At 43.6% G+C, this 144,179-nt stretch overlaps 2 protein-coding genes, 1 long non-coding RNA gene and 1 pseudogene across 14 annotated transcripts in view; all 4 read right to left on the reverse strand.

The window, feature by feature from the left end:
- Positions 1 to 12,606: 12,606 nt before the first annotated feature.
- LOC148899680 (uncharacterized) lies at positions 12,607 to 16,249 on the reverse strand. The gene is made up of 3 exons (XR_016114877.1): positions 15,599 to 16,249; positions 13,692 to 15,429; positions 12,607 to 13,614 (listed from the first exon to the last, which is right to left on the reverse strand). It is a non-coding gene; the product is annotated as an uncharacterized LOC148899680 (long non-coding RNA).
- Positions 16,250 to 26,298: 10,049 nt separating this feature from the next.
- LOC148899681 (U2 spliceosomal RNA) lies at positions 26,299 to 26,472 on the reverse strand (annotated as a pseudogene).
- Positions 26,473 to 39,766: 13,294 nt separating this feature from the next.
- LOC148899682 (syntaxin-binding protein 1-like) lies at positions 39,767 to 106,709 on the reverse strand. Of its 10 annotated transcripts, none has more exons than XR_016114775.1 (20): positions 106,572 to 106,709; positions 104,229 to 104,278; positions 104,061 to 104,142; positions 98,824 to 98,900; positions 90,377 to 90,455; positions 89,653 to 89,756; positions 82,322 to 82,470; positions 78,730 to 78,814; positions 74,692 to 74,822; positions 73,663 to 73,770; positions 73,418 to 73,478; positions 72,456 to 72,521; positions 71,424 to 71,504; positions 64,255 to 64,393; positions 63,665 to 63,774; positions 62,729 to 62,830; positions 59,244 to 59,329; positions 56,874 to 57,031; positions 53,751 to 53,900; positions 42,060 to 42,189 (listed from the first exon to the last, which is right to left on the reverse strand). XR_016114775.1 is itself a non-coding variant. In XM_088995100.1 (19 exons), the coding sequence occupies exons 1-19, from the start codon at positions 106,606 to 106,608 to the stop codon at positions 42,080 to 42,082; spliced, it is 1,812 nt and encodes a 603-aa protein (XP_088851226.1). In that variant the 5' UTR covers positions 106,609 to 106,709; the 3' UTR covers positions 39,767 to 42,079. The 10 variants fall into 10 exon arrangements, 8 of the variants coding, with proteins under 8 accessions (XP_088851226.1, XP_088851225.1, XP_088851227.1 ...); XR_016114776.1 differs by lacking the exon at positions 42,060 to 42,189 and adding an exon at positions 47,955 to 48,306; XM_088995100.1 differs by lacking the exon at positions 53,751 to 53,900 and having other exon boundaries at positions 39,767 to 42,189; positions 56,874 to 57,028.
- Positions 106,710 to 127,176: 20,467 nt separating this feature from the next.
- Positions 127,177 to 144,179, reverse strand: part of top3b (DNA topoisomerase III beta) — a 71,908-nt gene continuing 54,905 nt past the window's right edge. For 2 of the 3 annotated variants that reach the window (XM_088995108.1, XM_088995109.1), the window contains exons 15-18: positions 138,325 to 138,425; positions 132,077 to 132,278; positions 130,874 to 131,061; positions 127,177 to 127,647 (exon numbers count right to left, since the gene is read on the reverse strand). In XM_088995108.1, coding sequence (XP_088851234.1) covers positions 127,375 to 127,647; positions 130,874 to 131,061; positions 132,077 to 132,278; positions 138,325 to 138,425 — 764 coding nt within the window. In that variant the 3' untranslated portion in view covers positions 127,177 to 127,374. The remainder of the gene's footprint in view (positions 127,648 to 130,873; positions 131,062 to 132,076; positions 132,279 to 138,324; positions 138,426 to 144,179) is intronic. The other variant, XM_088995110.1, reaches the window with a different exon arrangement.

Here is a 144,179-nt window from a genome sequence, read left to right on the forward strand (position 1 = left end):
GGTCCCCCATAGCGTCAACTACGAAGGACTCCAGAAAGTTCACTTTTTTGGGTTTGTACCCTTCTTCTGTCGGTATTAAAGCTAGTTGTAGTTGTTGTAACAGGTCTCTCCCCAACAAATTTATAGGACAATCTCCACTCAAGACCATAGTGACCTTGTATGGAGTTAGTCCCTCATCTAAAATTTTTATTGGTTTGGAAATCGGTAACAATGTCACTTTCCCATCTGCAGATACCACAGAAATTTGTTGTCGACTCGGAGTGACACCTGGAATGGTGTCTCTTAACACTGATCTGCATGCACCACTATCGCAAAGAAATTTGACATCCTTTTTCCCAATTTTTAGCCAATAATAAGGTTTTTCGTTTTCCGGTAAGGTCAAGGCAAATACATTAGTCAAATCCAAGATTTCAACTGGTTTTATTGATTCCCATTTCCCACTGTTGTGCTTGTTGTCATCAGTGTTGAAATGGGGTTCCTCGCGTCAATCTGAATCTTTTGTTTTTTGTCCTTCACCATATCGCGTATTATATGGTGGAGGTCTGTAAGATTTCCCATGTTTCCTTTTCGGTATAGGTTTCTTTTTGCAGTGGCGAGCAATATGCCCTACATTGCCACAACTGTAGCATCGATCATTGTGCGGCATCCGTCTCTTCACCCGATCCTGGTATAACACGTTCTCCATTATGTTACCCATGGTAGATGCCATCACATGTTCCATCAGCGAATTTGCACCATTTCCCCACTTTTTTCTCACCACTTCTTGGGCGTGTATTGCCCACTTCATGAGATCAACCAACCTTCCAGTCCGGTGTTGGACATAATGTTTGCGAATGAAATCTCCAATTTCCGGCGTCAAATTCTGCAGAAATGTTTGCTTGAATTGGTTGACATATATGGAATTCTCATCAGCAGATTCAGGTATACAGCAGTGGTTTCGAAAAACATTTTCCAAGCGTCCTCGAAAAATGTTAATATCTTCCCCACGTAACTGTCTACAATTCTGAATCATGCCAAAGTTTGGTGTTTTTTTCCATAATGTTCGGATGTTTTCACAAATCAATCTCCGTTGGGCTGTCACTTCCTCATACGTCATGTTTGTTCCCATCGATGTTTTCCCAGTAAAGTCACTTTCACCCGGTTCCAATGGTGTCCCAAACATCTCCTGAGAACCTTAAGTGTTTCTTGTCCATTCAACTGGTAAGAAGCACACAATTCCTCAAAATTCTCAGTCCAACTTTCCGCATTTTCAACAACATTACCTAATCCTCTGCATGCCTCTGCGACATCACTGTCGCCCCATGGCCGATAAACCAAGATAGTTTGATCATGTATGTTTGAAGAATTAGGGTTTGCTACCTGAATAAGTGGTAAAGCTCCACAGTCGCTTTCATTATTCATTTTAATTCCATTCAACTCTTCAACCGGATACAATTGTCCAGAACAATTTGCTTTGCTCCTTGTACGCGAAGAGACACAATCAGCAGCGATCTGATTTGCCATATCAGGTTGTAATCCTCGTATTCCTCCAGTAGAGGTCATAAGCGCTCCATTCTGCTGGTCTGCCCAACAGACATCTGGAGTCATCACAGGGGTTGAACAGATGGCGTCCCCCCTTTCCTCAGCTCGGCAGAGGAAGGGTAGAAGGAGGAGGAGGAGGGGTTGGAGGGGGAGGAGGAGGGCTGAGGCGCCTGCCCGGGGCAGCCCCCCGCCTCTCCCCCTCGCCTCCCGTGGGGGAGCTCTGGGGATTGAAACAATGGCTGCTTTTTATTTTCCACGAACTTTTCATTAGGACGTGCAACAGATGAAGCCACAGTCTCATCGTCAGAGCTCACTTTGGAAGACATCGCGACCATCGCTTTCTCCTCTTTTTTCATTCGTTTGGCTTCAATTTCCCGTTCCCTGATTTTTGCTTGCGCAATCCAAGTTTCACAGGCAATTATCTCGGCATGTATCTTTCCAGAGATTTTTTCATCGCGGATGCTTCCTGAAGTTTTAACCGAAACATGATCTCTCTCAAAGGTTGTACTTGCAACGCACCAGAGAATCCACTACATTTCATCCACTTCTTGCAATAAAGTTCACTTCCTGGAAACTTTTTGGACATAAACTCAACGTCCCTATGAATTGGGGTCTTTTTAGAAAAAATAGCACCCATTTTCACTATTGCAACAACAAATTCCTTCTTTAACTATCACCAGAAAAGAAGCACACCTCGCGATGTTGATTCAAACCCAAGAATAAAGGGCGTGATTCGCGCCAATCCTCAGTCACGATGCGCGTTCACGCACACACACAATGAATGCACTTACGCACGCACACACACACACACATACTCTGGCACGCACTAACGGCTCAAATGACTTCGCCCCCACCCTTTTTTTCTCTCCGAGACAAAGAACCTTCTCTGTGTCACTATTCTAGCATAGAACAAAACATTTTAAGAATGTATTTTGTATTTTTTTTTCTTTCCTTTAGACTCTGTACTGTAGCAGCTGCCCTTTATAACGTCCGCTTTTCAGAATTAAAGCGACCCTCACACAAACTGAATTCCAGCTTACCACCACCTTGTGATCAATATTTTTTTTCGCTGGAAAACTTCCGAATCACAAATCGGCGTGTGGAACCCAAACCGGACACATTTAGTTTATAAAAACAACCAAATATGCCGCGTGCACATTAATATGCACTATCTCCGCCGGTATACGGATTCTCATTTGGCCACCTCACCTAACGAAAATCGCTTTACACCGGTTCGTACGTGAGTCAAGTGGAAAAGACTGCCTCTGGCCAGGAGAAGTCTCACAATACATTCAAATAATGGCTGCTAGCTAGCGCGGTACTTACTTAGTGAACTTCTGAAAAAACAGCTGTGTTGTCCTCCAGCCAGAACGTTAGGAGCCCCACCGCCACCGAAAAGGAGTGATATTCTTTCCGTCTCTCGTGCGGACTGCACAAGCAGGCTTCAGCGAAGGGGGAAAAAGTCTTCGTTTCTTCCGTAGGTTGGCGCCAGCCAAGGAGCAGATTCGCCGCACGTCCCTACGCGTCGTCTCCCGTTAAAATTTAAAACGGGCTAAACCACCGGGAGCTTTTTGAGCTTGTTTCCCGTCTCTCGTTACTGGGCCGCCCAGGTGGTAGTCCTCACGCCCAGGCTGGCAGACTGGCATCGGGTTTTGGCATCAATTAATGTTCGAATTAAATTCTTGTTCGTCTTTCCTGGTTCGGTTTTGTCAGAAGTTCAGTGATAAAAATATCAGTAACGACGATAGATGGTGAACAAAAAACTACTTTATTCTAGTGAGACAGAAAAAACACTTCTCGTCTAGGTAAGGGCGAAGACATGAGCACACGGACAAAGATAGGAAAACAAAGAGAGTGAGCTCCCGCTCTGACAAGTTTTTGAATGTCCACAGCAGCAATCTGTTGTCCAATCAGTTGCGGACAAGTCGATCTTCCCGTCCAATCGGTTACGAACAACTCTGTGTTGGGAGGGTCTTAGACTGTATTTGCTGTTGCGACAACTATTGAACTAATAAACTTGATAATTTTATTTAACTAAATTAGACGTGCAATAATCATAATGTGTACTAAGATAAACATGAAATAACATATGTTTACTAATCTAAACATGAAATAATCTAATATGTTTACTAATGTGCATAAACACTCTATCACTATCAATCATAGCTTTTAGTTTAGCGAGCGTCCGTCTGTTGCCCACCTCCTCCAGAGAGTCCAACGAGCAGCCCAGGACAGAACTGGCCCTCTTGACAAGGAGGTCCAGTCTTTTCCTGTCCCGGGTGGTGATGCTGCCTAACCAGCAGACCATTTCATAGTGAATGACTGAAGCCACCACAGAGGCAGAACTGGCCCTCTTGACATGGAGGTCCAGTCTTTTCCTGTCCCGGGTGGTGATGCTGCCTGACCAGCAGACCATTTCATAGTGAATGACCGAAGCCACCACAGAGGCATTGAAAGTCTTTCGGAGTGACCCCTGAACCCCAAAAGACCTCAGTTTCCTGAGTAAGAAGAGGCAACGCTGTCCCTTTTTGATTAGGGCATCGCTATAGTCGGAGTTCAATTGTGTTGTGGGTTGTGTCAGCATTGATTTGTTGAACCATGTATGCATATGCTGGCGCTCAAGCTGATTGGTGTAACCTCGTGTGTATGTGCTTTTGCGCATGCTTATGCTCATGCTAACACTTGCATAGAGGAGAGCAGCGGACTATTAACTGCTGAGGTGCACTTCACTCGAGTGGCGGCACTACAAAATAACATGACGCCGTAGGTTAAAGGTGACCTACTTTGTTTTATTATTTTATTTTTTTTGTGGACTAACACAAAAATATAGAATAGTAATAACACACAATGAGACACACATCAGTATTTACCAATATCAATGGAAGAAGGATGAAGTGAAAAGACAACCATACTGCTCCTTAAACTTGATGAAGTTCCGTTTTTTTTTTTTCCACGCTATTTTGACCAAAATAAATCACAAACATTTTGTATGATATGTGTCGGAAGGTTACTACTGGGCTTTTGAATGAAAGCAAAATATTTTCCAATCAGCTCGGTGTTGGTTGGTGGCACATAGACCCCGTTTACTTGAGCTTATTTTCAAGCCAGGACCCGACAGCGCCGATCGTTGGTTTGTAAGTCGTACATGATGACCTATTGATGCATGTCCACATCGAAAAATGATTCTATAAACCAAATCAAAAATGGGCTTCTTGTTGAATAGATCTATTGCTCTGTTGCTCCAGTCAGGGATCAGAGTAACATGTCCACATAAAAGGCTGAGCGCATCAGAGCAAGGCTATTTTTTGTATGGAAAAATGTTCCACACCTTGATGGTTGAAGAGTGAGCCTTCCCAAAGAGAACATACATCCAGGATAACATTCCCAGCATAGTCGTTGACAAGGTTTCTGGCCCAAAAAGAGTGACTTTTGACCGATGACAACTCTTCCAAAAGATCAATATACTGTAATTCAAAATCTGTAAGGCTTTTTCAATGCCTCATTGTAGTTAAGCCCCAAAGAAGCACACCCTAAGCTTCTTTGAAGGGAACATTTTTTTATTTTTATTTTAAATATTGCATTTGCCTGTGAAAAAAAAAGTTAAACGATAGTGTCAATGTAATGGCAATAGTAAAATATATTACAGAATTTGTAGTGCGACCTTCCATTTACATAGGTAACCTGGCTTTCAAAGCTGGTATCTTTCCATCAAAAATGAAAACCGATAGTCATTCCAAGTGGAGAAAGACATTTACAGTGAGACCTCAACTTACAAACACCTTAGCTTACAAACTTTTCGTCTTAAGAGCCTCTAATTTATGAAAATTAAACCTTATAATAAGCACTATTTTCATAATACACACCCACCACGGCAGGCGGAGTGATCTTCGGCGGAAGCACACGACCGAACAGCGCTCCAGCCGGCGCTACTTTGCACACGCCCTCTCATTGAATGCACATGTCGATCGCCTACTTGGAGCTTTTTGCTGATAATTTTACTATGATGGGACCGAAAAAAAAAAACCACCACAGGCTCGTGTTCAGCCCAGGAAGACACAAAATAAAATCACTGTCGCTGAGAAGAAGGAGATAATTGAAAAACACGAACGAGGTGTGCGTTTGTGTGATTTAGTGGCAGAGCACGGCTATGCTAAGTCAACCATTGCTCCCATTCTCCGGAACACAGAAGGCATTAAAGGTGCGTCTGTTGCAAAAGGTGTTTCCGTGCTCTCAAAGCGACGGTCTCGGGCAATCGAAGAAGTTGAAAAAAAAACTTCATTTTACAGCACAGTTTATTTCTTTAATTACAGGCCTCATGTAATGTGCCTCTCTTTGTGACTTTATGATACAATGCAGTGTATTTCTTTCATTACAATACAATAGCACATTTATTATACAAAGAATAAGGTATGTTGTGTGTAGTTTTAAGGCTTATTTAGTTAAAAACTATATTTTATGGAAAACCGGGAACGGATTATTCCTTTTTTAATGCTTTCCTATGGGAATGTCTTTTTTGAGATACACACTTTTCGCCTTACACACACTGTCTGGGAACCAATTAATTTCGTAAATTGAGGTCTCACTGTATTTACAAATTATAGTCCACAAAAAAAATATTTAAAATATTATAGAAAATATTTCTGTACAAACGTCATAACTTCAAATATAAACGTGCTGTTAAGTGAAAATCAATATGGCTTCAGAAAAAAAATCGTCTTCCTCAGGGGTCGGGAACCTTTTTGTCTAAGGCAGAGGTCACCAAACTACGCCCCGCGGGCCGTATCCGGCCCATCAGCACATTTGGCCCTAGCCCCCTGGACAATACCAGAGATGCTACCAGATTTTTTTTCGTAGTTGGCCTCCAGAAAAATAAAAAAATCCTTTTACAAGTCAAAGGTCGGTTTTCGATCATTATCTCTTCCTATTTTAATCAATGTAATCAATGTATGTTTTTTATAATCGTGATTTAACAATACAAACACGCCTGCTCACAATAGAACGCTAAAGGAGTCGGTCACAATGCGACGCGACACAAGAAAGTGACGTATGAGGAAGTGGAGGGGAGTCGGTCGGTACATTCAGGTGCGCTCTATTTGGTCCCAGACCCGTTTTCTCTTGTAAACCTTTCTGTCAAAGAGAGAACGGAATAATGGTAAAAAGGTTAAGCAAGAGAAAAATTTATTCAGAATGCAGGTAATTAACCTGCAGTGGACAAACGATTATTTTTATCTTCAATGCAAAGCAAAGGCTGTTTGTGTCATCTGTCACGAGGCGGTGGCGGTATTCAAAGAATACAGTCTTTGCCGACACTATGAATCCCGTCACAAAGACAAGTACGATAGCTTGCAAGGCCAAATACGGGCAGACAAACCCTCAAAGCTAAAAGTGGACTACTATCTCAGCAGAATACATTTGTACGGCAAGCTCAGCTGAAGAAGGCATCCGCTGATAGCAAGCAGCGCTAAGCATTTCACGGACGGAGAGTTTGTTAAGAGAGATTCTCAGATGAGATGTCTCAGAGAGATTCTGCTCTGACAACTGAGCTGAACTTTTATCTGTTAAGATTGTGCATAGCACAACATAAAGTTAATGTTCCATGGCTTTTTTTTATAAGAAATCAGAGTTATTTATTTCATAAATAGTGTTATTTATTTCCTGTTTTTTCGATAAAGAACCGAAAGACAGTTATTTAGTTATTATTTATTTCATAAATAGTGTTATTTATTTCCTGCTTTTTTTCTGTGAAGAACCTGGAAAGGGTTATTTGGTTATATGTGTGGCTTTCTGGAAACCATTTTTTTAAGCTCCCCTACGATCGTCACACTTTTTCTGTTAGAAAGTGACACCGCCCCCCCCATCACAGAAGGGAAAAGTTATGTGGCCCTCAGAGGAAAAGCTTTGGTAACCCCTGGTCTAAGGGAACCATAAAACTAAAATATTAAGAAATGTTTTTCAGTGAGAGCCAGCCACACATACACACAGGCAAACACACAGACATACACACATGCACGCAAACAGTCAGGCACGTGCGGCCACTTTTCAACAAAATGTCAGAATGTATTATTTAAAATAACTGTGTTGGTACTCACCATTAACATGCATGGTTTTACGTTCCTTATGACTGGTAAAAAAAAACAGCCAAACAATCGGAATGAAAGTCAACTGGCCGGATCCATACGCAAAATTACTGCTAGCTAGCCTGCAGACGGCTCATTAGCTTCCACACTTGCTTTCTTTCGCATAAATACAGTGGAACCTCGGTTGTCAACCATAATCCATTCCAGAACCCTGTTCGAAAAGCTATTTGTTCGAACGCCAAAATCATTTTTCCCATTACAAATAATGTAAATCGTTTTAATTCGTTCCAACACCCTGAACTTTTACCTTTTTAGTGTTGTATACATTATTTTATGCATGAAATTTCACATTAAAATGCTGACCAACACATAAAAAGCAATGTATACCTCAGAAAATGTTAAGCAAAATGGCAAAGACACAAATAACATAAATATAAATGTAACCAAGGCTAATCGTGCGTTCGCGTTATCGTAATCTTCGGTACGAAAGCTCTTTTTTCAGTATTGTATACATTATTTTATGCATGAAATTGCACATTAAAATGCTGACCAACACATAAAAAGCATTGTATATCTCAGAAAATGTTAAGCAAAAAGGCAGACACAAATAACATAAATATAAATGTAACCCAGGCTAATCGTACGTTCGCGTTATCGTAATCTTCTGTACGAAAGCTTACGCTAACATGAACGTGTAAAAATAAAAAAAATGATAAAGAAAAGAATCATTAATAGGATTTTTTTAGCTTTGTGGTGGTCAGCAGAAGGCGCAGGTGGATTGTGGATCGTAGATTTCACCATGCTGGATTCCCTAGCCAGATCAGACACTCGCACAGCTCCTTCATATTTTGCTATTATTTCTTTCTTCAATGCAATAGTTGTACGCACTATTTTTTTTCTTTTTTCACTTGTAGCGCTGACCGTCGCCGATGACCGGCCTGTCCGTGCCCGGCAGCATGGCCAACCCCACGCACCTTCGTCCTCACAATGCCTCATCGATTCTCCGACTTGCCCGATCCCAGCCGAACAACTCACGGTGAGAAGACCTTCCGGCATCGACTCGACGGCCGCGAGGAAAGTTTCCATCGATCGACTCAAACTGGCAGTCGGAGAGCACTCTTTGCCGTGCTCCCGTACAACGACTTCAGGCACCACGAAACCTCCTCTGCAACCTCCCCACCGACGCCTGCCATGCCCGGTGACCGTCATCTTGCCTGGCCTCACCATGTCGCAGAATGACTTTTGTTTTTATTTCTTTTTCCTTCATCGCTTTCACCGACTTCGGATCCAGGAGGGGAGCCCTGTTGCGTCACACGCGTGTATGATTTTGAAGTGCGCCTTTCAACCATTTCATGTCTTTCAATTCCTTGATCTCGTTGATGTGCGTCTCACCGTGACGCATAGCACACGCTTGAAAATGGTATAAAGCAGCTGTCGCAGGACAGAGAGATTGGGCGAACCACGGGGCAGAATCATCTCGGACTCACAGACCCAAAGAGACTTGCACAGACCCGCTCAGGCGCCCGGCTAACGCCGGGCGTCGGACGGACATCACGGCTCGACTTGCTCGACGCACAACACGATCAAGCTCTGCATAAAGAGTTTGATGTTTCTCTTTATTTGTAAGCAGGTTCGTTGTCAGATCTCCCAGGCAGGTGACGCGCAGAGCTTGATCGTGGCGTGGAGTTGAGCAAGTCGTGCCGTGATGTCCGTCCGACGCCCGGCGTCAGCCGGGCGTTAGTCTGAGATGATTCTGCCCCGTGGTTCGCCCCAATCTCTCTGTCCCGCGACAGCTCCTTTTATACAATTTGCAAGTGTGTGCTATGCGTCAGGGTGATACGCACATCAAGGAGATCAAGGAATTGAAAGACATGAAAGTGTTGAAAGGCGCACTTCAAAATCATACACGCGTGTGACGCAACAGGGCTCCCCTCCTGGATCCGAAGTCGGTGAAAGCAATGAAGGAAAAAGAAATAAAAACAAAAGTCATTCTGCGACATGGTGAGGCCAGGCAAGATGACGGTCACCGGGCGCGGCAGGCGTCGGTTGGGAGGTTGCCGAGGAGGTTTCGTGGTGCCTGAAGTCGTTGTACGGGAGCACGGCAAAGAGTGCTCTACGACTGCCAGTTTGAGCCGATCGATGGAAACTTTCCTCGCGGCCGTCGAGTCGATGCCGGAAGGTCTTCTCACCGTGAGTTGTAGGACAATCGATGAGGGATTGTGAGGACGAAGGTGCATGGGATTGGCCATGCTGCCGGGCCCGGACAGGCCGGTCATCGGCGACGGTGGCGATGATCGAGCTGCCATGGTGGCGCTCTGCAGGACGCTGAGGAAGCACGCTGACGTCGGCGGCCGTGTCGGCCATGAAGCGTCTTCCCGAAGTCCGATCGTGGACATAAGCGATGTCCGACAATGTCCGATCGTGGACATATACGATGTCAGATCATGGACATAAGCGATGTCCGACGATGTGCGATCGTGGACATATACGATGCAGCTAGTTGCAGAGTCGCCAGGCGAATTGGACAATGTTGGCCATCAGGGTGCGGCAGGTTTCACGGTGGGGTCGGGGCGCCCACGGGTGGTGGCGGCCCATCGAGAGCTCGGCTCGAGGGGTCTTGCTGTGAAGATGCCGGGTTCACGGGCGGCTGGGAAATCTGGGTGTTTCCATTTGGAGAGTTGATTGGGCTGAGGAGGAGGGAAAAAATGCTCCTGGCTAGCTCGCCAATAAAGAGTTTGATGTTTCTCTTTATTTGTAAGTAGGTTCGTTGTCAGATCTCCCAGGCAGGTGACGCGCAGAGCTTGATCGTGGCGTGGAGTTGAGCAAGTCGTGCCGTGATGTCCGTCCGACGCCCGGCGTGGGCCGGGCGTGAGTCTGAGATGATTCTGCCCCGCTTTGCTGCTTGCACTGACTTTCTTTGGTGGCATGATTATGGGCAAAAACACTTCGTACACCTATATTAAACGCGAGAGCAAAACGCAGCACATACGCATGCGACAACAGTTGGTCACGAAGAGAGCGATTTACACCCGTACGCCGCTCACCATCCCACCCTCGCATATGCACTCATGCGTCGTACTGGCGTTCAAACTCCGTTTTTTGTTCGAACTACAAAGCAAGAATTTCTCGAATTTTTTGTTCAGACTCCGATTTGTTCGAACTCTGAGTCGTTCGAAAACCGAGGTTCCACTGTATATTGATGCTAAAGTTAGCATGGGGCTTGTCAATTGCCACTGGAATTTGACTGTTTCATCGAATTGTCACATCCTGATTGGCGTCAGGTGCGCATCCCTCCCCTCCCTGCTCTCCGGGCTCGCTCACCTGATTCCAATCCCACTGATTGAGCCTTCTGGCTATAAAAGCCACCCGGTTTCGCTCGGCTTTCGCCGGTGTATTCCTTCATTTCTTGACCCTGTCGCCTCACAATACGCAGGTTGGTCCCGCTCGGAAGTTGTGCCTCACTGTTCTGTTGTGTTATCTTTTTGTTTTTCCATGCGTGTCTCAGTAAAAACCCTTTTTGAACTATACTGTCTCCATCGAGTATTTTGGATCCCGCTCCCCTTTTTTTCATCCTACGAGATCTGTTGCCACTCCTGGTGCGGACGTAACACGATTATATTGTTTCATTGCAAATTAAAATCAAAACGTTTTCTCTCCACAAAAGCAAAGCCTTCGATCCATGTTTTTTTTACTCGTCTGGCTTATTTAGAAGGGGCATTTACCTGTTTCAACATGAACGGGCGTACAATCCAATCAAAATCGCGCTTTCCGCCAACCTAGATCAGTATCAATCAAATTTGCGCTTTCCGACAACTGCAGCCCAAACAGGAAATGAACAGCAAAAACGTGAAAATATGTACAGGTAACATCCGATTTACGACCGGCGCAAGTTATGACCACCCGTACTTATGACCACAACCGCCATACCTTTTTTTTCTACGGCTTTCAGAGACAGACAGACAGAGGTCCGTTCAGGATGATTTATTTAGCTACAACACAAAGTGCTGATCCCAACAAGAGGACCAGGGGAATAATAAAAAAAGTAAATAATACCAATAACGACGAGTGGGGAGGAGCAATGGGAAACCCGACAATGGCGACAAGCAACTCGCACACGGTGGTGCAGAAACGGAACAATCCCGAAAGGATTTCGGGATGTGGGGGGGGGACAGGCTCGGACGAAGATATAGAAAGTCCAGGGTAATACAAACTACAAATACAAGTTGACAGTGTCCCATTTTTGTACCCGCTGTCCTGAAGAAGGAAGTGGTGGAAGCGGGGAGGTGTGGCCCAGCCCCCAGGTGTCAATCTGAACGTGACAATATCGAACAAGTAGGATGTTTATTTGCCGGAGCAGCATTGCACAAAATGACGATACAAAGTAGCTGTTTCTGACCAAATGCGTACGACAATTTTCTACAGGATGACAGCATCTCTCTCGCACAACAATCGGGGGGAGGGAGAGGTGTCCAACGACACCGAGGCTGAGCAGGTGGGATCGCCGCGACGTAAACGCCGCGTCGGGTTCACGGCCGGCGCCGCTGCCACTTTGAGAGAGGTGACCTCTTCTTGCTTCTCCATTAGCAGGGAGAGCGATTTTTGGACAGCTCGCATGCGTGGGAAGCCGTGCGTATTTGGGTCAGCAGAAAGCGTGTGCGCCGACACAGTATTAAAGATCGATAATACAAAATATACAATGGTTAAAATTACACTAAAAGTTATAAGATTTGTAAATGAACTGTCAAAATGTTGGTATATAATAGACTCTAGATAACCGCCCGAGCCGATCGCCCGCCCCCCGCGGCGGCGACGGTTCATTCGAATGTCTGCCCTATCAACTTTCGATGGTACTCTCTGCGCCTAATAGTATTCATTAGAAAACATTGCTTAAAAACAACAGATCAGAATCAGAATCAGAATCAGAATCATCTTTATTGCCAAGTATGTAGAACACACAAGGAATTTGTTTCCGGTAGAACACGCTGAACTAGTATTGTCGTAAAAAAAAACCTGCTAAGTGGCACTATACAGTTCCATTTTGGCTACTGTTGAAAGAGTTCAAAGAGTTAATGGCTTGGGGGAAGAAGCTGTTTAAATGTCTGCTGGATTTGGTGCGCATGGATCGGTAGCGCCTGCCTGAGGGGAGTAGCTGGAAAAGGTGGTGGGCAGGGTGCGGAGGGTCCAGTAGGATTTTCCGCGCCCTAGTTTGTATTCTTGCAGTGTGCAAGTCCTCGAGAGTGGGTAGGGCGGTGCCAATGATTTTTTCCGCCGTCCTAACTGTCCGTTGAAGTTGGACTTTGTCCATTTTTGTGGCGGCCCTGAACCAAACGGTGATGGAAGAACACAGGATGGATTCGATGACAGCCGTGTAGAAATGTTGCAGCACCTCCTGTGGTAGGCCATGCTTCTTTAGCAGCCTCAGGAAGTACATTCTCTGTTGGGCCTTTTTCAGGATAGAGTTGGTGTTGACCTCCCACTTCATGTCCAGGGATTTTCCAGAGATGGAAAATGATCACCACCTGGTGGTGAGTAGGCTACAAACTACTTCGAAGACCTCCTCAACTCCACCAACAGGCCTTCTTTGGAGGAATCAGAGTCTGGGGCTCTCCGTTCTCTGTGGTTGAAATCACTGATGTAGTTCAAAAGCGCCTCATTGGCAGGGCCCCAGGGGTGGATGAGATCTGTTCTGAGTTCCTCAAGGCTCTGGATGTTGTGCGGCGGTCTTGGTTGACACATCAGTATAACATTGTGTGGTCATCAGGGAGAGTGCATCTTAATTGGAAGACCGGGGTGGTGGTCCTCCTTTTTAAAAGTTGGGACCGGATGGTGTGTTCCAACTACAGAAGGCTAAAACTCCTCAGCCTCCCTGGTAAGGTCTATTCAGGGGTTCTAGAGGGGAGGATCCGTCAGCAAGTCGAGCCTCAGATTGAGGAGGAGCAGTGTATCTACCGGTCAAGGATGACGCTTCGTACTGATGTCACAACGTTTATTGTGAAACACTTGAACACCGTGACAACTATAAAGAACATTGAAACAACAACATTACATTAAGTTCGACAAAACATTCAGTCAATAAGGAAATTAATAACGTACCGTGTGCACCTTATTAACCGAAAGTAGATAAACGTTGACATAGACTTGAGACTTTCGTTGCTCTGCTTGTCTCTCTCTCGAGACTTTCGTTACTCTGCTTGTGTCTCTCTCTCGAGACTTTTGTTCTCTATCTAGCGGTCGCTCTCCTTGTGTCTCTCTCTCGAGACTTTCGTTCCGTCTGTCTCGCCGTACTTGCTTTTATCTAAAACACCAGACATGGAAGCGGAAGTGACAATGACAAACATTATAAATAAAGTATCAAAGACGATTTTTAGAAAAACACACACATAAAGTTTCGCATTGAAACATTAAACACTTTTACAGAACAACAAGTCTAAATAAATTATATTTTTGTTGTCGTGGCAACCAAGGACAAGATACCCGCCAGTTACACTCCCACAAAATTACTGTTGAAATAACATTCCTAAACAAAATGACTTGTGCATTTCAAATAATCAACAGTAATTTCACCATAGTGATGTATGGATCTTTAAACGATGGAAGGCTTGAGGTGCCATCCCTTTCTTCCTAACTTTGATTTTCTTATCTAAACGGTTAGCAAGAAAACCGTGGAATCGTTTTGCTTCATTGTTAATGTTTCCTAGAACCACTCGAGAGTCAGGCCAGAAGTATTCGTCATCTATTTTGACTCCTAACTCCTCCCTTAACATTTTGCTCACGGTTGCTGGGGACACTGCGGAACTTAACTCTAGTCTTGGTATGGTGAGTATATTCGTTGGAGCTACTCTCACTTTGCCAATGACAAAGGAGCAGTTCACCTTATCTTTACTCAATAACCTGATGTAACTACACTGAACATACCCTTGGCTACAAGCGTCAGAAAAGTGGTGAAGCTCAACTCTCTGTAGCTTGCCAAACCCGTTTGGTATAAAACGTGTTGCAATCTCAATTTGATCAAGGTTCTCTAAATCCTCTCTGCACAACTCCCACCTTGACTTCAAGTCCAAAGGTAGTGGATCATCTCATCTTGTACCTCTCTGACACATTTCTTGTTGTTTCTTATTTCCTTCAAGGATGAATGGGGCTAGGAATCCGAGAGGATCGTATAAAGAGGTTACAATGGAGAAACTCCATCTTCGTGTTGTGGGTCTTTTATCTAGTGACACCTTGAAGGGGAAACTGTCACTTTCAACCTTCCATCTAATCCCAAGCGCTCTTGGCACTGGTAAATCGTCAGGCCCAAAATCGCCATTCTTCACGTTCACAGCACATTCTGCTACCTTGATTGAATCTAGCACTTCTCTGTTATGGGAAAGGAATTTGTGGAGGTGCAGGTTTCCTCTTCCACTGTTCAGGTCAGGTCCTGTCACTAGATGGTCCTTTCTGTCCTTGTGATCTCTGTCCAACTTCCTTCTAAGTTGGTTTGGTCTTGCTGAAGCAAGCACCTTATTAACCGGGAGGTGAGGTCGCGCTTTGGAAGGCAGTGGCATTTCAAGGTGGCCGTACTCGTTTCTTTGGAGGCCTCCTTTTAATATTTGCAGTTCCTTCAATTCTCCTTCCTCAAACTCACCTAACTTTGCCTTCACTACTTTCTCAAACTTGCGTAACTTTGGTCTCATTACTTCTTCCTCATAAACACGGAACTTTGCCTTCATCACTTTGATGTCTCTTAGATTTTCAAGTTCTTTCAACTGCTGACGTTGAGCTTCAACAGCCTCTTCCATATCAATCTCAGCTTCCTTTGCAGCCAGTAGAGCCGCCATTTCTGCCCTCTTAACTGAAATGAGAGTTTGAGACATTTTAATATTTCAGAATCCCAAGTTACTTTTATGGATTTATATAAATAAATAATTTCAGTTGCAGCCTATTCAAATCAATACCGTTCAATTGCAATTGTGATGCTAATCAAATATTCAAGAGATACTTTCACACATTCAAAAACCCACATTCACTATTTTCTCTGTTGTTGTGGTGAATTTGTATGTTCTATCCATCCACTTTGTGAGCTACTGGAAACGTCCATCAAACCTCGAGCTGCTGCAGGATGACAAGCAACGTCGCGCGTTGCAACCTTTCTCTTTCTTATGAAGGCTGATCGCAACGATGCACGCTGAGGCCTGTAGCTTGAAGCAACGTCGCGTGTTGCAACCTTTCTCTCTCTTATGAAGGCTGATAGCGATGATGCACGCTGAGGCCTGCAACTTGAAACAACGTCGCACGTTGCAACCTTTCTCTCTCTTATGAAGGCTGACTGCGACGATGCACGCTGAGGCCTGTAGCTTGCTGCGGTTTGAGTGTGACGATGTTCCAAGTAGCTTGTGGCTAGCTCCGATACACGTGGTTGAGTGCGACGACGCTCGATGTAGCTCGTACCTTGCTACGCGATTGCGCCGAAGCCGATAGATTGCCTTTGGGGAGGGAAGCACCTGCGCGCCGGAGGCTCCAGGATGGATGAGGACGTTTCACTTGTGTGAGCGCGTTTTCACTGTTGTGAACACGTTTTCACTGTGTGAGCACGTTTTCACTGTATCTACTCCGGTCAAGGATGACGCTTCGTACTGATGTCACAACGTTTATTATGAAGCACTTGAACACCGTGAAAACTATAAAGAACATTGAAACAACAACATTACAATAAGTTCGACCAAACATTCAGTCAATAAGGAAATTAATAACGTACCATGTGCACCTTATTAACCAAAAGTAGATAAACGTTGACGTAGACTTGAGACTTTCGTTGCTCTGCTTGTCTCTCTCTCTCGAGACTTTCGTTCTCTATCTAGCGGTCACTCTCCTTGTGTCTCTCTCTCGAGACTTTCGTTCCGTCTGTCTTGCCGTACTTGCTTTTATCTAAAACACCAGACACGGAAGCGGAAGTGACCATGACAAACATTATAAATAAAGTATCGAAGACGATTTTTAGAAAAACACACACATAAAGTTTCGCATTGAAACATTAAACACTTTTACAGAACAACAAGTCTAAATAAATTATATTTTTGTTTTCGTGGCAACCAATGACAAGATACCCGCCAGTTACAAGCAGTGTGGTTTTCGTCAAGGCAGTGGAAAAGTGGACCAGCTCTACACCCTTTGCAGGGTCATTGAGGGTGCATGGGAATTCGCCCAACCAGTCTACATGTGGTTTGTGGACTTGGAGAAGGCGTTTGACCGTGTCCCTCGGGGAGTTCTGCGGAGGGTGCTTTAGGAGTATGGTGTACACTACAGGAACCCCTGATACGGACCGTTTGATGAATATATGACCGATGTCAGAATTTGGTTCGCATTGCCGGCAGTAGGTTGGAATCATTTCCAGTGAAGGTTGGGCTCCGCCAAGGCTGCCCTTTGTCACCGATTTTGTTCATAACCTTTATAAACAGATTTTTTAGGCACAACCGAAGCACCAAAGGGTTCCGTTTTGGTGGCCCCATTTTAGCATTGCTGCTTTTTGCAGATGATTTGGTACTGTTGGAGCCTTTAATCAGGACTCAACTTTTACTGGAGCGTTTTGCAGCCGAATGTGAAGCAGTTGGGATGAGAATCAGCACCCACAAAACTGAGACAATGGTTCACAGTCGGAAAAGAGTGGAGTGCCCTCTCCGGTTGGGGGAGATCTTGCCTCAAGTGGAGGAGTTTAAGAAACTGGGAGTCTTAATAATAATAATACATTTTAATAATACATTTTATTTCAAGCGCCTTTCAAAGCTCTCAAGGACACTTTACAGTCACAGACAAGGGCATTGAAAGCTCTGTCCCCCATCGTGTTCTCAGCTGCCCTTGTCTGTGACTGTAAAGTGTCCTTGAGAGCTATGAAAAGCACTTAGGGGCAGGGGGGGACACAGAGGTGGAGGGAGGAAGAGGATCTGAGGGAACGAGAAGGAATAGACATTTGAAGAAGGTCAGATAGGTATGGGGGGCAAGGTTATGTATTGCTTTAAATGTATAAAGAAGAATTTTAAAGTTGATTCTATATTTGACCGGGAGCCAGTGGAGCTCTTGGAGGACGGTTGTGATGTGGTGAAAGGATCAGGTTCTAGTGATGATCCGAGCTGAAGAATTCTGGACTACTTGAAGTTTGTGAAGATGTTTCTGAGGGACATCAAGGAGAAGTGAATGACAATAGTCAATCCGGGTGGTTATAAGACTATGAACAAGGATAGCTGTGGTGTGAGGGGTGAGAGACGGGCGAAGACAAGTGATATTGCGTAGGTGGAAGTATGCAGATCGGTTTAAGTTATTTATATGGGACCGGAAAGATAATAGCTGTCAAGGATGACACCTAGGCTTTTGACCTGATGGGAGGGAGAGACAGTCGAATTGTTAATAGTGAATTGTCAAATTGTGACTTGTGAATTGTGAAGAGTCTTATTCAACAAATATATTTTTCATTCAAATGTATTTAGGTAATCTCGATCCAGGAAAAACAAATTAGTCATTGACAAAATAATTGGAATTCAAATAACAATTTAGCTCAGTTATCTCTTTTCAAAGACATGACATATTCCAAGGGTGTCCAATCATCGATCGCGATCGACCACAAGTTTGCGGACTGGTCTCAAGTTGATTCTGGTTATGGCAAGGGGAGGGAAAAAATTGTGCATGCTATTAATGATATATTTTTGCATTTGTGCACATTCTACATTTAGCATCCTGAGTTTCACTTTCCAAAAAAGTATGAAAGAAATAAAATAAAAACACAGGTCACCTGCATCACTGGACGTTGTCGGCGATCAGTCTGGAATTGAAACTTGCGATCAGAGCACTTACGGTGTATCTGTCATTGTTATGACTATTCTCATTCAGTTTGTTTCATGTGCAATTCACCAAGAAAGAATAGGAAAACCAAAACAAGTTACCATCTTCGAGGATAGCGAATGATAAACTTATCACATGCCGGTATTCTGCTGTTAGGAGGTGTGGCATCAATTTTTTTATGTAAATATTCTCAAAACAGTGGTTTTTCCCTTTGAGCTGAGCAGAGGAATTACAATTAGACAAATTGACAATGGACCACTGCTATCAAGTTTTATTTGTTCAGGGCTCCTGAGTCCAAACTGAAGAATTTGACAGGTGTGATGAAAACAGTTGGAATGTTGTGCCGCATTTGAGACCTTCTTCAGGTTCTTCACTGAATGGTGACTCACTTTGTCATCCCTGGAATCACGAAACACTCTCTGTGTACAAAACATCAAATGCTGCCTGAAAAGTTACTTTTTTCTCACACCACCATACATTTTCAAATCTTTGAGAGCAGAAATGCGCAGTTCACAAATAACACAGACTGCAACCTTGCTGCAATTTTAATGGGTTTAATTTATTGCTGTCAGCATAGTAACTCCAAACGTCCATCATGGCACCCCTACGGCCTTCTAGGCCACGGGATGAGATGAGATGAGATGAGATGATAGTAACTGGGTTGCCAGTCTTTGCAAAAGTAGACGCCCCACAGAGATCTCTGAGTTTCTTTAAAAAATAGTTACATTATTGTATGCAGACTGGTTGTCGAAACATATACTCCACAGATTGTCATCTTTTACAGCTTTGCTTTGAGTGAAAGTCTTGTTTTTTTTTTACTTTCAGTGGTATCTGTAATTACTCTTGAAATCACTTCCTCCCAACATTCGTAACATCGATTCTCTTCCAACCTTCAAATCCCATCTCAAAACCATCCTATTTAAAATTTTATGTGTATCTCTTTCTCTTGTTTCTATTTATAATTGTATTTTATTCATTGTATTCTGTTTTGTGATTTTATTCTATTTATTATAGTAACTGTGCTTGTCTGTGACTGTAAAGTGTCCTTGAGAGCTTTGAAAGGCGCTTAAAATAAAATGTATTATTATTATTATTATTATTACTACAATTTGTTGTAAGTAGAGCTGCGTTTTTCCTGTAAACGCATTCATTTGTTAGTCCCCCCTCGAACGTAAATGTTTCGTAAAGCATAAACCTGCTTCAAATTGTGTAGCAAATACATGTTACAATTAGACTATTGCACAAAATAAATAACAGATGGGGAAATGCGGGTAAACAAAAACAAAGAATGAATAAAGAATTAAAATGATGGTTATTTAACTTTTGGCTGCGTTCTCGTCTGTTTTTTTTTTCCTTCCTTAGTTCATGTTCTGTATCGAGTGAAAGAAAGGTAGATAAGGAGACTTGGTGGTGGAATGGGGAGGTGCAGGAGTGTAAACAGAGAAAGAGGTTAGCAAAGAAGAAGTGGGACACTGAGAGGACAGACGAGAGTAGACAGCAGTACAAGGAGATGCAGCGCACAGTTCAAGTAAAGGTGGCAAAGGCCAAACAAGAGGCCTATGATGACTTGTATGCAAGGAAGGTGAGACTGATCTTCACAGGCTAGCGAGACAGAGAGACAAAGATGAGACCTGCAGCAGGTTCGGGTGACTAAGGATGGAGATGGCAATGTATTAACAGGTGCCAGGAGTGTGATGGCAAGATGGAAAGAGTACTTTGAAGAATTGATGAATGAGGAAAATGAGAAGGAAGAAAGAGTAGAAGACGTGACTGTTGTGCACCAAGACGTAGCAAGCATTAGCAAGGATGAAGTGAGGAAGGCGCTGAAGAGGATGAAGGTGGGAAAGGCACTTGGGCCTGATGATTTACCAATCGAGGTATGGAAGTGTCTTGGAGAGGTGGCGGTGGTGTTCCTGACTGGGTTATTCAACAAGATCTTAGATGGTGAACAGATGCCTGAAGAATGGAGACGAAGTGTACTCGTGCCCATTTTTAAGAAAAAGGAGATATGCAGAGTTGTACTAATTACAGAGGAATAAAGTTGATGAGCCATACAATGAAACTCTGGGAAAGAGTAGTTGAAGCTAGACTAAGAGCAGAAGTGAACATTTGTGAGCAGCAGTATGGCTTCATGCCAAAAAAAGAGTACGACAGATGCAGTGTATGCTTTAAGAATGCTGATGGAGAAGTACAGAGAAGGTCAGAAGGAATTGCATTGTGTCTTTGTAGATCTGGAGAAAGCATATGACAGGGTGCCCAGAGAAGAGCTGTGGCATTGCATGAGGAAGTCTGGAGTGACGGAAAAGTATGTCAGAGCGGTGCAAGACATGTATCATGACTGTAAGACAGTTGTGAGGTGTGCTGTCGGTATGACTGAGGAATTCAAGGTGGAGGTGGGACTCCACCAGGGGTCAGCTCTGAGCCCCTTCTTGTTTGCTATGGTGATGGACAGGCTGACAGACGATGTTACACAAGAATCTCCTTGGACCATGATGTTTGCAGATGACATTGTGATCTGTAGCGAGAACAGGGAACAGTTGGCGGAGAAATTTGAGATGTGGAAATATGCCCTGGAAAGGAGAGGAATGAAGAACAGTCGCAGCAAGACGGAATATATGTGTGTGAATGAGAGGGATCCAAGTGCAAGAGTGATGCTACAGGGGGAAGAGATAAAGAAGGTGGAGGATTTTAAGTACTTGGGGTCAACTGTCCAGAGCAATGGAGAGTGTGGAGAAGAGGTGAAGAAGCGTGTCCAGGCAGGCTGGAGCGGCTGGAGAAAAATGTCAGGTGTGATGTGTGATAGAAGGGTTTCAGCTAGGATGAAAGGAAAATTGTATAAAACAGTGGTCAGACCAGACATGATGTTTGGACTGGAGACAGTGCCACTGAAGAAAAGACAGGAAACAGAGTTGGAGGTAGCAGAGCTGAAGATGTTGAGGTTTTCTTGGGGAGTGACCAGGTTAGATAGGATCAGGAATGAGTACATTAGAGGGACAACTCATATTAGAGGCTTTGGAGAGAAAGTCAGAGAGGACAGACTGAGATGGTTTGGACATGTCCAGAGGAGAGAGAGTGACTATATCGGAAGAAGGATGCTGACTCTTGAACTGCTAGGCAGGAGACCGAAAGGAAGACCGAAGAGGAGGTTTATGGATGTGGTCAAAGAGGACATGAAGGTAGCTGGTGTGCGAGACGAGGATGCACAAAACCGGGATAGATGGAGGACATTGATTCGTTGTGGCGACCCCTGGGGGGAAAAGCCGAAAGGAAAAGAAGAAGAAGTTCATGTTCTCTCTCAGACGTGGTTTTTATCTGCGGGTTTGTAAAGAATTAATCCAGGTACATTTGCTTTTTACAGCTTTTAACAATCCTTCAAAAATGTGCAAGGCAAACATCAGTATAGTGACCAACCGTCTGACTGGTGAAAACTTTTTCTGGGTGATTCACATTTAGGTAAAATTATCGGAATGCTGAATAACAAAGATGTTTCCTATACACCTATAAATCAGAATCAGAATCATCATTATTGCCAAGTATGTACCGAATTTGTCTCCGGTAGAACACGCTGCACTCGTAAAATCAAAAAATGGAGAAACATGGAGGCACTATACCAGGGGTCCCCATACCCCTGGTATAGTGCCACACATAACCAAATAATCCTTTCCGGGTTCTTTACAGAAAAAAAATCAGGAAACAAATATTAACACTATTAATGAAATAAATAATAACTAAATAACCCTCTCTGAGTTCTTCACAGAAAAAAAAATCAGAAAGTAAATAACACTATTTCTGAAATAATAACTAAATAACTCTCTGGGTTATTCATAGAAAAACAAGAAATAAATAACACTATTTATGACAAAAATAATAACTAAATAACTCTCTCCTTTGGTTAGTACCACCTTTTCTGTCTCTGAGAGACAAATTTATGATCCAATTCTCTCTTGAAATCTGCTCATACCTATTTTTTTCCCGTGTTTACAAGTAGCTGTGATTGTTTCTGTAAAAGTATTTTTTCAATTCAAAACTACAAAGAGTCCTTTGGCAACACAAACTTCCTACTTATTTCAAAACGATAAACACTTTAAGGCAAAAATTAGTGCATCCAAAAGATAGGCTGCCAAATGAAAAACAAATTAATGTGTTTTTTCAATACATTGTAAGAATGAAAATTGTAAAGAGCAATACATTGGGGAGACTAAACAAATTCTCAAAAAAAGACTATCAAAATCGCAGGTGTAGGGGGTTAGAAAATACCTCAGTTACTGTAGGTTATTCGATTAGCCTACCAAGTCAGGAGAGGGCGCTACACGCCTATGAATGGAAAAGAGGAAGACAATGTAGGCTCAGCTCACGCATGCGCAGTCAGTCATAAATGCCGCTGTGTGAAGCTGATTAACACGTTTGTCTCGTGTCGTCTTTTCCTCGTCGTTCACAGGTACTCAAAATAATAATGTCTAGACATCCTCAAGATGTTAAAGTAATCTGGGACTTGTTGGGCGATGCTACATATGAAACCGTAGTTTTGTGGCTTTGATGAATGTTTTGTGGCTTTGATGAATTTGGATTTTGGGATGTCAATTGGTAGTTCCCAGCACAACACACACGAGCGTGCAGACGTGCATACGCATGTGCGAATGTGGAGGATATATACAATGTATAGATGTTGAATGTATAGACCTACACATTGATGTATATTGATATCAGGAGCCGGTATTATTGGAACTTGAACCGAATTGATGTTTTGATGAGTAAATAAGTCAGTCATAAATGCTGCTGTGTGAAGCTGATAAACACGTTTGTCTCGTGTCGTCTTTTCCCTGTCACTCACAGTGCTACCTGCCTGTGACTCCTTTGAACCGACCCAGGTATCCCCGAGGCCTAAGGCCGGTTACACAGGGATAATACTTGTGGGACTCAATCGGCAGTACATATGCACCTAAAAGCTAGCAACCACTCATTTGACGACAATGAGGTTAAAATCTTAGCGAAAGAAAATAGATGGTTTGAAAGGGGAGTAAAAGAAGCGATTTTCATAAAACAGCTAAATCCTTCTTTAAACCGATATGGTGGGGTGAGGTTCAATTTGGATCGTTCGTACAACAGCCTGCTTAGGCAAAATAGGTGGTGGAGGTGATACCGGTGGAAGTGGGGCAATCAGGCCAGTCGTTAGTCAGAACTATAGGAACAGTCAGTGGAGCTGCAGGGAGTAGTGCTCTGCTCCCCAAACCTGAGAGCAGGGACCTATAGCAGAGTCCAGCACCGCCATGTTTGGAGCGTAGGGAGATATATAAAGGGCCTAAACTACCAGTAAGACTTTAGTTTGCTGACGAAGTTTCTTGGATAAGAAGCGAAACCTCTGACACCTTCAAAGAAGTACAGATGATGGCTGAAGAAACATTTTCGTTGATTAAGCAAAGGAGAATTTGTGGTAGGTACTTCCTTAATAAAAAAAAAACATTTTTACTTTGCGACAATGTTTTATTTTTTTAAACTCATGAAACTCGTTTCAATGTGAAATGACAGCCACATCAGGCAACTCAGTGATTTGCCGCAATTCAACACCTGTACATGTTTTTATTGGAAGACAGCTGTTTTGGAAAGTCAAAGAGGCCATACCGAGATGGTTTGGACATGTCCAGGGGCGAGAGTGAATATTGGATTGGATTGGATTTGCCTTTATTAGTCTCGCAGTGGAGAAATTTACATTTCACAGCGGTAAAGTGATGAAAGGAATGAAAGTAGAAAAAAAATACATGAGCTGCTGGAAAGGCAGCCACTCTTGCGGCGCCGTCTTGAAGTCAAAAGAACCAAAAAAAAACTACAAAACAAATAATATGACACCACAAAGACGCCATGACAAAACAAAGACACAGTCATTCATTCTTCAGGACTTGCTGTACCCTCTTTGTGATGACATGAAGCAGTTCTAGATGAAAGAGGAGAGGATATATATATATATATATATATAGTAAAGTCTCGTGTTACTATTAAATTATGATGGAAGTGACGCAACGGTGCTCAGTGTGGCACCAAGTCCCGCCCATAGTTTCCAGAACAATCTGGACGAGATTCATGGTGAGTCGCAATTCTCTGATGGTCTGTATTAACGCGCATTTTCATGACAATATCTTATTTTGTTTCCCCTTTTGTACTGTCTAGTGTTATCTAATTAGTTCCCTCATTCATTTCGAGTCCAAATTACTTTTTGTGTCATTATTTAATTCACGTTTTGTCGAGTGGAACTTTGAAGCACATTGGCTTCATAATGCTTTTGTGTTGCGCAGTTAATCACAAGACGAAACCCATGCGACTTCACCCATCCCTTCTGTCATACTGTGTTGCAGGTAATAATTGCTTCATTTCGTTTTTATTGTACAATACTTAGTTTCTTGTGTCGTGTTTCATTTGCCCATGAATGTTTGTGGCGGGTTGAACTGTGCGCCCTTGCAAGCGCACCGGAGTCCAAGGGGTCGTGTATTGTCATGATCTGGTTGGCGACCAACGGGTGGCGCTGTCGGCCCCGCCTGCACCTGCACAGGTGGTGGTCGTCCGGATCAGTGGCGGACTGCCACGTTTGGATTGGCGACCAACGGGTAGCGACGTAGCCCTGCCTGCAGCCTCGCAGGTGCTGGTTGTTTTAATCAGTGACACTTAAAAGGACTCTCGGCACGACCATCCGGTGTCGGTTCATTGTTTGTTTGTTGCATGTTTTGTCTGCAATTGCATCTATTGTATGCTGTGCATGTGTTTGTTTAACCTTGGCGGACTTTTACACTGGGTTTTCTTTTGATACTTTTTTCCGTTCAGATCATTTTGATGTTTTACATTTTGTTCCTGCTGACCTTTATTTTAATAGAATTTGTCAAACAACCGCCTGCTCCCTCCTCCCTGCTTTTTGGGATCCGCACCCGCCATCACCACCTTGCAAACCGTGACAGAATGAACCGACCAACCATCGGATCCCGCAAGTACATCGGACCCGTCTCATTTCCACCCTGTGCCTGGCAATGCCACGTCCACGTTAGCCCACGCCTCGTCGAGTTTGAATTGCGTCACTCGACGAGCCGTAACATCCACGTCAACGTCCGGCCGAGACCTCCTTCCAGGTGGCCGTCAAGGGTGACACTGGGTGTCTGGCAGTGCACGCCCATGTCAAGCCATGGTGTCGTCGTGCATGACGAATTGAGTCGCATCCACGACGAGCCGTGCAACGTCCGCGTCAACGTCAGTCTGAGACCCCACTCACCGCTGGATCCCGGAGCGGCTCAGGACTGGTCTCGTTTCCCCGGTGCCGGGCAGTTCACGCCCACGTCGGCGCCCGGCTGAGACCTGGTCCCATACGGCCGTCTGGGGTGCCACTCTACACCTGGCAGTTCGACGTGCGCATTGAGCCATGCATCGTCGCATGAAAGTGCGAGAGGGATCGCACTCACGCCCACGACGATCCGTGCTGCGTCTTCGTCCACCCCAGGCCGAGTCCCGTTCCCATCAGGCCACCGCCCGTCGTTTGCTGGAGAGGCAGCGGTTGCCGTCTCCACCATTGTTCCCTGGCGAGTAGACCTTTTGGGAGAGTGTTGGGACTTCTGGAAGCAGCCCCTTGAAGGGGGGGTACTGTCATGATCTGGTTGGCGACCAACGGGTGGCACTGTCGGCCCCATCTGGACCTGCACAGGTGCTGGTCGTCCCGATCAGTGGCGGACTGCCACGTTCGGATTGGCGACCAACGGGTAGCGACGTCAGCCCTGCCTGCAGCCTCGCAGGTGCTGGACAAATTTTCAGTGGTGGGCCGTCAGGGCCTACTCGGCTTTCTTTACTTCCTACAGATTGCAGGGAGCACGGATATGCCGTCTTTGTCAGATGTGTGATAACTTTTAACTTTACCTCACAAGATAAATGCACCATTCCTGGATGTACTGCAATACCAGGTCATTGCGTGGAGCGGAAGGAGCAAGCCCCTGTTTCATCTCCAGATTCCGAAAATCAAAATAATATTTGGTCCCCATATAGGGAACATATCAGATATTAAACTGATAAGTATGAAAATGAGCAGAACTGTAGATCTCATGTGACCGATCCTCTCTCGGGAGACGGCCCTGGTGGTGTCGGGCTCACAAAGCAAACCTGTAGGAAGTCGAGCATCCGAGTGAATTTTTCAGCCAGGCATAAGTCCGCATTTGAGTTGTTTTGGTAAAAGGACAACAATTTCAGTCAGCCTCGATAGGCTTGACACAAGGGGTCTGTAGCCTTTCCAAAAGGCCGAGAAGCGATAAATCCAAAGGGCCAGGGGTGGAAAACTTCATGGTTTACCGTGCGGGTGTAACCGGCCTCAGGCCTAGGGGGTACCTGAGGCGGTTCAAACGCGTCACAGGCAGGTAGCACTGTGAACGACGAGGAAAGACGACACGAGACAACCGTGTTAATCAGCTTCACACAACGGCATTTATGACAACTCATCAAAACATCAATTCAGCAATTTCAATATCAGAATACATTCATGTGTAGATCTATACATTCAACATCTATACATTGTATATATCCTCCACATTCGCACATGCTTATGCACGTCTGCCCGCTCGTGTGTGTTGTACTGGGAACTACAATTGACATCCAAAATCCAAATTCATCAAAGCCACAAAATATTCATCAAAGCCACAAACAAGGTTTCATATCTAGCATCGCCCAATAAGTCCCCAATTACTTTAACATCTTGAGAATGTCTAACACTTATTATTTTGAATACCTGTGAACGACGAGGAAAGACGACACGAGACAACCGTGTTAATCAGCTTCACACAACGGCATTTATGACAACTGCGCATGCGTGAGCTGAGCCTACATCGCCTTCCTCTGTTCCATTCACAGGCGCGTAGCGCCCTCTCCTGACTTGGTAGTCTAATCGACTAACATACAATAACAGAGGTCGTTTCTAACCCCCTACACTCTCCCCTGTTTTAAAAGATGTCCCCCGACATCTTGACTATACCAACAAGTAGTCAAGTACCAGTAGAAGCACAGTCATCTGTCTGGTCTCCGTAGGGTGGTGTCAATCACCTTCTACTGCAACTACATTCAAGTCCATACCGTCGGGGTAGAGTAGCAATAGTGTTCAGGTCGCACTAGATAATGAGTCGTGGGGTAAGGCATGCAAGTATACAACACATTTACCCCAGGTCTCCAAGCCTAGTATGATGGATGACCCAAGTGTTCATATGTAAATATCTCTCTGGGTCTTAGAGTACGAGTAGACCTTCGTGGCAGCGATTCCATTCCACTTTGTGACGCGGTGTCCGATTCCACCAACTCCGCCGGCGCTCCTGCATCACCCTCATTATCATCCATTACAAGTTGTTCCGGGCTTCCCTCAGCAGGCAGGCTGTCAGCTGGTGTTGGTTTTGGTAATGATGCTGGTACGACCAATGGAAACGCTTTCTCTAGCTGCTGCCCATCCTCTGGTTCCGTAGTTTGTGCCTGGGGGTGGAATTCTGATGCCACAGCTCTTAAATTTTGCGGTTCAGGTTGAGACACCTGATGACTGCCTGTCCTCCTTGTATACACAGGTAACCGTCGGAGATTGTATGAACATCCCTCCTCTTCATCTGAATATCCAGACTCCTGCCCAACTGCTTCCCTGCTATAAGCCTGTCTGTCTAGCTGTTTTTTCTGCTTCTTTGCCTGTCTGTCTAGCTGTTTTTCCTGTTTATTTGGCTGTTCAACTGGCAAATCATTGACAGACATTAGGAGATTACGGTGCAACACACGGGTAGTTTTGTCTCCGTTTTCTGCCTGAACCTTGTACCCTGGTCCATCTCCCACTCTTTCAGTGACCCGGTGGACTTTTTCCTCCCAGTAAGCCCGGAGCTTGCCAGGTCCACCCCTCTCAGATAGGTTCCTGACAAGTACACGATCCCCTGGCTGGAGTGCAATGCCTTTAACACCACGGTCATAGTATTTCTTCCTTTTTTCAGCGCTCTTTTGACTGTTCTCGGAGGCAATTCTGTAAGCATCTTGCATTCGACAGGCCCACTTACGTGCATATTCCTGTCGGCTTTTTACTTCTTCGTCCGCTGTCAGACCAAAAACTAAGTCAATGGGCAACCGGGGAGACCTTCCATAGAGGAGGAAGAACGGTGAATAGCCAGTGGACTCATGTCTTGTACAGTTGTACGCATGAACTACATGAGGCAAATAGTCTTTCCACTCAGCTTTCCTTTCTTCTTGGAGAGTGCGTAGCATCTGTAACAATGTTCTATTCAGACGTCCTACAGGGTTGCTCTGCGGATGGTATGGGGTGGTTCGGGAATGCGCAATGCCAGACAACTGTTGAAGCCGCTGGAATAGACTGTTTTCAAACTCCCGACCTTGATCATGATGTAGTCTCTCTGGATAAGCGAACCGTGGAATAAAATCACTAAAGATTTTCTCAGCAGCAACCTTGCCTGACTTACTCTTAGTCGGGTAGGCTTGTGCAAAACGAGTAAAGTGGTCTACCAGGACTAGAATATACTCATAGCCCCCTTTACTTGGCTCCAGATGGAGATAATCAATCGAAATGAGCTCAAATGGAGCACTAGTAGTGATTTTTCCGGAATGGTGGGGCGTTTCTGTTTAATGCAGGAACACTGGCGAATGACGTAGTTTTCTATTTCGTGCTGCATGAATGGCCAATAGAACCTCTGCCTTGCAAGGTTGATCACCTTGTCAGCTCCAACATGACCCATGTCATCATGCAGGTGTTTAAGCACCGTCGACTTCAGCTTACTAGGGAGAACGAGCTGTTTCCATTTCCCCGCCTGTCTGTATAAAATCCCCTTGTCCAGTTTCAGTCTATTCCATTCGTGTACTAGTCTCCTTGCCTCTGGTCCCATTTGTCTTTTATCTTTGTCATTGGGGTTCCATCCCCTCCTCTTCAGTGTCATTACCTCAGAGATTGACGCACCCTCTTCCTGAGCAGCTCTGATATCATCTGGAGTGATAACGGGGACCGTCACCGGAAGAAAATCCTCACCATCAGAGATGAGTTGCAACGCCGCCATCCATGGCACATCCTCCTCAGCCACAGCCTTGTTCCCCTGCCATATGGTGGAAACCACGTCTGGGGGCAAAGTTTCAGTGTGCTCCTCTGTGTGTCCTTCCAGCTTAACTGGATAACGCGACAGTGTGTCGGCATCAGCATTCGCCTTGCCTGGCCTGTACTTTATTGTGAAGTGGAAATCCGCCAATTCACCCACCCAGCGGTGTCCGGCAGCATTGAGTTTGGCCGTGCTTAGAACGTACGCGAGAGGGTTATTGTCCGTGTACACAGTGAATGTGGGTGCATAGTAGAGATAATCTCGAAATTTGTCGCAGATTGCCCACTTCAACGCCAGAAACTCAAGCTTTCCAGAATAGAGATTATAATTTTTCTCCGAAGGTGAGAGTGTTCTGGATCCATAAGCAACAACGCGAAGTTTATCTGATAAAGCACAGCCCCCAGACCTTCATTGGATGTGTCAGTATTTAACACAAAGGGCAGATTAAAGTCTGGGTAGGCTAAAATAGATGGACCGGTCAATATAACTACCAGGCAGGAGACCATAGCACTGTGTTGGGGCCCCCACTGGACAGGGGTACCAGAGGGAAGCTGGCCTAACTTGGTGACTTTCCTTTGGCATGCAGCAGTGTTGTTAACTGGCCTCTGGTCAGGCTGAGTTTGGCGTGCAACAGTGTTGTTAACTGGCCTCTGGTCAGGCTGAGTGGACCCCTCTCCCAGTTTAAACAGCGGCCGTGCAATCCTGGCAAAGTCCTGTACGAAGGATCTATAGTATCCCAAGAACCCCAATAGAGCTCTGACCTCCCCCACATTGCGTGGTTCTCTCTCTTTTAACTGCAAAACGGCTTCCAGGTCTTTAGGGTATGCGGACACCATCACTTGACACGAGACGACCTAAGTACCTCACTTGTCGTCTGAACAGTTCACATTTATTCGGACGTAGCTTTATGCCATGCTCCCTCAAGCGGTGAAACACTTTCATCAGGTCCTCTACGTGTTCATGAAATGATTTTGAAAAGCAGAGAACGTCATCCAGATAAGGAGAGCAGCATTCGTCCCTCAGGCCATCAAGAACGCCCTCCATACATCTTTGAAAGGCTGCTGGGGCATTAGTTAGGCCAAATGGGAGGCGGAGCCACTCGTACAGCCCCCAAAGGGTGCTGAAAGCCGTTAGATGCCTGGAACTGTCATCAACAAAGCCCTGGTGGTAAGCACTGGCTTGGTCGATTGAGAACCAAGCGTAGCCCCCCAGGTTATCTAGCAGGTCCTGAATGCGTGGGAGTGGGTGACGATCGGGGACCGTTTTGCGATTTAGCTCCCTAAAGTCAGCGCACAGGCGCAAGCTTTTATCTTTTTTCCTAACACAGACGACAGGGGATGAGTATGCGGAAGTGGATTTTCTTATCCAACCATGGTGAAGTAGGTTTTGCACATAGTCTTTGACCTCTTGGTAAAGGGGTTTTGGAATGGCATTGTAACGCTTTTGCGTGTTGTCAGTGAGTTGGATCTTGAGTTGCAGGTTTGGAATGCAACCTATATCAGCATCACCTCTTGCAAAGACATCTGACTCTTCATACAACATGTCTCTGGCAATCCCCTGTTCTTCCTCTTTGAGATGTGACAGGTCAACCGGAGGATGCCATTTGTCTGTGGTCAGATCCGAGCAGATTTGAACGGTGGGACTGTTTAGCGGCTTTGGATGGTCGGAGCACTCCTTAAAGGGCATGACCCCAGTAACTTCCTCAATTGAGCCCAGATTAGTTCTCTGTGAAAGATGAATGTCATGTTTACTAACATTCTGAATGGGAATTTTTACAATTTTTGTAGGCCCACTGGGTACATGTACTAGTGCAGAGAACGGCTCTAGCCCCTCAGGGCAGTTGTTCCCTATACTGGGCTTAAATAGCATTGTTCCACCCTTGGGCCATGCTTTGACTCTGCACTTCACCTCCCATATCTTACCCGCAGGAATAATGAGTCCCAGCCTGCACCAGTGAGTGCAGGCCAGTTCTATTATGTGCCGTGCCAAAGATTTAAGAATCTTTTGTGATTGTCTCCTTTTTCTTCTTTTTATTAACCGATACGATGTTAAATATGTTCATCAAGGGGGATATGTTAGGGCAATTCGCTATACGAACACATTTTAAACATCTTTTCCCTTTCCTTACACATCGTTTTATTTTCTAGGAATTCCTTTCATGACGTCACACCCTGTCCGACTTTACAAAAGCTCTCCCAAACAGCCTATCTTGCTCTCTCTCTTCGCTCTTCTCCCTTCTCCTCTCAGGCTGCCTTCCCCTCGGGGTAGGCAGTTACATTTTGCGCTGTCCCAAAGATGAAAGAATGTTTTTGTTTTTACTTTTGATTCCGGCTTCATTAAATATGACCCTAACAGTCCCCAAACACTGTAATGATGAGGTTATCATCCCAAATAACAGTGATGATTTTTTTCCTGTCTTTGTAGACTCTTGATGTGATGTAAGTGGAAATATATGTAACATAAACCCGCCCCCTCCCTGCACCTGCTGGGTGAGATGCGCTTCTTTTGCGATTAGTCGTCTTATTGTGTTTCAAGTTGTGAAAAATGGGGCAGGCAACTTTATGGCCAACTTTTCAGAGTTGTCTGCCCCGGTGTCCGTTAACTTTTTGTCATGAGTTTCAGACACTGGTATTATCGATCTTTATTACTGTGTCTGCGCACACACTTTCTGCTGACCCAAATATGCACGGCTTCCCAGGCATACGGGCTGTCCAAAAATCGCTCTCCCTGCTAACGGAGAAGCCACCCAACACACACGCTCGGACTGAGGCGGACGTCGAAGCAAAAAAGTTTTACCGGTTGCCCTCGCCCCGGCCGTACCCCGCGCCGACGAGCGGCCCGACCCAGGGGCCGTCTGCAACGCCGACTCGTCCAACCCGCCCAACCCACCATCTCGCCGCGCTGCAGAATGAACTCTCTCAAAGAGGCAGCGGCGCCGACCGTGAGCCCGACGCGGCGTTTGCGTCGGGCTCACCCGATTGAGCGCTGGCACCCACTGACCCCCTTGCTGTGCAAGTGAGATGCTGTCATGCTGGAGAAAATTGTCTGAAATTGTTAAGAAACAGTAATTTTGTATCCTATTTTGTACAATGCTCCGGCAAATAACTATCCTACTTGTTCGATATTGTCACGTTTGGATTGACAGCTGGGGGCGGAACCGCGCCTCCCCGCTTCCCCCACCTCCTTCATCAGGACAGAAAACGGGACGCTGTCAAATGGTATTTATACTTTGTATTACCCTGGGCTTTCTATATCTTCGGTGCTCGGTCCGAGGCCCCCCGCCACATTCGGTAATTATTTCGGCATTCATAATCCAATGTGTTGAGAAGCACTGTGCATCTGCCCTTGTCTGCTGGTAAAATAGTAATATTTATGTCTTTTTGTAGAGTAGTTAAGGCCTTTCTCTCTTCTAATGTTATGTTGGACGGAGGAAGTTTGGCATTACTGAGAAGGGCTGATATTTTGATGGGCAGATCATCTGCCTCCGCATATGAAAGTTTGTTATTTTTAATAGCCGATTCAGTAGCTGTGATATAATCTATTGTAGGTATAGTTTTAGGAGTCACTGAGAAATTTAAACCTTTGGTTAGTACCGCCTTTTCTGTCTCTGAGAGATCTCTGTCTGACAAATTTTTGATCCAATTCTCCCTTGAAATCTGTTCATTCCTAATTTTTCGCGTGTTTACCAGTAGTTGAGATTGTTTCAGTAAAAGTAATTTTTGAAATTTACCCTTTTGTCTTTCTTTGGTTTTGCTGTGGTGCCTCATATAACCGGATTTAGTAAATTCACACACTTCCTGATAGATTTTGTGGGTGAGTTTAGTTTGTAATCGCTGATAATAAGTTTCTATATCTGACTGTTTGTTTTTTATCTCTATGTTAAGTCTCCTAATTCGCAAATTTTCTCTAAACTATACGTTTAAGATTAACTGGCTGCGTAATTATCTGTGTAGCCCTGATGCAATCTGGAATTTCATTCCAAAATCCATATTTTCCCGACTTGGTGGTCTCTCTTTCTTGCTGAAATGTAATTGTATAACCATTCTTTTTCTCCGCATTCATGTATGATCTGGAATAACTGTCATATTTTGTACAAAAACAAATCACTGTTTTTGTCGAGATGGATTGACTGGGGTATCATTTATGTAAAGCAACTTTTTAACACAAACAATTTTTTAATCAATACGCATCAAATCCCTGTGACCCTTAAGGACTTTGCCATCGTTATGGATGCCATCCCAAGTGGTATCATAAGCCTGTTCAAGGGTCACTCCGCTACTCCCGACAGACCAGCGCCAACTCCAGTGACAGAAACTGCCCTGGGGAAACTCTGTTTCTCATCAATTGCTCGAAATCGGAACCGTGCAATTCGACATTTGTTTCAAAAATCTTTTGTCACGGTTCCCTACGTTGTTCATCACTGGAGAACGTATGTCCCAAATATCCCATGGGAAAAGGTTTGGACCCTTCCATATACATTTTTCATCTCAAACAAACAAAGAGAAATAACCTACAAACTTTTGCACCGTTGCTATCCTGTTAAACATAAAATACGGTCCTTACAGGATATATCTTGTACATTTTGTGAAGCTGAGCCTGAAACTGCAACTCACCTCTTCTGGGCTTGTCCCGAAACTACTCGCTTCTGGAATCACTTTGTCAAATACGTTCAATGTAAAATCACTTCTCCGTTCATATTTCATTACAAAGACATGCTGTTTGGATCGATGGGAAGGTTTCTTCAGCCGTCATCTGTACAAAAGTGAAGGTTTCGGACGTCCGAAACCTTCACTTTTGTACAGATGACGGCTGAAGAAACCTTCTCATCAATGGACCACTCCTGTACGACTGAGAGCTTACACAGACGTAATGCTGTTTGGATATTACAACAAGACCAACGATAAATATTTTATTATTAATTTATTAGTTTTTCTTGCCAAACATCATATTCATAAATCTAAATTTTGTGGGAAGAAATATTTGTAATATTTCAAAATGAAATGAAACTATATCAGAAAACAATTCAACCATCTGCCGACCCAAACGCTATCAAAACACATGATTTGTTGATGAAATATGGCATAGGATGATGTGCTTGCAGAATTCATCTGGTGCCCCCCCCCCTCTTTTTTTGTCAATTTCACTATCTTGTGCAGACTCGATGAAATGTTAAAATCCCTGGCACCCCCTCCCCCCGCTCTCTCTCTCTTCTATTTTTTTCTTCTCTCCTCTTTTTTCTTCTTGTATAATGATTATCTGTCAGGAACTCCTATTTCCTGTGCGATCAGGTACTGTCTCGTACGCGATTATGTCACCTGATGTATGTTACTGTCTCTTACGCAATTATGCGATTATGTCACCTAATGTATGTTGCCAACTATTTGGAAAATATCAAGTATGCAGAAAGATTTGCTGAGACACACCTCAGATTTACTTCTAAAAGCTCCACGAGCTATTCAAAACCAATGGTTTTGTGTACTTTTGTTGTCTTTTGTTTGCAGTGTTGTTTATTTGTTTCTGTTGCTTTGTATGTTTGCATGCCATTTGAATAAAAAAAAAAAAGGCGAGTTTTACAGCAGCTTGATATCAGTTGACCAACACAAAAGTAAGCTCGGACAAATGTCTGGTTCAGCTGAGCTTGGCGTACAAATGTATTCTGCTGAGCCAACATTGTACTTTTTATTTTTGAGAGTTTGCTCGCATTTGTCCGAGCAAGCTCTCGTATTTGTTGTCGTCACTGGATTTATAATGTCTCCACAGATTTTATTCTTTGAATACCGCCACCACCCTTGAACGATGAGACAGCCTTTTTTTTGTGTTGAACAAAAAGTAATTGTCTACTGTTGGTCCCTGCATTCTTCATCTATTTTTCTCTTAGCTCATATTTTCGCAATGATCCCGTTCTCTTCGAGAAGGGCGGGTTGAGGATTTTTTTTTCTCTGGGGTTTCTAGATAATGGCACACACTGCAGAAAGATGTAACAAACATAATTGTATACTATAAAATAGTGAATGTGTTTGCGAAATAGTTAATAATTAACAGTTAACAATGAAAATAGTTGACGACTAAGGAACATTATTGAACAGGCTCAATTTTATTATTAAATACAAATCAATACACAGTGATACCTTGGCTTACGAACTTAATTGGTTCGCAGATAGTGTGTAAGGCGAAAAGTGTGTATCCCAAACATTAATTTCCCAGAGGCAACCATTAAAATGAGGATAATCTGTTCCCAGGTCCCCATAAAACATAATTTTCTACTTTCTAATTTTCTAAGCCTTAAAAGTACACAAAATATAACTTATATTATGTATAATAAATGTGCTATGGTATTGTAATTAAAGAAATAAACTGTACAGTATAATAAAGTCATTTTATTTACCTTTGTGATGGTCGGTGATGGCTATGGAATGGAGTGGCCGGTTTCTTCAGCATTAAACACTTGATGAGGAACGTACACTTCTTCTTCCACCATCTTGAGGAAGGATTCCTTGTAAGCTATGGTAGCTTTATCGTCAGAACTGGCTGCCTCACCATGACGAATGACACCATGAATCCCTGTACGATGCTTAAAGTTCTCGAACCATCCGTGGCTAGCCTTGAAATCATCAATGGATGACGAACTTCCAGGTTGCCTCTTGACGATATCCGAGTGAAGTTCATGTGCTTTCTCTGCAATAATTTTACGTAATTCTTCATCAATTGTGTTCTGTTTAGCTGGGTTGAAAGCTTTTTGCATCAAGTTTACAGACGGCTTGTGCGGGTTATTTGTGGAGCCTGATTGATGGGATGTTTTAACCTTGCAGTCTACACTTTGTCTATCTAACTATCAATAAAGTTGAAACAAGTCCGAATTTCACTGTTTTCTATCCATTTTCTTCCTCTCTCTCTGTCGTCTGTCTATTTTTATTTGCATTTCTGTGTTTCTGTAACCCCCCCCCCCCTCACTGCTGTGTTCTTGATCAATCACGTGTGGGTTTAACCGAAGACTGGAGGCAGGGAACAGAGGACAAAAAAAGTCCGCTGCCATTTCCTTGTTAGAAGGGGCTCGTTCGCGAACGTCACACCACTCATTGTGGCGCTCCGTGTGTATCCGAAAAATAGTTTGTATGCCAAGATTAAATCCTCATGAATTTAACCTTCATAAGCCGAAAAGTTTGTTAGCCAAGGCGTTCGTAAGCCGGGGTATCACTGTACATGTCGGGGGGGTGGACGGATATTGATGCCTTAACATCCTTTAGTGTCCCAAACTCATCTTTGAAAACATCATCATGTTTTGTGAGTATTTCTGGAATTGACTGAGGCCTTGGACATGACAGCATTTTGTTTTTGATCACTGTTTTGATCGTTTCCCAGTTTAATTTAATTTTAGCTAGACACTCTTGTCCACAGATTGACGGTCCATTAACTCGCACAACTATTAGTGGTAAGTCGGCAGTTTGATTTTCATATTTCACTTTTACAATAAAGTGACATTTTACAGGAATTGTGTTCGCCTAAATAGCCCTTTAATGCTATATGACTGCCCTCTACTGGTATACTTGAGAAGGACCGCTCATACATATTTTCAGAGATAATGCTGACTCCAGCCCCTGTGTCAATTTTCATTGGAACCTTTCTTCCATTTATGTCAAAAACGGCCCTGTCTGGTCTCTGACTGCCATTAGCACTATACACGTCGACTTGTAACATAGGAACATCGTCATCTTGTTCATCAGTTTGCACATAGCCAGTCATTTTACTATAATTTCTTTCTTTGCTGATCTTCCCCATTTCTTGTTGTTATCATTAGATGCCAGTGCCCGAGCCCAACATGCCTTTTGAATATGACCAACTTTACTACACTGATGACATTTTGAACCCTTCTAGTAACAGTCATTCGAACTATGGTTCGTGCCTTTGCATCGGTAGCATCTTCGTTGCTGTGTTGGTGAGTCTCCTCCCCTTCGGTTTTCTTGTGTACTGGCGTTATAACATCTTCACTTTTCCGCAACTGCTGTGTATCCCGGTGGGCAGTCTCCATGTTGACTGCTTGCTCCACGGCTCTTGTAAACGACATGCCATCCTCCGAGAGGATTCATCAGTGACTCACTGATGAATCCATCACGCAGAGCCTTGTCTAGTATGTCCCCGAAATCACACTTTATAGCAAGTTGGCGTAGCTCAGCGGCAAATTCCGTTACCCGCTGGCTGCTCTTCTGTACACATTGCAGTACCTGAATCGCTCCGAAATCACCAACGGCTTGGGCTCATAGTAGTTCTTCAATGTGGATCAAATTCCCGCAAAAGTCTAGTCTCTGGGTTTGGCAGGTTGCACTAATTTACAGATGAGTCCATATGTCCATGGAGCTCAATAAAATGACAACTTTCTTTGCTGTCGCTGAAATTTTGTGCCTCGAACAACAGTTTCATGCACTCCACATAGGCAGACCAGGATTCATTCTCGGGTTTAAACTCGTCCGGTCTTTGAGAAAAGTAAGCCACCTCACGTCACTATGCTTTTGAGGACAGGTGTCCGGCCCGCCACATCATTTTATTCGGCCCGCAAAAGCAAATAAAACTTGTGAAATTACATGATGTCCGAACCAAAATTTAAAATTGTTGTATGTAAATTGATGAGAAGGTTTCTTCAGCCGTCATCTGTACTTTTTTGAAGGTGTCGGACGTTTCGCTTCTTATCCAAGATGCTTCTCCAGCAAACTAAAGTCTTACTGGTAGTATCGGCCCTATATATATATCCCTAATGTTCAGACATGGCGGCGCCGGACACAGCTATGATAGGTCCCTACTCTCAGGTTGGGGGAGCAGAGGACCACTCCCTGCGGCCCCACCGATTGTTCCTACATTCCTGACTAACGACTGGCCTGTTTGCCCCACTCCCTCCGGTATCACCCCATCAGCATTACTAATGTTGCCTAACCTGTGTTGCCTAAGCAGGCTATTGTATGAACGATCCAAATTGAACCTCACCCCACCATATCGGTTTAAAGAAGGATTTAGCTGTTTTATGAAAATCGCTTCTTTTACTCCCCTTTCAAACCATCTATGTTTAACACTTATGAGCAACTAAAAAGGGACCCTTCCAATAGATACAAGAAAGAAATGATAGACTGTCTCCAAAAGTTAGAGAAATGAAAAGTTTAGTTTATCTAATTTCCAACAGATTCTTTTCTTACAGACAGCGGTGTTTTAGGTGTTCAATTGCCTGAATTGTTTCGCCGTGTAAATTAGTCATTGTTCTTGACTTCAGATTTGAAAACTAGTTATTCATTAATTTGTTGTGCATTCTGTATGTAATATGTGGAAGGGATGAAACATTCTAATGGTTTCCAAAAATTCATAATGGCCCTCGAGAGGAAACTGTAACTACAATGTGGCAAAAAAAAATGACTTTGACACCCTTGCTTTTGAGTATTTCCGACTCCCCTAAAATTTACTTTTACTAGTCGCCAGATGTGGTGTCTTGTATGATGAAGTAGACACACACATTTTGGATTGGATTGGATTTGCCTTTATTGGTCTCGCGGTGGAGCAATTTACATTTCACAGCAGCAAAGTGATGAAAGGAATGAATGATTTTGCTCATTATATTTCTATTGACCGTGACTCTCTTGTATCAGCAAACATGGGAACAGAAGAACATTTTCACTCATGCTGCAGTCGATAGCAAATGCAAGGTACGCAACTCCAAATGTCCAAACAACCCACAACCAAGTAACGTTTGTGGTTAATACACCACATTTCACATTGCAGTAGAACATCACTTGGGTTTTTTTGATGATAAAAAAAGAATGAAAAAAATACATATGCACAAAAACTATGCCTATATTTTCCAGTTTTTAATTCTAACACAGCAGGTCACATTTACTCTGCATATCAAACGGAAGGATGTTACAGTAATGTAATATTTATTTAATGACACCAGTTTTTGTCAACTCAATTATTCATCAAGTACGTTTGTATCTAGATCAAGAACAAAGTGACACTATTGACAATTCAATCCGAAGCACTACATAAAGCAGGAAAACATATTCCAGAAACAGCCAAACACAAAGAAAATCAAGGGAGACACCACATCAGTGGACAAAAACGAAGCCCTACACAAACTTTCCCAAAAATAATCAAATAGATATCAGAGGATGGTTAGTATATGTGGGAAAATACACACTAATAATGCCAAACGTTTTTTCAAACAAAATACATTCCTGAAAGGTTTTTAGTGTTTGTGTTCAAACTACAGTATCTAATATTCTTGTTCTTCTCAATGTGGTTGTGTAATGTTGACTAGAGCATTTACTTCGAATAATTGATCACCTGTATTTTTTTTTCTCTCCTAACAAAGTATGTGATTGCATAAATCGTCAGATGACAAGATGGAGGAAATTTTGATCAATTGAACTTCATTCTTTCATCCAAATGATTTAACATGAGAAATAAACACTGCGCGATACAAAAATAAACAGTCTTGTTCATAACATTGACAAAACACAATTTACAATATTTATTGAGACAGTAAAAATGACAGTAAAAATTTGAAGCGCCTTACATGATATTGTAGAATCATCCTGTGAATGAAGGTTTTTTTTTTTTTTTTTTTGGGGGGGGGGCACTAGATGAAATTCTCTTTAGTGTTTTCTTTGTTCCTGAGGTCTTTTGGAAGTTTTTTTAAATTGAGCAAAGGGTCATCTTTTCCGTTGATCCTGAACATCAAACATGATGATGGATCACAGATGTTGATATTGATTTGAACAGTAAATGCAAGTAACAAAAAGCAGCATAGTAATGTGTTGGTATTGAGCTGCAGGCAAGGAATTTGTCACATATCCCAGTTAAAGCATGCAACAGTGCATTTCTACTTTGCTCTCCGAGACCAGACAGCAATAATTCAGCTGGTGTTAGCCGCTCAGCGCTCCGAAGCAGGTGTGAAGGAAGAGGTCGATCAAACTATTCTTTTAAAGCAAAAGGGAGAATTCTAATTTTCTCAAAACATTTTCCACCTGAATCTTCAAGCTTGTTTCAAAAATAGCAAGGTGTATCTATAAATTTATGGGAGTGCTTTTATTATTATTTTTCATGGCTGCTTTAAGTACGAAGTGGAAAATACTCCTCAAGTTTCGTGCGGTTTTAGAACCACCATAGTTTCAATACGAACCAAGTGCTCATTGTTTGCAGGTGTTTGCTTTTGTACGGCTATCTTTGTGGTGTGAAACAACATTTCCGGCAGATTGAAATGTGTGGAACAGTATTGCCGCACTGATGATTGTACATTCAGTTCTCTACATATTTCTACAATTGTCATTGATCAATATTCCACAGCACCAGACTCTTTAAAGAGTGGATGGACTTTCTGTGTATTATAATTGGAAATCTAAAGTGGTCCTACAATTATCGCTGCTGGTCACTTAAAACAATTCACAACTGTCAGAATATGATAATGCTCCACTAATAATTTTATCTCTGCCTGATGACTATGCACATTGTCGCATAGCTAGTAAAGTGACACACATTTTCAAAGAAACCTCCATGTGCGAAAATACCCATGAGTGTGAAACAATCTTCATGCATTAAAACCATTCCCTCTCTTCTGCTTCATCTTACAATGAAAATTCCCCCTTCTACTGCAGACCGAGACTCTTCACAAGAAGTTAACCAAAGAAAAGCTTTCCCACTTGAAGACAGGATGAACGTATTACATGTTGTTCCTTTCTGTGTTGGCTATATGAAGTGTCAAACGAGTGCATGCTCAAAGTTATGCACTATTGGAATAAAAATAACGAACACATGTATACCTTTTTTGTGTGTTTAAGTCTCAGATCAAATTTGTTATTGTGAAAAGTCCCATTCATCAAATTTCCAGACCGCTTTATACTTTTTAGGGCCGCAGGGGGTGCCGGAGCCTATCCCAGCCGTCTTCGGGCACTTGGCGGGGGACAACCTGAATTGGTTTCCAGCCATTTGCACGGCACACAGAGACAAACAACCATCTGCACTCACACTTACACCTTGAGACAATTTGGAGTGTTCAATCAGGTTTCTATGCATGTTTTTTTGGAATGTGGGAGGAAACCAGAGTACCCGGAGAAAACCCACACGGGCCCGGGGAGAACATGCAAACTCCACACAGCAATTTCGGTCCGGGTCTTGAACACACAATCTCTGCACTGTGAAGTGCTATCCACTCGACTACAGGGCCGCCGTAAAAAGTCCCATTGTGAAAAAATTGTATGTGCAAACACCATCTCGTGGTAGAGGAGTTCTACTGTACTGCATGCACAACATTACTCTTACATCACGGAAAGTCTTTTTATACTTATATGTCATGTCCTTGTTTATCAGAGTTTTTGCAATACCAGTGCTGCAGCCTATATTACCAGCGACAAATTCCTTGTGAGTTCTACATATTCGTCCAATACAGATGATGATGATCATCCCTGTTGGAAAGATGATCTCACATTTGAATGTACAGTACCAGACTATTGTAGGCCCAGAGAAGAACAAGAATTATCATTATTGAGTTTCTGTAATTACTATATGTGTGCCTCATTTAGAAATGTCAGTAAATCAATTCACCAACAAGAGGTCTTTGACATCCGTATATCACTGTGCTGACTCCTCCTCAGTGGCCTCAGATGGAGCATTGGGGTCCAGGAAATCTGGGTGCTGGAGTTCTTTCAGGTATTTGGGAGGTGTAAGGATGTGGGTGGAACCTGCAGGTGAAAAAAAACATAAGCTCAAAATCAATGCTGATTGTCAACTGCAAAACTGTAAGGAAAGTGAACAATGTACACTAGAAAATGCATGCCTGGTCTTCTGCCCCCAGTAATTGCGTTACAATGCAGTACAGTGTCCCCTAGTGGTGGAAATAGTTTAAAACCACTCAAAAACGTTGTGGAGTAACCATTTTGAATAGTGTGATTACATCACAGGTGTCAAAGTCAAGGCCAAATCCGGCCCGCCACATCTTTTTTTTTTTTTTGGCCCGCGAAAGCAAATCAAACTTGTTAAATTCCATGATGATTGCTAAAATCTGAGCCAAAATTTCATATTTTTGGATGTCAACCACAATAAAAGTCATTATTCTTGACTTCAGATTTGAAAACGAGTTATTCATTAATTTGCTGTGTGCTCTATATGTAATATTTGAAGGGATTTAAACATTCTAATGAGCTCCCCAAATTCATAACGGCCCTCGAGAGGAAACCATAACTACAATGTGGCCCGCGGCAAAAAATGACTTTGACACCCCTGGATTACATCCATGTCCATCCTCTTTCTTTTGACTTGTTCAGGCACAATCTCTACAAGTACATTTACACTATTATACATTTTATTGTTTGTTGTGCAAGTTATTGATAAGCCTACATCAATGTTTCGTCAGTTAAGCATTTCACATGCTTTCCATAAAATCGTTGAATGAGCTAGAGCCTGGCCTGTTTCATTAATGTAATTATATATGTACAATTGGATGCTTTACAACATTCATATTGTTTTTTTCTGTTTGTATGCAGTTTTACAAGAAAGACTTCCATAAAAATACTAAACGGCGGATTCTCATCTTTGTGTTTTTATTGGAAGATTGTTAAGCTCGCTGTCTACACACCAACCATTTGATCAGGGCAGAAGAGTAAAAAGATTACCTATATGTCGAACGCATCACTGTGAATCGTATACACATTACATCTCCTTCAAAATCACAATGTCAGAGCCCAAGGAAATGTCTAACCTGGAAGTCAGGTCAGTGTGTAAATCATTAAGTGCTAGCCAGTCATCTTCCAAGAACTCTTCCAAGTCAAATTCAAGCCAGGTGGCTACAGCAGTACGGGCAAAGGCGGAGGCCGCTCGCAAAACAGCTGAATATGCTAAACTTAAAATTGACATGGAAGTTGAACGAGCCCGCATTGATGCAACGTTGAATGCTCTTAAAGAAGAGAGTGAAGCTGAAGCTACACTGGCTGCAGCCAAGGTTCTTGAAGCAGCAGCAGAAAGTGAGAGTAGTAAAGCTGACTTGGCTATTGGACCTCCTCTATCGCCGGCTGTATCAAAACAACAAGTTGATGACTACATTGACGCACACTTCAGCCCCCAAAATGACGACAAAGGGAAATCATTATACCCTCCACAGCGCCATTATAAGAACATTTCTCATATTAGCCCCAGCGTGTTGAGCCTATAGCATCTCGTACAACCCAGCGTTGCCAATGCCAATGCTGATGCCTTAAGATCCCATTCACCACAGGGCAACAATGCAGCAAGCTCTCCACGTAAAGTCAATTGCAGGCTTACACCGAGGTCTACAGATGTTTCTGACCTTGCTGCTTTTGACAATCGGCCTGACAACTATATATCATGGCAGTCTGCCTTTTGCAATGCCATAGACGGCTTGAATCTCAAACCTAGTGAGGAACTAGACTTACTTACCAGGTGGCTTGATGGGGAGTCACTTCACCATGCCCAGCGGATCAGGGCAGTGCATGTCAACGATCCAGCGCTGGACTCGACAGGCTATGGCAACGATTGGACAAGGCTAATGGTTCTCCTGAAGTTATTGAAGCTTCACTATTCAAACGTCTTGACAATGTGTCTAAAATCTCTCCCAAAGATAGCCAACACCTTCAAGAGCTTGCAGACCTTCTTTTGGAGGTGGAAGCTGCAAATAATGAAGTTAACCTACCTGGCCTCAGTTTCCTCTACTCATTTAGGGGCATAAATTCAATTGTTGAGAAGCTTCCATACACCCTCCAGGACACATGGGTTACTCAGGGGACCCAATACAAGAGAGAGAACTTTGTCCATTATCCACCATTCTCTTTTTTTCGTTAACTTTGTGAACATTTACACAGAAATGAAGACAGATCCCAGTTTTACCCTCCAAAGCTCCAGCACAGGTCCCTACAAAAATGAGAAACCTCCCACCAGCCAGTGGAAGGTCAGGACTCCCATCTCTGCAAATAAAACTGAGGTTGAAGCCTCCAACCTTTCAGGTGGTGACAAGCCTCTCATACACCCGGAAAGACTTTGTCCCATTCACAACAAGCCACACTCTCTCAGGAAGTGTGGGGGTTTCAGAATGAAGACCCTAGAAGAGAGGAAGAACTTCCTTAAAAGCATTTCATTTGTGTCAAATGCTGTATGCCAAAGACTGTAAGACTGCAGTTCGCTGTTCAGAGTGTGACAGTGATCGTCACATCTCAGCTCTCCATGATGGTCCAGCTCCCTGGATGGTAAAGGAGGCAGTGACTACCGTGGGTGATGGCGGGGAGCAGGCTGAGAACTCCACTGTAAGTACATCCAGCTGCACTGGAGTTTGTGGAGAGGGCTTGCATGGAAAGTCATGTTCCAAAATATGCCTGGTATGACCAGTATATCCCAAAGGATACCCTGAACAGAAGAAGAAAATGTATATTATGCTGGATGACTAGAGTAATTTATCACTCGCCAAGTACGCCTTCTTCGACATGTTTAACTTTCAGGGAATGGTCTTTCCTTATACATTGAAGACAAGTTCTGGCATAACAGAAACCAGTGTAAGAAGAGCCACAAACTTCGTCATAGAGGCTATTGATGGTGGAGTATCCATGGTACTGCCAACACTCATTGAGTGCAATCTGATACCTAATAATAGAGAGGAGATACCAACTCCAGAGCCTGCTACACATCATCGCCATCTCAAAACCATTGATAACAGGATACCACCGCTTTATGCCTCAGCTGAAATCCTTCTGTTACTTGGAAGAGATATCATCCAAGTTCATAAGGTTCGCAGTCAGTGTAATGGGCCACCCAGTGTGCCATGTGCCCAACACCTTCATTTGGGATGGGTAATTATAGGAGACAACTGCCCCAGGGGAACCCACAAACCCACTGTGAACACTTTCAGGACGAGTATCCTTGAGAATGGTCGAGTTAGCTTCTTCTGACACTGTGAGAGCAGCATCTACATTAAGGAGAGGTTCACAGAAGAGCACCCCAAACAACCCCCCCAAAAGCCAGTTCAAGATGGTCTTGGCAAGCAGATCTTCATTCACACCACACCATTGAGGCTGGTCCTCGCTGTCGAAGATGATATCTCCATCATTAAAAAGGAGTTCCCAAAGGATGACTCCAACTGTTGGGTGGCTCCCCTCCCGTTACGCTTTCCAAGGCAGTGGTTGCCAAACAACAGGGAGCACACCCTCAACCGTCTTCTGTCGCTTCGGCGTACTTTGAAAAAGAAGCCGGAGATGAAAGATCATTATGTAAAATTTAGACGAAAAGCAGAGAGCAAGCCTTCCAACCTCTACTCGTCTGAGTCTTCATCAAAGTCCAGCTGACATGAAATCGGGAAGCTCCGCTTTAGAGTATCCACATTAAAAAGGAAGAGGAGGAGGCCGATATCAGCAGTTTGCCGCAAGATGGCAGCCCGCATTCCCCCCCGGAAAAGAGACCCCTCTCATGGCCCAACATCCGCACCCCTAACCTAGCAGCAAACGATGGTGTGATGAAGACCACACAGCAGACAACGTGGCCGTTCAACACGTATCCCACGGCGGAAAGCGACAGGGGGCACAGCACCATCGGGCCGCCAGGGTGTCCCCACGAGTCATCCTCTCAAAACAACCCCACCGTGCCCCTCCGAGGATCTTCCAGCCACAAACCCCCGTCGCGAAGCCGCACCCTCACCACATCTGCCCCCAGTAATTGCGTTACAATGCAGTACAGTGCCCCCTAGTGGTGGAAATAGTTAAAACCACTCAAAAACGTGGAGTAACCATTTTGAAATCTAACTGTGGAGAAGTGTGATTACATCCATGTCCATCCTCTTTCGTTTGACTTGTTCAGGCAAAATCTCTAAATCCATTTACACTATTATACATTTTGTTTGTTGTGCAAGTTATGTGCAGTTTTTTTTACAGTTTTTTTATGAAACGGTTTTGCACATTTACATGTGCACAGTATACAGTTGACATTTTTTATTTTGTTATGCTTAGAATATCTTGTTTTCTATCATATAACCCCCCATCCCCTTTCTGCTGTGGACTGCAAATTTCCCCATTGTGGGACGAATAAAGGTTTTCTGATTCTGATTATTGATAAGCCTACATCAATATTTCGTCAATAAAGCATTTCCCATGCTTGCCATAAAATCGTTGAATGAGGTAGAGAATAGGCCTGTTTCATTAATGTAATTTATATGTATAATTGGATGCTGTACAACATTCATATTCTTTTTATGTTTGTGTGCAATTTTAAAAGAAAGGCTTCCATGAAAATACTTAACGGTGGATTCTCATCTTCGTGTCATTTATTAGAAGATAATTAAGCTCGCTGTCTACACATCAACCATTTGGTCAGGGCAGAAGATTGTTCCTTGTCAAAGACTAAACAACATAGTGATGGGTTAAAAGTGATCGTTCGTTCCTGGTTCATCGCTCTTCAGGGTGTTAGAAGTGGGATGGTGAAATCAGCAGGAAGCCAGGTGTTGAACCTAATAAGTTATTTTAATCTTGTAGACAGCAGGGACATTGTGAGGTCGGTTGAGGAGAGGGAGAAAGAGGAAGATAGACGTTGTTGGGAGAGCATTTATAAAGGACGGACAGGATGTGACATAATAGGATGTGACATTTGGATGTGACATCATGTAAAGGCAGGCAGGATATGACGTATCAGGACGTCCAAGAAAAACAAAACAATACAAAAATATGTTTAAAGATGTTCGTCTAGCGGGCGACCCGGTAGCCGAGTGGTTAGCACACCGGGTTTACAGTGCAGTCCCGGTCCGGCCTCCCTGTGTGGAGTTTGCATGTTCTCCCCGGACCCGCGTGGGTTTTCTCCGGGTCCTCCGGTTTCCTCCCACACTCCAAAAACATGAATGGCAGGCAGATTGACAACTCCAAATTGTCCCTAGGTGTGAATGTGAGAGTGACTGTTGTATGTCTTTGTGTGCCCTGCGATTGGCTGGCAACCAATTCAGGGTGTCCCCCGCCTCGTCCCCGAAGACAGCTGAGATAGGCTCCAGCAACCCCCGCGACCGTAATGAGGAATAAGCGGTACGGAAAATGAGATGAGAGATGAGATGTTCGTCTAGCAAATTGCCCTAACATATCCCCCCTGACGAACATATCTAACATTGGTGTAGGCGAATAGAAAGAAGAGAGAAAAAGAAAAGAAAATCACAAAATAAAACAATCATTCCATTGTGATTGTTTTATTTTGTGTATTCCTCATTAGGGTCGCAGGGGTTGCTGGAGCCTATCCCAGCTGTTTTCGGGCACGAACACCCTGAATTGGTTGCAAATCACAGGGCACACAAAGGCATCAACAGTCACTCTCACACTCACACCTAGGGACAATTTGGAGTGGTCAATCTGCCTGCCATGCATGTTTTTGGAGTGTGGGAGGAAACAGAACATGCAAACTCCATCCAGACCGGGACGTGAACCGGCGACCTCTGCACTGTGAAGCCGGTGTGCTAACCACTCGACTACCGGGCCGCCCATGTTTTATTTTGTGATTTTCTAAAGTCAAGTCATTTGCGACAACAGTCAAATCTTCACGGCATCCTGGGCTCCTGGATGGTGATCACCAGGACGGCGAGGGGGAACGAAATTGTTTGTAGCATTTATCGCAAGCAGGCCCCAGGGTGTGATACGGATGAGAGGGTGACTAGGAAAAGGGTGTGATTTGTTGACGCGGCTCCAGTGACGTGCTTCGGGAATCTCCTTGACGAACGATGTCCTCGCGAATCTAGATGAAGCTTGTGGCTGCTCAGACGGCTAGCAGCTCCGCGAACGGACCATTCCACATTGGTGTGGCCCACGTCCTTCTCTTCAGACCGTAGCTTCGTCCTGTGGGGAACAAAAGGAGACTTCTGGCAGGTCACATGTCGACAGAATGTTTTCATTCTACACATCACACATTTTGTAGGTGTTACTTTCCCTATCAAACGATGACAAGGTTTCTTCAGCCGTCATCTGTACTTTTTTTGAAGGTGTCGGACGTTTCGCTTCTTATCCAAGATGCTTCTTCAGCGAACTAAAGTCTTGAATGTTGCCTAACCTATGTTGCCTAAGCAGGCCATTGTATGAACGATCCAAATTGATTAACATGCGTAATGCTGATGAGGGGATACAAGAGGGAGTGGTCCAATCAGCCCAGTCGTTAGTCAGCAATGTGGGAACAATCGGTGGGGCCGCTGGGAGTGGTCCTCTGCTCCCCCCAACCTGAGAGTCGGGACCTATCATAGCAGTGTCCGGCGCCGCCATGTCTGGACATTGGGGATATATATATAGGGCCGATACTACCAGTAAGAATGTAGTTCGCTGAAGAAGCATCTTGGATAAAAAGCGAAACGTCCGACACCTTCAAAAAAGTACAGATGACAGCTGAAGAAACCTTTTCATCGCTGGACCACTCCTGTACGACTGAGAGCTTACACAGACGTTTCCCTGTCAAAGTCTGTCTCATCACGAAGGCTCTGCAATGCATTCTCTCACAAAAACGGCAGTAAATCATTGTCAATTTGCCAACCGGGAACGTGTTTGTGTGGAAAACATGACCTGTTTCTCAGATGTATCAATTTGGAAAGCACCATTTGTCAATCACTGCTCTTGAATTTGAAGGCCAAATTTTGGCATGTCTCTCAACCCCTGCATGGGCACCAATTCATGTGGCATTTGGCACGAAAATTTTGCACGTTGAGCACAGCCCCTCCTGCTACTGCAATTTCTCTGCTGGCGCCCAAGCAAACCATATCTGCAAATTTGGAGGATAGCCTTCTACAATTCTTTAGCACGAGTTGGCATGGTCAGCAAACATTATGGACATCTGTATAAATGGTCATCATACTTGCTTTTGTGATTCATTAGGAGTGCACCGTTGACCGTCACTCGCCACACCAACACAAACCAGTTTAATCCCCGGTCACCCTGGTATGGAAGGCCAGGAGTTCTTCCCTCCTGGAGAATCTCCTTCTCCCAATTCTGAAAGAAGCTGATTAGCGCGGAAACCCTATACAATATAATGTCTGATTCCGCCTGAATCTCTGACTCACAACAGGTGCCCACTCAACTTATCTGCCAATTTTACACTTACCGAACTAAACGGCGAGAGATTCCTCTAATGTGCAATGCATTCAATTAATCCAGGGGTCGAGAACCTATGGCTCGCGAGCCATATATTGGCTCTTTTGATGATTGCATATGGCTCGCCGATAAAACTAAATACATATTGTCGTTTTTTTCGCAGTTCATTTCCCGTTGGGGCTGCAGTTGGCGGAAAGCACAATTTTGATTGGATGACACTGACCTAGAATGGCCGAAAGCGCCATTTTGATTGGATGATAGTGGCCGTCATGTTGAAGCAGGTAAACGCCCAACTAGTGCACTTCAGCGCGAATGCACCGGAGCGTTAGAGGAGAGAAAATGTTTTGATTCTAATTTGTAATGAAACAATGCCATCGATGAAACAGTGGAATGTCAGTGACATTATAACAAGCCCCATGTTAACGTTAGCATCAACATACTTCTGTGAGAAGTAGATTTCAGATAGCAAGTGTGGAAGCTTATGAGCCTCTGGACCGGCAAATTGAGTTTCATTCCGATCGTTTGCCTGGATTTTTACCAATCACGAGGAACGGAAAACCATTCATGTTAACGGTGAGTACTATCACAAAGTTATTTTAAATAATACATTCTGATATTTTGTTGAAAAGTGGGCGCGCGTGCGTGTATGTGTGCGCGCGCACGCGAGCGTTTGTATGTGCGCGCGCGCGTGCGTGTGGCTCTCACTGAAAAACATTTCGAAATATTTTACTTTTATGGCCCTCTTAGTCAAAAAGGTTCCTGACCCCTGAATTAATCTAATGTGCACTGCATTCAATTAATAATAATAATTAGTAATCAAATCAATCACAACAGGTTACCCTGTCCCACTTAAACCGGACCATATCTGCCATTTATTGGAAATCTGCCTTAATACTACGTTTTTTCAATTCAGGGAGAAATTTTACAAACAAATTCATGGTTGTGCTATGGGCTCACCAGTTTCACCCATAATGGCTAATCTGTACATGGGAGAGTTGGAGAAACAGGCCCTCACATCCTTCCCGGGGACAAACCTGGACACTGGTTTAGATATGTGGATGATACTTTTGTCATAATTAAAAAAGAAGAAATTAAATCCGTAGGGCGGCCCGGTAGTCGAGTGGTTAGCACACCGGCTTCACAGTGCAGAGGTCGCCGGTTCGCGTCCCGGTCCGGCCTCCCTGTGTGGAGTTTGCATGTTCTCCCCGGACCCGCGTGGGTTTTCTCCGGGTCCTCCGGTTTCCTCCCACACTCCAAAAACATGCATGGCAGGCAGATTGACCACTCCAAATTGTCCCTAGGTGTGAGTGTGAGAGTGACTGTTGTACGTCTTTGTGTGCCCTGCGATTGGCTGGCAACCAATTCAGGGTGTCCCCCACCTCATGCCCGAAGACAGCTGAGATAGGCTCCAGCAACCCCCGCGACCCTAATGAGGAATAAGCGGTACGGAAAATGAGATGAGAGAAATTAAATCCTTCACAGATCACCTCAACTCGGTAGACATCAACATTACATTTACTCGTGAGGACATTAAAGAGAACCAACTACCCTTTTTGGATTGTAAAGTAATTATAAAAGAGGACAGAGCGCTAAAAACAGAAGTCTTTAGGAAGGCTACGCACACTGACCAATACTTACTTTTCGATTCTAACCACCCTTTACAACACAAACTAGGAATTATCAGAACCCTCCAGCATAGGGCTAAAGTCAAGTCAAAGTCAGCTTTATTGTCAAATATGCTAATATGCATGGCATACAGCACAGATTAAATTAATGTCCTCTCGGACCCAGCGTGCAAGGCACGAATAACGTGGCTAAAAAAGACATGCAATTGACAACAGACAATACATGTAACTTCTCATCTCCCTCATCTCATCTCATTTTCCGTACCGCTTATTCCTCATTAGGGTCGCGGGGGTTGCTGGAGCCTATCTCAGCTGTCTTCGGGCACGAGGCGGGGGACACCCTGAATTGGTTGCCAGCCAATCGCATGTAACTTATGAATGTAACTTATGAATGTAAAATGAGGTAGTGTCGTATGTAAAGTGAAGTATTGACGTATGTAAAGTGAGGTAGTGATGTATATAAAGTGAATAAGTAATGTAGTAATGCAAAAACAAACAACAAGAAAGGGTTGAAGTGGTTGAAGTGAGGTCTTGCAGAAAAAAAATGAGAAAGAACAAAAAATTGAGTTTAGGATGATATTACAGCGTGTAGCGTGTCCTCAGAGTTCAGTGAGTGTGGCAGTGGTAAGGGGCAGGGTGGGCAGGGCTGGGAGGGAGTTGAGTCTCCGGACTGCCTGGTGGCAGAAACTGTCATTGAGCCTGCTGGTCTTGGCTCGGAGACTCTGCAGTCTCCTACCCGATGGCAGCAGTCTGAAGAGGCTGTCGGAGGGGTGGGTGGGATCACCAGCGATCCTGATGGCTCTGCGGGTGAGGCGGGTGTTGTGAATGTCCTGAAGGGGGGGGGAGAGAGACACCGATGATCTTCTCAGCTGTCCTCACGATGCGCTGCAGAGTCTTACGGCAGGACACGGTGCAGGCGCCGTACCACACGGTGATACAGCTGGTCAGGATCCTCTCGATGGTACCGCGGTAGAAGGAGGTCGTGATGGGGGTCGGAGCTCCAACTCTTTTGAGTATGCGGAGGAAGTACAGGCGCTGGTGGGATTTATTGGCCAGTGATGACGTGTTGTAGCTCCAGGACAGGTCTTCGGATATGTGCACTCCTAGGAACTTGGTGCTGCTCACTCTCTCCACTGCAGCACCGTCAATGGTTAGTGGAGCATGCTGGGGGCGCACTCTCCTAAAGTCCACAACAATGTCCTTCGTCTTCTCCACATTCAGGCGGAAATTGTTGTCCTTGCACCATGTGGCAAGGCGGCTGACCTCGTCCATGTAGACTGTCTCCTCATCGTTGTTGATGAGGCCCAACAGTTGTGTCATCCGCAAACTTTATGAAGAGGGTGGAGCTGGGTGATGATGGGGAACAGTCGTGCGTGAGCAGAGTGAAGAGGAGGGGGCTCAGCACACACCCCTGGGGGGGCCCCTGTGTTCAGCATGATGGTGCTGGAGGTGTTGTTTCCAACTCTGACTGCCTGTGGTCTCCCCGTCAGGAAGTCCAACAGCCAGTTGCACAGGGAGGTGCTGATCTCCAGTTTGCTCATTTTGTCGATGAGCTGTTGGGGGATGATGGTGTGTGGCCTTCTTCTTTTTCTGTTTTTACCGGAGGGTACAACTTCAACCCATTCGGTGAACGAATCAATTAGCCGATCCTAGAATGCGGCTGTGAATCTTGAAAACATTTTTTCAGCCATCCCCAAAAAAATTAAAAAAAATTCCAACTCCATTATGTTGATCATATTCACAGCCGTCCCCAGAAGATGATCAGATCGATACAATAGAGCTGAAGGTCTTGATTTGCACCTGGCATTTGCCTTAACGCTGTCACACTCACTCGGCGAATTGATTTGCCAAGTCAGGTTGCAATGACTGAGTCCCGAAGAGAAGAGAAAATGGGTGCTCTACTGCAGCATTGTAAATGCACAGCTGGAGTCTCCACACGGGTGCTGCCTGGGGAGAGGGGGGTGCCTGTGGGGCGGGGCTGCCCCCCCACGAGTATCTCCCCGACCCACCTGAGCCAAATTCCCCAAGGCTCGCCTTTTATTTTTATTTTTTTAAATGGCCTTCCCTCCAGCACCTGGTCGTGCGCATGAAGTGTCAGAGGTGCGATCAGCACAGACACCCCCATGGTTCCAGTCATTCAGCCCAACACACACACTAAGCAAAGTCATCACACTCTCACCCTCGGAACACCACATGGCATACAATGATGATGAATTCACTAATGTTGATGAATGCATTGATGTTACGGAAAATTTATGAATGCATAATGTTACGTAAAACTTACAAACATTTGCATCTGCATTTAAACAAATAAAACTTCCAGTTCGAGAAATAAATACCTCTGACCATCGCGCGTAAGCCCTGGTCAGCCAGGCGCGCGGCAGACTTTGTGATCCGTACAGGCCTCACGAGTCACGCGCAGAAACTCTGCGCCTGGGGCCCGGCTAGAGCCGACCGCCAATACCTAGCTCTGTCGCCTACAGGTCACCCCCATCGCAAATCATCCGTAACCAGAATTCCTTGGCCCCAAAAAAATCTTATGCAATACATTCATTCAACATTGAGCATGCCGGTGACACTCACCCGTTAAAGCAATCCTGAGCGACGAGCATCAAGAAGAGAGGTGCCCCGCTCAAAGCAAAGAGGCTTTGTCCTCTCGACGCCGATCCGCTGAGTTTTTCCGGCATCAATAATGATGGGTTAAAAGTGATCGTTCCTCCCTGGTTCATCGGTCTTCAGGGTGTTAGAAGTGGGATGGTGAAATCAACAGGAAGCCAGGTGTTGAACAGAATTATTTGTGTGTGTTTGTGTGTGTATTTGTGTGTGTTGAACAAAGTTATTTTAATCTTGTAGACAGCAGGGACATTGTGAGGTCGGTTGAGGAGAGACAGAAACAGGAAGATAGACGTTGTTGGGAGAGCATTTATAAAAGACGGACAGGATGTGACGTAATAGGATGTGACATAATGTAAAGGCAGGCAGGATATGACGTATCAGGAAGTCCAAGAAAAACAAAACGATCCAAAAAGATGTTTAACGGACAACCGACGTCTCCGGACAAGTTGTGTCCATAATTTGTAAAATGACTTCAAATGATTTCTACTGAACGTATTTTAAAAAGATTCCACCGTATATAGCTATATTTTATGTTTTAAGACTCGCGCTGAATATTCAGTAAGTCTTGTTTTTGAGTTGGTGACGAGTCCGTATGTGATGTCACTAAAGGAACGCCCCACACCGAAAAAAAACACATTGTAGCAGTCCTTCCATCACGTCACATCAATGTATGTTGCTGTATTGTTTGGTCTGCAAACCTTGTGTTGCACCCAAAATCCGCCAGAAGAGGGTGTCCAAGCTCCATATAAGGAATTTATCAGCCTGTGGAAACGAAAGTGGCGACAAGAGGTCGCCATGTTGTGCCTCTTTTCTGTTGATCCGTTTCTCCCCAATGTTGTCTCAAAATGGCATGGAATAAATTCTTTAATTGATTGCAAACTGTATGCTTTCCTCTTCAGAACTATTTGAATCATATTCATAACTGGAGGTGTAACAAGAAAGCATATTCTCCAAATCTGAAGCCATTGTTTTGATTCTCCAGAAATGCAAGACGTCTTGGGGTGACGTCACGAACTGGGGGCGGTACTTTCTGAAAATGCCCAATTCGCAGCTCAATTTTTTGCAGATTTTGGACCATAGAAATAGATAGGTCTAGAAGTGTCCAAAGGAGCCAATAGCATTGCGCCCCGCGGTCACCAGGTCGTGACGTCACTGATGACGTCACGAGTTGTAGCCTCTGACACAGTTCCGTACCATATGAATAATTTTTGCTCGTTTTTCGTCGATTTTCTTCTGGTATTCGACGGAATTCTAATACTTTGTGGCTAAATATGTTTTAGAAGACAACTACTTCACTCTCACGTCGTCTTTCGGCGCTATGTGAAGTCGGACAAGTCCAAAAACCTCAACTTTCAAGATCAGATATGCTTTGGATTATAATTTTTTTATAATCCAAAACATACAATTGCAATTAAATACACCACTATTGATGTATATTTATTCAGAGTCTAAAAATGTTATGAATAATAGAAATGACAGCTCTTTAAGATTGAAAATTCAAATACATAGTATAATTATCTTTTGAGTGTGATTGTAACCAATCTTCAAACGTGAAAAAAATAACATTCATAAAGAATGATCATACTTAATTGGTGATCGGAATTGGACTGAATCAGAAATTGTAGAGGATTAGGTAACACTGTGTATAGTCCAACACTTTTATATTAATAATTATTTTTCAATAATAATGCCAAATTTAAATTGTCCTCATCACTCTCATCATTTAAAATTTCCTTTTTTGGGGGCGTTGTTAAACTAATTTTTCAGTTAATATACAACCACAGAAATTTGAACAAGATATTCCACTACTTTTACAGCAACATTGAGTGTGCAATTGTCACAGCCAGTAAAACAATGAAAGCTGATTAATTAGTCAACCATATGATGACTTGAATGAGATGACATTTTTTGATACTTCTAACCTCATTGACCTGCAAAAAATACACTGCGATTCAGTTTTGATCGAAGAAAACTCTTCATCAAGTCATCATTCTGTAGGCGAGTGATATGCTGTAAACGGACAGATAGGAAGATATTAGTGATGGTTCTGATGAGGTCTATGGTATGGTTCTCAATACCATCTCGGGTTATGATCTCGTGTTCCAAATCGAAAAGGGCTCGATGGCCAACTGCAGCAACAACACGAGTGACAATCTTGAAGAACATGGCACATATAATTCTTTAATGAAGAACAGCTAGAACGTACTTATACACGGTCGAAGATCGAAAACAGGACGAAAATTAGTCGCTAAAACATCGCAAAATGAATTATTATTTTTTCTTTTTATAGAAATTTCATTTTCACTCACTTGAAGAACAAAATTCCTTTGTTTTTCAGCTTGTAGTTGAAGCATCCGTAAGCGAAACATTGCGGCCCCCAACTGTTGTTCCTTTTTACGGCATCCATACGTTAAATAGACCTAAATACGCTCAAAACTATCCTATTTCTATGCCAAACCAAGCCACGTTACTATGGACGCTACAACTCGTGACGTCACTTCCGGGTTTGCAATCAACCTCGTCTCTACGCCACTTCTACTACCTATCTATTTCTATGTTTTGGACACTTTAAGTCATTTTTATTGGTGTTTTGCATTTGACTAAAAATATGATACTGCGTGTTTTGGGTATTTTAGATGCTATAAAACGTTTTTCTGATGTCAGTTAAGAAACAAAAAAGTGACGTCGGTTGTCCTTTAAAGATGTTCCTATAGCGAATTGCCCTAACACATAGTGCCGCTCTTTCGAAGCACAGTCAAGTGTGTCAAGATGGAAAAAAAATCGGATATTTTTTAATCTGTTGCTTTGGAAATGGACTTCCAAAGGAACAAGCAGTGAGGGAATTCATCTTAATTGTCTTCTCTGCAATAAACTTTTATTTGTACTTATATGTAACTTTATTTTCACATTTTATGAAATATGCTTGTGATAGTTTCACAGTGTTTTAGTCCAATTCAAAGGTTGAGGGGAAACATGTTCTTCACTGTATTATTAGATATAAATGTGTCCTTGTTTGGGGACACAAGCACTTTCGACATGTAAGAGCACCATAACCATAGGTAATAAACATGGATGAAAATGAGAACATACCAATGAGTGCCTCCCATTTACCATTGGCTTGGGTGACCTCATACACACAGCGCATCTCACTGTAGGTCATGCCTCCAATAACAAAGACAATGACCCTCGGACCCGTCTTCACCTCTGTGGGGCCCCGGTTTTTGTGCCAGTTACCATAGCGGGCACTGCTAAATGAGAAGAGAAAAAAGGCACACAACACATATATGTATACAGCATCCATGACATTATTAGAAAAAAAAATCATGGAACACAAGCCAGAAAGCAGAATGGAACCTTGTTGGAATTCAAACTTTTGCCAATACCAAGTTTCTACAGATTGAACGGTGTGTTCTGAAGCCAAAATACAGTAATTCCTCTTGGAGGCTCTTTGCAGCCATCAGTGTAAATTAGAAGTATAAGTAAGTAGTAAGTAGTCAGCGCTGATGCGTATGTCGCAGCTTGGAATTGAAGCGGATTTATGTGGGACAGGAGATGTGAGACAATCTCTTTTTGTCAATGGATGCTACAGCTTTGTGTTTGCTTTCAACATTTAGCTTGTAGTAGACGTTCACATTCCACCATGATATCCCTGATCCACTGCTGAAAAGGATGCTTGGATCCTCTCTTCTTTCATCTAGAACTGCTTCATATCACAAAGTGGGTACAGCAAGTGCTGAAGAATGAATGACTCTCTGTTTCTTTGTGTTGTCATATTATTATATACAGTGGTACCTCGGTTCTCGAATGCCTCACAGTTCGAACAAATCGGAGTTCGAACAAAATATTCGAGATATTCTTGCTTCGTAGTTCGAACACCAATCGGTGTTCGAACGCCAATACGACGCGTGAGTGCGTATGCGAGGGTGGGGTGCTGAGCGGTATATGGGTGTATCGCTCTCTCCGTGACCAACCGGAAGTGCTGCGTTTTGCTCTAGCGTTTAATATAGGTGTACGAAGAGTTTTAGCCCCTAATCATGCCTCCAAAGAAAGTAAGTGCTGCTAAAAGTGACAAAAGAAAAGTAGTGTGTACAACTATTGCATTTAAGAAAGAAATAATCGCAAAATATGAAGGAGGTGTGCGAGTGTCTAATCTGGCTAGGGAATACAGCATGGCGAAATCTACGATCAGTACGATATTAAAGAATAAGGAGGCTGTGAAAAATAGTGATGTGGCTGTGGGAGTGAGAGCAAGTGTCATTGGATAGATATTTTAAGAGAAAAGAACATCCTGTAGCCGAGTCATCCGTAGCTGTCACGTTCCGAGCGAGAGTGACGGCAGCTGACTCGTCGGAACGTAGTGGAATATTTCGGATCCCAAAGCAGGCGGCAGAGACGTACTACCCAAGCCGGATGTTTATTCACAAATAAAAGAAAACACAGCGAGTAAGAAGGCAGGGGGTGATCCGACCCGCTTACTACGCCAAAAAGCAAATGGCACACGAGGGTGCAAAATTACGCAATGCTGGAAGATGACATAAATTTACGGGACGCAGGAAAAATACCCCGGACCGGATACACTCGCGCATCGAAGGAAGAGTCCAGGTACGGTGGAGAGGTGAGTCAATCATCCAGCATTGGCGAGGTGATCGCGAACCGTATAAATGCCCCGTGTCCGTGATGAGAGAATTGACAGCAGGTGGAGGGCGGCCGGGAGAGGCAGCCCCGCCCCCCGCTGTCAACTCGCAAGTGACAAGAGCAAAGAGATGGTTTCGGTGTTCGAACAAATCACTTTTCGAACAGGGTCCTGGAACGAATTTCGGGCAGGGAACCGATGTATCACTGTATATTTTTTCCAAGATGGCGGCACGTGGACACGCAGCGGCTCCTCTCCCAGCAGATTATCGTTTTCATGGTTATTATGTTTGTTAAAGTCATTATAAGTGCCATACACGCTGGGTCCGAGAGGACAGTAATTTCATCTGTGCTGTATGTCATGCATATTAGCATATTTGACAATAAAGCTGACTTTGACTTCGAGTATGATATCAGAAACAAAGTTTAATGTGATGATACCATCACATTAAAATTTGTTGTCAGCTCAACATCATTTGCATTCATGAACTGCTATTTTTGCTACGAGCTCACTAACTGCACACTACTCCCAATTGTAACTCAAATGGAACTGTTTTTTTTCACGACTTGAAATACTAAGAGAAAATCTGTTATTTTCTTTCCTCAGCAAATAAAAGCATAAAAATTGACAAAATCCAGACATCAATGAAATTTGAATATGACTCAGTCACATTTTCGTGTTGTCTGACTTGTCACAATCAATTTCAAAGCATCACTTAAAGAAGTTATGGGGTAATAGAAAACAATAACTCATGACAAATATTAGATTTTTGGTCAACTAAATTAATCCCCTAGAAATATAGATTACCGGTACTATGAAATACTAACCTTGACGGAGCGCTGGCTTTAGCTGATGCTTGTCTCTGGGAAATGTATGGGTATTGCTTCATGTCAAGTTTATCCTCAATGGCATCCTGGAGGAAGACAAGCTGTTCAAGGTAAGGTCACAGGTCACAAAAAAAGCATGAAAAACTACTTATCCCACATGACATCCCCCCTATTGAACCACCCGAATTCAACTTCGAGACTGGCCCTCCAAAATGGAAGGAAGTGGACAACACAGTACGGCATGCCAGATCAGCATCAGCCCCCGGGCCAGATGGAGTTCCGTACAAGCTCTACAAGAACGCACCAGATGTTCTGCGCTATCTTTGGAGGTTCATGAGGATTGTGTGGCAGAAAGGGATAATACCAAAGGCATGGCGAAGGGCCGGAGGCATACTAATTCCCAAGAAGGATGCCACAGACATTAGCCAATTCCGGTCAATTAGCCTTCTCAACGTTGAGGGGAAAATCTTTTTTAGTGTGTTAGCATGGAGACTTTCCACCTACCTGGAGAAGAACAAGTACATTGATACTTCTGTACAGAAGGCTGGCATCCCTGGGTTCTCTGGTTGCTTGGAGCACACCAGTATGATCTGGCTCCAAATGCAAGCGGCAAAGAAAGACAAGAGAGATCTTCATGTCATCTTCCTCGACCTGGCCAATGCCTTTGGCTCAGTTCCCCATAACCTTCTCTGGGAATCCTTCAACTTCTTCCTGGTTTCATTACCGATGACTACCTTGGTAAAAGCCTACTTCGAAAACCTGCAACTTTGCTTCACAACACCTGACTTCATAACATCATGGCAGCGGGTAGAAGTCGGCATCATGGCAGGTTGTACGATTTCACCCCTTGCCTTCACAATGGCCATGGAGGTCATCATCAGGGCCTCAAGGTGGGTGGTGGGGGGTGAGCGAACCAGGAATGGGATCCACCTCCCACCTATCCGGGCATACATGGATGACATGACCACCTTGACCACTACTGCAGCTTGCACCAGGCGGCTACTTGGAAAATTGCAGGAAAACATCAAATGGGCCCGGATGAAAATCAAGCCGAACAAGTCACGCAGCATCTTAATAGTAAAGGGAGAGCTAAAAAAATGTGAAGTTCTGCATTGGTGATGACCCAATACCAACGGTCAAGCTGCACCCCCCCTATCAACTGGACGGAAATGGACGCCATCCATCACGGTGCAGCAGGCCACAGCAGCCCTAAGGCACAGAGACATCATGGGACACGTCCAGCGAGGAAGAGGGGGCTTTGGCCTTACAAACAAATCATCTTGGCGTAAGGCCCCAACATCGGAAAGAAGGAAAATGGTGATGGAAGAGCTGTGCCGCCAAGAGGAAGCTGAAAGAACTCCGAAGGCTGTATCTCTTGCCAAGCAGGGACAATGGATGAGGTGGGAAGTTCTGGAGAAACGAAAGCTCAGCTGGAGGGCTCTCTAGGAAATGGAGGCAAGCAACATCAGCTTCATCATCAGAGCTATCAATGATGTGCTTCCATCTCCAAAAAATCTCCACCAATGGTATGGCGAAGATCCAACCGGTGACCTCTGTCCAATTCCAGGAACTCTCAAACACATCCTGACCGGTTGTAAGACCAGCCTCACACAAGTCACGCAGCATCTCAATAGTCAAGGGAGAGCTAAAGAATGTGAAGATCTGCATTGGTGATGACCCAATATCAACGGTGTCTGAGGAACCGGTCAAAAGCCTGGGCAGGTGGTCCAATGCAAGCCTAAGAGACAAAGATCAAGTGCAGCAACTAATGCAGGACATCAGCGAAAGTCTGGAAAACATCAACAAGACTCCACTGCCAGGGAAGCTCAAGCTCTGGTGTCTGCAGTTTGGACTTCTCCCTCGGGTAATGTGGCCACTCACAGTCTATGAGGTCCGGCTCTTAACGGTGGAGAAGATGGAGCAAGCCATCACTAGATATGTGAAAAGATGGCTTGGTGTTCCACGCTGTCTGTCAAACATCAGCCTCTATGGCAAAGGGGTCCTCGAGCTTCCAATCACAAGCCTCACAAAAGAGTACACATGCTCTAAAGTGACACTTCAGATGACCCTTACAGACTCCAGGGACCGGAATATCAGTCAAGCTGCACCCCCCCTATCAACTGGACGGAAATGGACGCCATCCATTGCGGTGCAGCAGGGTACAGCAGCCCTAAGGCACAGCGACATCGTGGGACACGTCCAGCTAGGAAGAGGGGGCTACACCTGGAGGCACAACCAGGTCCTGAAGAGTTTGGCAGTCAGCCTTGAGAGCAATACACCATCAACTCCTTGCCCATGAGACCCACCACTTCCAGCACAGCACCGTTGACTTTTATCCGAGAGGGAGAGAAAAAGCCCAAACATCCTCCTGCAAAACTCGAGGTTGGACAGATGGCCAGGGTCCGGGATTGGAAGATGCGGGTTGACATTGGCCAGCAATTGGTTTTCCCAGCGGCGATTGCAGCCACCACCCTGAGACCAGACTTGGGGCTCTGGCCCCTTCACTCAAGGCTGTCTACATCACAGAACTTACAGTCCCGTGGGAAAACTCAGTTGAAGAGGCCTATGAGCGAGGATGGAAAGCCAAGGTCTATCCCATTGAAGTTGGATGTAGGGGGTTTGTGGCTTCCTCCACCATCAAACTGCTAAAAGACCTGGGCATCCATGGACAGGCTCCGCGGCACACAGTTAGGTCACTCTCTGAAGCGGCAGAAAGAAGCAGCCACTGGATCTGGATGAAGAGGAAGGACCCCTGTTGGGCTCATAGGTCAGCAACCTAAGACCCCCCCCCCCCAGCTTCTGAACATCTGATTGGGCATGGGACACAAGCGCGGGCGTGATCAACCTGTGATGAAAGGCCAAAACACCCAATGATTCTTTGGAGCACTACTGATGATGTGTCCCAAATTCACAACCTTCCCATCCCTGAGGCACAGCTCCCACACCACTCTCAACATCAAGGCTACATCTCATGTGCGGACCATCCATTGGCACAAACGGACAGAATAACATCATGTCCAGTGTTTCATGATTCTTTGACCTTACCCCGCAGAGGCCAGGGGTGGCCCACCAAAAGCAGCTGTTGGACCTGTTCCTGTGCCGACAAGTCAAAATACGCATGTGTGGCCTTAATCATGAAATTGAGGGTGAGACAAGACCCTTAGTTCAAACCCTGTACCGCAGCACACCACTGTGCACAGTGTGTCAGGTGTGCTGTGGGAAATTGTTCAATATGTATGTATTCTTGTGTGTTTTATCGCCTGACATTGTAATTGTGTATTACTCTTACATACCGGTAGATAGTTGCAGCAGCTACCTAATTGCCTTATGCTTCGAGAAAAGCAAAGTTTCCTGTGTGAGGCAATACAACGTAAGGTATATTTCATTTCGATTTACTTTTACCGGGGATGCAACGCCATCGATGTACCCTTTAAGCAAAATTGCGCACAGGACACAAACAAATAATATTGCACTAAATAGCGCACCTCAATGAGATCCTTGATGAGAGGAGTCCATCTTGAGAGTTGGTAGGTATGCTCACTAATCCGCTCCTTCCGTTCAGGCTTTTTGCTTTTCTTGGCAGTGGCCTGCATTGGAAACATTTTATTTTCTTGTGATGATTTATACCAACCCCAATACAAATCATTTTCAACTTGCATTCAACTGAATACCATATACAGTAAAGTCTCGTTATATCGATATTCTCGGGAGTTAGAAAAAAATGTCGATATAACCGTACTGTCGATATATCTGTCCTGCGCCGAACTGCATTAACAAAAGCCGTCAAAAGAGGGCATCCAAGCGCCATATAAGAAACGGAGCTGGCTATGAGCTCGCCATTTTGTGCCTCTTTTTTGGGGGGGGGTGAGAGATGTTCCCCGAATGTTGCCTCAAAATGGCACATATGATTCTTTAATCGATTGCAAACATGTATGCTTTCCTCTTCAGTGCTTTCCTCTACAGTGTATTTGAATCATATTCATAACTGGATGTGTAACAAGAAAGCATATTATCCGAATCTGAAGCCATTGTTTGAATTCTCCAGAAATGCAAGACGTCTTGGGGTGACGTCACGAACTGGGGGCGGTACTTTCTGAAAATGCCCAATTCGCAGCTCAATTTTTTGCAGATTTTGGACACTTTAAGTCATTTTTATTGGTGTTTTGCATTTGACAAAAAATATCATACTGCGTGTTTTGGGTATTTTAGATGCGACAACACGTTTTTCTGATGTCAGTTAAAAAACAAAAAAGTGACGTTGGTTGTCCTTTAAGTCTCAGTTGTTGCAAGGTTTTTAATCAAATGAGCAACCTTTATTTTGCTATGCCTGCTGTCGCTAAGTAAATGCACAAAACGTAAAATATACTGTGTTAGGATCGCGTGTTTCATACTTGACTTTAGGATTTCAGAACACATCATACCTCAGAGATGATCGGCACCCCCATGTGTGCCATGTTGGAAATTATGTCACTGTCTTCCGGTGGAATGTTGGCATGCTGGAGCAATTTACATAAATTTTCTTCGGTCAAACCTGATGAACACACACGCACACAAGCACACACGCACACACACATACAGTTGACACCTGACATATCTACATACTGTACAAGCGTGCAAACCTTCATAATTATGCAGTGGCGTGTATTTGTGAGTAGGAGAATATCTAGAAATTACTTTCACAAAAGAGATCCAGGCATTCTATAATATACGTGTATATGAATACATACATAGGTGAAAGCCATGTGTTCGTCCCCCGTTAATTTTTTAAGTTAATAAATATAATCAATCAATAAAATCATCAATAAATATAGTAGTCTCCAATGTTATGGTGTTTTTATTTTTTTGGGGGGAATCAGAATATGGTAACGATAGAATATGGTATATGCTATACCTCAATACATTTCCAAAGGTATAAAATGTATGTTGGGTGATATATGGCTCAATTCCGTTTTCTGTAACATAGTATTGACAATAGTACAAACATTGAACAAAAACTATCCACATATCCCACCATTCTTGAGGAAGATGTAAAGCAGAATGATACGAATCTTGTCAGAGATGTTGACATTGGTATCCAGTAAGATTGGTACAATTAACCTCATGGGATCCTTTATTTTCTCGCCTTCTGCATCGGTACCAGTTGCAAGATCCTATCAGAATGGAAAAGAATAAGTGAAGAAAATGGTCATTACTTAGGGAATAAACCGGATCACATCTGCCAATTATTAGAAATCTGCCTTAATACTACGTATTTTCAATTTCGTGAAAAATTTTATAAACAAATTCACGGTTTACATGGAAGAGATGGAGAAACAGGCCCTCACATCCTTCCCAGGGACAAAACCTAGACACTGGTTTAGATATGTGGACGATACTTTTGTCATAATTAAGAAACAAGAAATTCAATCCTTCACAGATCACCTCAACTCTGTAGACGTCAACATTAAATTTACCCGTGAGGACATTCAAGAGAACCAACTAGCCTTCTTGGATTGTAAAGTAATTATAAAAGAGGACAGAGCGCTAAAAACAGAAGTCTTTAGGAAGGCTACGCACACTGACCAATACTTACTTTTTGACTCTAACCACCCTTTACAACACAAACTAGGAGTTATCAGAACCCTCCAGCATAGGGCTAAACTAATACCAACTTGCACTGAAGGTAGAGAAAAGGAGTCAAAACATATCAGGAGAGCACTCACTAACTGTGGGTACCCTCAGGGGTCATTCAACAAATGTCAGAAAGAAAGAATAGGGAATGAAACCAATAATTCTCAAGATACAAAAAGGAGAGGAGTAGCAGTACCGAACATTGCAGGAGTTTCTGAAAAATTACAAAGAGTCCTTTGGCAACATAAAATTCCTACTTATTTCAAACCGATAAACACGTTAAGGCAAAAATTAGTGCATTCAAAAGATAGGCTACCAAATGTAAAACAAAGTAATGTAGTTTATTCCATACATTGTAAGAATGAAAATTGTAAGGAGCAGTACATTGGGGAGACTCAACAAATTCTCAAAAAAAGACTTTATCAACATCGCAGGGATAATACAAGTGGACCTCAATCGGCTGTAGATCTGCACCTAAAAGCTAGCAACCACTCATTTGACGACAATGAGGTTAAAATCTTAGCGAAGGAACATAGATGGTTTGAAAGGGGGGTAAAAGAAGCGATTCTTATAAAACAACAAAATCCTTCATTAAACCGATCTGGTGGTGTGAGGTTCAATTTGGATCGTTCATACAATAGCCTGCTTAGGCAAAACAGGTTAGGCAACTTTCATAATGCTGATGAGGGTCGTTATGCTGATGAGGTGATACCGGTGGGAGTGGAGGTAATAGGCCAGTCGTTAGTCAGGAATGTAGGAACAATCAGTGGGGCCACAGGGAGGGGTCCTCTGCCCCCCCAACCTGAGAGTAGGGACCTATCATAGCTGTGTCCGGCGCCACCATGTCTGGACATTAGGGATATATAAATGGGGCCGATACGACCAGTCAGACTTTAGTTCGCTGACGAAGCCTCTTGGATAGGAGGCGAAACGTCCGAAACCTTCACATTTGTACAGATGACGGCTGAAGAAACCTTCTCATCGATGGACCACTCCTGTACGAATGAGAGCTTACACAGACGTATTACTTAGGGAAGTTTTGTTCTGATGTATGTACCTCCAGTGACACATTTTAAGGTATTGTTGGGGGAATTAAAGTTTGAGAAATATCTGATGTTCTGCATCTTTGTGTCTCACTTGGTATTCCCTAAAACAATGCTCCCTCAACCCCCCTGGAGCAATCTCGGTCATCTTTGACCGGGAGGTAGGTTCTGGGCATTCTCAGCCATCTTTGGCCGGTTGGCAAGGCACACCACGGAATGTTTGCGAGCCAATCGCAGGGCACAAAGAGACATAGAATCATTTGCGCTCACACTCATAACAAGGGACTATTTAGAGTGTTTAATAAGCCTGCCATGCATATTTTTTTGAAAGTCGGAGGAAATCAGAGTACACAGAGAAAACCCACACAGGCACTGGTAGCACATGCAAAGTTCACACAGGAAGGCCATACCCCATAATCGAACTCGGAACCTCTGTACTGGGAGGTGGAAGTGCCAACCAGTCATGCACCTTGTCGCCAACTTGATGAAAATGCTGTTTATTTTGGTTTTATTTCAAGTGATATTGTTGAGCAATCATATGTGTGATAGAAGGCTTTCAGCTAGGATGAAAGGAAAAGTGTATAAAACAGTAGTGAGACCAGCCGTTATGTTTGGACTGGAGACAGTGCCACTGCAGAAAACACAGGAAGCAGAGCTGGAGGTAGCAGAGTTGAAGATGTTGAGGTTTTCTTTGGAAGTGGCCAGGTTGGATAGGATCAGGAATGAGTACATTAGAGGGACAACTCATATTGGAGGCTTTGGAAAGAAAGTCAGAGAGGCCAGACTGAGATGGTTTGGACATGTCCAGAAGAGAGAGAGTGACTATATCGGGAAAAGGATGCTGAGCCTTGAACTTCCAGGCAGCAGACGGAGAGGAAGACCGAATAGTAGGTTTATGGATGTTGTCAAAGAGGACATGACGGTAGCTGGTGTGAGAGAAGAGGATTCACAAAACCGGGATAGATGGAGGACATCGATTCGCTGTGGCGACCCCTGAAGGGAAAAGCCGAGAGGATAAGAAGATTGTTGAGCAATCATTGAATTAGCACGTTTTTCTGATATAGCTTTGTCAATTAGACATTTCATGTCTGGTTTACGGTGAGTAACATGAAATCAGAAGTTTTCACTGACTACTTGCTCTTACTTAAGTCCTTATTTGGGGACTTAAAGGACAACCGACGTCTCCGGACAAGTTGTGTCCATAATTTGTAAAATGGCTTCACAGGACTTTTACTGGCCGTATTTTAACAAGATTTCACCGCATATAGCTATATTTTACATTTTAAGACTCGTGCTGAACATTCAGGAAGTCTTGTTTTTTGGAGTTGGTGACGAGTCCGTACGTGACGTCAGAAAAGGACCGCCTCCTCACCGTAAAAAAGACGCATTGTAGCGACTTTCCATCACGTCAATGTATTTTGCTGTACCGTTTTTTTTTTAAACCATGTCTTACACCCAAAAGCTGCCAGCAGAGGGAGGCAAACTCCATGGAAAGAATGTATCAGCCTGTGGAAACGAGCTGATTCATTCCTCACTGGAGCTGGTCGCCATTTTTCTGCCTCTTTTTGAGACATCCCCCCCCCTGCCCGTTTGCCTCAAAATGGCCCAAATAAATTCTTTAATCGATTGCAAACATGTATGCTTTGCTCATCAGGACTATTTGAATCATATTCATAACTGGATGTGTAACAAGAAAGCATATTCTCCGAATCTGAAGCCATTGTTTTGATTCACAAGCAATGCAAGACATCTTGGCGTGAAGTCATGAAGGGGGGCGGGACTTTCTGAAAATGCCCAATTCGCAGCTCAATTGTTTGCAGATTTTGGACAATTTAAGTCATTTTTATTGGTGTTTTGCATTTGACTAAAAATATCATACTGCATGTTTTGGGTATTTTAGATGCTATAAAACGTTTTTCTGGTGTCAGTTAAAAAACAAAAAAGTGACGTCGGTTGTCCTTTAAGTAAGTAACTTACTCACGCTATAAAGTACATTGATACCTTGGCTTACGAACTTAATTGTTTCCCAGACAGTGTGTAAGGCAAAAAGTGTGTATCCCAAACATTAATTTCCCAGAGGCAACCATTAAAATGAGAATAATATGTTCCCAGGTCCCCATAAAACATAATTTTCTACTTGCTAAGCCTTTTAACTACACACAATATACTTTCTTTTATGTATAATAAATGTGCTATGTGTAGCATATGTCACACTGCTACAGAATGTTGCAACAGGTCGTAAAGCAGAGGTGACGTCACGACCGCAAGTAGACTAACATGGCGGCACAATAAAGACATTGACAAAGCAAGTCATCTCCTCTCATTCCTAGGGACACAACATTGGCGACGAAGATGGACTTCTACACAGCTCCCCTACCCTTGTTTCTCACGCTCCCCGGTGAGCCACCAGTCCCGTGGTCCCGCTGGTATGACTCTTTTTCGACATATCTGATGGCGATCGGACTAAACGAGCCAAGCAATGCACGGCTAATGGCTATGCTAGTGCATAGCTTAGGAAGTGAGTGGCAGCACATTTTTCGTACACTCGGACCCGCGCAGACATACGGGTCGCTTTGTTGGACAGACATCCCCCTCCCCCAGAGCGTGATCGTCCGGCGGATTGCCTTCAGGCGAGTCGGTACACCACTACGTTGCCGACTTGCGGTGTTTAGTGCCACTTTGAGGAGGAACTGATTAGGGATCAACCAGCGGCGAACACGATTGATCCCAAGCTACGGGAGAAACTGTTATTGTCGCCTGACGACCTCCCACTATCGAAGGATGTGGAGATGACGTTCCAATTGGAGAATGCAGCACAATTAACGGCTCGGCTCATGAACCCACCCACCCCTTCACACTCTCCCATGTTGGATCGGATTGTTGCTCCAACCACTCCACTCCCAGACGCCACCTTCAGTTACGAATCCACCTCTAAATACAACGATGCCGATAATAAATGTGGCCAGGTAATGTGGATGTAAAGGGGCCGACACATGCACGCCTTGTGCCTGGCACCCCCTAGACATACGCGTGCCAAATTGCAAAGCCATTGGACAAACGCTGCAGGAAGATGAATCATTTCGCTCTGCTCCCACCTCCACCTACGACGGTGCCGAGGTAAATGTCATCAGACAGGCCAACACACACAGGCCTTGTGCCAACTGTGGGTCTGCTTGGCACCCCACACGCGTGCCAAATTGCAAAGCCATTGGACAAAGATGCCAGCACTGCGGAAAGATGAACCACTTTGCGACGATGTGCCGCTCTGCTCCCACGTCCAAGTGCATGTCACGCCGCTCACCAGGCCAGCCGAGGCGGACCATGTGTGGGCTCGCACGCCATGCCATTCAAGTGGTGCACAGTGGAACTGGATGGAGTGAGCTTACCACGCATGCCTGTCAAGGCTGAGCAGGGAAACCGGCAGTCTACCCGGTTTCCCTTGTTTACAGAATTTTTCTAGGTCCTTCAGGCAGGGGGTAAATGTAGCATATGTCACACTGCAGAATGTTGCAACAGGTCATAAATCAGCGTTGACGTCACGACCGCAGGTAGACTAACATGGCGGCACAATAAAGACGTTGACAAATCAAGTCTTCTCCTCTCATTCCTCCGGACACACTATGGTATTGTAATTAAAGAATGAAACTGTACTGTATAAGAAAGTCGTTTTATTTCCCTTTGTGATGGTCCTTGATGGAATGAAGTGGCCATCTTGAGGAATGAGTCCTTGTAATCTTTGGCAGCTTCATCATCAGAACTGGCTGGCTCACCATGACGAATGACACTATGAATCCCTGTACGACGCTTAAAGTTCTCGAACCATCCGTGGCGAGCCTTGAAATCATCAATGGATGACGAACTTCCAGGTCTCCTCTTGTCAATATCCGAGTGAAGTTGCCATGTTTTCTCTGCGATAATTTTACCTAGTTCCTGTTCTGTTTAGCTGGGTTGATAGCTTTTTGCATCAAGTGTACAGATGACTGGTGCGGGTTATTTGTGGAGCCTGATTGATGGGATATTTTAACCTTGCAGTCTACACTCTGCCTTTGAACGGTCAATAAAGTTGAAACAAGTCCAATTTTCACTGTATTCTATCCATTTTCTCACACTCTCTCTTTCTCTCTGTCGTCTGCCTATCTATTTTATTCACAGCTCTGTGTTTCTGTAACCCCCCCACTGCTGCGTTATCGACCAATCACGTGCAGCTTTAATCTATTTTAATTTGCAGCTCTGTGTTTCTGTAAACCCCCCCCCCCCTTCACTGCTGCGTTCTTGACTCGAATCACGTGCTGCTTTAACCGAAGACCGTGGGCAGGGAATAGAGGACGAAAAATAGTCGGCTTCCACTTCCTTGTTAGGAGAACAGACTCGTTCGCGAACGACACATCACTCATTGTGGCGCTCCGAGTGTATCCCGAAAAATAGTTTGTATGCCAAGATAAAATTCTTGTGAATTTAACGTTCGTAAGCCGATAAGTTCGTAAGCCAAGGTATCACTGTATATGACTTATATCCTTATAACCTCAAAGTATAGTGATACCTTCGTTTACGAACCCCTTGGCTGACGAACTTGTTGGTTTACAAACGTTAAATTTATGCAAAATGTACCTTGGCATACAAACTATTTTTCGGGATACACACGGAGCTGCCACAATGAGTGTTGCTCGTGAACGAGCCCGTTCTCCTAACAAGAAAATGGCAGCCGGCTTGTTTTGGTCCTCTATTCCCGGCCCCCAGTGGTCGGTTAAAGCCACGTGATTGGTCAAGAACGCAGCAGTGAGGGGAGGTTGTTTAAACATTAGAGACTGGCAAACGCTAGAGAGAGTGACAAAATGGATAGAAAATAGATAAATTTAGACTCGTTTCAACTTTGATAGTTCAAAGGCAGAGTCTATACGGTAAGGTTAAAATATCCCATCAATCAGGTGCCACAAATAAACCACACAAGCCATCTGTACACTTAATGCAGAACGCTCTCAACCCAGCTAAACAGAACATAATTGATGAGGAACTAGGTAAAATTATCGCAGAGAAAGCACCTAGAAGGGATTATTCCTCAAGATGGTGAAAGAACAATGCTACGTTCCTCATCAAGTGTGTAATGCTGATGAAACCGGCCACTCCATTCCATCAAGTCATCAATGAGCAGCATAAAGGTAAATAAAATTACTTCATTATACAGTATCGTTTATTTCTTTAATTATAATACCATAACACATTTATTATACATAAAATAAGGTATATTTTGTGTAGTTTTAAAGCTTAGAAAATTACAAAGTACAAAAGTATGTCTTATGGGGACCTGGGAACGGATTATTCTCATTTTAATGGTTTCCGATGGGAAATTATTTTTGGGGATACACACTTTTCACCTTACACACTCTGTATGGGAACCAAGTAAGTTCGTAAGAAAAGGTATCACTGTACTGTTATTGAAGTATCATTCATGGCTACTCTACATGCCTCTGATCAAGGTTCACATTTATAATCTCACACAACACCCATGCTAGTTTTTTTTTTTAATTACCTGCTCCACACGGCACAGTTTGTCAACCGTGCCCTGGTAACGATTCATACAATCTTCAGCCAGGTGAAGGTGGGTTGAATACTAACAAGAAAAAAATAAGTAGATGACTATTCCACGAGTTACAAACATTTGCACAGTGAAATGTATTTCAAAAATAATAAAATAAACATTTGCTTCTCTGCATGTAGCAACAAGTTTGGGGTAAATGTGAACAAGAATACCGTTAAAGGACAACCGACGTCTGCGGAGTTTGTGTCCATAATTTGTAAAATGGCTTCAAATTACTTCTACTGAGCGTATTTTACAAAGATTCCACCACATTTAGCTATATTTTACGTTTTAAGACTCGCGCTGAATATTCAGAAAGTCTTGTATTTGAGTTGGTGATGAGTCCGTACGTGACGTCACTAAAGGACCGCCCCTGACCGTAAAAAAGACGCATTGTAGCGGTCCTTCCATCACGTTAATGTATTTTGCTGTACTTGTTTGGTCTGGGGACCTCGTGTTGCACCCAAAAGCCGCCAGAAGGCCAGAAGAGGGTGTCCAAGCGCCATATAAGGAATTTATCAGCCTGTGGAAACGGAGTTGGCCACACGAGGTCGCCATTTTGTGCGTCTTTTTTTTGGGGTGAGAGATTTCCCCCCAATGTTGCCTCAAAATGGAACGGAATAAATTCTTTAATCGATTGCAAACATGTATGCTTTCCTCTTCAGAACTATTTGAATCATATTCATAACTGGATGTGAACAAGCAAGCATATTCTCCGAATCTGAAGCCATTTTGATTCTCCAGCAATGCAAGACGTCTTGGCGTGACGTCACGAACTGGGGGCGGGACTTTCTGAAAATGCCCAATTCGCAGCTCAATTTTTTGCAGATTTTGGACACTTTAAGTCATTTTTATTGTTTTGCATTTGAATAAAAATATCATACTGCATGTTTTGGGTATTTTAGATGCTATAAAACGTTTTTCTGATGTCAGTTAGGAAACAAAAAAGTGATGTTGGTTGTCCTTTAAATTTGCTGTTCTTACTTTGCTTAGTTCCTTTTGATATTGAGGCATTTTTTTGAGCATCTGAGACAGTTCCTTCATTGTGGTCTGTAAAACAATGGTGATCATCATTAGTGGTTAAGTACAATACTGAATACATTCTAGTACAAAGTTTACATTCTCTTTTCATTTACTTGGTACGGCTGTGGACTGCAATATCGGCTGTAACCAGACTAAATTTTGGATTGCTGAAAATATCTATTTAGCATATTTTACTGATTGCGGAGAAGGGAGGTAGATTTTTTTTCTTTCTTTCCTTATTTCTGTCTTTCCTTCTTTTCTTCATTTTTTATTCTTTCTTTCTTTCTTTCTTTCTTTATTTGTCTTTTCCTTTTGGCTTTTCCATTGAGCGGTCGCCACAGCGAATCACTGTCCTCCATTTAACACTGTTTTGTGGATTATTTTCCCTCACGCCAGCTACCTTCATGTCCTCTTTCACAATCCATAAACATCCCGCCAGGTATTTGAAGACTCAGCGTCCTACTCCCAATATACTCATTCTCTCTCTTCTGGACATGTCCAAACCATCTCAGTCTGGCTTCTCTGACCTTTAATATGATTTTCTCTCTCACTCTCGCTCTCTCTTTGATTGATTGATTGACAGACATTGAAAAAAATCCAGATTTCCCACCAAAACATAAGGGACCAAATCAGTTATCTTTTATTTCCAAGTCATGGAGTTTCATCTGGATCGGACAGATTATAGCACAACACATATTGTTTTAATGTTAGAGTAACTGAATAAATTTTCACCTTCATTAAGCTATATTTCATTTGCGACATTGCACATTGGCATTTTAAAGTTTCATCGAAACTCTCTCAGCCACATTGTGTGCCAATTTACTGAATTCACATTATTCTTCCATGTGAATAAAACATGCTGAAATGTGGTTGAATGACAGAAAAGATTGTTCGGAGTAATGTGGATGTTTTTTTTCCTCTACCTTTTCTCCTGTGTTCAGTTTTTTGCTGGCAGAAAATTCTTTCAGAGAGCGAGTCACAGCCCTATGCAAACAAAAGAAAGACAACGTAATTCATGTCACAAGATCAGTTATGACAAAGTAAAACGTTCGTACACTTCAAAATTCAAGTGCCATAAGTGTTAGGTAGTTCGTGCTGTTGTGTTTGTTTCTTTTAAATGTTTGACATTACCATGTTGAAACAAGGCGCATTTAACACAAGCACTCACGTTGAAACTTCAGCGATGTGTTTATGTCTCAGAGTCAACCAAAGGTCATCATCCTCATCCAGCAACACATCTTTTTTCCGAGTCTCCCCCATTCCACTGGTCTCAAAGCTGACAGAAATGTACATATATAATGATTGTAATTGTAAAAGAAAAACGTGCAAAAGATATAAAGAATACAGGGAGCAAAAACATGAGTATCATATGTGTATTTCCAGATTGGAATTACCCACAAGGTACATAATCAATCAATTTCCTCAACCGGGGTGCAGACACAAGATCAGGACTTTGAGCCTGGTAACCAATTTCATTGGTCATTGCTACCCTTTTGTTTTTACTGGTGCATTTGAGAAATAAACATCTAATAATGCAAAGAACCATTTCACTGAATGATGTACATGTGACACCAAAATTTGCTAATTTCCTCAACATATTTCTGCAGGAATGTTTTGATCATACTTAATGAGGCCCCTGACAGACAATGGCAGACGAGTATGGTAACACTATGTTCACACTTGAACGCCATGTCATCACTGAAAGAAAATTCTCGGATTTGATAAACCAAAACTACTCTATTTTGCCTCAACTGTGTTGTATTATGGAAGAGTGCACTTACAGATGAAACAGAAAAGACTCAATACATTTGTCAGTCATAATTTTTAAATAAAGGATTGCAGGTGGAACGATGATTAGCATGTTCTCTTCTTGCCTTCATCACACTCCGGGAACTCTGGTTTCCTCCCACATTCCTAAGAAACATGCATGGCAGGCTGATTCACCACTCAAAATGTGTGAGTGTGAACATGAATGATTGTTGCTCGATGTGTGCACTTTGATTGGCTGGAAACCAGTTGAGCTTGTCCCCGCCTGCTGCCCGCAGCTGAGATAGGCTCCACTATGCCCGTGACCCTTGTGTGGTTAATGGGTTCTTAGTTACTAATTGTGGTTGGTTTGTTGATTCTTATTTTTGTGATTGGATAAAATATGTAATAAAACGTTTAGCGATCTGAATGTGCGTGTGGTGATATGTACCTATAGACATCATTCTCAATGCCTAACAGGTCGTAGGCCATTGCCTGAAGAGTGAGCTCATGTAGAAGAGGTGACACAGGGTCAAATCCTCGGTCCAAGATGATTAGTTGACTCCGGCACTTATCTGGACCCTGAAGGAAGCCAGCATGGAAACAAAAGACTATCTACATTATACAGTTCCTTTATTAGCAGAGTAAAATCATATCAAAACAATGTCATAAACAATAATTTTGCAGAACCATGTACTTCAACATCCTGTAACTAAGCTGTATATATATTTATGTGTACTGTTGTGTAATCGTTGACAACAAGATCAGTGTCACTGCGTGATTACGTCAGCAGGGTCGTCAAGGACCAGACGAGAGAGTAACTGGACAGAACGGATTGCATTGGAAGTCAAATAAAAGTTACCCACGTTAACGCAACAGCTGGACTCACATGTGCCTTATTTGACAACACGTCAATAATATGGACTCGCAGCACAATTGCCAGACACAAAGACATAGGTCAGACATGTCTAAAGTCCAGCCCGTAGTCAATTGTCATCCGGGCCGCAGCCTCCATCATCAAATCAATTACGTCTTGTCCGCATGCAGAATTAATACATTGGGCAGTCGCGCTGTTACCTGCGTATGATAAATGCTGCCATCCAGAGGCTCAATTAACAACAGCAAATTATAAAAGAGTAGTAATTGAATGAGCCGCCACCCCAATTTTCTAAAATTGTGATTTTTTTTTTTACATTTTAAAAGTATTTTCTAAAACAATGACAATCAATAAAAAAACAATTACTTCTGTTCAACTGCTACAAAAAAAAGTTAGTGTTAAAAAAGTGAATTTAAGTGAATATGTTGGTGTAATTCGCTATACGAAAATCTTTAAACATCTTTTTGCATCATTTCGTTTTAGTTTCGACTTCCTGATACGTCATCCTGCCTTTCTTTACATGATGTCACACCCCATTATGTCACATCCTATTGTGTCGCACCGTGTCAGTCATATAAATGCTCTCCCAGTCCGTCTCTCGCTCTCTCAGCCTTCCTGCTTCCTCCTCGGCCGACCTCCCACAATGACTCCGCTGTCTTCAAGATTAAACTAACGTTCTGTCTGACACCTGGCTTCCAGCTGATTTATCCATCCTCTGCCATCACCACCCGTAGAAACGATGAGCCAGGAACGAACGATCACGATAAACCCATTAAATATTCTACTTCAATTTGTCAGTATATGTCAGTTCATTTTTGCTATGCATGTTTCAAATGAAGGGCGGCCCGGTAGTCGAGTGGTTAGCACAACGGCTTCACAGTGCAGAGGTCACCGGTTCGCGTCTTGGTCCGGCCTCCCTGTGTGGAGTTTGCATGTTCTCCCCGGACCTGCGTGGGTTTTCTCCGGGTCCTCCGGTTTCCTCCCACACTCCAAAAACATGCATGGCAGGCAGATTGAACACTCCAAATTGTCCCTCGGTGTGAGTGTGAGAGTGACTGTTGTATGTCTTTGTGTGCCCTGCGATTGGCTGGCAACCAATTCAGGGTGTCCCCCGCCTCGTGCCCGAAGACAGCTGTGATAGGCTCCAGCAACCCCCGCGACCCTAATGAGGAATAAGCGGTACGGAAAATGAGATGAGATGTTTCAAATGAACCAAAACACATGCTTTTGATAGTTGAAAATTAAAATAAAAAAAGCACATGTGAAACACAGAATAGCTCGCTGAAAGTGATTTTAATTAATTGCTGTTATAGTAAAGAACATCTGCCATGGTTGCCCCCCATACATTTTTAACACCCCCCAAATATGGCCCCCTTTGCATAATGTTTGGACACCCCTGATATAGGTGACTACCACAATATTATTTTTGAGTAGATGATCATGGATTTTGATTCACAACAGATTAGTTTTTATGGCTTGTTTTTTTCCAAACATCATGCATGGTCCACAGTGTAGCAGATCAACCCAAATTATTGGCAACGATGTCACAGCTGTTCTTAAAGTTAGTTTGTATGGGTACTGTAAATGAGTTGCTACCCAGATCTGACACTGGAGAATACATGTTTTCTGTTTGTTTTAGGAGGATGGTGGGCGGGTTTGACTGCAGCATTTGATACTCGATTGTTTGCAGCACTTGGTGGGCATTGCTTGTAGCGCTCTTGAGTGGTTTAGGTCCTATTTAGCCGGCAGAACCTTTTGTGTTAGCCTTGGCTGCTCTGAGTCACATCTCGCCCCTTGGTCATGTGAGACTAATGCTCAATTCTTGGGCCTCTGCTGTTCTCATTATACCTGATCCCATTGGGTTCCGTTTTAAGGAAACATGGTAATTCCTTCCACTGCTATGCAAATGACTGTCAGATCCATGTGCCACTGAGCAAAATGATGCTTTCCCATTAAGGCTACTTTTATCCTGCCTGGTGGAAATCAAAATATGGTTAGCACAAAATTTATTGAACCTCAACGAATAGAAAACAGCAGTGCCCCGTGTACACCCCAGTCAGAAGACTGCGCCCCCCTGTGTCCTTGGCTTAAGTCAACAGTCTCAAACATAAGCCAAATTGGACAGCGATTTTAAATTTGACCGGCAAATTGGTCCCGTTATTAAGTCCAGCTTCTTTCCTCTTAGGCATCTGGCTAAAATAAAACATCTCCTTTCTCTCGAAGAAGCATGAGTACTGTAATACACTTTACTTTTGAGTCACCTAATCTTTCAGCTGGTCCAGAATGCTGCTGCTCGCCTCTTGACTGGTACTCGTAAGTGGGAGCATAACTTGTACTTTCATCCCTGGCATCCCTTATCTGACTCCCTATAAATTTGAAAGTTATTTTCAAGATCCTATTATTTGTTTTTAAAGGACAACCGACGTCTCTTGACAAGTTGTTTCCATAATTTGTAAAATGGCTTCAAATGACTTCTGAGCGTATTTTACAAAGATTCCACCACATATAGCGATATTTTACGTTTTAAGACTCGCGCTGAATATTCTGGAAGTCTTGTTTTTGAGTTGGTGACGAGTCCTCACCCTACGTCACTGAAGGAACGCCCCTGACCGAAAAACGGACACATTGTACCAGTCCTTCCATCACGTCAAAGCATTTTGCTGTACTTGTTTGGTCTGAAAACTTCATGTTGCACCAAAAAGAGGCAGAAGAGGGCGAAAAAGCTCCATGTAAGGAATTAATCAGCCTGTTTACACAGGAATTAATCAGCCTGATTAATTCCTTACACGGAGCTTTGTCGCCATTTTCTGCCTCTTTTTTGGTGCTCCACCCCCCCCCCCCCCAATTGCCTTAAAAATGGCACGGAATAAATTCTTTAATCGATTGCAAACATGTATGTTTTCCTCTTCAGAAGTATTTGAATCATATTCATAACTGGATGAGTAAAGTAATTTTTTTTGATTCTCCAGCAAGACAAGACGTCTTGGGGTGACACCACGACCAAGGGGGCGGGACCTTCTGAAACTGGCCACTTCCGGGTTCATTTTTTTTGCAGATTTTGGACACTTTAAGTCATTTTTATTGTTGTTTTGCATTTGACTAAAAATATCATACTGCGTGTTTTGGGTATTTTAGATGCTATGAAACGTTTTTCTGATGTCAGTTAGGAAACAAAAAAGTTATGTCGGTTGTCCATTAAATCTTTAAATGACCTCGCGCCACCTTAGCTTTCCAAACTCATCCACCCCTACACACTTTCCAGATGCTTCAGGTTTGCTGACCAGACATGATTAGACATACCAAGAACTAAACGGAGGCTCAGAGGTGATCAAGCCCCTCTCTTTGTAATGACCTCCCACTAAATATTTGGGAAGTCCCCACGCTGCCCGTCTTTGAAACTCACCTCAAAACTCACTCTTACTCCTTGGCATTTGACACAGCATGATGAAGGTGTGGTCTTAGTTTTACTCCCTGGTGCTTCATACAATCATGCGACTGATTTATTGCTTTGTTGTTGTGTATCTGATAGTTGCTCCGTGTAAAAAACTTTGTGCTCTATAAGTACAGTTGAGTTGAGCTATTGCTTTTTTTCAACTTCTGTATGTCTCCCACCTCTCCGATGCTGGGGTCATCAGCCTTGTAGCCATCCAACTTGTCTTGTAGCATTTGGGCCAGAACAGCACAGTCTTTGTACTCTCTGAAAAACACAAAAAACAAATACAGTACAATTTTGAGAGAGGTGTTTGTTTTTTCAAACTGTTGTAATTATGGAAAAAATAGCTGAACACTTACAGCCCTTTAGTACTGTAATGCACTCATCTGTATATGGTTATAATAAAAAATAATTCACTTAATCTCAAGCACAACCCCACTAAGAAATATTCAGTTCGTTTGTTTAAACCAGGGGTGCTCATTATGTCGATTGCGATCTACTGGTCGATCGCGGAGGTAGTACTGGTCGATCGCAGCGTGACAGTAAAAAAAAAAAAAACAATTTGTCAGCCTATCAAACGTCCCGTCACTTGATTGACATACAGGGCAACCATTCAGATGACAACTGAATTTTGACCTTTAGGTCGCCGTGCGTCCGTAAACAACAGCGCTAAACGCAACAAAATTTACAAGCTAGTCAGCGAATTCCCCTCGTTTTTAAGCCCTTGCTAAAACATATGGTGATCAAAATGAGTGAGAAAGCTGGACCAAGTAAGGGGGCAAAACATCTTACTTTCATACGGAATAGGAAAATGTGGAGCGGCATTTTCGGACTGTTCATGGAAAATACGATATTGACTTCCCGCTGAAAAGCCAGCTGAGAAAGAGAAAGGTGGACAAACTAAAATCCCAGTTGCCCGGACAGCAGTCATTTTTCACTCAACATACTTCAAAAGCGAAAGCCGGCACCGAAGCATCGTTCCGGGTGAGTCACGACATCGTTAAAAAGAATAAGTCCTTCCAAGACGGAGAGATGGTAAAAGAAGCATTCGTTGAAGCAGCTGACTCCTTGTTCCGAGACTTTAAAAATAAGGCCGAGATATTATCTTCAATCAAAGCTCTGCAGCTGTCAAGACATACAGTTACACGGCGCTGTGAAGCCATGGCTGAGGATTTAACCCAGCAAAATGTGGAAAGACATCGGAGATTGTGAGTGTTCTCACTGCTGAAGTCCAGGGCTCATGGACAGTTCTGGAACTTACTCATAGAGGAAAATGTGCTACCTCATTGACTGCATTATTCGGCTCCACTTATTTATGTGAGTCAGCCTTTTCCTACATGAAGATCATGAAGTCTAAATACCGTTCCACCATGACTGATGAACATTTGGAAATCTGCTTGAGGCTGGCTGTCAGCAACTACTGTCCGGACTATGCATCTCTGGCTGATTCAATTCAGTGCAAGTCATCAAAGTAAACTCAGGTAATTACAACACATGTTAATAGTTATTTATTATGTTATGTATATGTAGTTATTATGTGTGTTGTGCAATATTGGCTTATGCAGTTATGCAAGGTACATCAACATACCTTGTACATACAAAGAATCCTTAATACATTTGAAAATAATTATGTTTTGCATTTTTATAGTGGGATCTTTTTGACTAGGTTGTTTTTATAAGTAGCTCGTATGCTGAAAAAGTGTGAGCACCCCTGGTTTAAACCAATTCGGAAACGATTTTGATCGTACCTGCAGAGGAAAAATGAGCATCAGCGTGAGGACTGTTAGCCAAACAATCCCCTTCAAGATTTTAGTTGACTCTTAGTTTACTGGTCTTTTTCTAGAATGCAATGTTCCGTTTACACCACATGTAATAAGACACGTAATTTCCAAAATGGTCAACTTGCATTTTCATAGTCTCAAGAATCCTCTTCCAAAATATCTTGGGAATCATACAGATGTAGTTTGCAAAATTAAGATGAATGAAGAACTAAGACTGGGAAGGATCATTACTGTTCCACACATTTTTTGCACCTGTCGTGGGCAGCATTCGTCAACGGATGCTACAGCTACGTGTTTGCTTTCAACATTTATCTTGTAGTAGATGTGCACATTCCACCATGACGTCCCTGATCCACTTGTGAAACTGATGCTTCGATCATCTCCTCTTTCATCTAGAACTGCTTCATGTCACAAAGAGGGTACAGAAAGTGCTTAAGAATGAATGACTCTTTGTCTTTGTTTTGCCATATTGTCTTTGTGTTGTCATATTATTTGTTTTTTTTAGTTTTTTTTTTTTTTATTCTTTTGACTTCAAGATGGCGCAGCGAGAGTGGCCGTCTTTCCAGCTGGTCCGGAACTGTATTTGGTTTTTGTACTTCTTTCATTCCTTTCGTCTTCCTTTCACAACTTTGTTGCTGTGAAATGTAAATGTGACACTGATAAAGGTAAATCCAATCGAATTTGTGGATAATGGCTCTCTCCGTGATTTGCTGGAGCCCTAAACATTAGGAATGACTTTGGAACATTTTATGAGGTCTATTACTGAATTTCTTTTCTGTTCTTGAATTTCTTTGGATCATGACATTTTGTTGCAGCTTCTTGAGATAGTTTACTTGACTTTGAAAATGGTGTGGAATGTTTACTTTGGTTATCTTTGTTGAATTTTTGCATTTGGTTTAAGATGCGAAACATCAAAGTAGGATCCATAAAAAAAAATTACATTTGAAAAAAAATTGAAATGAATTTAGAAGGGCTTTCTACTTTGGAGGGGGCAACAAGGGGACCACTGTACACTGTACTGAAGTGGCTCTGCTTTGAAACATTTGTGGCTTGACTCAAGGTGTGAGAATAAATGTATGCATGTGCCATTCGCAATAGCATCAATTTCACAGCTCGATGAATCCAACAGATTCTACAGGCCAGACAAAAAAAAAATCTTGCCTTCTGAGTCTCAGGTGTACCTGTCCAATGGCCCCTCAAACACATTGCTTTTTGTGTTGATGCATACATCCATTTTCATCCATCTTCACATCTTCAGCAGGTATACTGGACACGTGTGTGTGTGTGCGTGTGTGTGTGTGTGTGTGTGTGTGTGTGTGTGTGTGTGTGTGTGTGTGTGTGTGTGTGTGTGTGTGTGTGTGTGCGTGCGTACGTGTGCATGTGTGTGTGTGGGGGGGCAGTTGGGTACATCCTGAAAACTGATTTCCAGCCAATCTCAGTTGAATACATTTCAGTCTGGTAGATTTGTATAATGTAGGTATGTTGAATTATTCCATCCTTGGCAAAGACCCATTCCAAAATTCTAACACAGAAATTATTATTTTTACTGTATGTCCATGATTAATGCATGTGAACCTCTGACCACAAATATGTATGCGATTTTCATTTTAACCTGACTGGTTAGCTCATGGACCTCACAGCTAGGTTCGATTCCAGCTCTGGCCTTCCTGTGTGTATATTTTATGTTCTCCCTGTGCCTATGCGTTTTTTTTTTTTTTTTGGGGGGGGTATTCCAGTTTCGTCCCACATTCCAAAAATATGTTTGGCATGTTAATGGAATGCTCTAAATTGTCCCAAAGTGTGAGTCTTGAGTACTGATGGTTATTGATTTATGTGTCTGTCCCCTTGAGGCCGGGTAACGGTGTACCCAGCACACTGCCCGAAGTTGGCTGGGATTGGCTCTGCAACTCTTGTGAGGATAAGCGGACTGACCAGAATACATAAATTGATAAATACATGAAAGAAAAAAATGAATGAATATTGGTCTCACCCTCTGTATCGAATTCCAGGGTATTCTTTTAGAGTGGCACAGAGGGTTGCTATTTGTTCGGCGCAACCTTCCAGCATGTTATTCTTAACATCAGCTTTGAAGGGACTGTAGAAGTCCTGAAAGGCATCTACTTTATCCAGCGAGAAGACCTGCACCAAAGGAAAACATGGTTTAATCAGCCATTACAAATGGTTCACAAAAAGTTTGTTTATCGAGGTTTTATGTGCAAGACCTCTTCTGCTGGCCAACATGTAAACGATGTGCGATGGCTTTTTTTGCAGGCTTGCAATGGTGTCTTTACACAAATAACCACTGATACATAATCATACATGCAATGTATTTTGATTAATTTTAGGTTATCTCTATTGGTTGAGTCCAATTAGACAAGGTACTGTCAGCGACGGGAAAATCGAATCGGGAAATCGGAAAAGGGGGAGGGAACACTCGCTCCTTCCTCCCGCCCTCTTTTGATTTGTCCCTGTAGATCGGCCCTCCCAGTAACGGCCGTTCGAGGAAAGGGGGAAGGAAGTCCCTGCGGGCGAGCGGGACCGCGAGAGAGAGAAACGAGGAAGTGGGCGCGAGGTCCCCCTCCGCCGCTTCGCCACTCTGCCCCAGCACTCGGCCGCCGGCCGCAAGTTCCTCCTTTCTAACTTCCCTTTATTACGCGAGCCGATCCCTGAGAGAAATTCGTCCAGGTTCTCACTGCCTCGAGCTAAGTAATTGTCGCTCCTTTTGCGCAGTCCACCCGGTCTTCCTCCCTTCCTTCTTCGTCCCCGACGAGTAACCGCGAAGGAAGGGAACGCTGGGCTTCCCAAGGCCAACTGCTTTCATTCTTTTTCAGAATCGGAGATACAGGAAACGGACCCTGCGCTTTTACGGCAGTATTCTCTCAGATTTTTCACGCTGTTGCAATTGGTATCACACCTGGATCAAGTTTAATCATCATTGTTACGATCATTCGGGTTTGTTTCGGGGGCGTTTAGTAGGTTTGGGCTTAAGCTACAAGCCGGAATAAAAAAGCTTCGAACCTTTTACGTTGTCGACAGATTATCAAAAAAGAGGAACCGTTGCGACAGACGGCGACTCCCACTGTTTCACACTTTTATTCATTTTTGGAGCTTGTAACGGAGAGGATCACTTGATATCTTTTCAGAGACTACAATGACTCGTACTTATGCAATCAACGGGTTTATTGTGGTTCATTTCCCTTCTCACACGATGCCATTTCACAACTGCGATCCCGGACTGCACAACCCTTTAATGCCGACGAAAATTTTTTCATGTCGATTCTCCCAAGATAAAAGGATTAAGGAGTAGAACAAAACAATAACAATCAAATACAATAAAGTGAAAAAATACAAATTATAATAAAATCATCTTGTCTATGCGGTTATGCTTTTGTCTATTATTGGTTAACTTTTCACAGATTGATCAGGTCTAGAAACGCTCCCAAGGCAACTTGCCTAATTCTTTAATGGTTATTTTGTTATTAATTGGTGGAACTTGAATTCTTACCACTCCGGAACGACCTCGAGCCCGACCCGCTCCTGAGAGGCAATTTCTCATAATTCCACCAATCACGGTGTCTTCAAGGTAAATCCAATTAAAAATTGAAAAAATGATAAAGGACTGAGCAACATGGCCCCTCCCACCGGAGAAGACCCCTGTGTCCTGGCTTGAACTGTACTCCCTCCTTCCTGCTTGGATGAAATGGAGAGGAGATAGAACTTTCCAGAACATCATGTGACGAAGGATATAAAGCGGGGACAATTGCGAAACCGAGAGGAGTACGGGTGCGGTCAGCGAGCCTTCGGACTCAGTGAACAGGCGGAATTATCTGCAAAAAGCTCCTCGGAGGCGATCGTGTTAATTCAGAGAGAGAGGGTGTGGAAAGGTGCGCTGTTCGGTCGTGTGCTTCCGCCGAAGATCACTCCGCCAGATCCGAAGATCACTCCGCCTACTGTGGTGGGTGTGTATCGTGAAAAATAGTGCATATTTCAAGGTTTAATTTTCATAAATTTGACGTTCGTAACCGAAAGGTTCGTAAGGTAAGGTGTTCGTAAGCTGAGGTCTCACTGTATATATATATATATATATATATATATATATATACAGTAAAGTCTCGTTATATCGATATCGGATATATCGATAGTCCCGGTTATATCGATACTATTTCTATGCACGCACGGAGAAAATTACATGCAAACAGGGTCGGATATATCGATAGTCCCGGTTATATCGATATTTTTTCGGACTCCCTTGAATATCGATATAACGAGACTTTACTGTATATATATATATATATATATATATATATATATATACACAGTAAAGTCTCGTTATATCGATATTCTCGGGAGTCCGAAAAAATATCGATACAACCGGGACTATCGGTATATCCGATCCTGCGCGCATGTAATTTTCTCGATATAACGAGACTTTACTGTATATATATATCTCATCTCTCATCTCATTTTCCGTACCGCTTATTCCTTATTAGGGTCGCGGGGGTTGCTGGAGCCTATCTCAGCTGTCTTCGGGCACGAGGCGGGGGACACCCAGAATTGGTTGCCAGCCAATCGCAGGGCACACAAAGACGTACAACAGTCACTCTCACACTCACACCTAGGGACAATTTGGAGTGGTCAATCTGCCTGCCATGCATGTTTTTTGGAGTGTGGGAGGAAACCTGAGGACCCGGAGAAAACCCACGCGGGTCCGGGGAGAACATGCAAACTCCACACAGGGAGGCCGGACCGGGACGCGAACCGGCGACCTCTGCACTGTGAAGCCGGTGTGCTAACCACTCGACTACCGGGCCGCCTGTATATATATATATATATATATATATATATATATATATATATATATATATATATATATATATATATATATATATATATATATATCAGTGACGTGCAGTCATGGGAGGTTATATTTATTTAGTGAGTTGTACTTTCAAGTTCCTTTCCATTTAACTTCACCGTTTTTGGATGTTTTCTCAAAATTGCTGAATTTTCACATTTACCGTTGAAATACTAAGTGGAGACGAGCGGTGAGGCAGCAGCCGGCTGAGCCTCACCATGGATTGCGCAATGACTATGCTAACTGTGCTGGCTTGCTCTGCAGTGAGACCGCATTGCTGTCCCTCAGCATATCGCTATTAAAGTGTTCAAACACTTTGAGTATATGAACTACATTTCTACAGTTTAGCTGGTGTATTGGATTGGATTGGATTTGCCTTTATTAGTCTCGCAGTGGAGAAATTTACATATCACAGCAGAAAAGTTATAAAAGAAATGAAAGTAGAAAAGCAAAACACAGGAGCTGCTGGAAAGGCAGCCACTCTCGCGGTGCCGTCTTGAAGTCAAAAGAACAAAAAAAACTAAATAACAAATGACATGACAACACAAAGACACAGAGAGACATTCATTCTTAAGCACTTTCTGTACCCTCTTTGTTACATAAAGCAGTTCCTGATGAAAGAGGAGAGGATCAAAGCGTCTTTTCACTAGTGGATCAGGGACATCATGGTGGAATGTGCACGTCGACTACAAGCTAAATGTTGAAAGCAAACACGCAGCTGTAGCATCCATTGACGAAAAGAGATTGTCTCACATCTCCTGTCCCCCATAAAATAGCTTCAATTCCATCCCGCGATAGTTCCATATACGCATGGGCGCTCTTCGCTGACGCTCCTTCCTTCTTATCGGGGGCTCCCCAAGCCATGTATCCATCCAGCCGCAGACTGTCCAACAGCACCGACCTTCCACTGAACAAAGCGGGGCTATGAAGATGCTGCCCATTACAGGCGCAAAAAACCACAATGGCCCCTTTATACCATTTTCAAGCGTGTGATATGCGTCAGGGTGAGACGCACATCAAGGAGATCAAGGAATTGAAAGACATGAAAGGGTTAAAAGGCGCACTTCAAAATCATACACACGTGTGACGCCACACTGGCATATCCATGCTGCCGAAAAGGCGCAACCGCTTAGCACAGTCTCCTCCTTGATGAATGTCATGGTCAAAAATGCTGAAAAACAATTCGTATCCATTCCACACGACGCACAACAACGCAAATATCAGATTCAGAATCAGAATCAGAATCATCTTTATTGCCAAGTATGTAGAACACACAAGGAATTTGTTTCCGGTAGAACACGCTGCACTAGTATCGTCGTCAAAAAAACTGCTAAGTGGCACTATACAGTTCCATTTTGGCTACTGTTGAAGAGTTCAAAGAGTTAATGGCTTGGGGGAAGAAGCTGTTTAAATGTCTGCTGGATTTGGTGCGCATGGATCGGTAGCGCCTGCCTGAGGGGAGTAGCTGGAAAAGGTGGTGGGCAGGGTGCGGAGGGTCCAGTAGGATTTTCCGCGCCCTTGTTCGGATTCTTGCAGTGTGCAAGTCCTCGAGAGTGGGTAGGGCGGTGCCAATGATTTTTTCCGCCGTCCTAACTGTCCGTTGAATTCGGATTTTGTCCATTTTTGTGGCGGCCCCGAACCAAACGGTGATGGAAGAACACAGGATGGATTCGATGACGCAAGAAGAGTTTTATTTATTAATATTATTATTATATATATATAATATAATGTAGAGTTACTTTACATTATAAACACTGTACTAGAGTGTTTATTTTTTATCAAAACTGTGTGTATAGGTGAGGTACACAGTTCTCCTGCCTCATGACAAGGGGCGCTGGTGACTCCAGAGACTCTTCTTGCGCCTCTTTGCTGCAGAATAATAGAATTAGTGACAGCGAGCTACAGTAAACAGTTAGTTAGTTAAGTGCAACCATCCAGTCATTTTTTCATGTTGCTTGGCCTTATTTTCTGAATGAAGGATTACATATCTAAATTGAAAGAAATGGAGAGACTTTTAAAACTGAAGAAAGATCAGGAAGGCTTCTACAAAGAAGGTATTGATGCCTTTCTTCAGAAGGAGCGGCGCATGGACTTCATTTATAAGTAAAGGTAACACGATAATAACATTTTTTTATTCTTTTTTTCTATGCTACAGTTTATAGAAAGAATGCTGACATGACATTTTAAGCAAAACACGTTAACTGTTGCCAATTAAAGGGTGAATAAGCTACGCTGTAGAGTTCATGTTTGTAAATCTGACTGTGATGACGTCAGTACCTCACCACCCATGAACCTCACCGCACCTCGCTGATATATATATATATCATTTTCCGTACCGCTTATTCCTCATTAGGATCGTATCAAAATGGCGCTTTCGGCCATTCTAGGTCAGTGTCATCCAATCAAAATTGCGCTTTCCGCCAACTGCAGCCCCAACGGGAAATGAACGGCGAAAAAAACCGACAATATGTATTTAGTTTTATCGGCGAGCCATATGCAATCATCAAAAGAGCCATATATGGCTCACGAGCCATAAGTTCCCGACCCCTGAGATAGACGAACACAAAATCGAGGCCTCGCAAGACAGAGTCCATCAGTCTTTGAAAGGTCTGTGCCGCCCCCTTCAGACTAAAAGGCATGCGGAGGAATTTAAAAGGGCCGAAAGGGGTTATCACCGCCATTGCCAATTTTGCCGTGACCAGCGCAGGCAAAAACTGGCGGGCCAACCCTGGGAATGAAATGCTCTACATGTGCTTCGTATCTGCATTGGAAAAGGCGGAAGTAGTTAGCGTCATAAACGTTACTTGGCGTTAAATAATTTGCGTGCGTTTCTCACTATCTCTCTGTCGTCTGCCTGTCTCTTTAATGATTACCCCCCCCCCCCCCCCCCTGCTGCGTTCTTGACCAATCACATGGCTTTAACCGAAGACACCATTTTGTTTTTGGGAGAACGGCCTCACTCTCTCTCTGTCTGTAACCCCCAACCCCTCACTGCTGCGTTCTTGACCAATCACGTGGCTTTAACCAAAGACTGGGTGCAGGGAATAGAGGACAAAACAGTCAGCCACCAATTTTTTGTTAGGAGAACGGGCTTGTTCGTGAACGACACTTTACTCATTGTGGCAGCTCCGTGTGTATCCCGAAAAATAGTTTGTTCGCCAAGGTAAACTTTTCATAAATGTAACGTTCGTAAACCGAAAAGTTTGTAAGCCAAGTGGTTCGTAAACCGAGGTATCACTGTATATTATTTGTTATTGCTGTGTACGGTTGGATTGATAAAAGCATAACGTGCGCATGAGAGTTGAGCTCTCTGCATTTCCGCTCTTGTTCGTGTGTTTTTTTATCATTTCAAATAATGCACGGCGTACAGCAAGTTTTATAAGGAAATTGTAATCATTTATATGAGGAGCTATTAGCCAAGGTTGACAGGTATGTCAATTAAAGATGCGAGTTTGGTGTGTGATAGCTGTCAGGTCATTGTCGTCTCAGCGAACCATTTTATTTCAAATGACCAGCGAATCTACAAGTGGGTGATGACGTAGAATATTGTCTCGCGAGGCATCAGGCAGAGCCACATGCGTTCAAAGGCTTTGGGTGTGGCAAAAGCGAAAGCGACCCACGCCTCGAAACGTGCTTCGCAATTATTCTTTAACTGTTTACTGAACATACGCCTCAGAGCCTTGGCACGGTCGGTACACTACGGGTACACGACTAGCAACCCCAGAAAAAAAATCCTCAACCCCGCCCCTCTTGAAAAGAGCGAGACCATGGCAAAAAGGTTAGGGATGAGAAAATAGATGCAGAATGCAGGTTATTTAACCAACTTTGGACAATTGATTTTTTTTTTGTTTTTTTTGTTCAACGCAAAGAAAAGGCTGTCTGTCTCATATGTCAGATGCAGTAGCAGCAGTGGTGAACCATCGAACCCCCCTTCTGTTCTGGCCTAAAAATACTGGAATCACAGACGCATATTAATTATATTTTGTCCATGAATTTGTATTAAATAATTGTCTTTCAGCTTCTTTTATCTTCTTTTAATTACTTTTACCCTGTTGTGACTCTTCCAAATGTGTGTTTTCATATTTAAGCATTTAACCAATCACATTTCATCCATCATTCGTTACCAGGGTCAGAAATCTACCTGAACGCCTTCACAGTTCTGCGGGCCTTGGAGCATCAAATGTGTCGATCAATCTGTTGCTTTTAACCAATCAGATTTCGAGTTGCTAACCAAAAGGTTGATTTTTTACGGCTTCTGCATGTGCTGGTATATATCAGAGTTCTCTTAAACTATGATTGGCTAGTGACTAGGACCTTCAAAAAGGGATGCACTACATACTGTAAATATTATATAAATATTTATGAAAATTTAACACTGTGTAATTAATACTTAACTCACAAAATAATAATGTTATTAATGACTTCATCCGTGCATCTCCAGGACTTTACAAAACGCATTTCCATACCTGAGATTCATAGGGCAGAAAGGCTACATGGATCTCAGTCAAGGCCTTCATGGATTTGGAGGCGCGAGAGTTGGTCAGGAGACCAAACATGGAGTCTGGAATTGCTGCAAAAAAAATCAAACAGCAATGTGTTATTTAAATCCATAAAACTTCCCTCAGTGAAGCAATACATGCTAATGCTAGATTGTGTTTCAAGAGAACACAGAAATTAAGCCCCATGTAACCTGTGTATAAAAACGGTGTCCATCAGCAGTAAGCAAGCCAACCACCGATCCAACTTCCCATTGACTTATCTTCAAGAGGGTCGCAGGCATGCTGGACCCGAGCCCAGCTGTCTTTGGGCAATAGGTGGGGCACAACCTGAACTGGTTGCCACCCAATTGCAGGGTGCATGCAAACAACCATGGGCCCTCACACATTGGGTTGTTTTATTTAGGTTGCTCCATGAACTTGCCACACATGCTTTTTGAATGTGACAAGAAAACCAGAGAAAACCCACACATGCACGGAGAGAACATGCAAACTCCGCACAGGAAGGCTAGAACTGAAATCGACACTGTGAGGAGGTCATGCTAACCAGGCGACCACAGTGCTGCTCGTGAGCAACCATTTTTGTAAAATATTCTAAAACATGACATGTACATTGTATTGTTAGTTTAAAATATTCTAACCGGCAATTGTATGTGTTTATTTAAAAATGCATCTACAGCTTTGTGTTACTCACTGTCGGTGAAGAAGACATGGGCTGCCCTATACCGCAGGGACTGTGGATTCCTGAAGTCATCAATCAAACCCTCAACGGACTGTCAACAGAAAGTGATATAATTTCTCATGATCTTTTGTAAAAACTAGTTACTTCAGGAACAATTCATGATTTTGTGAGCTAAGACACACTTCCTTTATATAAGGAAACCCAATGGTGGCAATTTGTAATATAGTATAACAATGAAATAATATTACAAGTACAGTTTCCCTCAAATTAAGCAGACATTTGCACCACAGAAGTCAGCACGTTTCCAACTGCAGCTCAAATATGGGTTACTGACAGGCTGGAACAGTCTTGTGAAACACCATGTTACATCACCTTTGAATAGCATTCAATTAATGTTAAGACCCAAGAAATTAAGACCCAAATGTTTAAGCTTCAGTTCTGAAACAGTACAGGGTCTATGTTGCATTTTATACGTCACCCTGCACCACACATTTCAATACGGAAAAGGTCTGCGCTGCAGGCAAGCTAGTACATTCACACTTTTATCCTTTATTATGAATGAACGCTGTTGTAACAATGTGTTTTGTCATTGTCGCGACAAATTAAGCTGAAACATTCAAGAAAAAGGCGTTGCTTTTATGGCAGCATATATTTCTCCCCAAACCTCTTTGTAATTCAGCATTAATGCTCCCATCACAGATGCCATTGCCATGAACACAGCCCCAAACGATGCTGGCTTTTGGATTGGATTGGATATGCCTTTATTAGTCTCACAGTGGAGAAATTTACATTTCACAGCAGCAAAGTGATGAAAGGAATGAAAGTTGTGTCCATAACGGTCTCGTCGCGTTCTTTTGAAATGTGTCCAAAAGGAATGGGGTCCAGAATTACAAAAAAATATATCTAAAAATGAAATGTGGACATGCAAGACCAAAGAACACTTTTCCACTTTCAGTCCATCTTGATGAGCTCAGGCCAAGAGGAGTGGATGCGTTTTGGTGTTTTGTTGATCAATGGCAATTGCTTGGTCTTGGAAACTACGGAAGTTACACTAAACTGACTTAACTGATATTGGCTTTTTCAAGTGTTCTCGAGCCTATATACATTGTCTGAAACTCATGACAAAACGTTACCGCACACCAGGGCAGAGAACTCTGAAAAGTTGCCTGCCCCACCATAAAGTTGCCTGCATTTTCACAACTTGGAACAATAAGACGACTAATCGCCCAAAAAAACATTGTTGCAAAGTATTAAGGATTTTTTTAATGAAGGATGTACATACCAAAAATGCTACCTTGCTTATTATTGTAAATGTCCCATGCTGATAATTTTGATCCAGGTGTCATTTGTTCATACACTGTTTGTCATGTTGCACAAGGCAATGTTTGCGTTGTGTCATCTGCTACAAGCCACATGAACTCTTCTTTCCAATGTGTTTTTAATAATAATAATAATAATAATAATAATAATAATAATAATAATAATAATAATAATAATAATAATAATAATAATAATAATAATAATAGGCGGCCCGGTAGTCGAGTGGTTAGCACACCGGCTTCACAGTGCAGAGGTCGCCGGTTCGCGTCCCGGTCCGGCCTCCCTGTGTGGAGTTTGCATGTTCTCCCCGGACCCGCATGGGTTTTCTCCGGGTCCTCCGGTTTCCTCCCACACTCCAAAAACATGCATGGCAGGCAGATTGACCACTCCAAATTGTCCCTAGGTGTGAGTGTGAGAGTGACTGTTGTATGTCTTTGTGTGACCTGCGATTGGCTAGCAACCAATTCAGGGTTCCGGACTCTTCTATGATAGGTCCCTGCTCTCAGGTTGGGGGGAGCAGAGGACTACTCACTGCCACTCCACTGATTGTTCCTATAGTCCTGACTAACAACTGGCCTCAATGCCCAACTTCCACCGGTATCACCTCATCAGTATTCCTAATCCTATTTTGCCTAAGTAGGCTGTTGTACGAACGATCTAAATTGAACCTCACCTCACCAAACCGGTTTAATGAAGGATTTAGTTGTTTTATGAAAATTGCTTCTTTTACTCCCCTTTCAAACCATCTATGTTCTTTCGCTAAGATTTTAACCTCATTGTCGTCAAATGAGTGGTTGCTAGCTTTTCGGTGCATATGTACTGCCGATTGAGGCCCACTAGTATTATCCCTGCAATGTTGATAAAGTCTTTTTTTGAGAATTTGTTTAGTCTCCCCAATGTACTGCTCTTTACAATTTTCATTCTTACAATGTATTGAATAAACTACATTACTTTGTTTTTCATTTGGCAGCCCATCTTTTGTATGCACTAATTTCTGCCTTAAAGTGTTTTGTTTGAAATAAGTAGGAATTTTGTGTTGCCAAAGGACTCTTTGTAGTTTTTCAGAAACTCCCGCAATGTAAGGTACTGCTACTCCTCTCCTTTTTGTGTCTTTGAATTTTTGGTTTCATTCCCTATTCTTTCTTTCTGACATTTGTTAAATGACCACTGAGTGTGCCCACAGTTTGTGAGTGCTCTCCTGATATGTTTTGACACCTTTTCTCCACCTTCAACGCTTGTTGGTATTAGTTTAGCCCTATGCTGGAGGGTTCTGATAACTCTTAGTTTGTGTTGTAAAGGGTGTTTAGAATCGATTGCTACATTGCAATTACATCTTTACATTACATCTTGGACTTTATATATATATATATATATATATATATATATATATATATATATATATATATATATATATATATGTGTAACGGAGTATTAAATTATGAAGGAAGTGACGCAACGGCGCACAGTGTGGCACCATGTCCCGCCCATAGTTTCCAGAACAATCTCGAGGAGATTCAGGGTGAGTCGCAATTTTCTGTTGGTCTCGATTAACGCGCATTTTCATGACAATATCTTATTTTGTTTCCCCTTTTATACTGTCTAGTGTTATCTAATTAGTTCCTTTATTCATTTCGAGTCCAGATTACTTTTTGTGTCATTATTTACTTCACGTTTTGTAGAGTGGAACTTTGGAGCACATGTGCTTCATAGTGCTTTTCTATTGCGCAGTTAATCACAAGACGAAACCCATGCGACTTCACCCATCCCTTCTGCCATACTGTGTTGCAGGTAATAATTGTTTCATTTCGTTTTTATTGAACAATATTTAGTTTCTTGTGTCGTGTTTCATTTGCCCGTGAGTGTCCGTGGCGGGTTGAACTGTGCGCCAGCCATTACGAGCGCACAGCGTGTTCTGCCGAGTCTCCGCCTATGATGCGTTCAGGGACGTCTTGTAAATAACAGTGAACTTGTGTTGTATTCTCTTTTTCTGTAAATAACCACTATACGATCACACGTTGTTAATTCTGTTTTGTTATCTACAATGTTTTGCATTTGAGAACAATCTCGAGGAGATTCCGGTTAATCACAAGACGAAACCCATGCGACTTCACCCATCCCTTCTGCCATACTGTGTTGCAGAAATAAAAGAAATAAAAAGACACATTCACGCGTCTGGTCTCATTAACACGGCAGCATCGTGGAGAGGAAGACAGTCACTGTTGTGACACCCGATATATATATATATATATATATATATATATATATATATATATATATATATATATATATATATATAAAATCCTCGTCTCACCCACCATGGGTGGTGTCTGTCCCCATTTCAGCTCGGGTCCTCTACCAGAGGCCAGGAAGCTTGAAGGTTCTGCGCAGTATCCGTGCTGTTCCCAGCACTGCGCTTTTCTGGACCGAGATATCCGATGTTGTTCCCGGGATCTGTTGCAACCACTCGTCGAGTTTGGGGGTCACTGCCCCAAGTGCTCCGACCACCACAGGCACGACTGTCACCTTTACCTTCCAGGCTCTCTCCAGCTCCTCTCTGAGCCCTTGGTATTTCTCGATTTTCTCATGTTCCTTCTTTCTGATGTTCCCATCACTCGGGACCGCTACATCCACGACAACGGCTTTCCTTTCCCCTTTATCTATGTAATTAGATTAATTCAAAGAAGTACATATGACGGCTGAAGAAACTTTTTCATCGATGGACCACTCCTGTACTACTGAGAGCTTACACAGACATAATAATAATAATAATAATAATAATAATAATAATAATAATAATAATAATAATAATACATTAATTTCTAAGTGCCTTTCATAACTCCCAAGGACACTTTACAGTCACGGGATAATGTATGTTTACGTTTTGTAGTGTCATAAATTTTGTTAGCTTCTTTTGAATATTTCTCCTGGGGCTGAGGTTCTGTGCTTCTACTTTAGAAAATGATATACAAATGCACGACTCGGGGAAAGTCCAGAAGCACGAAGCAGGCTTCTGTTCGGCTGCCGTGCCGAGTATGCAAATTGTCAAACGAATCGAAATTCTGAAATTTCCAAACTGAACGAAGATTGCGAAGTCGGAATAATTTATTCCAATTTCGAAATCTTCGTTCAAAGGTTTGCTTTATCAAATAAAGCAAATGTTTGATTTTTTTTTTTGCCACCCGGGGGGAGAGGTTTTGTAAGTTGTACGCCCGACGTAAAAGTTGCATGCCCCGGGTGTCCGGGCAGTCGTTATTTCAGACACTGCCATATGGTAAAGACACTGGGGTGCAGACACAGGGGTGCGGTTTTGCCACCAGGATGATCAAAAGCCACAGGCATTGTGTTGGCATTGGTGTTTGGCCTTGCCGCTTGCATGCAGTAATTTCTTCAGATATTCCAAACTTTTTGATGATATAATTTGACTATAAATGACAACATCCCCAAATTCCTTGAAACAGTAGGTTACATTTGTCACATCCGCTCGAGGAGTGGTGACGGTGACAGAGGGACATGGTAGAGACGGTAAATTCAAGAAAGGTTTTTACTGAGACACATAAAGCAAACAGGAAATCAGGCAACAGATTAACAGCGTAACAGACCTGCGTGCTGCTGGGTGACAGGGAACTACAGAGAATACACCGGCACGGACCGAGCGGGAATGGGTGGCTTTTATAGCCAGAAGGCACAATTAATGGAATGAGAAACAGGTGAGTGAGTCCGGACTGCACGGAGGGCAGGGGCCCGCTCCTGGCGCAGAGGAGGATGTGAGAGGAGGGGAGGGGCACACTCCTGGCGCTGAAAAGGATGTGACAGTGCCCCCCCCCCCTCAATGGACGCCACCTGGCGGCCCACCCGGTTTGCAGGGGTGAGCCAAATGGAATGCCCGGGTGAGAGATAGGTCGAGAATCCAGGAACGCAGAACCCACTGACGTTTTTCGGGCCCGTAGCCCTCCCAATTGACCAGGTACTGCAATCCCCTACCCATGCGCTTGGAGTCCACTATCGCCCGCACGGTGTAGACAGGGTCGCCTTCCACCATCCGGGGGGGAGTGCCTTATGACTATAACCGCGGATAAAGCGGCGGTAGAAGTTGGCAAACCCCAAAAATCGCTGGAGTTGTTTGCGCGTCTTCGGGGTTGGCCACTCTACCACCGCTTTGGTCTTGGCGGGATCGGCCCGGAGTTGCCCCTGCTCCACGACAAACCCCAGAAAAGACAGAGAGCGGACGTGGAATTCACACTTCTCTGCCTTCACGTAGAGCCGGTTTTGCAGGAGCCGCGCCAGGACCCGTCGGACATGCTGCTGGTGTTCTTCTGTGGATTTAGAGAATATGAGGATGTCATCTAAATACACAAACACAAAAACATTGAGAAAGTCCATGAGCACATCGTTGATGAGGTTTTGAAATACGGCGGCAGCGTTAGTGAGTCCGAACGGGATCACCAGGTATTCAAAATGCCCCAATGGCGTCTTGAATGTGGTCTTCCACTCCTCCTCTCTGATGCGAACCAGGTGGTATGCGCTACGCAAATCCAATTTGGTGAAGATGGTAGCCGATTGGAGGGGCGCGAAGGCCGAATCCATGAGGGGGAAAGGGTATTTGTTGCGAATGGTGATGTCGTTCAGACCCCGATAGTCGACACACGGACGCAGGGACCTATCTTTGTTTTCGATAAAGAAGAACCCTGCGCCGAGCGGAGAACTCGAGGGTCGGATAAGTCCCGCCGCAAGGGAAGAGTCAATGTACGTGGTAAGGGCTTCTTGTTCCGGGTGTGAAATATGGTAGAGTCTGGAGTCCGATAGTGAAGCCCCCGGCTGCAGTTGGATGCCGCAGTCATACGGTCGGTGGGGTGGCAGGGATTGCGCGCTGTCCTTACTGAACGCCTCCCGCAAATCAAGATAACAACGCGGCACGCCCTCGAGGCAGATCTCTTTGGCCGCGCCGCCGCGGGAGGGGTCTCGCCCTGCCGTAGCCGACTGTAGACAATTGCCGTAGCACTAGGGGCTCCAACCCTGTATGGTGGGGACCTCCCGCGAGATGGAAGGGTCATGAGTGCTGAGCCAAGGGATGCCCAGCACGAGTGGCACGTTGCGGGAGGGCATGAACAGGAATTGGTGGTGTTCGACATGGTTACATGATAACCGGAGTTTAAGGGGTGCGGTGATATGCGTTACCCGGGCTATCAGTCGGGCGTCAAGGTCCAGGATCTCCTTGGGGATCTTAAGGTCCTCGATGCTGCAACCCAATGTCTCTGCCAGTTGGGGGTCGATAAAGCACCCGTCCGCCCCCGAATCCATTAGCGCCCGTATAGCTTGGGAGTTGGACGGGCCGAATAATTTGCCGCCCAACTCCAATCGCGTGACGGGAGCCGTCCTCGAAGCCTCTGACGGCCGCCGCGGTCACCGTTTGGCCGGGGACTTACGGGTGCTGGAGGTCTTAGGCGGGGGCCCTTGAGTGCGGCGACCCCCGGGGTTGGCACGATCGCCCCCGCTCCCCACCTGCATCGGCTCGGGGAACTCCTCCTGGCGTCGCGCCTGCTCGTCGCCATCGGGTGTGGTCGTTCCGCTGCTCGTTCTGCTTGCTCCCGCCGCCGCTCCCGGAGGCGATGGTCCAGGCAGATGACTCCATCGATCATCTCGCTGAGGGTGGTGCCAGCGTTGCGGGTCATCAGCTCTTCTTTGAGAGCGCCGCTCAGTCCGCGACGAAACACTCCTCTCAGCGCTCGATCGTTGTAGCCACTCCGGGCAGCCTGGATGCGGAAGTCGATGGAGTACTCAGCAGCCGAACGCGTTCCTTGTACACAGTCGTGAAGGAGTCCCTCAGGCTCGCACTCTGTGACCGGGTGGTGGAACACTTGGCGAAGCTTAGCCACAGGAACTGCAAAGTTCGGGCTGGGACTCCCGGACAGCCAACACCCAGGACTCAGCCTGGCCCGTGAGCAGGCTGGTGATGAAAGCCACTTTAGCCTCATCGCTAACGAAGGCGGAGGGTTGTTGTTCAAAAACCAGCAAGTACAGGGCCCGGGTTCGCCTTCGTAGCGTGAGGGGTTCGGCAGGGAGAGCTCGCGACTACTCACGGGGGGGAGGAAGGGGCCGTCAGGGTAGCGAGGCGTGTCTTTACCTCCTGTAGGCGTTGAGCCAGCAAGGACACGATGTGGCGGTTCTCCTCGAGTGCTTACGCCAGCTGGCTCGAACGCTCTACCGGATGGGCTAAGGCGGATATGAATTTGTCTCCACCGGCGAGATCCATCTTTGTCCGGTGTATTATGTCACGTCCGCTCGAGGAGTGGTGACAGGTATCGAGGGACGAAGAAAGTTAGCAAGGGGTGGATCCGAAATACACATGGTAAATTCGAGAAAGGTTTTTACTGAGACACATAAAGCAAACAGGAAATCAGGCAACCGAATAGAACAGCGTAACAGACCTGCGTGCTGCTGGGTGACAGGGAACTACGGAGAATACACCGGCGCGGACCGAGCGGGAACGGGTGGCTTTTATAGCCAGAAGGCACAATTAATGGAATGAGAAACAGGTAAGTGAGTCCGGATAGCAGGGAGGGGAGGGGCCCGCTGCTGGCGCAGAGGAGGATGTGACAGGAGGGGAGGGCCACGCTCCTGGCGCTGAGGAGGATGTGACAACATTGTCCTGAAACTTTTGTCCCACATAGTTGTTCAGTAAGAGATGAACCTTGCCAGATCTTTGATTGTGAATGACTGAGCACCCATCAGCTCCTCGTTGGCTTGTTCATCTGTATGATATTCTTTTTTGCCACCAGTTCCAGCTTTTTTGGAATATATGTACACACTCATCACTCACAAACACGCACAGAGGCGCGCACGCACACACACACACACACACACACACACACACACACACACACACACACGCGCACACACACACACACACACGCACGCACACACACACACACACACACACACACACACACACACACGTATACAGTGTACCACTAGCTGATGATAACATGTAGGTTTGACAATAACCATGATAACATTAGGAAAGTTATTGTGCAAAATGTACATGTCAATTCTGTAATTAATCAAGGATTTACTTTTTTTATCTTTTCAAAATGTGGTTTCAATACATTTACGAGAGTTGTGTTTCACAGATTTCTTCTTACCTCATCGGAGGGCGTTATGAGATAGATGGCCTCCATGCTGGGCAGAGGCTCCCGTCCCTTCGATATGTCCTCTACAACTGTGAAAAGGGGCAATGTTTTAATTAGCAATCTCTGATTAATAATCAGGTATTAAGTCAAAGTCAGCTTCATTGTCAAATATGCTAATATGTATGACATACAGCACAGATGAAATTACTGTCCACTCGGAACCAGCGTGCAAAGCACTTATAATGTGGCTAAAAAGGACAGACAATTGACAACAGACAATACATGTAAATTGTGAATTGTTAATATAAAGTGTAGGCATGTGTCAAGTTGCTGGACACTTTTTTTGCTGGCAATGCGAGTGACCCATGGTAGATAAACCAACTGGCTGGCATTTTTTTGTGGTTTGTTATTTAAAATAAAATGCTTTGTCATGTCATTTGGTGATTATTAATGACAACCCCTTGCAAATCAGAGAACCTATGTGGAGATGAACCAGACTCCAGAATGGAGGTGGGCAAATTACAGTCCGCAGGCCAATTGGTCTTTTTAATACGGCCCGCCAATGGTTAGTACACAATTGTGGGTCGATATGAATTATTGCATTGATTTCATTTGGAGTTGTAATTACAGGTATTTCAATGCCATGTGGTACAGTAACTTCAAGTTGCAGAGCACCGAGAATTAGGGGGAGAAGAAGAAAGAGGGAAAGAGATTGAGGAAGAAATTCTTATCTTCCACTCTGTCAAAGAGGAATTCATGAACCCAGTAAAAAACAAACAAACTTACACATTAAACCTTCGATTAGGATCAAAAATGGTGAAACATAATGAATCGTGATTTCATGAGTTTTAGGAGAATTGTGAAAGTTTTTAATTTCATACACCATGTAGATCGTGGCATCCAAACTGTCACAGTTTGCAAGGTGGTGATGGCGGTTGTGGATCCCAAAATAAGCAGGCAGGAGGGAGCAGCAGGTTGTATTTGAGAAATTGTATTAAAATAAAGTCAGCGGAAACAAAATCTAAAACATCAAAAATCATCACAACAGAAAAATACAAAGTATCAAAGAAAACCAAGAGTAAAAGTCTGCCAAGATGAAACAAACTTGACAGGGTGCAGAAAACACATGCACAGCATACAATGCAATTAATGCACTGCACAATGCAATGACCTGACCGGGAGTCCTTTTGACTGCCACTGATTGAAACGACCAACACCTGCGCAGCTGCAGGCAGGGCCGACAGCGCTACCCGTTGGTCGCCAATCAGAACATGGCAGTCTGCCACTGATCGGGACGACCAGCACCTATGCAGGTGCAGGCGGGGCCAACAGCGCCACCCGTTGGTCGCCAACCAGATCATGACACAAACGAAGAGGAACAGTAATGACCAGGTAAAGTGATATTTATCTGATTAAACGAAGCGAGTTACAAAGTACGGAAGAACCAGGAAAAGCTTGAAGTCGGAAAGACTAAAATCGACAAGACTTTGAAACACAAGGAAGAGATTCTTGCTCAGTCCGATTATGACAATTTTCATGCTCAGGGTGAATTGTTTGCGCTTCAACAGACAGTTGAGTAAATACAGCTTGTTTGACCTATATCCATTTAAAAAATTCCACAAAATGGACCACTAATCAAAGAGGAGTTGAGTTCCATAGCGCTAACAATGAGCATCGCAGACTTTGAGGTGTCTTGTGGCTGGCTTTAAAAGTTGGTTGCAGGACATCAGATGAGCAATGCTATCATGTGGGTTGATTAAGGCGAGGTTAGAAGACAGAGTGTGAATGGATTTTTTTCACCATGTCTCTTGCTTGTCTCATTATATAACAAATCGTCCTAACTTTATATTATTTTGTATATTTGGGATTTTTTTATACCTGTACTATATGCTGTAGTTTTGGGGCACTCGGTTGTGATGTTAGTTATTTGTTGACCACCCCTGCTCTGGAGTACTGAACTATGCATTCCAGATCAATCGATCGGTATTACTCTACCGGTAATTAGAGTGTCGGTTCACTTAAAACATTTCACAATAAAATTCACAAAAAAAAAAAAATAAATAAATAACTGAAATGAAAAAAATGTTCTGCCCCCCCAAAAAAAAAAAAAAAATCACACTTTCAATTTTAGAGTTTTTTTTAGTAAGAGCGTTGGCACATTACCAAACTGCATACTCAATTGCAGTGTCACTTAAAAATACTTATAATGCAACATGAGAAGCAGGTATTCTCACTCAAATATATCAGAATAGACCTTGACCACATGAAGTGACTGGCATTCAACATTTGCATTTTCAAAATACAATTACCACGATACCACAGGTGTCAAACTCAAAGCCCTGGTGCCTGATCTGTCATTCCATATCATTTTGTATGACCTCACAGTGCAGAGGTAGTAGATTCAATACATGCATGTTCTTCCTGGGCTTGTATAGGTTTTTTCCGGGTACACCAGTTTCCTCCCACATTCCGAAAACTTACATGGCAGGCTGATAGAACACTTTAAATAAAGTTAATCGGAAAATGAGTGAATCAATGAGCAAATGTTCCATTTTCAGAACAAACAGAGGATGGCAACTTATCAATTCCGAAGAATGAATGAGGGAATCCATCCATTTTTCACACCGCTTATTCTGACAAAGAGCATTGGTGACTATCCCAGCTAACTTTAGGCAGAAGGCAGACTGCAGCTTGAACTGGTCGCCAGTCAGTAACAGGAAAACAACCATTCACACCACATCTACACTGTCACTGATTGGGAGCTGATCCCACGCTGCACTGCACACAAGTCAGGCGAGTGAACCACCATAGCATCAGTGATTAAAATCATGGAATCACCCTCTTAATTTCCATTCCCAAAACGAACACCTTCGTCAGATATGCTAATTAGTCTGCAGTTAATACAGTGATTTTATATTGTACAAAAGTGGTCACCAAACTACGGCCCATGGGCCATATCCGGCCCCTCAGCACATTTGGCCGGCCCCCTGAACAATACCAGAGATGCTATCAGATTTTTTTTCCTATTTGGCCTCTAGAAAAATAAAAAATCATTTTACAAGTCAAAGGTCGGTTTTCAATCATTATCTGTTCTTATTTTAATCAATGTAATCAATGTATGTTGTTTATAATCGTGATTGAACAATACAAATACGCCTGCTCACAATAGAACGCTAAAGGAGTCGGTCACAACGCGACGCGACACAAGAAAGTGATGTATGAGGAAGTGGAGGGGAGTCCGGTGGTACATTCAGGTGCCCGCTTAGTTTGGCGCTCTATTTGGTCCCAGACCCATTTTCTCTTGTAAACCTTCCTGTCAAAGAGAGAACGGAATAATGGCGAAAAGGTTTGGGAAGAGAAAAATGTATTCAGAATGCTGGGTATTTAACCTGCAGTGGACAAACGATTATTTTTATGTTCAATGCAAAGAAAAGGCTGTTTGTCTCATCTGTCAAGAGGCAGTGGCGGTATTAAAAGAATACAACAAGGCAGACAAGCAGACAAACTCTCAAAGTGAAAAGTGGACTACTATCTCAGCAGAATACATTTGTACGCCAAGCTCAGCTGAAGAAGGCATCCGTTCGGGCCAGCTTTCGGGTTGCTAAGCTGATAGCAAGCAGCGGTAAGCCTTTCACTGACGGAGAGTTTTTTAAGAAATGTATGGATGCTGTCGCGGAGGAGTTGTGTACCGAGAAGAAAGATGCATATAATGCCGTAGGTCTGTCGGCGAGTACAATCACCAGACGCGGTGAAGAAATCGGGATGAATGTATATGCCCAGCTGCAGCAGACGATGAAATAATTTGACTTTTTTCATTAGCACTGGATGAGAGCACGGACGTGCAAGACACAGCGCAACTGCTCATTTTTATTCGTGGAGTTAGCGCAAACTTTGAGATATGCGAGGAGCTGGCAGCCCTCCAAAGTCTCAACGGGACTACAACGGGAGAGGATATTTTTGACCAAGTGTACCAAACCATGGAGAAGTTGGACCTGAGTTACAGAACTGTGATGGTCTGAAAGACGGATTCAAGCCCAACAGTCTCATTGACTTCTATGCCGCCCTCCCAAACGACACATATCCAAACATCAAAAAACACACAATGAAAATATCCTCAGTTTTTGGCAGCACGTATATCTGCGAGAAAAGCTTTTCTCGCATGAAACTGCTGAAATCTCCGATGAGATCAAGATTGACAGAAGAACATTTGCATCAGTGCTTGAGACTGGCTGTAACTAGAATGGAACCTGATATTCAACTTCTCACCAGCCAGATGCAGACCCACAGTTCACACTGATGAACATACATAGGTAAGCTCACTTTTCTGACTTGAATGAGTCATTCTGAGCATAAACAAATATAATCATAATAAAATATACTGGGATAAAATCCATCTTTACAGCCATACGGGTAGTGAAATGTACTGTGCTGTGCAGGTGCTGTATCACTTAGTTCACTTCCTCAACCTGATTCCTTTGTGGTTTTCACAGGGAAGTTGATGAGAGAGAGCGGCAAACAGCGGTGTCTACAAGCCTACTGGAACCTACAAAAGCATTATAAGGAAGGAACACAAGAACTTTAAGAGACTGATCATATGTGTCAGACAGATTCGGCTCTGACAACTGAGCTGAACTTTTATCTGTTAAGATTGTGCATGGCACAACAGAAAGTTAATGTCCCATGGCTTTTTTTTCAATGAAGAACACAGAGTTATTTAGTTATTATTTATTTCATAAATAGTGTTATTTATTTCCTGATTTGTTTTTCTGTGAAGAACTCAGATAGGGTTATTTAGTTATTATTTATTTCATTAATAGTGTTATTATTTGTTTCCTGACTTTTTTGGAAAGGGTTATTTGGTTATGTGTGGCTTTCTGGAAAACATTTTTTAAGCTCCCCTATGATCGTCACTTTCTGTTACAAACTGACACGGCCCCCCCATCACAGAAGGGAAAGGTTATGTGGCCCTCACAGGAAAAAGTTTGGGGACCCCTGTTGTACAACATACCCCATCACCAAGAAACATGCACATAATTTGTCTTGAATAGCTGGAAACCTCTCATTTCAAGCGACATGAGTGAGTGAAGGTGCCCAAGACCCTGGAGCAGAAGCGTTTGTTAGATATCTGAAGAGAAAGAATTATAACCTTGACACCATCAGTCCTGAAGTAAACGATACAGTACTTAATGTAGATAGGTGTTGCCTTTCAAATGAATTTGCACTGCACTGGTAAAATCAGTGGTACTCACTCGTGATTCCCTCTGACATGATGTCTGTCATCTTGCAGCAGGAAGAAATCATCCTCATACTCAGCTTGTCCACCACAAGCACCTATGAGGAATAGAGACAGAACTCTTCATAGAGCGGAATTTATTGTTCAAATCCTATGTGAATGCCAAAGAAATATTTGCACTTACTTTCCATTTTCCCTTTTCTCTTGCTTTCTTGATGACACCATTCATAATCTCTATAATGTGAGAAACACATAACTAAGTATTTTCCGAATAAAAATAAACAGGGCAAACAGCGACAAACAACCATTCATTCTCACACTCACACCTAGGGAGCATTTTGAGTGTTCAATCAGACTCCCATGCATGTTTTTTGAATGTGGGAGGACACCGGAGGACCCGGAGAAAACATACGTCGGCCCGGGGAGAACATGCAAACTCCATATAGGGGACCAGAGTGGGATTTCAATTCACAAACCACTTGACTACCTGGCCGCTCAACATCCTATTATTTGTTTTCAAATTTTCAAAATGAGCTCGCTACACCAGCTTCACAGTGCAGAGGTCGCCAGTTCGTGTCCCGCCCCCCTGTGTGGAGTTTGCATGTTCTCCCTGGGCCCGCATGGGTTTTCTCCAGGTTCTCCGGTTTCCTGCCAGATTCCAAAAAAATGCATGGCAGGCAGATTGAACACTCCAAATTCTCCCTAGGTGTGAGTGTGACTGTTGTACGTCTTTGTCTGCCCTGTGATTGGCTGGCAACCAATCACCCGCCTCGTGCCCGAAGACGGCTGGGATAGGCTCCAGCAACTCCCGCGACCCTAATGAGGAATAAGCGGTACGGAAAATGGATGGATGGACCTCGCTACAACTTACTTCTTCAAACTCATCTGCCACATACTGTTTGCTTCTTTCTACCGTCTTTGTGACTGATTTATTGATTTGTTTTTGTGCATATGATAGTTGCTCTACTTTGCACTTTGTATACAGCCATGGGTGTTTGAAATTGTTTGAGAATAGAGCTGATGTTTCACAATTTGTTTTTCTTGGGTGGATGGGCGGACAGATAAAGAGTGTCCCAGTTTCCATCACTGGGGTTTAACAATCCAGTCTGTCCTCTCTGGAGGGTAAACGCAATCCCTCCCTCTAATCTGCTTCAAATCCTCTTAGTACACAGCCCTGATAATCACTATTTCAGCCTGGTTCTGGATCATCTGACAATGTTACAGGAAAGCAACAACCCCCAGAAACAGATAGACACATAGAACCTCAGAATAACTTCTATATAACCTGTTTTTTTTATGTTAGGAATGACTTTTAGAAAGGAGTAAGATTCTGGCCCGCAAACCTCGTCTAAAATAGATTTTTTTAAATAAAAAATGCACCAGTGACAGTGACACTTACTTAATTGATGGCTGATGATTTAGTCACGCAAATATCGAGTATCTAAGTGCAACATGGAGCACATATGAAATGTATGCCCTCTCAAACAGACAACAAGAGGAGCGACTGAAAGGTGCAAGTGCTGCCATCAAAACAACAGGTAACATAAAATCACAAAATAATACAGCATAGGAAAGACTCATACAGTCGTACAATATTAACCACTTTTCCAGCAGACACTTGGTTGTTTGAAGCAGTTAGAGATTAAACAAACAAAAACATTAGCAAAAAATGTTTCATAGAAACATTATTGTTTTTGCAAGGAGACGGAGTCCTGAGGAGGGACAAACACAAAGATAAGGCCAGTAGTGTCAGGGATGTAGTAGATATTTTCCCCAAACATTTAAACCATGGTCTCATTTCACAAATAAACTACATCTCACTGGTACTTTGTGTACTTTCTTTCATTACATGTTTCGTGTTGAATAAATTAAATTATAATACAATACATATTGATTTATAAGTTTGTGTTTAAATTAACGATCTGTCCGGTGTGAAGTCTGCCTTTAACCTTTCAGCTCCCCCAAACATTGAAGATGAACAGATAAAAATTAAATTAAAAGGTGTCGTGGAGTCACATCACCTTTGAATTTATGTGGAGTCACGTGAGGGAGGGGGCCTCTTGAAGATGACCTCTCCATTTTAAAGTGACTTAAACATAATTTTCTCTTCCCAATAACAATTCCTTCCCTAGCATTTCAACCAATGATTTTGAGGCATGTTTGTTTGGTGTATTGAACGACAAAATAATTCACAAGGAATACACAATTGCACTTATGTTACCCTGTAAACTAAATAAAATTTAACAATACAGTATAAAAAATAAGATATTGTTTGTTTTGAAATACATAACATTGCATGACTGTATTTAAAGCATTTAAGGCACTTTCACCAAAACACCATCATTAAAAAAACGTGAACATTTGTCAAATTATAATTTAAATACAATTATAGAATAATGTTTTGTATGGTTTTAATTTTAGATTCCCGGATGATATTTAATTTATTTGTATGTTGATCATACTTGGAGATGCGCCATCGGTGTAGATCAAATAACCAACAAGTAGCAATAAAAAAAACACTCCTTACTTTCTCCAACAACGGCTTTTAATCCAAAAGGTGCCATGGCTGACTTCCCTCTTCAAGAAACTGCCGATTAATGATGTGTCGTTCATAAACAAGCAGGCTTTAAAAGCTGCTTCTTTGAAGTGAACGATGAGAGCCCGGTCCAAAAAGGGAGCCGTTCAAATAAGAGCTGACTTTTTTCCCCATTCGTTTGAAGCCACACATGATTGGTTAAAATCCGTGGGAGAACACACACACACACAGATACACGCAAACACTCACACGCAAACGCAAACACACACACACACACACACGCACGCACACGCACACACACGCACACACACGCACACACACACACATACAGTGAGACCTCAACTTACGAACTTAATTGGTTCCCAGACAGAGTGTGTAAGGCGAAAAGTGTGTATCTTTAAAAAAAAAATCCCATAGGAAACCATTAAAATGGGAATAATCCGTTCCCGGGTTTCCATAAAATATACTTTTCAACTAAATAAGCCTTAAAACTACACACAACATACCTTATTCTATGTATAATAAATGTGCTATTGTATTGTAATGAAAGAAATACACTGCATTGTATCATAAAGTCACTTTATTTATTTTTTTGTGATGCTCATTTATGGCTTGATGGAATGGCGTTGGAGGTCGAAGGTCAAAGGGAATTGCTGTTTGGAAAGAGAGGCGCATTATATGAGGACTGTAATTAAAGAAATAAACTGTGCTGTAAAATAAAGTTTTATTTACCTTTTTGATGGTCGTTGAGAGAGAGTCAGAGTTGAGAGAGTCACCTTCCATAAGGACTGTTGGTAACTTAACCTCTGGCACTGTTCGGTCGTGTGCTTCCGCCGAAGATCACTCCGCCAGCCGTGGTGGGTGTGTATTATGAAAATAGTGCTTATTATAAGGTTTAATTTTCATAAATTTGACGTTTGTAAGACGAAAAGTTTGTAAGTTAAGGTGTTTGGAAGTTGAGGTCTCACTGTACACGCAAACACACTCCCACACGCAAACACACACACACGCACACCTCTCTCTTGGCAGTCCATCACAGTCAAAGATTACAGAGCTTCCTTCTCATGTGGGGTATTGGACAGTGCTGGCGACGATGCCACTATAGGTGACTACAAAGCCCGATTCTGGAGCCACAAATCCTGCCACTGCTGAAAAGGATGCAAGAGGATCCTCTCCTCTTGCCGCTGCTCACCCGCACACAAAAAAATCCTGTGACTGGAAAGTGTCCTTGAGAGTTTTGAAAGGCGCTTAGAAATTAAATGTATGATTATTATTATTATTATATATATACAGTAAAGTCTCGTTATATCGATATTCTAGGGAGTCCGAAAAAATATCGATATAACCGGGACTATCGATATATCCGACCCTGTTTGCATGCAATTTTCTCCATGCGTGCATAGAAATAGTATCGATATTACCGGGACTATCGATATATCCGATATCGATATAACGAGACTTTACTGTATTATTATTATTATTATCTAGTACCGCTGCCGGGGCGGTACTAGAGCAGCACAGAGGTGTCTTTGCTGGCGCCGCACCATCCTCCTCTGGGTTCGTTTGTCTTCAAGGTGTGTCACGCCTTCGTGGCATAAGGAACACCAGACTGTCCTGTTAGCTGCGGCAGACTCCAGATGCACTTCTTTAGTCTGTTTAAGCTGTTTTTTGTATTGCAGCTTGTGACCAGCAGGCTTCCTATTTGCTGACAAGTTGTCCATAAAGCACCTGTCGAGGCAAGCAGTAGCCAGGCATCCGGATGACATGTCCAACCCACCGGAGTTGCCTCTTTGTTAGTATAGCCTCGATACTGGTGGAGGCAGTGCGTTGAAGGATGTCAGTGTGTGGGACACGATCCTGCCAGGACATGCCAAGGATGTGTTGGAGGCACCTGATGTGGAATGCATCAAGGCTACTCACATGGCACTGATAGATGGCCCAGGCTTCTGCACCATATAGCAGCGTGGACACACACACTGCCCGGTAGACTGCGATTTTTGTTGATGTTCTTAAGTGGTTGTTTACGAACACACGAGTATGCAATCTGCCAAACGCTTTGGAGGCTTAATTGATGCGGGCCTGGATGTCATCATCAATTAGACAGGAGTGTGTTAGAATGCTGTCGAGCGAGATGAATTGCTGGACAACCTTGAGGAGTATGCTACTGAGGGTGAACACGGGGGTGGAGAACTTGCTTTTGCCATGACCTCCGTTTTGGTGACATTGATCACGAGACCGAGTGACTGATAGACGGAGGACATAGTATCAAGGGTAAGTTGCATTGCAGCTGGGCTGTGGGCCAGAAGAGCACAATCGTCTGCAAATTGTAAATCGTGGATGGTGCTGATCAGGCCTGTAGGCGTCTGATGTTGAGCAAACTACCATCCAGGCGAAATTGGATTTGGACGTCGCCACCTTCCTGGATAGACTTATGGAAGAAGAGTGTAGCTGCCATCAGGAACAGATGAAAATAATAGGCGCCAGTACACCCCCGACTTCCACAGGGAACGGGGAAGATTGTTGGACACCAACAAGTACAGTTGCTTGCATGCCGCTGTGGAACTGTTTAAGGATGTCGAGAAATTTGGAGGGTATGCCACACTTCTGCAGTATGGGCCAAAGAATGTCACGGTTAACTGTGTCAAATGCCTTGGTAAGGTCGATGACGATGATATAGAGGTCCTTGCTTTGTTCCCTGCATTTCTCCTGAACTTGTCGCGCAGCGAAGATCATGTCCAGAGCTGTTCAGTCCTTTCTGAAACCGCATTGTGTCTCTGGGAGGATGTGTTCGGTAATGTGCGATGTAAGATGGAACAGCATTACTTTTGCAAGAATCTTGCCAGCAACAGAGAGCAGAAAAGTGCCACGGCTGTTGCCACAGACTGACTTGTCCCCTTCCTTTTATGAATTGTGACGATGTTGCTGTCTTTCCATTCAAGAGGAAGTGTCCCGTTTTGCCAGATGTTGCAGATGAGGTGGTATAGCTGCCGGGTCAGGAGGTAACCGCCGCTCAGCAGGTAACCACCACTCAAGAGGTAACTTAAGCTGGAAGTCCATCAGGGCCAGGGCTTTTGTTGTTTTTAAGGCTCCGGGTTGCAGAGAGGACCTCTGTGAACTGAGGAGGTTCATCAAGGGAGAGAACTTATGGAAGCCCTGGGAGGGAGTCAAGGACAGATGGGTCTGAAGGGTTTCCTTGGTTGAGCAGGGAGTCAAAGTGCTCTGCCCAGCGCCCAAGTCTTAGCTGTTTGTCCTTCAGTAGCACAGAACCGTCTGCAGATCTGACTGGAAAAATGTGTTGTCTTTGTGGACCATGCATGTATTTTACAGCATCACAGCAGGTGTGTGTGTTGTGTTCTGCATGCCTGGATTTCTTGGGCCTTACAGAGCTACTACTTGCTTTCCATAATCCTCAACTGTTTCTGTGTTTCACCACAGATGGCCTCATAGCGAGAGAAGAAAATTGGAGTCAGGGTTGGAGAGAAGTGTGGTATGGCCTTTGCGCTTGGCTTCCAGAAGCTCCTTGTATGGCAGCTGAGCTGTTATCGAACCAGTCTTGTGAGTAAAAACGATGGTCTCAGAGGCAACATGATAAATTGTTGTCCTCAATTTTTCCCACCTGCTTTCGACATCAAGGTCACTGTTACTGGTGTCCTTGTCCAGGTTGGGAAGTCCCTCTGCCAGCTTGCTGCGGTAGCTGGCTACTGATTCTGGAGTCCAGGGCCCTTGAGTTGAGACGCCTTCGGGGTGGCTGTTTCTTATGAGGAGGTTTAATTCTCAGCTTGATCAGTCGATGATCAGTCCGGCATTCAGCCCCACGCATGGTGCGCATGATGCAGACGTCATTTTGGTCTTGTTGCCTTGTGATGATGTAGTCCAGTAAGTGCCAGTTTGGACCTCAGGTGCATCCATGATGTGTATTTTTTTCAGCTGGTTACAATCAGCTAATGCTCAGAACATAGAGTGAGTGATGAGTCGGAGGCCATTGCTGTTTATTTTCCCTGTCCCGTGCCTTCCAATTACTTGTTTCCAGAGCCTGGCATCAGTACCAACTGAGGCATTGAAGTCACAAATCAGAACACAAGGCAGGCATTTTAGATATACAGTAAAGTCTCGTTATATCGATATCGGTTGTATTGATAATACTGCTTATTATGATAATATTTTCATTTCCCGTGCACATTTCGAGTCATTTTATGTATAATTAGTTCCGTTTAGTACGATTCATGGTTAATACGATAATCCGGTTACTACGGTGCTCTTTTCCATCTACCGCCGGCCATTTTGCTATGTTTATATTGATCCAAAAGATACCTAAGGTAAATCGATATTTGCTTAGGGGTTTCTATACAGTACCACCATTATCGAAATCTGTATCTGTCGCGCCGTTGGTTGAGTTGGTCACGTGACTTGGTCATGTGACTTGGTTACGTGACCAGCTCCCGTGTCGTGCTGTGTAGCAGATGCCATTTTCTACCGTCTTCAACCATAGTGAAACGAAAGAATTGCCTCGGAGCGAAATACAAGGCAATCGTGGCTGTTGAGGAGAATCCAACACAAAATCCAACACGAAATCAAAGCTTGTCATAAGCGAGCGCTATAAAAAATTCGTAGCAGAGCTCACGTCTTTCATTACTGCTGCAATAGAATCTGAAACATACTATAATGCCCCTCAGCATGGCAAATTTTGCGCACAGTCGCTGCTATAGCGGGTCGGTCTTTTTAATAGCAAACGTAGCAGTATTCACATACAGATACAAACAGGAGTTGCTGTTACGCCAAAGCTCAGCCATTCTATTCAGGCACTCATAGAAGGTATCTTTCAATCCTTTCCTCTTCCTTTCATAACTTTGCTGCTGTGAAATGTATATTTCTCTACTGCGAGACGAATAAAGGTACATCCAATCCAATCCAATAGTCAGCATCCAAGGTGGGAGCATAAGCACTGATTGGAGTAGCAAAGCGACGTTTCACCAGAGGAACACGCCGGAATCATAAGCTGTTCGCTGATGCCTTGGGGGTACTCAGGGATATTACAGAGTAAGCTGCTTTTCACAGAAAAGCCAACTCCAGGGAGTCTTCGCTCATTCGCTGGGAGACTCTTCCAGAAGAAGGTGTAGCCCTCACCAACGTCTATGAGTAAATCCTCACCTGAGAACCGAGTCTCACTGAGTGCACCAATATCAATGTTGTACCTCTTGAGCTCATGTGCAATGAGGACAGTTTGTCTTTGAGGTTTCTCCATCCCGTCTCAAGCATCACAGAGGGTGCGAACATTCCAGGAAGCCAGGTTCATAGTCATGGGTTTGATTATCGTCAAGAGGCAACCTGGAAGTTGTTCATCCATTGATGATTTCAAGGCTAGCCACGGACGGTTCGAGAACTTTAAGCGTCGTACAGGGATTCATAGTGTCATTCGTCACGGTGAGGCATCCAGTTCTGACAATAAACCTGCTAAAGCTTACACGGAATCATTCCTCAACATGGTTAAAGAAGAAGGCTACATTCCCCATCAAGTGCTGCTGATGAAACTGGCCACTCCATTCCATCAAGCCATCAACGACCATCACAAATGCAAATAAAATGACTTTATTATACAGTGCAGTTTATTTCTTCAATTACAATACCATAGCACATTTATTATACATAAAATAAGGTATTTTTGTGTAGTTTTAAGGCTTAGAAAATTATGTTTTATGGGGACCATAAAACATAATTTATGGGGTTTCCAATGGGAAATTAATTTTCGGGATACACACTTTTCGCCTTAAACACTGTCTGGGAACCAATTAAGTTCCTCACTGTATTTCGTTTTTGACTGCAGAGGTGGGATGACTTGGTGGCTGCGGTCCGCCACTTAGATGTGGGGGAGCAAGCAATATTTAGGTCATCTTTTTTAGACCCTTCCCCTATCAGGGGTGAGCAGTGCGGACCCTGAATAGGGGTTCTCACACACCCACTCGCACATACACACACGCGCACACACACACACACACACACACACACACACACACACACACACACACACACACACACACACACACACACACACACACACACACACACAGACATACACACGCACATCATGTGCATGTGCAATGAGGAGAAGAGGGAAGGGTGAGAGAGATACACACACCAGGAAAGAGGAAAGGTAAAATAGGAAACAAAGTCAAATTTGGACTCATTTCAAGTTAATTGAAAGTTCATCGATGAGAAGGTTTCTTCAGCCGTCATCTGTACAAAAGTGAAGGTTTCGGACGTTTCGCCTCCTATCCAAGAGGCTTCGTCAGCGAACTAAAGTCTGACTGGTCGTATCAGCCCCATTTATATATCCCTAATGTCCAGACCTGGTGGCGCCGGACACAGCTATGATAGGTCCCTACTCTCAGGTTGGGGGAGGCGCGGGACCCCCCCCTGTGGCCCCACTGATTGTTCCTACATTCCTGACTAACGATTGGCCTATTACACCCACTCCCCCCGGTATCACCTCATCAGCATAACGACCCTCATCAGCATTGCGAATGTTGCCTAACCTGTTTTGCCTGAGCAGGCTATTGTATGAACGATCCAAATTGAACCTCACACCACCAGACCGGTTTAATGAAGGATTTTGTTGTTTTATAAGAATCGCCTCTTTTACCCCCCTTTCAAACCATCTATGTTCTTTCGCTAAGATTTTAACCTCATTGTCGTCAAACGAGTGGTTAGTAGCTTTTAGGTGCAAATGTACTGCCGATTGAGGCCCACTAGTATTATCCCTGCGATGTTGATAAAGTCTTTTTTTGAGAATTTGTTGAGTCTCCCCAATGTACTGCTCTTTACAATTTTCATTCTTACAATGTATGGAATAAACTACATTACTTTGTTTTTCATTTGGTAGCCTATCTTTTGGATGCACTAATTTTTGCCTTAACGTGTTTATCGGTTTGAAATAAGTAGGAATTTTATGTTGCCAAAGGACTCTTTGTAATTTTTCAGAAACTCCTGCAATGTACGGTACTGCTACTCCTCTCCTTTTAGAATCTTGAGAATTATTGGTTTCGTTCGCTATTCTTTCTTTCTGACATTTGTTGAATGACCACTGAGGGTACCCACAGTTAGTGAGTGCTCTCCTGATATGTTTTGACTCCTTTTCTCTACCTTCAGTGCTAGTTGGTATTAGTTTAGCCCTATGCTGGAGGGTTCTGATAACTCCTAGTTTATGTTGTAAAGGGTGGTTAGAGTCAAAAAGTAAGTATTGGTCAGTGTGCGTAGCCTTCCTAAAGACTTCTGTTTTTAGCGCTCTGTCCTCTTTTATAATTACTTTACAATCCAATAATTGAAAGTTGATCGGATGAATTGGATGAACCCCTCAAAGTGAACCACTTGGTTTTTCTTAATGCCAATCTTCGCTAAAGATGAGCTAAAACTTTGACCTGGATTGTGCTTTTTCTTTTTGTTTTACAAATTTTAATTTATAATTTGTAATCAAAGCTTACTGATGTTGTTTTACAGTGAATACAATTTACAATTCCTGATCCTATCTAACCTGGTCACTCCCAAAGAAAACTCTCTCTTCCAGTCTTTTCTTCAGTGGCACTGTCTCCAGCCAAAACATCATCGCTAGTCTCACTGGTGGAGTCTAATTCCTGTTTCTCTTCCGGTTCGGAGCTCAACGGAGTATACCAGCGGGGACGATAGACGGTAAACAGAAAAGACTACTTTATTGTCGTAAAACAAAAGGAGAACATCTCTCGTCGGAGCGGGAAGCCAAGAGCACAAAGCCCGCCTCCTCAAACTAGTTTAAATTCACACAGCACCGATCTGTTGTCCAATCAGCTACGGACAAGTGTTGGAATAACTTAGACTGAAATTTGATACTAGTTACACTCTGCATACGCAACTAGTTAACTAATAAGCTACATACATCCATATAGACTAAACTAAACATGAAATAACATAGTATATACTTAACTAAACATGATGTTTACGGATGTGTATAAAAACACTATATCACTCACCACGGTGTTATACATTTTTCCTTTCATCCTAGCTGAAACCCTTCTATCACACTTAACATTGTTCTCCAGCAGTTCTAACCTGTCTGGACACACTTCTTTACCTCTTTTCCACACTCTCCATTGCTCTGGACAGTTGACCCCAAGTACTTAAAATCCTCCACCTCGAAACCAACTGACAAAGGAAATTAACATTGCAAAATTGAAAGGAAAAGTTCCGCGTGGATGCGTAAAAACAGTTCTGTACTGACTCTGCATCGGTGTGGAATGGCCTGAAAGCAACCACAAACAATCCCCCCTAGCAGTGAACAATAAAGTTCTGGCTGATGAGCGCAAATAGTTTTTTTGCGGATTTGAAAAAGACATCCCCATTACCTGCATCTGCCCACAAATACCAGAAACTACTGTACCTACGCCCCCTCCCCATTCCTCTGCCCTGCAGATCCACGAACAAGAAATGAGACAGAACATCACCAGACCCCTCCTGGACCCTCTTCAGTTTGCCTACCGGGCAAACAGGTCTGTGGAGGATGAAGTCAATAGCGGGCTGCATCACATACTTGGGCACCTCGACAACGCCGGGACCTATGCAAGAATCCTGTTTGTTGATTTCCACTCTGCGTTCAACCCCATCATCCCAGAACTCCTCAGCCCAAATTTTTCCAGCTCGGTGTGTCCCCTTTCTGCCAGTGTAACCTCAGCTTCTTGACGGGATGGACACAACAGGTTAGACTGGAAAAAGTATCATCATCAAGACGTACCACTCGTACTGGAGCCCCGCAGGGATGTGTCCTCTCTCCACTGCTCTTCTCCCTCTACACCAGACATGTCAAACTCAGGCCCGTGGGCCAATATTGGCCCACACTCCAATTATATTTGGCCAATGAAATGATTTCAAATATGTATTACATCTGGCCCGCCGGGCCGTGATACAGCGCACATAACGCTAAAGGTGCCTACACATTTAACGCGTCAAGCGCCAGGTGGCGTCAGCGCAGCCATTCATTGTGTATGTGCGATGTCAGCGAGCGCGCGCAAGTCCGCGCTGAGGCGCAGAGCGTCGCACATGGGTGGCATTTGACGCCAAATGCCCAATTTAAAACATTTTTCATTCCAGCGTCAAAAGGCTGTGACGACATATCCGCGTGGCCAATAGGATAGAATAATTTGAATGTGTGTAGAAGTTTTTGATGTGGAGCAGCTAAGCTAAGGATGAAGCTAAGGTTAGCTGACTTTGATATAGAAGCCTGATATTTTTTTCTGTTTTTATTATTTTCTTAAACCTGTTCTGGTTTCAGCATTTAAGCAAAAATTCAATTGTCATATATTAGGATGGTCAATACAGTAGTTTGCTGTATCTTAAAGATAATAAAAACATGAACAAATGAATAAAAAATTGGTTTGGCCCCCAACAATGTTCTTTTTTTTTAATTTTGGCCCTCTATGAATTTCAGTTTGACACCCCTGCTCGACACGAACGATCGCACTTCAACGCACCCGGCTGTCAAATACAAATATGGCAAGTTCACAGACGACACCACGGTCAGCGGTCTCATCAAAGATGGCAAAGAGTCTTCATACCGACAACACGTGGAGTAGCTGGAGCTCTGGTGCTGCCGACACAACCGAGAACTGAACACACTCAAGGCGGTAGAGATGATCGTGGAATTCACAAAACATCCATCACCATAGCTGCCTCTCATACGCTCCAAGAGGCCCTTGTCAAATGCCATGACCTTCACATTCCTGGGAATCACAGTCTCCCAGGACATGTAGTGGGAAGTCAACACAAACTCCATTCTGAGAAAGGCCCAGCAGTGGCATCCGACATCATGGCGCCCCCTGTGAGGCTGCTTCTACAGCAGTGCATACCCCTGTTTGAGTCCCTTTACGTTCTCTTTTTTTGTGCCTCGACTGGGATCACCACCTTATCGTGGTGAGGCACTTTGTGTGTCTCCATGACCCCAAGAGCTATGTCGGCTGGAGTCTTGTACTCCTGGCAGGGTCACCCAAGCCGAACAGGTTGGAGGGTAGAGGCCAGACAAAGAGTGATCCCAAATCTGCACCCGGGGGTAGGCGTAGGCGGATCGGACCACCGTCAGCCCCCTGCAACCGCACTCACCCGAAGGTCGTCTTGAGTCCTCACTCATGCCACTGGAATACAGTGGGTGCGGCCAAGTGTGTCCCTCACACTAAAGCCACTAGTAGCGCAGGTTTCAGCTTCCACCATATAAGTCCACTGGCGATAGGATAAAGTGACGGGGCAGGTCATGGATGTGACTGGAAGCTTCTAGCTTGATTGCTACACAGGGGCGGTACAGGATTGATGGTCGTTGCGAAGATGGGATGGAGCAACATTGTCCTTCGGCAGCATCCTGTGCGTCTGAGCAGCCCTATTCAGGGTCCGCACTGCTCACGCCTTATAGGGGAAGGGTCTAGAAGAGGTGACCTAAACATTATTTGTTCCACCACCCCTGGGTGGCCCACCGCAGCCACCAAGGCATCCCCCCTCTGCGGTGGAAAACGAAATATAATCAAACCCATGACTATGAACCTGGCTTCCTGGAATGTTCATACCCTCCTCGATGCTCGTGACGGGATGGAGAGACCTCAAAGACGAACTGCCCTCATCGCACATGAGCTCAGGAGGTACAACATCGATATTGCCGCACTCAGTGTGACTCGGTTCTCAGGCGAGGATTCACTCACAGAAGTTGGTGAGGGCTACACCTTCTTCTGGAAGGGTCACCCAGAGAATGAGCGAAGACTCCATGGAATTGGCTTTGCTGTGAAAAGCAGCTTACACATTTACATCGCTGAGTCCCCCCAAGGCATCAGTGAACGGCTTATGACCTGGCATATTCCCCTGGTAAAAGGTCGCTGCGCAACTTTAATCAGTACCTATGCTCCCACCACCATGGATGCTGACGATAACACCAAAGATGCCTTCTACGAGCCCCTGGATGCAACCATATCTAACATCCCTGCCTCTGATAAACATGTTCTGATGGGTGACTTCAATGCCCGAGTAGGTACTGATGCCAGGCTCTGGAAACAAGTAATCAGAAGGCACGGGACAGGGAAAATAAACAGCAATGGCCTCCGGCGCCTCACTCTGTGCTCTGAGCATCAGCTGATTGTAACCAACACCATCTTTCAGCTGAAAAAGAAATACCTACTGGACTACATCATCACAAGGCAACGAGACCAAAATGACGTCTGCATCACGCGGGCCATGCGTGGGACTGATCATCGACTGATCAAGTCCAGGCTCAAGCTGAGAATTCGACCTCCTCATACGAAACAGCAACACCAAAGGCGTATTAACTCCAGGTCCCTGGAGTCCCCAGAATGTGCAGCCAACTACAGCAACAAGCTGGCAGAGGGACTTGCCAGCCTGGACAAGGACACCAGTAACGATGACCTTGATGTTGAAAGCAGGTGGAAAAAATTGAGAACAATTCATCAAGCTGCCTCTGTGACCATCGGCATTACTTAGAAACGTCACCAAGACTGGTTCGATAACAGCTCAGCTGCCATACAAGCGCAAAGCCCATACCACACTTCTCTCCAACCCTCACTCGCCACTTCTCTTCTCTCACTACAAGGCCATCCGTGGTGAAACACAGAAACAACTGAGGATTATGGAAAACAAGTGGTGGCTCAGTAAGGCCCAAGAAATCCAGAGGCATGCAGACAACAACAACAACACACATGCCTTCTATGATGCTGTAAAATCCCTGCATGGCCCACAAAGACAACACATTGTTCCAGTTACATCTGCAGACGGTTCTGTATTACTGAAGGAAAAACAGTTAATACTTGAGCGCTGGGCAGAGCACTTTGACTCCCTGCTCAACCAAGTAAACCCTTCAGACCCATCTGTCCTTGACTCCCTCCTAGAGCTTTCATCAGTTCTCTCCCTTGATGAACCCCCTCAGTTCACAGAGGTCCTCTCTGCAATCCGGAGCCTCAAAAACAACAAAAGCCCTGGCCCTGATGGCCTACCAGCTGAGGTTTTCAAGAGCGGCGGTTACCTCCTGACACGGCAACTTTACCACCTCATCTGCAACATCTGGCAAAACGGGACACTTCCTCAGGAATGGAAAGACAGCAACATTGTCACCATTTATAAAAGGAAGGGGGACAAGTCAGTCTGTGGCAACAGCCGTGGCATCTCCTTGCTTTTAGCTGCATCCACGAGTTACAGTATGCAGATGATTGTGCTCTGCTGGCCCACAGCCCAGCTGCCATGCAACATGCCCTTGATACCATGTCCTCCATCTACCGATCACTCGCTCTCGTGATCAATGTAACCAAAATGGAGGTCATGGCAAAAGAGAGTTCTACACCCCCAGTGTTCACCCTCAGTGGCACACCCCTCAAGGTTGTCCAACAATTCAGCTACCTCGGCAGCATTCTAACACCCTCCTGTCTAATTGATGATAACGTCGAGGCCCGCATCAATCAAGCCTCCAAAGCTTTTGGCATATTGCATACTCGTGTGTTTGAAAACAACCACTTAAGAACATCAACAAAAATCGCAGTCGACCGGGCAGTGTGTGTGTCCACGCTGCTATATGGCACAGAAGCCTGGACCATCTATCGACGCCATGTGAGACGCCTTGATGTTTTCCACATCAGGTGCCTCCAACGGATCCTTGGCATCACCTGGCAGGATCGTGTCCCACACACTGACATCCTTCAACGCACTGCCTCCACCAGTATCGAGGCTATACTAGCAAAGAGGCAACTCCGGTGGGTTGGACATATCATCCGGATGCCTAGCTGCCGCTTGCCTCGACAGGTGCTTTATGGACAACTCTTGTCAGCGAATAGGACGCCTGGTGGTCCTAAACTGTGATACAACGACTAGCTTAAACAGACTGTAAAGAAATGCAACATCAAGCCCAGCGATCTGGAGTCTGCTGCAGCTAACAGGCCACGCTGGCCTGGCTCCATTCCTGTTCACTGAATTAGAATGACAAGCACTTGCCTCTACACCCCTCTCAGCCGATGCCACATCCTCAACCGCCACTCTACCTGGACTTCAACTACAACACCCCTGCTCTGACAAACTGTACGTCATTGAAGCCCAGCATTGGTGTGGAGGACGCCATCCTGTCACTTTCAGAAGTTCTCTGACGACTGAAGCACCTCAGCTATTGTCTTCAACTCATTCACAGAGAAGGAGCTATTGTCGCCCTCAACAGGGAGACAATTTACAGGGTACTAATAGGGGGACGAATGACTTTGTGGACTGGCGTCAGCAAATTCACCTCCAGATCAACACCAGGAAAACCAAGGAGCTGGTAGTCGATTACTGCAGGAAACAATCCTCACCAACACCGTTGAGCATCCAGGGTTCGGACATTGAGAGGGTGACTTCCTACAAGTAGTTGGGTGTTACTCTCAACAATAAACTGGACTGGACTAGAAACATGGGTGCCCGAATCAAAAAGGGACAGAGTCGCCTCTTCCTACTCAGGAAACGGAGGTAGAAACGGAGGTATTTTGGGGTTCAGGGGTCACCCCTAAAGACATTCTATGACTCTGTGGTGGCTTCAGCCATCCACTTTGGAATTGTCTGCAGCATCACCACCCGGGACAGAAAAAGACTGGAGCGCCTTGTAAGAGGGCCAGTTCTGTCCTAGGCTGCTCGCTGGACTCTCTGGAGGAGGTGGGCAACGGACGCTAACTAAACTAAAAGCTATGACTACCCCCTACCCCCTCCTGCCCACCCTGACAGCACTGGGTAGCTTCTTCAGCTGGTGTGGAGGACGCCATCATCTACCTCCTCCACTCGGCGCTGCTGCACCTGGAGAATGCTGGGAGCATGGTGAGGATCACGTTCTTCGATTTCTCCAGTGCCTTCAACACCATCCAGCCAAATCTACTGGGGGACAAGCTGCAGCATACCGGAGTTGACCACCACGTCACATTTTGGATTACAGATTACCTCAGGCCACAGTACGTGAGGTTAAAGAACTGTGAGTCGGACAGGCTTCTCTGAAGCACCTCACCGCCGGAGGGGACAGTCCTGGCTCCATTCCTGTTCGGCCTCTACACCTTGGACTTCAACTACAACACCCCAACCTGTCACTTTCAGAAGTTCTCTGACGACTCAGCTATTGTCGCCCTCATTACAGAGGGAGACAATAGGGATTACAGGGTACTAATAGGGGGACGAATGACTTTGTGGACTGGCGTCAGCAAATTCACCTCCAGATTAACACCAGGAAAACCAAGGAGCTGGTAGTCGATTACTGCAGGAAACAATCCTCACCAACACCGTTGAGCATCCAGGGTTCGGACATTGAGAGGGTGACTTCCTACAAGTAGTTGGGTGTTACTCTCAACAATAAACTGGACTGGACTAGAAACATGGGTGCCCGAATCAAAAAGGGACAGAGTCGCCTCTTCCTACTCAGGAAACGGAGGTATTTTGGGGTTCAGGGGTCACCCCTAAAGACTTTCTATGACTCTGTGGTGGCTTCAGCCATCCACTTTGGAATTGTCTGCAGCATCACCACCCGGGACAGAAAAAGACTGGAGCGCCTTGTAAGAGGGCCAGTTCTGTCCTGGGCTGCTCGCTGGACTCTCTGGAGGAGGTGGGCAACAGACGGACGCTAACTAAACTAAAAGCTATGACTACCCCCTACCCCCTCCTGCCCACCCTGACAGCACTGGGTAGCTTCTTCAGCCAGAGACTGTTACACCCACGCTGCAAGAAGGAGAGGTACTGCCGTTCGTTCCTACCGACTGCTGTCAGGCTTCACAATTCTCAATAATCACGTGAAGAAAAAACAAACAAACTGGACACTTGTACTGTAAATATGGGTTGATGCAATACAACTACATATATTAATATGCCTTTCTTGATACTTTGTCTGTGTAAGCTCTCAGTCGTACAGGAGTGGTCCATCGATGAGAAGGTTTCTTCAGCCGTCATCTGTACAAAAGTGAAGGTTTCGGACGTTTCGCCTCCTATCCAAGAGGCTTCGTCAGCGAACTAAAGTCTGACTGGTCGTATCGGCCCCATTTATATATCCCTAATGTCCAGACATGGTGGCGCCGGACACAGCTATGATAGGTCCCTACTCTCAGGTTGGGGGGGCAGAGGACCCCTCCCTGTGGCCCCACTGATTGTTCCTACATTCCTGACTGGCCTATTACCCCCACTACCCCCGGTATCACCTTATCAGCATAACGACCCTCATCAGCATTGCGAAAGTTGCCTAACCTGTTTTGCGTAAGCAGGCTATTGTATGAACGATCCAAATTGAACCTCACCCCACCAGACCGGTTTAATGAAGGATTTTGTTGTTTTATAAGAATCGCTTCTTTTACCCCCCTTTCAAACCATCTATGTTCTTTCGCTAAGATTTTAACCTCATTGTCGTCAAATGAGTGGTTGCTAGCTTTTAGGTGCAAATGTACTGCCGATTGAGGTCCACTTATATTATCCCTGCGATGTTGATAAAGTCTTTTTTTGAGAATTTGTTGAGTCTCCCCAATGTACTGCTCTTTACAATTTTCATTCTTACAATGTATGGAATAAACTACATTACTTTGTTTTTCATTTGGTAGCCTATCTTTTGGATGCACTAATTTTTGCCTTAACGTGTTTATCGGTTTGAAATAAGTAGGAATACAAAGGACTCTTTGTAATTTTTCAGAAACTCCTGCAATGTACGGTACTGCTACTCCTATCCTTTTTGTATCTTGAGAATTATTGGTTTCATTCGCTATTCTTTCTTTCTGACATTTGTTGAATGACCACTGAGGGTACCCACAGTTAGTGAGTGCACTCCTGATATGTTTTGACTCCTTTTCTCTACCTTCAGTGCTAGTTGGTATTAGTTTAGCCCTATGCTGGAGGGTTCTGATAACTCCTAGTTTATGTTGTAAAGGGTGGTTAGAGTCAAAAAGTAAGTATTGGTCAGTGTGCGTAGCCTTCCTAAAGACTTCTGTTTTTAGCGCTCTGTCCTCTTTTATAATTACTTTACAATCCAAGAAGGCTAGTTGGTTCTCTTGAATGTCCTCACGAGTACATTTAATGTTGAAGTCTACAGAGTTGAGGTGATCTGTGAAGGATTGAATTTCTTGTTTCTTAATTATGACAAAAGTATCGTCCACATATCTAAACCAGTGTCTAGGTTTTGTCCCTGGGAAGGATGTGAGGGCCTGTTTCTCCATCTCTTCCATGTAAAGATTAGCCACTATGGGTGAAACTGGTGAGCCCATAGCACAACCATGAATTTGTTTATAAATTTTTTCCCGAAATTGAAAATACGAAGTATTAAGGCAGATTTCTAATAATTGGCAGATGTGATCCGGTTTAAGTTTGGTTCTTTCATGCAGAGAAACATCCGCCAGCAGCCTCGTCCTCACCACTGAGACTGCTGCTGGGGTTGGGACAGATGTAAAGAGAGAAGTCACATCGTATGATGCCAAAGTTTCCTCAGGTTCCAACATGAGGTCTTTGATCCTCTCTACAAACCCTGTGGTGTTCTCTACGTGATATTCTGTGTTACCAACCAACGGAGCTAAAATAGTTTTTAAATATTTGGCTACATTGTATGTAGAGGAGTCAATGCTACAAACAATGGGTCTGAGGGGGAACCCTTCTTTATGTATTTTTGGCAGGCCATAGATACATGGCGTGGCCTCTCCCGGGTATAATCTAAAATACATCTGTTTCTTAATACTTGCACTATGTACATTTTTTATGAAACAGTTTTGCACATTTACAGTATGCAGTTGACATGTTTATTTTACTATGCTTAGAATACTTTGTTTTTCTATCCTTTCACCCCACCACCCCATCCCCCTTTCAAATTGCTGCTGTGAACTGCAAATGTCCCCATTGTGGGACGAATAAAGGTTTTCTGATTTCGATTGTCCAGTACATGTTCAACCTGAGCCTGAACCTCGGGTGAGTTCCACAGCTGTGGAAAACTTCATGCCTGGTCCCAATGTCCAAGATCCCCCACTCGTAGGAGCTCAACAGATACAGACCAGTGGCGCTGACGTCTCACCTGATGAAGACGCTGGAGAGACTCGTCCTCGCCCACCTGTGACCGCTGGCGAGCTCATCACTGGACCCGCTACAGTTTGCTTACCAGCCTAGCATCGGTGTGGAGGACACCATCATTTACCTCCTCCACTCGGCACTGTTACACTTCCTTTCCTCTTACTTTCATAACTTTGCTGCTGTGAAATGTAAATTTATCCACTGATAAAGGATTCTCCACTAATAAAGGATAATCCAATCCAATCACGTTCTTCAAATTCACCATGGCCTTCAACTCCAGCCTACCCTACTGGGGGACAAGCTTCGCTTTGGACCACCACCCCACATCATTGATAACAGATTACCTCACAGACCCGCCGCAGTATGTGAGGGCAAGGAACTGTGAGTCGGACAGGCTTCTTTGCACCACTGGGGTACCACAGAGGGCAGTCCTGGCTCCATTTATGTTCAACCTCGACACCTCCTACTTCAGCTACAACACTCCAACCTTCAGAAGTTCTCTGATTACTCTGTGATTGTTGGCCCCATTACAGAGGGAGATTATCGGGAGTACAGGGAACTGACGAAGGACATCGTGGACTGGTGCCAGCAGAAACACCTCCAGATCAACCCCGGGAAAACCAAGTAGTTGTTTGTGGATTTCTGCAAGAAACACTCCTCACCTGCACCGATGAACATCCAGGTTATGGACATCCTACAAGGACCGCTGTGTTGTTCTCAACAATAAACGTTGCCACCCTCGCTGAAATGATTGCCACCCTGACTCCGGACTACAACTCATCCCCTGATGAACTTGTCTCCCGGTACAACGCGGACCTCACAAACACCCTCAACGCCCTTGCTCCTGTAAAGTCCCGGTCCGTCCAATTTACCCGGTCTGCCCCCTGGTTCACCGCCTATCTCCCCTCCATCAAGACAAAATCTCGCCAATTGGAAAGACTGTACAGGAAGACCGGGCTCACTACTCACAAGGACATGTACACAACTCACCTCACCCATTACAAGGACTCAATCTCACGCGCAAAATCGCAATATTACTCTGGACTCATTGACACTAATCCTGGAAACTCATGGGTCCTCTTTTCCCTCTATCACAAAATCTCTCTCCCCTCACACTTTTATTCCTCTGATACATGCAACACTCTGCTTATGTTTTTTAGTGAAAAGATGAACAAAATCCATCAGCACCGCGGGTCCTCTGTTCCCCCCCCCCTCTACCAGCCTTTCTAATCCTTCCCAACTAGTTTCCGCTTTTGAACTCCCCCATCCCTCTATAACAGGGGTCGGGAAACTTTTTGACTAAGAGAGCCATAAAAGTAAAATATTTAGAAACGTTTTTCAGTGAGAGCCACACGCACGCGCGCACACACACACGCGCGCGTGCGCGGCCACTTTTCAACAAAATATCAGAATGTATTATTTAAAATAACTTTGTGATAGTACTCACCGTTAACATCAATGGTTTTCCGTTCCTCGTGATTGGTAAAAATCCAGGCAAACGATCGGAATGAAATTCAATTTGGCGGTCCAGAGGCGAAGTTACTGCTACCTAGGCTGCACACGGCTCATAAGCTTCCACACTTGCTATCTGCAATCTACTTCTCGCAGAAGTATGTTGATGCTAACGTTAACATGGGGCTTGTTAAAATGTCACTGACATTCGACTATTTCATCGATGGTATTGTTTCATTGCAAATTAGAATCTGAACATTTTCTCTCCTCTAATGCTCCGGTGCATTCACGCAGAAGTGCACTAGTTGGGCTCATTTAAAGGGCCGTTTACCTGTTTCAACTTGACGGCCTCTATCATCCAATCAAAATGGTGCTTTCGGCCATTCTAGGTCAGTGTCATCCAATCAAAATTGCGCTTTCCGCCAACTGCAGCCCCAACGGGAAATGAACGGCGAAAAAAACGACAATATGTATTTAGTTTTATCAGCGAGCCATATGCAATCATCAAAAGAGCCATATATGGCTCGCGAGCCATAGGTTCCCGACCCCTGCGCTATATGAACATCTTTAAACATCTTTTTACATCGTTTTGTTTGTCTTGGACTTCCTGACACGTCATACCCTGCCCGCCTTTACATGACGTCACATGCTATACGTCACATCTTTTACACGACGTCACATCCGATATGTCACATGCTATACATCACATCCTGTCCGTCTTTTATAAAGGCTATACCAACATGTCCATATATCTCTGTTGGGTTATTTTGATTGTTCGCCCTTGGTTCATTGCTTCTACGGGTGTTGATGGAGATGGATGGTTAAATCATCAGGGAGCCAGGTCTTGAACAGAAAGTTGATTTAATTTGGGAGAGCGCGGAGGCATCGCGGTGTCGGCCAAGGAGGGAGCATGGCGAGAGAGAGAGAGAGAGAGAGAGAGAGAGAGAGAGAGAGAGAGAGAGAGAGAAGAGAAACGGGCTGCAGTAGTATTTATGCGGCGCATAGTATATGACGCGACAGGATGTGACGAAATGAAAATGCGACATCATGTAAAGGAAGGCAGGATATGACGTATGAGGAAGTTCAAAATGTAAACAAAGATTACGGAGCGATGTTTAGATATGTTTGTATGGTGAATTACTCCAACAATCTCTCTCTAGCCCTACTCAACCAACCTCACAATGTCCATGCTGTCTACAAGATTAAAATAATTTATTCTGTTCAACACCTGGCTTCCTGCTGATTTTACCATCCCAGTTCTAACACCCTGAAGAGCCATGAACCAAGGACGACCGATCACTTTTAACCCATCAATTACATGCCTGCAAAATGAAATAATACATTAGACCAAATAAAACCGATAGAATCATTTTGGTTCGTTTTAGAAAAATTGGAAAACTCAATAATACTAGTACATCCATCAATTAATCTGTCCACATAGCGTATATACTTAATCACACAGATATAAATAAGTAGGAAAAAAATATCAAATGAGTATAAAACAAAGCAAAAATAGCATTGACATCTGCCTTGTTAGAGCTGGAGCACGTAGTGTCACCCGGTGATCCATCTTTGCCTCCTGCTGTAGCTCATGTTTTGCTTGTCGATGACTTTGGCCTCCCCGATGAATTTCAGCAGTTCAGACGTCATAGCTGGAAGATTTGTCCTTGGAGAACGTGAACAGCAGCAATGGACTGCAACTCTTTGGTTGCCACAGATATCTAACCAAAACCATACCGAATTTTTGATAGTTCTTGGACAAGTCCTCCAGCAAGTCCGCGATCACCATTGTTTTGAAAGACATCTTTTCATGGGGAATTTTGGTGAGGAAATCCGAGAGAAGAGGTGATTTTAAAAAAAGGGATTTAATTGTGTATCGATATTCGGAGTGCCAAATTAAAAAGACCGGATCCGGCCGTGAGCCGTAGTTTGTCCACCTCTGGCGCAAGGGTTACTTTTGGCTACTGTCAAGGGCTAACAGTTTGATACCCACATTTGATTACAGTATCTTTAAAATCACTATGTGAACAATAAATCATAATTTATATCAAGACATTGATCGTGCTATTGAGTTCTCACACTACATGGGGAAAACAATACAATACAATACATATTGATTTATATAGTGTTTTAATGACACCTGAAGCTGTAACGAAGAGCTTAACATGGACAACTATCCTCAAAACAGTTGAATAATACAATGCAACACCGTGTCTAGATATCTACGCCAAATGTTGTCATTGTAAAATAGATTTAGTGTGTATTCAGCCCCCCAAAATAAGGCAACAAAATTAAATCAATTAATACAGTTCTATACAAAGTACGCTGCTAATTCAGCCATTTTGTCTTTCGGCTTTTTTAGCGGACCACGACGTCCTCTGCCTCGCCCTCGTCTCACACCTCCACCTCGATGCATGGGGTGCCTCATTGTGGCGTGTTTTAGTTCTACAAGACCCTGGAAGACTGAATCACAGAAAACGCAGCCGGTGTGTTGGGTCTCACCGGCAGGCAGTGGAGTGCGGGCTTTATTGAAGTCGACAGTGACCAAGGAGGCATCGCAGGCATCACAATTCTCTTGAGCAACCTGTGCAAATAAGAAATGCGGGTTTCATCAGATCTCTGAAGTCCAAGATGGCACCTGAGTAGGCAGCTGTCGGCAAGTGCTGTAACGAGCCTTGCTTTTTTTCTTGTTTTTGTGTTGTCTTCGTGTTTTATTTTGTCGATTTATGTTGTTGTACATCATGTGCATTTTTGGCCACGACATTCATCAAGGAGGAGACTGTGATGAGCGGTTGCGCCTTCTCGGCAGCATAAATATGCCAGCACTGTTTTTGATTGGTAGGAATGTCGGTGCAATTTGACTGTCATTGTTGCATAGTTTTGGGGCGATTGTGCATTTTTACGGCTGTAATGGGCAGCATTTTCACAGCCCCACTTTGTTCAGCGGAAAGGTTAGTTGCTGTTGGACAGGCTTGAGGAACCAGCGATGAGAGCTTGAGGAACCAGCGATGAGCGTCAGCGCAGGGTGCCAATGCTGATGTGGAACAGTTGCGGCTTGGAATTGAAGCGGATTTACGTGGGACAGGAGATGTGAGACATTCTCTTTTTGTCAATGGAAGCTACATATTCGTGTTTGCTTTCAAAACTTAGCTTGTAGCAGACGTGCTCATTCAACCATGACATCTCTGATCCACTGGTAAAAAGGAGGCTTTGATCCTCAACTCTTTCATCTAGAACTCTAGGTAAAAAATAGGGTCCAGAAAGTGCTTAAGATTGAATGACTGTGTCCTTTGTGTTGTGTCACATTGTTGTTTGTTTTTCTTGTTTTTGGCTTCAAGAATGCACCGTGTGAGTGCCTGCCCTTACAGCGGCTCTTGTATTTAGTTTTTGCTGCTGTTAAATGTAAATTTCCCCACTATGAGACAAATAAAGACTCATAATCTAATCTCAGGGGTGAGCTCACTTCGCACCAGTGTAAAATAGATTTAGTGTGTATTCAGCCCCCCCATAATAAGGCAACAAAATTAAATCAATTAATACAGTTCTACAACATAATAAGTGCTTCTTTGAGGAGTAGGGGATTCATGATTGAATTTTAGAATAAAGAAGGCACAAATTCATTGTTGCTCTGTTCCACTGTTTTTAGTACAGTATATAGTGCCCATTCATCGCGGAAAACACTACATTTACGTGTAATTTTCATCTCAGCCGCTAGATGTCTGAGTCAGACAGGCCGTGTTTACATCGCAGCACGCGATAGATAAAATACTTTTTTTTGTTCATCCAGTCCTTTTCTGTTCTCATTCACCTGACAAAAATAATTCCTTGTGGTAATGTTGACTGAACATGTCCTTAACGTGAAACGCATGAGTATGAAGCTCGACATTGCAAATGTTCAAGTGAAAATGCACAAATGTGTAGGTTGGGCTGTGGTGCCTCATTTTTTTTATGATATATATATATATATATATATATATATATATATTTAACAATTTAAAACATTTTCTAGATGTGTTCAATAACACGTGGGACATGTTTTTTGTCAAGATGAAGCATCTTGACCTTTAAAGCCTTTAAAGCCTTTAAAGGGGACCATCTTGTCTGATAAAAGTGACTGTCACTTAACCACATCAATGGAAAGGATAGAAGCATAAGGAATAAACTTGTGGGAGTGGAGCGAAAGACCAGGGAAGAAATACATACAAAAGCTATGAGGGAGAAAAAGGCACATACGTGTGGTGGGAAGCGAGTCGTGAAAATGTTAACCATGAAGCCAGTGCACGTAAGCCAAGTGGACGTGAATAGAAAATTAGCCAGCTTGTGAGCATTAAATAACGTTAATGGAATTATGAAACCTCTGCTGTTAGTCTCTCTTTCATATTGTCATGCATGGACACTTTTTTTTGGATGCCATGGGGATGGACGGGTGAAATGTCAGAACAGAAGCGCTTTAACTAGTGTGTCTGCCTGCATCTGTTGCTGTTGCAATATCACAACTTCCAAGATGTCCAACCCAGAGCTTCTTCAGACACACAAGCTATCCATTCCATCAAGCCATCAACGACCATCACAAACCTCAATAAAACGACTGTATTATACAGTACAGTTTATTTCTTTAATTACAATACCACATCACATTTCTTATACATAAAATAAGATCTATTTTGTGTAGTTTTAAGGCTTATTTAGTATAAAATTATGTTTTACGGAGACCTGCATACAGATTATTCTTATTTGAATGGTTTCCTATAGGAAATGAATGCTTGTAATACACACTTTTTGCCTCACACACTGTCTGGGAGCCAATTATGTTCGTGAGCCAAGGTATCACAAGGTATTTCATTTGTAATGTTTTTTCTTTCTTTCTTGCCTTCAACGCCGTTATCAATTTTGCTCATATGCTACCTAGCTAGCTATTTGCTATCTATTAGCTATCTGGCTGACTATCTCACTAGCTATCCATTAGCTGTCTGGCTAGCTATCTATTAGCTATGTATTAGCTAGCTAGGTTTCTATCCATTTGAGTTACTTCCGGGTTGAGGGAACGCTGGCGCGTGTGGCTGCCGCTGCTCACCCGCGGAAAAACATCTAACAGTGACTGTTAAGTGACCTTGAGAGTTTTGAAAGGCACTTAAAAATGAAATGTATTATTGTTGTTGTTATTATTATTATTATTACAGTAAAGTCTCGTTATATCGATATCGGATATATGGATAGTCCCGGTTATATCGATACTATTTCTATGCACGCACGGAGAAAATTACATGCGCGCAGGGTCGGATATATCGATAGTCCCGGTTATATCGATATTTTTTCGGACTCCCTAGAATATCGATATAACGAGACTTTACTGTATTATTATTATTATTATTATTATTATTATTATTATTATTATTATTCAAAGTCAAAAAGTCAAAGTCAGCTTTATTGTCAAATATGCTAATATGTATGACATACAGCACAGATGAAATTACTGTCCTCTCGGACCCAGCATGCAAGGCACTTAGAATTACTTTAACAAACATAATAAACATGAAAACGCCAATTTGCCGGCAGAGGGGAGCCGCTGCGTGTTCACGCGCCGCCAACTTGGGGAAAAATAAAAATAACAAATATGACAACACAAAGACACAGTCATTCATTCTATTCTATTCATTCTATTATTATTATTAAAAGGATGAGGAAAGGACCAAGATGGTGAAAATTTTCTGGATAAAAAAAAGAGATGATATAACGGTGTCCAGGCCGCGGCCTAAGGACGCCCTGGCAAAATAGGCTACATTTCTAGATATAGAGAAATAAAATATTACCTGCACTCTATGTGCATGTTCAAAGAAATGTACGATGACGTTGCATCTATTACAGGACATCTTCCATTTGGGCCCAGAAGTTGGATCCAGCACCAAAACTCCACTGTCACACTCTACACACTGTCCAATACCCAAAGAGTTGAGAGAGTGCTGGCAGGAAGGATGGGTACATTCATTGCATCCAACATCTAGGAAAATGGATAGGCATACAGAAGACAACATGAATTAGGGACAAAGTTACAAATATATCACTGTGTATAAAATATATATGACCACAAATGTGAAAATTTAAGAATGTACAATTAAGTATTTTTTTTAGAATATCACTGCATCCCATATGATGAGGCAGTCGAAAACATTTATCACATATTCATTTTCTGTTTATAAACAAAATGCTAAATATATCTTCTTGATGCAAAAACAACTTTTGCCTTTAAGGTGGCGCCGCGATAGTGCCTGCCTTTCCAGCAACTGCCTTTCCAGCAGCTCCTGTTTGTTGTTTTTCTACTTCTTTCTTTCCTATCATAACTTTGGTGCTGTGAATTGTATTTCTCCACTGTGAGACTAATCAAGGTAAATCCAATCCAATCCAATTGAGTCTTTTCCTTTGAAGTTCAGAATCATCTTTATTGCTAAGTATGTAGAACTAGTATCGTCGTCAAAAAAAACTGCTAAGTGGCACTATACAGTTCCATTTTGGCTACTGTTGAAAGAGTTCAAAGAGTTAATGGCTTGGGGGAAGAAGCTGTTTAAATGTCTGCTGGATTTGGTGCGCATGGATCGGTAGCGCCTGCCTGAGGGGAGTAGCTGGAAAAGGTGGTGGGCAGGGTGCGGAGGGTCCAGTAGGATTTTCCGCGCCCTAGTTTGGATTCTTGCAGTGTGCAAGTTGTTGCATTTGCATGATATAAGCTTGAGAGTTGAGAATTTCTTAGGGGCTGCCAGGTGTGAAGACATTCTTCTACCATGGGTCAAGGGGTATTTCATGGAGAATTTGTGAAGTTGCTATCCTGTGGCATGATTGGGTACAAGAGTGAGCAAAAAGTGAATCAACCTAACAGGTTGTTGATTCCAATGTTAACTATAACTAACTCTTCATAATGCACATTTCTGGTGTCATCGACCTGGAGAAGTACAGGTATTACTTATAGAAAAGGATAACAATCAATTTCATTAACTCTATAAATAGTAATACAGTATTGTTACTCTTTTTCATGTCCCGGAAAGGCGGGTTGCTGAAGCAGTAGGGACACAGGGGGTAGCTTTTGCCACGGGTGCCAGAGGTCCACAGCACAAGCTCAAAGTCATCCAGTGGACAGCGAAGCTCCTTGTTGAGCTTGATGGCTCCATTCTGAGGTAGACTATATGTCTCATCACAATGGGAGCAGTGCAGGCGACTGGGCTTGGCCTGTGAAAATGTTCGGTGATGTCAATAATAATACAATTTAATTATTACAGATTTGTTCCCTGGGCATTGACTGACACCTGGGCTTGGCCTGTGAAAATGTTCGGTGATGTCAATAATAATAAAATTTACTTATTATAGATTTGTTCCCTGGGCATTGACTGACACCTGGGCTCTTAAAGTTCAGTCTTAAAATGGTTTAGATCTACAATTTAGAAACAAATTCATATATATATATATATATATATATATATATATATATATATATATATATATATATATATATATATATATATATATATCAGTGACGTGCAGTCAGGGGAGGCAAGTGAGGCAGGTGTCATCATGGAAATATCAAATGAAGAAATAGATTAAACAGTTATACTTATGTAGTGATTTGTAATTTAAAGTTCTTTTCCATTTAACTTCACCATTTTTGGATTTTTTTTTTCAAAATCGTTTTTTTCACATTTGCCGTTCAAATACTAAGTAGACAAGAGGTGATATATATATATATATAAGTGTGTGATAGAGTGCTTATGCACATTAGGAAACATATGTTATTCCATGTTTAGCTTAGTACATACTATGATTATTGCATGTTTAATCTAGTTTATGTGGAATTATCAAGTTTATTAGTTCAATAGTAGTTGTTGTACGTACATACCCGAAGAAGCGAATTCCATAAACATGACTGATGCTTTGTCTGTTATCAGGGATCTCAGAGATGCCACGGCCAAAGATGGACGGCTTGATCACCCGTGGATCTTTGACGGGCTCTTTGGGGGCTCTTGGTATACGACTTTGCTCAGAATGTTTATCGCTTTCGTAACTGTGATTGTATTTATTTTCTTAGTCATTGGTTGTATTATTCCATGCTTAAGAGCAATGCTAATGAATATGATAACTAATTCTCAGGTGAATTACGCAAAGGTTTTGTATCAACAAATGCGTGAAGGGGACCCTGTGTTGTAGCTAGGAATAGTACACCATGGCCAGAGTGTGGTTGGTCCAACAAACAAAAGCAAAAAAAGAAACGGAGAGCCGAGAAGGAGTTTTCCTCATTAAAATTCAAAACTCTCACAAATGGAGAGTTTGCATATCACAGCAGCAAAGTTGTGATAGAGGTTTTTCGCCTTCTCCATGGTGTTAGATTAGGTTAGATAATATTAGATAATGTTAGGTAGATTAGATTAAATAAAATGAGTAAAGTAAAAATATAAAGAATGGTTCCCTGTGCAGTTAGTATGACGTGCATGCATGAAAACTGTTTTGGAAATGTATGAACTGATGTTTAAATGCGCAACAGGAGGGAATGATAGAGTGCTTATGCACATTAGTAAACATATGTTATTCCATGTTTAGCTTAGTACATACCATGATTATTGCATGTTTAATCTAGTTTACATGGCAATATCAAGCTTATTAGTTCAATAGTTGTTGCAAGAGGCAACAACTCCAAATTTCAGTCTAAGGTCCTCCCAACACTGAGTTGTTCGTAGCCGATTGGTCGGAAGATCGAGTTGTCCGTAGCTGATTGGACAACAGATCACTTCTGTGTACGTTCAAAAAACTAGTCGGCTCTTCACTTCTCTTTGTGATCTTTGTTCGTGTGCGTTGTTCCTGGCTTCCCGTCCCAACGAGAAAAGTGCTTGTCTGTCTCACTACAATAAAGTAGTTTTTTGTTCACCATCTATCGTCGTCACTGATATTTTTATCACAGAACTTCGTTGAACACTGAACCAGAAGAGAAACAAGAATTTGAAACCAACAATATGTAACGGAGTTGTGCACTTAGATTATTAAATTATGAAGGAAGTGACGCAACGGCGCACAGTATGGCACCATGTCCCGCCCATAGTTTCCAGAACAATCTGGAGGAGATTCATGGTGAGTCGCAATTTTCTGATGGTCTCGATTAACGCGCATTTTCATGACAATATCTTATTTTGTTTCCCCTTTTGTACTGTCTAGTGTTATCTAATTAGTTCCCTTATTCATTTCGAGTTCAGATTATTTTTTGTGTCATTATTTAATTCACGTTTTGTCGAGTAGAACTTTGAAGCACATGTGCTTCATAGTGCTTTTCTGTTGCGCAGTTAATCACAAGACAAAACCCATGCGACTTCACCCATCCCTTCTGCCATACTGTGTTGCAGGTAATAATTGCTTCATTTCGTTTTTATTGTACAATATTTAGTTTCTTGTGTCGTGTTTCTTTTGACCGTGAGTGTTCGGGGCGGGTTGAACTGTGCGCCATTACAAGCGCACCACGTGTTCTGCCGTCTCCGCATAAAATGCGTTCAGGGACATCATGTAAATAACAGTGAACCTGTGTTGTATTCTCTTTTTCTGTAAATAACCCAGGGGTGTCAAACATACGGCCCGCGGGCCGGAACCGGCCCCCGAAGAGGTTCGATCAGGCCCGCAGGATAATTTCAAAGTGGAAAAATGCATAAAAGACATGGAATTAATATTTTTGATTCACTGCAATTCATGGATTATCCGCTAAGGGGCGCACTCTTTCCATCAGAGTAGAAGACACGCCGCATCACTGAGACAGACTGAAAACAGCCGACGGTGTCAATGCGCCATCTGCTGCTTGTTACGACGTTGTTAATATCTTGGTCTCTACCTCTCCGCTACACCCTCATTAGCCAAAATGTCGTTATCCAAACGGAGAAAAGTAGATAAGGAGTGTAGAATTTTCAAAGAAAAATGGACCACGTCCTATTTATTTACAGAGATGCACGGAAAACCTTTGTGCTTGGTGTGTTTGCAACAAGTTTCGGTATTGAAGGAATATAATATTCGACGCCACTACGGGACTCATCACAGCGAAAAAATATGACGGGTTGCAAGGACAACTGAGAAGAGAAGAGAAGAGATTAACGAATTGCTGGCGGGTCTGAGGAAACAGCAGTCAACTTTCATCCGGAGCCGAGAAGTCAGTGAAGCAGCGGTAAAAGCCAGCTACCTAATTGCTAGTGAAATAGCATTAGCATCGAGGCCCTATTTCGACGGTGAGTTTGTTAAACAATGCATGATGAAGGCGGCTGAACTTGTATGTTCCGAGAAGCGACAAGCTTTTGCCAATATTAGCCTGACGAGGAATACTATAGCAGAGAGGATTTATTGCATTTTCCGTGGCAATTGACGAGAGCACTGACATCACAGACGTGGCCCAACGGACCTTATTTATTCGAGGAGTTGATGAGACATTGACTGTTACTGAAGAGTTTCTTGAGTTGGTGCTAATGATGGACACCACAACAGCCGAGGACATTTTCGGCTCTGTCGTTGCTGTATTGGACAGAGTTGGAGTGAACTGATCCCGCGCTGTCAGCCTGGCTACAGACGGGGTGTCATCCATGGTCGGAAAGAAAGCAGGTGTCGTGACAAAGTTCAAAGACAAAGTACAAGCCCTTAATGGAGGAGATCGTTTCTGGACATTTCACTGTATTTTGCACCAGGAGGCATTGTGTTGCAAGTCGCTGAAAATGGACCACGTCATGGAGGTGGTTTGTTCGCACTGTAAATTTCCAGAGGTCTGAACCATCGTCAGTTTGACAAACTTCTCAGCGACAGCAACATTACCCACAGCCTGCCATACCACACTTTAATGTTAGTCAGCAGCTTCAAAACAAAAGTTCTGTGATGGAATTCTACTGCTCATACAACTCCATATATTTTCAGTATGTATTGTATGTGTATGTATGTTTCATGTATGACGTTTACAGATTTACAGGACACGTGAACACTTTCTTCATTACAAATTTAGAATCACTCCCCTTAGTTTGTAAGGTGTACGCAGGGATTACATTTAGATTTTATATGCGTATGTGTAAGTGGTTTAAAAAATCCCTTTCTTTAAAAGTCTCATTTAATCTTAAAGTGCATTACTATATTTTTCAGTACAAATTAAAGTTTTGTGCCTTTGTATAATCATTGGGATCAATTGCAATGCATATTTGTGAATGTAAATTGCACATTTGTCTAAGGAAAGATGAGGTGTTTCATGAAATGTTTTGTAAAAGGATAGTTCATTAAATGTCAATATTTTCCTAATGTTCTTGTGCTTCTTTACACCAAAACAAAGGAAAGACATGATATTTTTGCTATTTTTAGCAGAGTATGGTATAATTTTAATGGTCCGGCCCACTTGACATCTCCCTAGGCCGTATGTGGCCCGCGATGCGAAATGAGTTTGACACCCCTGAAATAACCACTATACGATCACACGTTGTTCGTTCTGTTTTGTTATCTAAAATGTTTTGCATATTCAGAACAATCTGGAGGAGATTCATGCTAATCACAAGATGAAACCCATGTGACTTCACCCATCCCTTCTGCCATACTGTGTTGCAGAAATAAAAGAAATAAAAAGACACATTCACGTGTCTGGTCTCATTAAGAGGGCAGCATCGTGGAGATGAAGACAGTCACTGTTGTGACACCCGTCACATATATATACATATAGCCATAGATGTGAGGGATTACAGAACGCATACAAAGAGCTATGAGGAAACGCAACATGAACACACCGGTCAAACACATAACTCTCCAACAGATCTTGGTACACCCAAAGGACAAAATACACCCGGAAAATAAATGCAACTCAATATATGGAATCCCATGCAAGTCATGCAATAAATCATACAGCGGGGAGACAGGAAGGAGTTTTCATACAAAAAAAGAGCACAAGAAGGAGTGTGAGAAGGAGACAGCAACAATACAAACAAGAGCAATAAAAGAACAAGCACAACAGGAACGCCATAAATCAGCCATCACAGAACCCTGCAAAAGAGAAAATCCCATCAAGGACTGGGAGAAGGCCAGAGTCATCCGCACCAAACTCCCACCATCGGCGGGAGTTTCTCTCCGTTAGCATGGCAGCCAAGCACAACAGGAAACAAAGCCTTTTCGCCAGCCTTTCTAAATAATTTGCCGGACATTGCTGCGCTGCGGTAGTCCTGGCCCGGATGGAAAATTGTCACACTTTCATAAAACACCAGCACCAAGACAGACCTCCTTGGAAAACCTTCAGTTTAAACTGAGCTTCATCACCATGTCTCTTTGCCATTTTCTGAGTTGTTAAAACTCTGCTCGCTGGACTCTCTGGAGGAGGTGGGCAACAAACGCTAGCTAAACTAAAGGCTATAATGAACAGCCCCTCCCACCCCCTCCTGCCCACCCTGACAGCATTGGGTAGCTCCTTCAGCCAGAGAATATTACACCCGCGCTGCAAGAAGGAAAGGTACCGCCGCTCGTTCCTACCGACTGCTGTCAGGTTTTGCAACTCTCAATGATCACATGTGAAAAAAAAAAACAAAAAAAAATTGGACACTTGTAAATATGGGTTGATGCAATATATCAAAATGCATTTCTTATTCTTGCACTACGTACAGTTTTTTATGGAACGGTTTTGCACATTTACATTTGCACAGTTTCCAGTTGACATTCTTATTTTGTTATGCTTAGAATATCTTGTTTTCTATCCTTTCACCCCCACCCCAACCCCATCCCTTTTCAATTTCTGCTGTGGACTGCAAATTTCCCCATTGCGGGACGAATAAAGGTTTTCTGATTCAGATAATAATATAATATAATATAATATATATATATTAATATAATATAATAAGTTATATTAAAACTTTTTAAAAACTCCCTATGTGTACTGTCTTTCTTTGTTTACATGTTTTAATGTGGGGGACGTGCGGCTTATGTACAGGCTTGTGTATGTACAAAAACGTTTTTTCTCTTTTCTTGCTCTATAGTCCGGAAATTACGGTAATCTGCATTGATGAGGAGGAGGTGGCGAACAAACATGTAGCAAACAAAATAGCATGAGGAAACAGATTAGAGTCAACAGCATGACAAGACACTGATCAAAATTAAGGATGGGATTGACAAGGGCCACTGGGTCCAAACAATATCACTTCTGAGTCATTCTGCATTTTTCTTTCTGAATACAATATTTTGGAGAAAAAACACTGAAAACACGTTAAACGAAGCGCGCTATAGCAAGAGATCACTGTTTTTTGCTTACCTGGATGAATTTCATGAATCGACGGCACTTGCCACAGCGAGACATTGGCTTGCCTGCATCAGCAATTGGTGAAAAGGAAACTTCCATTAATTCATCCATGCCTGCAAATCAGGAGGACTTTATTAAATCAGACACAGGACATTACCTTGCTTGGTACGTCAGTGCAAATATACATCACTGGTCTTCATGAGCCTACAATAACAAATTTTTGGAATCCCTATGATCCCTATGACGTTGGATCGTTTGTACAACAGACTTCTTAGGCAACATAGACTTTGTTATGCTGATGAGGTGATACCAGAGAAAATGGTCGCAATAAGGCCAGTCGTGGACCCCATAATCAAGCAGGACAATAGAAGTCATCAGTCAGGACAATAGAAGTAATCAGTGTTAGCCTAGGGAATAGTCCTCTGCTTTCCCCGCCCAACCTGAGAGCAGGGACCTATCATCGTAATGTCTGGACAGTAGGGATATATATATACAGTAAAGTCTCGTTATATCGATATTCAAGGGAGTCCGAAAAAATATCGATATAACCGGGACTATCGATATATCCGACCCTGTTTGCATGTAATTTTCTCCGTGCGTGCATAGAAATAGTATCGATCTAACCGGGACTATCGATATATCCGATATCGATATAACAAGACTTTACTGTATATATATATATATGATATGGTTGATTGGTCAAGATCCGTGGTAGAGGAGGGAGGGGACACACACAGCAGTAAGGGGGGGATGGGTTAGAGAAACACAGAGCTGCACATGAAACAGGAAAGTCGACAGAGCTTAATCGCACTCAGAGAAAAAAAAGTGAAAAGGTGAGAAAATGGATAGAAAACACAGCGAAATTCGGACTTGTTTCAACTTTATTGATAATTCAAAGGCAGTGTGTAGACTGCAAGATTAATATATTCCATCAATCAGGCTCCACAAATAATCCGCACAAGCCATCTGTACAATTTGAAGAGAAAGGACAAGCAAGGGAATCAGCTATTAATGCAGTTTCTAGTGTGTCTGCCTGCCTCTGTTGCTGTTGCAATATCACAACTTCCAAGATGTACAACCCAGAGCTCCTTGAGACACTTGATGAAAAAAGCTATCATCCCATCTGAACAGAACACAATTGATGAGGAACTAGGTAAAATTATTGCAGAGAAAGTAGGGCAACTTCACTCGGATATCTTCAAGTGGCAACCTGGAAGTTCGACATCCATTGATGATTTCAAGGCTAGCCACGGATGTTTCAAGCACTTTAAGCGTCGTACATGGAGACATCTCAGCTGAGGATATTTCTGTTCTCGCTCTAAAGTGTGAGTGAACCGAGAGGTCAGAGGGCGACAGTGTCTTGTGCATTTGCACTTAAACTCTCAGAAAGGGCGACGGTGTCCTGTGTGCACTTAAATTTCATGAGAGACAGAGTAGTCTATAAAACTGAGAAAACCTTAACAATACTAGTCTCTACCAAGTGCGACAGACATAGTAGTCTAAAAAAACTGTGAGGGCGACGGTGTCCTGTGCTGCACTTAAACTCCATAAAACTGCTGTGAATGTGCAAAGTGTGTGGAGGTTCGCTACCTCATTGAACAGGTATTTGAAGTAACAACTCCCTGAGGAAGCATTAGGCAAGAATTTCCCGCCACTTTGTGGTAGAAGCTTGGAAATTACCTCTGGTGGACTTAATTGTCACCCTGTCCGGGGAACAGTCAGTGTAGTAACAGCATGTGAACCATACGGACTCCAAAATGGTCCAAAAACCAATAAAATGCAAAATGGGGTACAAAATGTAAAAGTCCCTAAAGTCGTCAAGGAGAAATATCCAAGTAAGATAAAACACCTAAACATGTGGATCACAAAATACAATTTTTAACGGCCGTTTGATTGCTCAGTGTATAATGATTATATAGGAATTAGAATATCTTATTTGCCTAGTTGTTGGAATATTGGATTTTTAATTTGTTGACCTCCTGAAGGGAGTTTTGTTTTGAAAGAATTCGATAAGACATGAGTTCTTTTTTGTCTATACATTGATGGTGTGCATCAATATTTGGATGAGGGTGAGTGGTCTCGCAAATCACATATTGCAAAATTTGATGAAGATGTTTATTCTAGTTGAGAGTGGTAGCATGGTGACAATGCTGGTTTCCCTGTCGAGTTGTGTTTGTGAGTATGTGCTTATTTGGTCTTCGTCGGTGTGCAGAAAAGAACAAATTTCGGAGTGGTGTTTGAGTTAATATGTTTATAATGGCTTCTGTTTTATACATTTCGTTCACAAAGTAGATTGAGATTATGAGTGGATTACGAGGAGGGCAATCATAGTTGCTGGTGTTGGGGAATTGAAGATTTGTGTCATGATATTATGTAAATTATGTTACAACTTTGTTCAACGTTGTTATTAATAGGTTGAAATAATGAAATTTAATGACTAGGGTTGAAAAGGTGAACTCCGATCATGTCGTCGACCATAAAATTTAATTTCATGTTGGTCTGAGTCCTGTGAAATATTACAATCTTGTCACGCTCCAACATTCCTGTGTGGTGTTTGTGAGTTCTACCCATGCCTGCGTGTGTTTTTTACACGTCCTTTGGTTTCTTCCCACATTTCTAAAAGCATGCATGCAGATTGAGCACTCCAAATTTTCAGACGCGTGTGTGTGTGCATGTTGTTTTGTGTCTATGTGCACTGCGATGTGTTGGCAACTGGTTCAGGGTGTCCCGTGTACTCCTGAATTGAAGTTCTCAGGTCAGCACTGGAACATAAAAAAAAAAAATCACTTGCACCCTATGTCAGGTATGTCCATACTTTTTGCAGAGGTCCAGATTTGGTGTGTTAAACATGCGAAAACGAAATGTATTATTATTATTATTATTATTATTAACCTTTGTGATAGTCATTGATGGATCGATGAGAAGGTTTCTTCAGCCGTCATCTGTACAAAAGTGAAGGTTTCGGACGTTTCGCCTCCTATCCAAGAGGCTTCGTCAGCGAACTAAAGTCTGACTGGTCGTATCGGCCCCATTTATATATCCCTAATGTCCAGACCTGGTGGCGCCGGACACAGCTATGATAGGTCCCTATCATAGGTCTGGACATTAGGGATATATAAATGGGGCCGATACGACCAGTCAGACTTTAGTTCGCTGACGAAGCCTCTTGGATAGGAGGCGAAACGTCCGAAACCTTCACTTTTGTACAGATGACGGCTGAAGAAACCTTCTCATCGATGGACCACTCCTGTACGACTGAGAGCTTACACAGACATAGTCATTGATGGCTTGATGGAATGGAGTGGGCGTTTTCATCAGCATTAACACTTGATGAGGAACGTAGCCTTCTTCTTTCACCATCTTGAGGAATGATCCCTTGTAGGTGCTTTCTTTGCGATAATTTTACCTTGTTCCTCATCAATTATTTTCTGTTTAGCTGGGTGGATAGCTTTTTGCATCAAGTTTCTCACGGAGCTCTGCGTTGTACATCTTGGAAGTTGTGATATTGCAACAGCAACAGATGCAGGCAGACACACTGGAAACTGCATTAATAGATGGCTTTTGCTGGTTATTTGTGGAGCCTGATTGATGGGATATTTTAACCTCTCTGCTTTTGAACTGACCAAGTCGAAACAAGTCCAAATTTCACTGTTTTCTATCGATTTTATCACTCTCTCTCTGTCGTCTGCCTGCCTCTTGAATGTTTAACCCCCTAACAACTCACTGCTGAGTTCTTGACAAATCACGTGGCTTTAACCGAAAACAGGGGGCGGGGAATAGAGGACAAAAACAGTCGGATGCCATTTTCTTGCAAGAACGGGCTCGTTCTTTAACGACACATCACTCATTGTGGCGCTCCGTGCGTATTGTGAAAAATAGTTCGTATGCCAAGGTAAAATTTTCCTAAATTTAACGTTCGTAAACCCAAAGGTTCGTAAGCCCAGGGTTTCGTAAACCGAGGTATCACTGTAGTTCTGAAGAGGAAAGCATAAATGTTTGCAATTGATTAAAGAAGTCCTTCCGTATCAATTCGAGCCATCTGGACTCCAATGTCTTCTTTTCCTTTTGGCTTTTCCATTCAAGGGGTCACCACAGCGAATCAGTGTCCTCCATCTTCAGAGGTTTGATTCGCATGTTTGCTTGTTTTGGCCAAGCTTTTACGTCAGATGCCTTTCCTGGACTCCAATGTAGTGTCCAGAAAATGCACAAGATGGCGCACAAGCCCCGTTGGAAATGGGCTGATTTGTCTGCTGGGAATTTGTGTAAACGTACACCTTCTTTATGTGTATTACTGCAATTGGCTGCAGCACACGACGATTCACCATCGCGTTATTTATGTAATCTAATTTTGCGATCAACACTGTGTTTTCAGATGAAAAAAGTACTCAAAATACATTGTGTGACGCTTTCTCTGTCACATGCGTTCCCTCCGTGACATCACTTAGGGCATCCTGAAGACTTCCTGAATATTCAGCGCGAGTCTTAAAACGTAAAATATAGCTATATGCGGTCGAATCTTTGTAAAATGCATTCAGTAGAAGTCATTTGAAGTGATTTTACAAATTATGGACGCAACTTGTCTGGGGTGTCGGTTGTCCTTGAAGCTTTGCTTCATGTTTAGCAGAGCAAACCTTTTCCGCTCAAGAGTACTCACCCCTTTCACCTGGAACTGATTCGTGTAAAAAAGACGGTACAGAAAGTGCTTAAGAATGAATGACTGTGTCTTTGTGTTGTCATGTTATTTGCGATGTAGTTTTTTTTTTTTCTTGCTCGTTTGACTTCAAGACGGCGCCGCGAGAGTGGCTGCCTTTCCAGCAGCTCACATATTTTGTTTTTCTACTTTTATTCCTTTCATCACTTTGCTGCTGTGAAATGCAAATTTCTGCACTGCGATACTAATAAAGGCAAATCCAATCCAATCCAATGCCGTGATTGGCCGCATAGTGTTGTTGCATTGCATCGGGTGTTTGACTGGACTCATACTGACTGGGTGCAGGAATAAATAAATAAATATGTTTTTTTTTTTTTTAATGAGTTGCTGCACACTGGCATGATGTTTCATCTCCCGCTAGACATTTATCTCACATGGCTATGTTTTTGTACTCTCGATACCAACTAACACCGAAGATGCACTGTGTTTAACCATGCTATATTGTTGGTGCCGATTGTCTTGTTTCTTTGCCTATGCTAACCCCTCAACGTTGGTGTCATTGGCTCCCGTAAATCGAACCTACACTACAGTGTTTTGTCACTTTGATATTCAAGTAACATCCGACTTACGACCGGCACGAGTTACGACCACCCGTGCGTAATGGCACTGGAGGGAGGAGGGTCCCCCGACACCGGCTGCGGCTCGGCCAGGCGCATGGGATCGCCGCGACGAGAACACCAGGCCGGGCCCACGGCCGGCCCCGCCGCCTTCGCCTCTTTGAGACAGGTCGTTTTGCTTCGGGGCGTGGTGGCGGGTTTGGCGCATTGGCGCCACAGACGGCCGCGGTGAAGCGTGAAGGTCGGGTCGCGTGTCGGCGCGGAGAGCCGGGTACGGCTGGGGAGACGGCAACCGGTCGAACGGCGACCCAGACCCGCGCTCGCCCTCGTGGCGTCCTAATCAGGTTGTTTGCAAGTCATTTAGAGTCTCTATTCAACATTTTGAATGGATTTCGACTAACGACCCTTCTGACTAAAGACCGGTGGCCGGACCGGAACTCGGTCGTCAGTCGGATGTTACCTGTAATTCAAAAACAGACGTCATACTATTTACAAAAGGCAATGTAGCCACAAGGGGGCACAAGCCAGTGTCTTATTGTGCCGGTCCCAAGCCCGGATAAATACAGAGGGATGTGTCAGGAAGGGCATCCGACGTAAAA

The sequence above is a fragment of the Hippocampus bargibanti genome, linkage group LG04 (assembly GCF_051943395.1).
Source record: "Hippocampus bargibanti isolate YZ-2025 linkage group LG04, ASM5194339v1, whole genome shotgun sequence".
Lineage (NCBI taxonomy): Eukaryota > Metazoa > Chordata > Actinopteri > Syngnathiformes > Syngnathidae > Hippocampus > Hippocampus bargibanti.

Bases quoted from the DNA above. Each gene is read 5' to 3' on its own strand.
- LOC148899682 (XM_088995099.1), bottom strand. From the start codon at position 106,608: ATGGCACCTTTTGGATTAAAAGCCGTTGTTGGAGAAA. The intron at 73,771-74,691 runs GTACATATCACC...CATTTCTGTCAG, and splicing joins ATTGAGAATGATGTCTATAG to CTTTGAGACCAGTGGAATGG. The intron at 72,522-73,417 runs GTAGAGGAAAAA...ATTGTTTTACAG, and splicing joins AACTGAACACAGGAGAAAAG to ACCACAATGAAGGAACTGTC.